Consider the following 144,179-nt stretch of genomic DNA (forward strand, 5'->3'; position numbering starts at 1 on the left):
TTGTATTTTTTATTTTTATTATTTTTTTTTATTTCTAACATTATACAGAAATTTATCATTTTTTGAAATCAAAAGCTTTCTCCTTAAGTAGATCACGAGATTACGTACATAAGAGGTGTCAAACACGCAGCTCACAACACTCCCGAGTACGGCCCGCATCAGATTAACATTTAATTGAGAAATATTCAACAAAATAATAAAATACAATTAAATACGGATAATATTTAATTTTAAAACTAAAACTCATAAAATTCTATACCCGATATTCTTAAAACAGTTTCTTGCAAAAGTATATTTGTATATTTACACATATATTATGTATATGTGTAAACACACATATTATGTATATTTACACATATATTTATGTGTAATATACATAAATATAAATAAATAAATACATATAAATATTGAAAACCAATGAATTTTCAAGTCAAGTCAATATGCGGCCCGCACTGATCCTCTTATAAGGTTTAGTGCCCCCCCCCCACCTTTCTATTTGAGTTTGACACTTATGATGTAAATCACTGCATCTCACTGACGCCGCTACTGTGACGATGCGCAAAGCTGGAAAAAAAAATCTTTTCTTCATTAAGCTTACCTAAAATAGATCTACTGTAAGAAATATAAAGTTAAAAAATTAAAAAGTGCGTACCCTGTACGCACGAAAGCCGTTTTATGTGAAAACATCCTTGGCTTGGAAGAGGTTATTCTACAAATCCATTTGTAGAATAGTATGACTTCGAGACTACATCGGCACAATCATAAGGAAATATGATTGTGAAGTCACAATCATACTCCCGCAGTTACTACTGCGGGAAATATGATTGCAACAATACAAATATTTGACCCCAACATTTGCATTTCCCTTACATTCCATTGTTAGGTGCCGCTATAGATGTTTTCACATCAAAAGTATCCAGAGTACTGTTGGACCCTAACATTTTGGGGACCTGAGCCTATGCCTGTCTCCAGCTATAAGCGTAACTACAAATTATCTCCAACTACATTTGCGAATTCCCCCCATGCTCTTTAAACTACAAGACACCACCTCTGTTCCCCTCTCCAAACTGACAGCAGTAGAAGGCCGCCGTAGCCTAGTGGTCAGGCGCGCGGGTGCATGAGTACACGTGCCTTGAATGACCGGGGTTCAAGCCCGTGACTGCTGAATACGGTGCTGTTTCTTGTATTCTGTGTATCTTGTAAACTCCTCTGACCGTTTGGTCGTCCCGGAGTATAAACAGAAAAAATATTTATTATTATTATTAAAGTAGTTTCGCCAATGCACAACTAAAGTCTACTTGATTTAAAACTGTGACTTGACGCAGCGGATAGACAGCAATAAATCTACCTGATTTTGCACATTACATCACCAATAATGAAAAGAATTACATTACCAAAAGTTTTCGAAACTTTTTCTTCTTGTATTGTATTTCGGGAGAATTCAATGACAAATACAGTATGTGAAATACTAATGTTGTCGAAAATGTGAGTTCGTAAGAATTTGTTACTGTAGCTTCCTTTATACTAAAGTTTTCTCGGGAATTCCCACTGCAAGAATATTTTAACAGAGAGAGAGAGAGAGAGAGAGAATAAAAGAAGTGTTTGCCGTTGTTTGGGGAGTGGGGGTAGCTGAAGTTTAAACATTTGGGTCGCTGGAGAGTCGATGACCGTTATATAGAGGTCGATGTACAATTGCTGACATAGGAAGAGGATAGGTTTAGATTCGAGTTGTCAACAAATATTCTCACCCAACAACATGTTCCGTAAGAGAATAAATAAAAATAGCAATAATAAATAACAAGAAGCACGTAGTACAATCGGCCTAAGGCAAATTGATATTATCACGTGACAAGAGCAGCTTTTCACTCTCTCTGGAAAATCATTAAGGAAGAGGAAACGCATCAGTGATGGCGAAAGTCTACGCAGTGATTCTGCTGGGTATGCTATCCATTGGAGCAACAGCATTTAGCTTGGAAAATGATTTAAAAATACCACAAAATTTTTCTGTAGTTCAAAAAGAAGCAAGCGCTTCACTTAGTGATTACAATGAGGCAGAAGAATCCGTAAAAAAAATTCAATCAGTAATTAATTTTTTTGTGAAACAAATGTCACCGCAGTTAATGAAGATAGTATCAGAAACTAATATTTCACGACCCTGTATATCCGGTTTATTTCATCTCTTGCAAGGGCTATCAGAAATGAAGGACTGGGCAATAAAAAGTAAGTAAGATTTTAAATAAAAAGAATATATTTTTTTAATGATATATGTTAATATCGTAATTTAATGCAAGCATATTATGATAAAACAAAGTCAGATAAATTATAGTATTATGAAACTGTGCAAAAATTTAGCTTTAAATAAGAAAACAGAATATCTACGACTAATAATGACTGTGCATTCTGTGTGTGTGAATTCTGCTATTTGATACAAAGCATTTAAACCTATTCCAGAGGTCTAACAAAAAGTCTTGGATTTCGAAGAAAGGTGGAAATTAGGTGCTTTTGTATCTTTCTTCCCACACAGACTACGCGTAGATTCGGGTAACAATTAACACCATCGAATTTATCCCAATTTGGGAAACGGTAATGAATAAACTAAAGTGTGCGTTCATTCTTAGTTTTCTTTTATTTAAGGTGTTATTCAAATGGTAAAATTATTCCTTATTGCTAGGGGATCTCTGTTGTAACTTTTCCTTGATTGTCCTTCCAGCCTGCTGCTAGTGCGAACTGCATTTTTTTTTTTTTTTTTTTGCTGAAATCAAAAAAGTATTCATTCACATCAGCAACAGGCTGAGAGAGAGAGGAAACGTGTGTACTACTATACCCTCGCGTTTCGCCACTCGTTCGGGCGGTAAAAGGCATAAAGTCCTATTATTTTGCTTTATTTGTTATCCCCCACAAAGCTGCCAATGTTTTGAGAATGAAAGCTATACCAACAACAATTAGTTAATTTTCTGAAATGTTTCCTGTAATACAGTCTGCTTACTAGCCATACACAGTTCACATTTTACCATTATCATGCACAAGCATAGAAGATAGGAAGAAGTTCTATTAAAATTAAATTAATAATGGATACTGTATTCCACGTTTAATGTTAAAAATTAATTTTGTACACCACGAAAACTGAATATCCATCCGATCAAGAACAGCAAAGATGAAATCGGAAGATACAAATTCTTACACCTAATACATTACATTACTAAACAATATCGTCCCCACCATAGCTGAGTGGTCAGCTTGAATCGAGACCACGTTGAATGAATCGAATCAAATCCATGTCGAATCCACGTGATGCTACAAAATGCGGTAATATTCTTGTATTCCGTAAACTACTCTTACAGGTAGTTTAAAGAATACAAGAATACTCTAACTGGAGAATGTAATCTAATCTCCGGATGTGGTGGGACTGTCCATCACAGTTTGTAAACAACTGAAATATCAATAAACACCTTTTATTTACTCGAATGCAAATGGCAACATTTCTGGGTGCTTTAAGGAATCCTATTGTTAGAGCAAATTAAAAGTGTTGACATATTTGGGCTGTTTACAGGAAAAATTAATTAAACACATAAGGCATCAGCATACTCTGTCTGTAAATTGCACATAATACACACTCAGCGATCACTGAATTGTGGCCACCTACCTAATATTCTGGTGGGCCACCGTTCCCACGGATAACAGCCGCTATTTGCTGGGCATTGACTCCACTAGATGTCTGAAGATGTTGTAAGGATCTGAAACCATGCTGCCTACAAGGCTTTCCAAAGTGTCGAACAGATGACGACTGCGCGTCCATATGCGTCTCTTTACGTTCCAAAAGAACTCACAGGTATTCATCTGGATTGAGGTGGGGCGGATTTGAAGATCCCGTTTCTGGTCGGATAAAAAAAAAAAAAAAGGCAATATGGGGTACACAGTCTCCTAAGAGCTGCCGGTATGTAAGTATGTATTGTTGTTTTTGGATGGCCCCCTATACATTCGTCCAACTCCACTTTGTATCAATGTGCTGGATACAGAAACTCTATCCAGCTCTACATATTAGGTCTGAATGTGTTGTCAAAGAACCAGGCCACATAGCTGTCAGGAGCAGGCAACACCTGGGAGACTTCTGCCTAATATCCGTCCCTTGCCAATGAGGAGGAGGTGGGGATGGTTCAACCTTTTGCGTGATTTATGTCCAAAAATCCTGCATTCACTGGAAGTAGGGCAATACCAGTTGATGCTAGCAAAAAATCCCGTACCAACACACTGCCCTTTTTTTTTTTTTTTTTTTTGTTTTTTATATATATATATATATATACACACTGAGTGATCACTGAATTATGACCACCAATATGAAAACTGAATGCGACCCGTTGACCACGTGAGGTACGACAATGCGGAGTTAGTCGACCTACGTAACATAGATAAGGTATAAGTTGTTCAGTAGGTAGTAAAATTCCGAGCGTGATGGGTAAAAGGAAGGACTTTCAAAAAAAGGACAGATTGTGGATGCTCGACGAGCTGGTGCCTCGATTTCCCAAACGGCTGAACTGGTGGGTGTTCGAGAGCCGCCGTAGTTAAAGTGTACCAGGACTGGTGTCAAAATGGTCAAACAACGACCAGACAGCAAAACTGCAAAGATCAGCGAAAGGTTGATGTTAGAGATGAGCGCCGGGTCCGACGACTCGTAGAGGCGAACAGGCGCAGCACTGTTGAAGAGTTGACTACCCAATACAACATGGGCCAACCCGGAACAATATCTGGCATGACCATGCGTCGTACGCATGAGCTATACCAGCAGACGACCCCTACAGCATCCTCTCCTAACCAAGGTTCATCGGCGTAAAAGACTCGCCTTATGCAAAGAGCATGCAAGTTGGACGTTAGAAGACTGGGAGAAGGTGTGCTGGTCGTGTACGGATCTGGCGTCAACAACGAGGCTCTTCATCCATCGTGCATGGTATCAAAAGTGCAGGCCGGTGGAGGCGGTTGTATGGTGCGGGGCATGTTTCACTGGCGGGAACTTGGACCTCTGGTGCACGTGGAACAACGTATCAGTGGTCTCCGCTATCGCCAACTGCTTGCTGACTGTGTACACCCCGCTATGTTACACTTTTTCCAGAATGGTGATGGTGTCTTCCAAGATAACAATGCGCCGAGCCATCGGACACTTGTGCAGGAATGGTTTGAAGAACACAGTTCTGACTTCCATACCAATCCCATAGAGCACTTGTTGGACACTATGGAAAGGCATATCAGGCGTCTGGATACACCAATCACCTCCATACCTGCATTACAGACAGCTTGGTTGGCCATACCTCCCGAACGCTTCCGACATCTTGTTGAATCAATGCCACCTCGGATAGCTGCTGTACTGAGGGCAAAAGGAGGACCTACGTAGTATTAGGTCATAATTCAGTGATCACTCAGTGTATATAGGTCTTGCCACTGAAATCCTCAAATCGGTAGCAGGTCCTGCCAGAGTACTTAAAAAATCTACTGGGTGCCTGACCTGCCACCTCGTGGCAAAGTGTGGGCAACGGTGAGGCCCAATAGGGGCCCAAAGGCTAAATAGTCAGAGAAACAACAGAACATAACACTACACAACAAACCACTCCTCACACACTTTTTAAATCTCTGGCCTCCACAGAGTTCTGTGTCACTTACAAAGACTACAACGCGGAGACGGGGGAACCCCCCGGTGCCGTCGGACAACTAACACACTCTACACTTTACCCACACTGCCCAGACCTGGATACCAGCAAAAAAACAGAGAGAAAGAATGATCCTAAAGTCCAAAAATTATGAACATACTAGAATTTACATATGCACAATTCTGTTACTTTCTAGGAGTTATTCTTTTTATAGAAATTTACAAGTCTTATAAGGGTCATCTCATGGATCTTCTAAACATTTCTAAATAGTTTTTGGTAACAGCTGTTTTCTTCTGATACAGAAAACTTCTGAAAAGAAGATTGTACCAAGACAACAACTACCGAAAAACACTTAGAAGTGTTCAAAAGACCCATGATGTACCGATAGACATCGCCATTGAAACGTTAGTCCATAATTCTTACCAGCAAAACTGCCCCATATTAAGCAACCACCGCCAGCAGCCTGCACAGTGGGCACCATGCACGATGGGTCCATGGACTATGTTGCTTGCACCACAGACACGAAGGTGTCCGTCGGCGTGTTGCACCAGGCATTTCGACTCATCCCACCAGCCCACTCGTTTCCAGTGCGGAACCAGTGTGTTGTTGACACCACAACATTTGCCGTCGACGAAGATCAGAGATAAGGAGAGGGTATCTCTTGGGTCGTCCTCCGTGGAACCCCATACGTCTGAGCGTGCGGCGCATCGTCATTTCAGTCATTGTTTTTTTCATTCCCCATACTGTATTGCGATGTCAACTGTCGCACAGTGACCTATGGTTGAGTCCGTACAACGCACTGCACCCTTCTCTCACCGTGAACATCCACCTTGCGTAATCCTTTACAGTTCTTTCGGCGGGAGGTGGTTTGACTCGTTCGACACAATTCTTTGTGCATCTTAATCACAATAGGCGGCGAGAAACAGACAAGATGTGCAGTTTCTGATATGGAAGCACCCGATGCACGATCTCCCACAATCATCCCTTTTGAAACTCCGTGATATCTTTACTGGGTTCCATAACTGCTACTTTATCAATTTGACTTGCACGACCAGATGAAAATTATACCTGTTCTAGGATACGAAGCTGTTCGGCTTTTTATACTGAGAGCTATGCGGCATAGTCTATTATGCCTCGGGTGGTCATAATTCAGTGATCACTGAGAGCAAATTCCTGCATCTTTAGACGTTAGCCTTTCCACTTTGCATTACATGAAAAGTGGCGATACTCCCTCTGCAGAGATCTAGTAAATTTATCTTTTAATATATTCTGAAGATAGGAGAATCGCGTAACACAGAGGAACTCACCACCCTGGTATTCCCCAGGCCTACAAGTAACATACCTTCTGACAGGACAAGGAGCTTTGAATGCAAATCAATCCCACCTGCACCTGCGGGGGGGCTGGAGAGCTGGTAGCATGATTGCCAGCTCTATGACGACCTCCGCAGTGCATTCACCACCAAAATACGGTATCTACCATACGGCCAGGAGCACCACATATTGGACACCAGGGAGGAATATCAGACTTTCTTCAACTATGCACTGGTCCTGTTCACAAGACGAAGAGCTCTTATCGCAGCGAACCACAACCAACCACTGACACGATAAGGAAATGAACACACCTCCAAGGCAATCGTCCCACAGAAGATGCCTGGAACCCAATGGACTCCGATGATCAAGGCATTAAACCCTGAAGTGGATCTAAAGTCGAATCAATGAGAAATGACTATAAACAACAGTGACGCAAATACCACATGGATGGGAAATGGCACAAGAATGACCCCACAAATTCCGACGAGCAAACCCGGACCTTTTGACTGTAAAGAATGCAGAATGGACGGGAACCATCCCATGAACGATCACGCTTCGGTCCGATGGCTGCTGGGAACGGACTAGGACTACCAGCAGCTCCGCTGCCAAATGCTATATGGCGATCTGAATGAGGTGCCATAACCCTATTCCTCTTTAATTCCCTATCCCCGGCAGGAGGGAGAGGAGACATGCTGTTTCCTCCCTCCCTTGCCAACCCATCTCTTCGCCTGGTGAGGCATGGACCTGCCTCACTGACCGCCCAGGGTCGCCTTCTCTATCGGGTCATATACTTCTGGCTTTCACCCCCAGTATTCGGCCTCCCCCCACTCTACCTGTATACCCTATCCATGGCAGGGGAAGATAACTTTTCTTCATCTCCCCCACCTGCTATCCAAACTTCCCTCTGGTGTGGCATGGGCGTGCCACACCGCCTAGCAGGGGTCATTTCCTCTATCTACTTCTACTCCCCAGTCTTCAACCTCCCCTCCCTCCCACTATTATCTTTCATCTAGCCCACACGTCTAAATTTAATGACAACAAAATTTTGCTCGATCTATTAGGCCTTTTAACACATCTCTCTAGGGTTCAACCCCAACCAGCGATTTCCTAACAGCAATCTCATTAAGAATTAACGTCAAACGCGTGGATTTTTTTTTTTTTAGGTCCTAGCCACTGAAATCCCAGGAAAGTAGGTGGCAGGACCTGCCAGAGCAACTTGTCATGATTCTGGACACACCCGGCTAGCCTCCACGTGGCGAGGTATGAGCAATCGGGCCCCACTAGAGGCCTGGCGGCCAATAAGCCGGACAAACAATGGGCACAACACATCACACTGCACAAACATGGCCTACACACTTTCAAGTCTCTGGCTTGACAGTGTACTATCCTCGATACAGCGAACACACGCGGAGATGGGAGAATCCCAGGTGTTGTCTGACACGAGCATGCCTTATAACCATAGTTTGGGGCCTGAAGAATAAAGCTCTATCATTAATATATAAGGTAGTATATGTCCCAATTGGGTGCTACAGAGCTTCCATCTGGTGTGAAAAGGCAATCCTGGAAAGGAACAAGCGCAAGCTTGAATCCATTCAAAGATTTATGTTACTATCGGTTACCAGGGAGTGCTGTACTGTCAGCACCCCTGCATTACAAGTCATTTCAGGATACCTACCTCTCTATCTGGAAGTTGTCAAGAGGGGTCTCTTCCAGCGCCTGAAGAAGGGAATCCCAACGCAATTGTTGAATCTGCAGTTGGACCATGCAAATGACCCTAAAAAGGAAAGAAAAAAAATTGCAGACCACCTACAACACCTCTGGAAAGAAACATGGGATACGACTCCGACCTGTATTTCAAGTCACCTTCCTGCTTACAGGCCATTGACCGTTCCAACCAAAATTGACAGCCATGGGAATAGAAAATAACCCATATTGCCACTGTGGGGAAGAGGACTCCTGGGAACACCTTATGTACGAGTGTCTCACTTACGAGAATGCCAGACTTCAATTCCTCACAGAGATTCAAGGAAACCCCCACAATCAGGAGTCAACTTTACTTCAAGCCTTAACACGCTACGCCCAGCTGTATTCAATTCTAGAAGAGCAAGACTTGCGGAACTCAGGGCAGAACAGAATAACGTGCCACCCCTGCGAACCCCGACTGGAGAAGGATAATGCAAACGCCCTGGGTGCATGATTTCAAAGGCAAGTTGCCCTGCTAACCTGATAAGGGTAGGATTCATTCTAGCAGTCCTCAGAGTGCAGGATTTTCAGAGAGAACAAAGCGCTCACACAGGAGCAGGTGCTCCTGCGACTTTCAACTCTCTTCTCCATCCCCTACCTTTGCCTAACTTAGAGTGGACTGCCTTCCTATTGGTCCACTCCAACTACTATTCCCCACATTCTGACCTCTTCTTCTTCTTACTCCCCCACATGCTCTCTTTTAAAAAAAAAAAAAAAAAAAATTATTTTTTTTATTTTTTGGCCTCTGTCAGGAAGCTCAGGCAACCCTGGCAGAGATCAACCAGAGTATAATGGGCAGCCTGGCTCACCTCCCAGTGGTTGTGGCGGGCAACGTAGGGTCCCACTAGGGGCCAAGCAGCCAGAGACATAACAACAGAACAAAGCACAATACTACATAATCCAGACATTACGTTACTTATGTTACTTACAATGGAAATTGAATTAGTCCATAAATGGACTAATTCAATGGAAAGGTTCGGTGAAACACAAGTAGTTGCTCTTGACATCTCAAAGGCTTTTGATCGTGTTTGGCATAAAGGTCTTCTAAACAAGCTTCCATCTTATGGTTTGCCAACTGTTTTTAGTAATTGGTTATCCAGTTTTCTCACTGATCGCTCACTGAGGGTGATGGTAGATGGCTCTCTGTCTTCTAACTTCTCCACTAATGCCGGTGTCCCCCAAGGTTCAGTTCTTTCCCCCACTCTTTTCCTCTTGTATATCAATGACCTTCTTCCATTGACTGGAAATCCTATCCATAGTTTTGCCGATGATAGCACATTGCATTCAACTTTCCATTTTGAGAAACCTTGTCCTGCTCAATCAGCTTTAACTTCTCGAAAATCTGCTACCAATTCCTTAAATGCCGATCTTCAGGTAATTCTCCAGTGGGGCAAAGACAACTTAGTTGAGTTCAACCCTTCTAAAACTCAGTCTTGTCTTATATCTCCGCAAAAAGGATTCTTCTGCTCCTATGCTTATGTTTAGTGACACTCCGATTTCTAGGCAAAATGATATATCTCTTTTGGGGATTACCCTGACTTCTAATCTCTCTTGGCACAAGCACATTACAAATATTGCTTCCTCTGCATCTAAAAAACTTGGTTTTCTCTTTCGCTCTCGGCGTTATTTTTCTTCCAAACAGCTGCTCACTCTGTATAAATCGCAAATCCGCCCTGCCATGGAATATTGTTCCCACATCTGGGGTGGTGCCCCCAAAACCTCTCTCAGGCTTCTTGACTCCATTCAGAAGAGGGCAGTTAGGTTAATTAATGATTCATCTCTAACAGAGTTTCTCCACTCGCTTTCGCATAGACGCACTGTTTCTGCTGCATGCCTCTTCTACAGATACTTCCATGGGCACTGTTCTTCTGAATTGGCTTCTATAATTCCCGCTCTCTCTTTCAAAACAGTCCGAACACGTGCCGCCACCAGCCAACATCCATTTACTGTCCAACTTCAAACCCACAGAACCAACTTTTCATCTTCCTCATTTATTCATTCAACTGCCATTTTCTGGAACAACCTTCCTTCATATGTATTTCCTAAAAATTACAATCTACAGAAGTTCAAGTCCAATGTCAACAAATATCTTCTTTCGTCTTCTCAACCTCCAGCCTAAGCACGGTACTAAGTTTGTTTGTTTGTTATTTGGATTTTAGGAGCATTAGCAACTAAGGCCATATTGCTCCGGGATATGTGGTGATCATTCTCTGACCTTTCCACATCCTCCGTATTTGGTGGTGACGGGCTCGAACCCCGGTCTAATCAAGAAGCGTGTGCTACGCACTGCTGCTCCTTCCCACCTGGCTACGGAGGCGCCCACGGTACTAAGTACTATAGGTTCTAATACCTCTCGTGTTTGGGGTTCACATAAAAAAAAAAAAAAAAAATTACACTTTTTCTGGCTGTGCAGTAGTTCTACATTCCATCACAGAGTACATACGGCGCAGATGTGGGAAACCACCGGTGGCGCCTGAACCTAAATACTATACTGTATTACAATAGTTTCTTTCCGACGCTGTGTTGCGTTCTTTGGGTTAACTTATTCACAGTACATCCAAAAAAGTCGAATTTCCACAAATTGGTAACCTATGGATCTGATCCTTGCCGGATCTTGAAATTTTCCGGATTTCGCGTGATCACTGAGGAACTGGATTGTTACTTTTCGGAAAGAGAAAGATATGAATAAATAATTTTTTTTGTCCATTTTAGGCGCGCTGACATATTGCATAAGCACCTATTGTCTTCGCCATGTCCGTCGATCCGGCTTTTCATGAAATATTATATTTGGTTCATATAAAAAGATTTGTCAGCCCATCCCAAATTTCATTAAAATCGGACAAATAGAAATCAGGCAATTATTATTTCAATACTGATTTCATAGCATTCTCTCTCTCCCCAGTCACGCCTAAAGAAATATTACTATTAATTTGGAACTTGAGTTTTAGTCTATTCAAAATAAATTAGGAATCTGTAAAAAGATTTCATGTCGATGACTTCTTTTATTTTAAACCATGAATAATTACTATTTGCTAAAAAAAAAAGTTAATGTACGCAGTGCATTACATTTCAGTGCCTGAAATGTAATGTGCACTGCGTAGATTAACTTTGTTTATAAGCATATTATAGAAAACATCCGCTTCCTTGCATAATTTAGCTATTATGATACTAATAAAAAAAAACAATCAACGAAAAATACTGAATTTTTGTATCAAAACTTGTATAATCCTAAAAGTGTACTACTTTTTCGAGATAAAGGCCACTTATAGTGCATAGAAAAGTACAGTAAATTTATACAGAGTTAACTTTGTATTAACAACACCTACCTAATAAACTCCTGGAGCCACCCTCTGATTGTAATACACCCCCTAACAAGTCTTGGCATGGAGTCCATAAGATGCTGTAGGGTGACCTGTGGTGGTGCTGTCCACGTGTTGTACAAGGCGTCCAGTAATGCTCGCACAATGTCAGGTGAATGGTCGTAGCATCGAATGTCCTTTGCCAGTAGGTCCCAAATATGCTCAATTGGGTTGAGACTGGACATTCTGGTTGCCAAGGAAGGAGGAAGAATTCACTGCAATGTACCTGAAACCATTTGGCAACCTTCCCGGGCCTTGTGGCATGGTGCGTTGTCTTGTTGATAAACGCCGGATTATCTGGATACACCGTCATCGTGAAGGGGTGTACTTGGTCGGCGACGATAGAAAGGTAAGCGTTCCCATCAAGCCGTTGATTAATGGTGATTAGAGGACCCAGGACATGTCACGGTCTCAGGCGAGGGTGACATGGTTTTTCCCTGGAAACTGGGGTTTTTCGTCCAGAAAACAGCAAATCGACCACGAAAACTGTGCAAAACGCCACAGCCTCCCGAACACCAACCAGTGTGTCCAGGTGCGATGGCCTTATGTTGTTCTCTCCAAATGCGAATTTTCCCATTAACATAAGAGTTGGAAATAGGAGTCATCAGACCAGGCGACAGATTTCCATGTTGTTGCTCCAGCGTTGCTGCTGATATGCCCATTCAAGGTGCAGTTTCTTTGCGTCTCACAGTAAGCATGGGTACTAGTAACTGCCGTCAACTGCAATAGCCTATAGGAGCTAATATCCGGCGCATAATCCATGTAGATATTGGTCTTGCTATTCCTACGGAGTACTGGGTGGTTGGCTGCTACATTGCTGCTGTGTTACGAGAGAAAACACACGACGCTCACCATCGCTGTCGAACACACGCGGCTGTTTTACCTGTGACCTTTGGCTGGTTCCATTTGGCTGTTGAGACAATCACAGTAGACTTGCTACGCCACAGACAGGAAACACTTAATCAGGTTAGCTGTTGTCAAGATAATGGCATATGTACGTCTTGCTCCCTCAATTCCACGTTCTAAGTCAGAAAGATCTCGACGCCCACATATTCTTCCTCGGGGACACTCAAAAACTAATCGCCAAGTGTGCGAACTACACTGCTTGACAAAATTAACAGAACAAAAGTTTTTTCATGAATATTTTATTGTGAACACTGTCACTCATGGCAAATATTTGATATAATAGGCATCCTGGCATGCAAGAGAAATAAATCTACCACCTTACAGAGCCGCACATTATGCAAATTTTTCATGCTTATAAAAACATAGGTTGCGACCATATCACTTCATTCCCGTTTTTTTTGGCTTTCTCTTTGGGACAATCACATCTCAGGATGGCAAGTCATCGTCATTTAGATGATTCTATGAGATAGGGCCGTTGGATAACTTGGAGCAGAACAGTCACAGGCGGAGGTGGCACGTTGGCTTAATGTGTCACGCAGTGTCGTTTCGGAACTATGGAAGTACAGGGTTGTTAAAATTAAAGTATCCCTATATAGAGAGCTCTGGAGCGAGTTTAAACACTCGTACTAAAGAGAAATTTGGACAACAGGTACAATAAAGAATGTGCACGCCATTTATTGGAAAAAAAAATTAGTTACAAAATTTGTCACTGCGTGACGTTGTGTCACTATATGGTGCGTAAATATCTTAGTTACGATTATGCAAATAACTTACGTGATTTGCATAATCGTAAGTTAGTGCCTCAGCGCCACTACTCAGCTCTACCGTACTGTATAAAAGCAAAACAGCCTCTTCAAAATCATACAGTAGATGTTTGCCTGCACTACAGCAGCAATGCCAAAAACGTTGCAGGAAAAGGCGCTATTAGTGAAGCTGTACTATCAGAACAGCAACAATGCAGGTGCGGCTATCAGAGAATTCTGCGTCAGAAGCATATAAGGCGTGGACCTACGATTGTATGTGCTGTCTGCAAAATTATTGCGAACCTTGAAGCCACAGGACATCTTGGTGTTCAACCAGGTAGTCTGCGCGACTAGCACAGTGGCATCGTCACCGTCCTCCCCACACCAAGTGGAAAAGGCCCGGGTTCGAATCCCGTCAATGACGCGAGAAACTTTGATGGGCCTTTTTCACTCCGTGGCTGAGTTAGTCGGTCTCAGCTTATTGGTTTTTCAAGGTTTTTCGCCCCAGCAAAACAGGCAAATCGACCATAGAACACACGAAATTTACAGCCAAAAATACGGATTAATGTATTCAATTACGGGCAACCCTAAAATAATAATTTGATTTTTTTTTTTTTTTTATTTTTTTTTTGTTCAACCGGGTAGAGGTCAAAAACGAGTGGACTCCTCTTGCGTTAAAGATTTAGCTAAGGTTGTCGTGGATTTATCAAGTCAATCTCCATATGGTAACGCAAGTGTGCCAGCTGTTTCTCGTGAAGCGGACATGCCGTATTCCACTGTAAGGCTAGTAATGCATCAGGTGTTGCGGTACTATCCTTACAGGATGAACATGCTACAGCAGCTAAAGCATGGTGATGCAGATATTCGTTTCACATACGCACTTCAGTTTCTGGCGCGAATGACAGTGGATATCACTTGACCATGGTACATCCTTTGGAGTGATGAAGCCCACTTCTGCTTAAATGGACAAGTTAATACAAATAACTGTCGCATTTGGGCAACAGAAAACCCTCGAGTTATCCAAGAGGTCCCGTTGCATTCTCCAAAAGTGACAGAGTGATGTGGATTTACGACCACATTCATGATTGGGCCATATTTTTTTGAACAGGTAACACCGACTGTCCCCCGCACCTGTTCCGTCACTGGACAACGATATTATGAAATGTTGGCAAATTTCGCAACCACAAGAGCTGAAACAACGTGGGTGCCTTCAGGATATCATATTCATGCAAGATGGTGCGCCACCCTACATCCGCTGTTGTGTCCAAAGATTGCTAAGGCAACACTTTACAGACGAACGGGTCATCAGCCATTGTTTCCAGACATCTTGGCCACACCGATCACCGGACCTCACTGCATGCGACTTCTGGTTGTGTGGGTTTTTGAAGAACCAGATGTATCGGGAAGGATGCCAAACTCTGGAAGATCTGAAGGACAGCATTAGACGTCATGTGCTGGCTATTCCAGTTGACATGTTACGTTCTGCTGTAGAAAATGCTATTCTTCGAATAGAAACTGTTGTTGACCAAAATGGAGGGCACATTGAACAATTGTAGCGCTGTTCAAGTGATTTCTATTGCCACAGCACCATACAGTGACAAATTTTGTAACTATATATATATATATATTTTTTTGTTTTTAATAAATGGCGAGCGCATTCTTTATTGTACCTGTTTTCCAAATTTCTCTTCAGTACGAGCCTTAGAACTCGCTCCAGAGCACTCTACATATGGATACTTTAATTTTAACAACCCTGTAGTTTCAGGAGACAGGAACCATTTCAAGAAGAGCTGGTCAAGATCGCGCGAGGGCTATGTCAATCAAAACAGACCGCTATCTGGCTCTAACAGCAAGACAGAACCCTACAATGTCCTGTCACCAACAGTCTCTTGAGGTTGCTGCGGCCGCAGGTGAAACATTTCCAAACGGAATGTGTTATGGCTCAATTAAATAGGACTCTAAGCAAGAAAGCCAGTGGTTTGTATCCTATTAAACTGAAATCACTGCAGAACTCGTCGAAACCGATGCCATGAACATAACTTGGAGCCCTGACAGAAAACGCTACAGTTTTGTTCTCTGATGATTGCTGTTTGAGCATACAAACAGATTCTAGAGGTTATTTCATCTGAGGCCGACCGGGCTAGCCGAGTGGGTAAAGTACCTGCCCAGCAACCCAAAGGTCGCGGGTTCGATTCCCGCCTCGGGCTTGGATCAAAGTACTGCAAAAACCTTGGGAGGTGCAATATGGCCACAGAAGCCGATGCGCCAACAACTACCAAATCAATCAATTTCATCTGAAGACAAACGAGGAGCACAGTACCATCCCTCCAACAGCAGAGAAAAGGACACTTACTGTGGAGGCGGTGTTCTCGTGTGAGACGAAATAATGATCAATGGGCCCACCCCTCTTCATGTTTTTGAGAGGGGTCCCGTAACTGGGCAGAGGTATCGAGAACATGTCCTCGAGCCCTATGTGCGACTTTTTAAGGGTGCGGTTTGCCCAGATTTTCATTCCCGGCATGAAAACGCTACTGCACTCAGATTTCAAGCAGTGAAGGAATATCTTGAAACTGAAGATATCCAATGACTGCTGCGGCCAGCACGATCACCAAACTTAAATCCGATCGAACATTAGTGGGACGCACTTGGGTGTCGCACTGCACGCCGACAGTCAACTCTTCGGTCACCTGGCGAGCTAAAGTCTGTGCTGGTGGAAGAATGGGATTTGTTGCCACAGAACCTTATAGGCACCCTTATATCGAGCATGATTCAACGCTGTCAGGCCCCTGTTTAGCCGTTGATGCGATCATACGCCGTCCTGATATCACGTGACCATATTTTCGAGCATCCTGTATCGACTACTGTAATGTGAATTTTTTTAGTAATTGTTATACAACCCCTATAAATGTCCCTTATACCTGTCCGAAGTTCCTTGCTGTCTCATTTCATCTTTATTCTATGGTACACCACCATACCAAATTTTGTCCCGCTTCATTGCAAGCTACACGAGTTACACCACGTTTTCTATGTGTTCTGTTAATTTTGTCGAGCACTGTGTAATCTTATATCAACCGTTCCCGACTTTGAAATTCTACCAACTGTTAGCACAGCTGGTAGAATTGCCGTCCTCTCCACGTAGACTGAAAAAGAACCGAGTTGGTAAGACTTTTTATGGGCCTTTTTCACAACTTGGCTGAGTTAGTCGGTCTCAGGCGAGGGTGGCATGTTTATTTTAGTTTTTTTTTTGGGAACTCTTTGTGACATCAGTTGGCAGTCAACCCCATCACCTGCCAACTGGCAAAAAGGAGTCGCCATGCATAATGGACATTACGTCCATCCCTTGACCGCTGACCATTGTCGTCTGAAATAGTGCCAGCACAGGCCACCTAGGATACAGAATGACGTCAAATAGTCATCAGCGATGAATCCCTCTTCTTCTTGGGGCCTGATGATCATTGCATATACGTGTGGTGACGACGTGGAGAACACAATGATCCTAGTCCCTTGTTGAACCCGATACTGCACGCCTTGCTGATCTTATGGAATGGAAGCGATCAGTTTTGATAGTCGGTCGGCGTTGGAGTTCGTCAATGACAATTTGACTTCTCTCGCCATTGTGTCACCGAAATTCTGGAACTCGTTGCTCTCCTCTTTCTTACTGGGGTGCCTGACGTCATTTTTCAGGAAAACGACAAACAAATACCACAGGGGTTTCCTCTGAGTATCTGTGCTGTGTGGAAGTATTATCTTGGGCAGCCAGGTCTCCGAATTTCTCTGGACCGAGCACGTGTGACCCTGGATTGGATGCTATCTACAGAGCCACTCACAGCCAGCACAGACCACGGATGTTCTGTGGTACTGGTTCAAGTGGGAAATACTGCAGAGGACTATTCGACACCTGCAATGTCCAGATGTTTTGCACAATGTATTCGCAAATGTAGTGGATTTACATTATAATGATCTGTCCATTGTAAGCATAATTTTATGTCATTAAATGTGGTCACACACATTAGCGTCTGCAACTTCTATCATGTGTTCCTTAGCTCCATGGTTATCATTACTCTGAGTACCTTCTCTGTATTCCTGCTCTTTCAGGTCTGCTCCTAAAGCATGAGCCTTCCCGCAGCCTCAGTGCTTTTTAACACAGGTCGCAAGAAGGCTCAGGCCTGCCTTACCCCATCAATGGTTTTGAAATAACTTAATCTACTACAGCCTCTCTAATGAAACTGAAGCCCTCAACATTTTCCTTTCACTACAGAAACCTCTTTAGACACCCGTTTTCCGACACTGTGGCAACATTCACTACTGAATCCTTAGTTTACTTCCTTTGGTAAGAACCAGGTGGAAGGCATTAGCCCCCCCCCTTGTACTTCCTCTGACACGTTAGAATAAATACCGATAAATCAAGAAACTGTTTCCACGTGGTATACGAGTCCACTATTTCCAATCTATAAGATATAGGTTTTTGTCACCCATAGTGAGACAATCACACTTGCCTGCCCTTTTAATCTATATAAAATACTGCCATACTCCCTGTAATCGTTTGACTTGTAACATGTCCTCGTGATCATTTTCCCTTTAATGCAAGTCACACAGACTCAGATTCAATATCCATCTGAACTTGATCTGACTCTGGATAGAGTCAGGGCCAAATCGGCAGGTTTTGTCCACTCTCCAACAATTTCGGACCCATCTGAATCGCTTATCTTATTATTATTATTATTGATCTATAAGCCAAATTTGCTATCAGCCCAGCAGCGACTACCGAATGGCTGACTGGGCCCGTCCGCCCCTGGTCTGATCGCTTTTGGAGAGCTTTTAATAATAGGCATGAATTCTTGTCTCCCTCGAGTTCCCATGACTCCTGACACGCTATATCCACTAGAGTGAAATTCTTCATCCCCTATTTCTAGATAGCACGATGTCTCCATTTATCCTAAAATGTCAACACTGGTTGACCTACAAAAGTTCATATTTGTTTAATTTACTTACAATACTCCTGGCCACTAGCAAAACCAGAAAAAAAAATAAAATAAAATAACAGGAGGGGCACTATCTGTGATGAGGGGGGGCAACATTTTGTGCACAAACATCAGTGTTGCCGACTGTAGTCAGTTTTAAATAGCTGAGCCACAATGCAAAAATAGATAAAATCCGATGATGACAATGTAAAAAAAAAAAATAATAATAAAACAAAATTGTTGTCAAAGCGAATTTAAACGATTGGTATATATTCTCCGAAAAAACTACAGGCAGAGAGGGGAGCACATTCCCCGGTTCCCCGAAACTGAATCCGGCGGTGCTCCTCGAATTAGCATTAGCATATGAGATGATGCGAGAAAGAAAACTTATACAGCATCAGCCAAAAAAAACCTTCCATTTCACTGATCCATTCTTTGCAAATGTTTGTCTAGTTCTGGCTTGAATTTATTTAAGCTATCAACTTCCACAACAACAGTTGGAAGTTTGTTCCAGCAATCAACTACCCGCAGGCTAAAGGCAACCTTCGGCACATCTATTCTACAACTGTCTTTCCTCAGTCTGAATCTATGCCCCTTAGGTTTGTAATCTGAGCAAGAGGAAGAATCCCACTCGCATTGAACCTGCTCAATCCATTCAAGGCCTTACACCTCAATCAGATTGTCTCGCAGGTGCCTAGTCTCCAGAAGCTGTAATTTGCAGAATTAAGCCTTTCTTCATAAGAGCACCCCTTTGTTCCCTTCACCAGTCTTGTGGCCATTCTCTGTACTCGTTCTAGCAACTATACGTCCTTCCAGACCTGTAAAAAATACTCAAGGTGTGGCTTGACCATTTCCCTATACAACGGGATAATCACCTCCTTATCCCTGCTCGCAAGATTCCTGTATATCATTGACAACATCCCATGACTTACTCTGGCAGCCTGTCTGCACTACTCAGAAAACTTCATATTTGACGGCACAGTTATCCCGAGGTCTCTTTCATTCTCCACTACCCTGAGTGTAACACCACATCTTTGGTACATTTCTCTAGGGTTACTGCTACCCATATGCAGTACTTTGCATTTGTCAACGCTAAACTTCAGTTGCCACTTCTCAGCCCATCTACCCAACTTTTCCGGATCCTGTTGCAGTAGCATACTGTCATTACTGTTATTAACCCTGCCAACTGATTCATCTACAAACTTTGACATTAAGCCTGATATACCTTCATCAATACCATTGATAAATATACAAAACAACAATAGGCCCAACACCGAACCCTGGGGGACACCACTAATAACATTAGTCCACGTAGAGCAGTATCCATTGATTACCACTCTCTGTCTTCTCCCACTCAACCATCCTTTTATCCATTGTAGCAACTTCCCCTTAATGCCATACTGCTCCAATTTGTACAATAATCTTCCAGGTGTAACAGTATCAAAAGCTTTCCTGAAATCCAAGTACAGTATATGATGTCAAAATTATTTTTTGCATCCAGTTCCATTGTGACCACATCATTGTATCCAATCAAATTGGTCGGACAAGACTTCCCCTTCACAAAACCATACTTTATCTGAATTACTGCTGTTGTCTTGTCTAGATGCTCCTGCAATGCTTCTTTAACCAGTGGCTCCATTATTTTCCATTATGGAACAGAAGTCAAAATTTAACAGGGCTTAATTTAAGATCGGTGCACTCCTTACATTGATCACAAAGAAAATAATCCCCAGGCGAGCTATGATTAGTCACCAGGTCGACGTTGGAAAATATTCCACAGGTTCCGCAACGGATTAAATCATGACTCACACGTAAATCGCCATCGGCTATTTCCGTGTGAGTCACGATACCCTGTGACGTGTTTAAGGCAGATCTCGTAATTACCATTATAAAATTAGCTAAATATCAATGAAAAATTTATATATTTATTTCATTATAAAAAGGTGTACAGTATCTTTTTAATTTTGTGGTTATCTATAATTGATATTTACTTAGTACTCCTATATAAAGAATAAAATTATATATATTTGTATTATGAAATGTACTTTTTATAATTATATTATTATAATAAATATCATATAACATATATATATATACACCGTATTTCCCCATGTATAAGACGCACCTTAATTTTTGGGCCCGAAATTTAAAAAATCTGAGAGCTCGTCAGGGACTTAAAACTCCAGCAATCTACCAAGTGATGCACACCCGATTCGGGCCTCAAAACAGAAAAACCAAGTGCAAACTACTCTGGTTAAAAAAGATATTGTTTTATTAGGAGACACCATTGTCAGGGAAACGGGGAATATTTTTTGTAATAAAGATAGGTGGAGCAGAACCAGGGTATGTCTGCCGGGAGCAACTATTGATGATGTCACCAAGAGATTGTCAGATTTTAAAGGGGGTAAAGAAAATACAAATTTGTATTATTATTCATGTGGGGACAAATGATATTAAACGTACACGATCTGACGATTTGTTGGAAAAATACAGGACCATGCTGAGGAAATGTCGCGAGCTAGACCATAATGTCTATGTGTCTGCAATTCTGGCCAGACACGATAGGAGGAATTATATGTTAAGAGCCTTGTGGATTAACTCAAGACTTGAAGGAATCTGCAAGGCTTTGGGGGGTAAATTTCTATCAGCATGGCCCACACTTGTAGGTAGCAGGAATTTGTTTTGTAGAGACGGGATACACTTAAACAAAGGTGGTGCAAACGTTTTTGCCAGTATTATTGAGGATACCTTCAAGGTTCAGAGAAACTGCTAGTTAGGGGGGATGTGGGTAATACTGACACGCGTTTATCTGATAATATTGGTCAATGTAACTCTTGCACATACCTTAAGAGTTCTTATCTGTTATCCCAACTGGACGTATTATCTAGATGTTCTGGGGGCAAAGACGTTTCACGTGAGCGGGTAGCTAATATCAGGGAAGAGAGCCTAAAAAACTTCAAGGGTTGTGTTAGGGTTGTTAAATATACAAGAACAGTAAATCTTAATTGTTTATACAGTAACGTTAGAAGTGTCGTCAATAAAATGAGCGAATTCGAACTGCTGGTTAAAACAAGTAACGCGGACATAATAGGGCTTACAGAGACGTGGTGCCACCCGGAAATTGGGGATGATGAGTTTCAGTACGGCTTGTATAATGTATTTAGGAAGGATAGGTTAGATAGACGGGGTGTTGGGGTAATGCTTCTTATCAGAAGCAGCCTGAGTGCGACGATAGCTTTCCCGGATTCAGACATTTCACATGCTAGTATAGAGTCTGTATGGTGTGAGATAGTTGGAAACAAAGGTATAATGCGAGTAGGAGTAATCTACAGACCAGGTGATTGTGAAGATTATGACAAAAGCCTCTACATGCAAATGGAATGGGCAAGTAAGCGTCCATGCCTTATTATGGGTGATTTCAATTTGCCTCTAATTGATTAGAGTAAATGGGAAGGAAACTCGACATGGGGAACAAAATTTTTAAATCAACTAGATGACTGTTATTTGTATCAACATGTCAGGGAAAGTACTAGAGAAAAGAATATCCTAGACCTCATCATCACACATGAATCAGATGACATAACAGGGTTGACAGCAGAGGAACCAGTAGCAGGAAGTGATCACGGAGTTCTACGGTGGATGATGATGAGAGAGGTAGCCGAAGTAAAAGGCAAAGGAATGGGTTTTAATTTCAGAAAAGGAAATTACGATGCCTTAAGGTACTACATGGCCTCTATTAACTGGGTAGATATCGCGCAGAGAATGAATACAATTGAACTGTGGTACGCTTTTAAAACATTAATCACAGATGCCTTGAATGCGTATATACCATTAAAAAAAAATACTCCACGAGAAGGGTTCCAAGTTGGATGAATAGTGAAGTTGCCGCATTACTTGAGTAGAAAAAGGTGGCATGGAAAGGTTACAGAGCAATAAAAAGTACTGAAGCCTATAACAGCTGCATGGTGATGTGTAATAGAGCCACAGAAAAGGTTCGACAGGCAAAGGCAGTTTATGAGAAATCACTAGCAAACAGGGCAAAGAGGGGGGGGATAAAGAATTCTTCACATATATAAATGCCAAGAAGAGCAGGACAAACCAGATCGGACCTTTACGTAAGGGAAAGGGGATAGTAATAAATACAACAGCTGCCGTTGCAGATGAACTCAACAGTTATTTTGCATCGATATTTACAAATGAAAAGCCTTTTGTGGCAATGGGAAATTGTGGGAGCGAAGTTAAAAAATATGTAATTAATGATATTGAAATTTCGCAAGATTATTTAATGAAAAAACTTTCGAGCCTACAGACCAGTAAGGCTCCTGGAGTTGATGGAATATACCCTATAATCTTAAGAGAGGCGGCAAGCGAGTGCATTGAACCATTGAGGCTAATTATGCGAGCATCACTAGACTCTGGGGAGATTCCCTTGGATTGGAAAAGTGCAAATGTATCTCCCATACATAAGGGTGGCTCTAAAAGTGAAGTTGGAAATTATCGACCTGTCAGTCTGACTTCAGTAGTAGGGAAAATCATGGAGGCAATGATCAAGGGTGGAATTCAGGATCATTTGGATCGAATTGAAATTCTCAAGGATACTCAGCATGGTTTTGTAAAGGGAAAATCATGTTTAACAAATCTGGTTCGCTATTTCGAAAGGGTCACTCACGAGCTGGATTTAGGGAATAATTTCGACATTGTTTATTTAGATTTCAGCAAAGCTTTTGACTCAGTCCCACATGAGCGGTTGCTTTATAATCTGGAACAGGTTGGAATCACTGGGAAAATCCTTAGATGGATAGAAGGGTGGCTTCGGGGTAGGAGGCAGAGGGTTGTGATAAATGGCTATTCCTCAGATTGGGTTGATGTAAGAAGCGGGATTCCCCAAGGATCAGTGTTAGGACCACTGTTGTTTTTAATTTTCATAAACGACATTGATGAAGGGACAGAGGGCGTGATGTCTAAATTTGCAGATGATGTTAAAATTGGTAGAGTAGTTAATGATCACTGTCAAGCTGAGCTTCTTCAGAGAGACCTAGATAGACTTCAGGAATGGTCAGAAAAATGACAACTGTGCTTTAATCCAACAAAGTGTAAGGTATTACACCTGGGAAACAGTAATCCCAAAATAACTTATTCACTTGGTGGAGTTCAACTAAACCCAGTACTGGAGGAAAGGGACTTGGGTGTTACGATACGGTCAGACATGAAATTCTCTGAGCATTGTAAACAGGTTGCAAGGAAGGCCCATGGTGTCCTATCGATGATCTATCGAACTTTTGCAAGTAGAGATAGGGAAGTGATAATCCCATTATATAAGGCTTATGTTAGACCACACTTGGAATACTGTGTTCAAGTATGGAGACCGCACCTAAAGAAAGACATCGAGCCTCTTGAAAGGGTGCAAAGATGGGTAACTCGCCTGTGAGATTGGCAAAAGGGCGTCCTTATGAAGAAAGACTTCAAATATGTGGGTTGCAGAGTTTGGAAACTAGACACCTTAAAGGAGATTTGATTGAGGCGTTTAAGGCTCTGAGAGGCATCAGTAAAATGAATGAGTTCAAAATTTTCAAGATTATAAATGATGCTAGAACTAGGGGACATAAATTCAAGTTACGGGGGAAATGTTTAGATTGGACTGCAGGAAGTTTTATTTTAGCCAGCGAGTTATAAATTACTGGAATAAGTTGCCTTCATGGGTGGTAGAGGCCGACAGTTTGGGGAAATTCAAAGGTCATCTGGATAGTACTTTCGGGTAAGGGAAGCGCATAGGATGATAGGTTTAATTTCCTTTTTATTTATTTTTTATTTTATTTTTTTATTTATTAATTATTATTATTTAGTTATTTATTTTATTTATTTATTTATTTATTTTATTTTATTTTTTTTTGTTTTTATCATTGTTTTGTTCGGATTATTATTTTATTTTATTTTTTTTTGGCTGGTGCAGCATAAGCCATAGGCTTTCTTGCACCATGCGGCCGTTACTAATACTAATAAAGAATAAAATTATATATATTTGTATTATGAAATGTACTTTTTATAATTATATTATTATAATAAATATCACATAACATATATATATACAGGATGTTTCAGTTAAACGTTTCAGAACTTCTAAGAGGGGTAGGGTACATCCTGACAACTCGAAATCATATAGCAATGTGGGGTCGGAAATGCTTTCCTGAAGCGGTGTTGTACACAGAAGCACCATAAAGAAAAGAGACCGTAAGTGAGAAATCGTTTTAATAATACATGAAAAGAAGCAAAAGGTACATGGATTAAAGTAAGTGTTCGAAGTTTCTTCCACGGGCTACAATGCACGCCTCACATCTCCGACGCATGGACATCCGAACATTCTGGAATACTCCAGGCGAATTTCGAATTTCTTCGGCAGCTACTGCGATTCTTGCAACCAGCTCCTCAGCATTGTCAACAGGGGTGTCATAAACTAGCGATTTCGTATGACCCCAGAAATAAAAATCAAGACATGATAGGGCGGGTGACCGAGCAGGCCAACGCACGGGACCACCACGTCCGATCCACTGTTGACCAAATGTGACATCCAGGTAGTTACGAACATCTCCGCTATAATGGGCAGGGGCTCCATCGTGTTGGAACCACATTGTCTGTTGCGCCGATGCAGAAATCTGTTCATCTCTCAAAAGTTGTGGCAATACTTGCTGCAGAAAGATCAAGTAGATAGGTCCGGTTAGACGACACGGTAACAGGTAAGGTCCGATGAGGTAATCTCCCATAATACCGGCCCATACATTGACCGAAAATCGAATCTGTGCTGCACGACGTCGTATTGCATGCGGGTTCTCGACCGCCCAGATATGGTCGTTATGCGTGTTGAAAATTCCTTCCCTTGTGAAGGATGCCTCATCGGAAAACAACACTTTAGCAGGAAAAAAGGGGATTTGTAGCACATTTTCCAAGGTACCACTGTGCGAAAGCAATACGAGGTTGAAGAAACTTCGAACACTTACTTTAATCCATGTACCTTTTGCTTCTTTTCATGTATTATTAAAAAGATTTCTCACTTACGGTCTCTTTTCTTTTTATGGTGCTTCTGTGTACAACACCGCTTCAGGAAAGCATTTCCGACCCCACATTGCTACATGATTTCGAGTTGTCAGGATGTACCCTACCCCTCTTAGAAGTTCTCAAACGTTTAACTGAAACACCCTGTGTATATATATATATATATATATATATATATATATATATATATATATATATATATATATATATATATATATATATACACACACCGTATTTCCCCGTGTATAAGACGCACCTTAATTTTTGGGCCCGAAATTTAAAAAAAAAAATGTATTACATAAAGTTATAGAACTCAAGTTTTATTCATCATAAAATTCATACAACTCCTCATCACTGTCAAAACTCCCATCCATTAGCTTGTCCTCATCTGTGTCTGATGACGAATCACTGTCTTCATATATTGCCTCGTCCTCAGTTCCATCTATGGCATTTGAAATGCCACACTTCTTAAATGACTTTGCAACGATCTTAATCTTGATATTATCCCAGGATCTTTTCACCCAAGTACAAACTTCTCCTATAGTTGGTTTCTTCACTCTTCCTGCTGGTGTCAAATTGTCCCCAGAAGACTTCATCCATTGGTTCCATTCGTCTCTCATGGCAGCTTTGAAGGGTTTGTTAATGCTGGTATCAAGTGGTTGGAGCTGGGATGTCAAGCCTCCAGGTATGACGACAAGTTTTGTTTATTGCTCTTCAGCAATCTTCTTTGTGTTTTTTGTTATGTGTGCCCTGAATTGATCAAGCACCAATAGGGCAGGTTTGCGTAAGAGCCCACCTGGTCTCCTGCTCCAAACTTTCTCAAACCAGATCTTCATCCCACCCTGATCCATCCAACCCTTGCCATGAACGTGGACAATCACTCCTCGAGGAATGTCTTCTTTTGGCATTGTTTTGCGTTTGAAAATCAGCATAGGAGGCAGCTTGGTTCCGTCGGCGCAACAAGCTAGAACAACTGTATAATGACTCTTTTCATGTCCACTTGTCTTCACAGTTAGTTTTCACTCCCTTCTTATCAACAGTTCTATTACTTGGGACATCAAATTGAAGGGGGGCTTCGTCCATATTTGCAATCTGTCCCAACTCACACTGATGTATCTTCCAACATTGCATGACAAAACGATGACATTCAAGGACCTTCTGCTCATAGCTTTCACGCATCTTTTGGGCAAATCTGGTGCGTGTACGCATGCTTAGTCCATTCCGTTTCATGAACCTGAAGCACCAATTGTGTCCTCCTTTGAAATCAGTAACTTCTGTTTCATCAGCAATTCTTCTTGCCTCATGCTGAACCATCTTTGTGGACACAGGAATTCCAATTGCCCTTTGCTCTTCAATTCCCTCTCTAAATCAGGCCATTTTGCTGACTTGCCTCTCATGACCGCCTTCTTCTGCCGTGACGTTTTCAGTAGGGTTTCTCCTTCCCGTAGCCAGTCTCGGATTGTTTTTTCAGTTGGAGGAGGACCAAACTTACGTTCAGCAGCACGATTTCCATTCACTTTTGCAAACTGGATCACTTTTAACTTGAATTCAACACTGTATGAAAATCTTTTCTTAGCCATTTCTGGGCAGAACGTGGCAAAACTTAACCTAATATACCGGTAACAAGTGCGAAACAACGAGTGCAAAGACAACAAGCGCGAAAAAACTGGAAATGCAAGTAAAAAAAATCTACAACCACTGTATAAGACGCACCCAGTTTTTATACTCCAAATTTTTCGAAAAAGGGTGCGTCTTATACATGGGGAAATACAGTATATACAGAGGGAGAATCGGATCTAACAGGCAGAAAATTAAGTAGGGGTGCTGCAAAATAAAATAAATTACTTAGGGGTGCCGTTATTAAAAAAGGTTGAAAACCACTGCACTATACTAACATAATTGACCTAATTTTGGTTGTTTGTTGTTGTTATTTGGAGCATTAGCAACTAAGGCCATATTGCTCCGGGGATATGCGGTGGTTATTTCCTGACCTTTCCGCATCCTCCGTATTTGGTGGTCACGGGCTCGAATCCCGGTCTGATCAAGAAGCGTGTGCTACGCACTGCTGCTCCTGCCCGCCTGGCTACGGAGGCGCCCCTAATTTTGGAATCAAAACTAAAACCTATCCTCTAAGGCAGCGGTTCCCAAAATGTGCGCCGCGGATATTTTAAATTTTCCGAGGGAAACACAGCAATACTCGACAACTGCCGGACAACCCACGAACAGTTTCAGCATTACTTATTAAATTGTTTGGACCTAACTACTAAATAAACGGAACTGTTAGGTACAGTATTTCTTTTGGCCTAGAAGTGCTGTGAAAAAATTAGAGACACTAAAGGCGCCGTAAACCGAGAAAGTTTTGGAACCCCTGGTCTAGGGCAGTGGTTTTCGACCTTTTTTTAATAACGGCACCCCTAAGTAATTAATTTTATTTTGTGGCACCCCTACTCAATTTTCTGCCTGTTAGATCCGATTCTCTGTGTGTATATATATATATATTTATATATAATATTTAAAAAAAATATGTTATATGATAGTTATTATTATATTAAATAATATAACTATAAACAAAATTACAATTCATAATACAAATTATATATACTCATATAATAATTTTATTCTTTATATAGAGGTACTAAATAAACATCAATTATAGATCACCACAAAATTAAAAAGATACCGCACACCTTTTTATAATGAAATAAATATATAGAAATTTAAAAAAAAATTAAATTTAAGTAACTTAAACCCAAATTCCATCCTTGGAATGTTGTTGCAACACCCTAAGGTGCCGTGGCAATCTCGTTGAAAACCACTGCTTTAGGGACTAATGTCCTTATGCTATTCTGATACTAATTGTAAGAAAGCAAAAAATTATAAAAAAAATTAACACTAAGCAATAGTAATTATAATACAATGATATAGTTTTTAAAAAATCCTGCACTAGAACTTATGCTGCCTTAACATTAATATACAGACACCCAGCTGCTGATAGTTGCGCAAGTCTAATCTAAGCATCACGTGTCAGACAACTATAAATATGCTCTTAAGCCTCCTTCGAAGATACAGAAGGTTTGTTTGTTTGTTGTTTGGTTTTTAGGAGCATTAGCAACTAAGGCCATATTGCTCCGGGAATATGCGGTGGTCATTCCCTGACCTTTCCACATCCTCCGTATTTGGTGGTGACGGGCTCGAACGCCGGTCTAATCAAGAAGCGTGTGCTACGCACTGCTACTCCTTCCCACGGAGGCGCCATACAGAAGGTGAATCCATAGTCAAGTGCATTCAGCATTCCTATAATAGTCAGCGGAATAACTCCCAGTGAAAGATTTCAGACTGTCGCAATTGTTGCAGCTTGTATATAATAAGTATAAAACATATAGACTGTAATGCAATATAAGCTCTGTATAATCAATCTATTATAATAACTATAAAATCTATTTATTGCAATATTAGTTGTGTATATTGCACTGACTATGTACTGTATTTGCTGTGTACCCACGTAGTTTTTTATGTACTGAATGTGTCCAGTTAATTGTTAAGATTCCTCTGGTTGCCTGTAGCAGGAATCGTGTCCTACATTTCTATGAATAAAGAAGAAGAACGCAAGTACGATTTGAATACAAGATACCGCGATCGACGGAGTTAACAGACTTCCAGCGTGGAATGATAATAGGTGCCGTAGAATGATAATAGAATCGTCCGGTGCATAGTGAGGAAAGACAGTCCAAAAACAAAACTGAAGTAGTTGCAGCTTTGAAGGCCGAATCGCGAAATATATTGTAGCACATTTACAAACAAATATCGGTGGATGGTGTTCCGCGGAGACTAGAAGCTCAGACTAAAAATTTAGCATACATTATTAGTTTTTCTTAAATAAAGATCATCTGTAGATATGCAGGTGTTTGGGTAATTATGGTAGAGCAGTGTATTTTTATATATATAAATTTCACAATAATTAAAATTTGCAAGAAATATATAATAATAAAATTAAAAAAAAAAAAAAAAAAGCTCAGTTAAGTACATGTGAACTGCAAGAAAGGTTTTGGAAGAGCCCCGTTTGGAAATGATATGAATAGAATCTTACCGTTCACAAACGCATTTAAGATTCTAAATGCTTTATTAGTTAGTTATTTAAGTTTGGTTTTTTTTTCATATATATATAGAATTTAAGTTTTTATGTGTTATAAACAACAATTAGTTTATTGGTCGTGTAACGCTGAGATTCCCACCATCCAGAAAACACATTTGTGGACGCCACTTGTTTGGATCACTTTGGCACACAGCTTAATTGATAACAATAACTGATGAAACATGTGCATAAAAAAAAAAAAAAAAAGCCCGTGTGTACCCTGCACGCATGAAAAATATTTTATGTGAAAACATATTTGACGAAAATGGCCATTATTTCCATGGACAGATAAAGTGCCACTCCTCCCCGAAGTTCACCCGATACCATCATAAAGTTATACCAACTTTTAAATTATCTGTAAACTCTCGATACTGAACGAGGTAAATTCTAGGAAAGAACTATTCTTCGACATGCTCGTCAAAAAGTAAACTTTGTGGAACGTTTTCTTCACTAGGGAAAACAGTCATGCTCCTACACGTGGTGAAACCTATTGAAGAAAGTTTAGTCTCTCAACAACAAACTCTTTTGTGGAGCGATGACAAATATTTACAAGTAGCTCCTGGTAGTAGTAGTAGTGGTGGCATGAGATGCAAGAAAGCAAGTGTGTGATCTTATGCAGCATCAGCCAACCAAAAAAAAAATTACAAAACAATTCCCTCTAAATATTTATCCAGTTCCTCCTTAAATTTATTTAACCTATCAACTGCCACAACGACTGATGGAAGTTTGTTCCAGCAATTAACCACCCGCTGGATAAAGGCATATTTCCGCATATCTATTCTACATCTGTCTTTTCTTAATTGTAATTTATGCTCCCTTAGGTTCGTAATCTGAACAAGTGGAAGGATCCCATCAGAATTCAGCGTGCTCAACCCATCAAAGGCCTTATACACCTCAATCAGATCACCGCACAGGTACCTAGTCTCCAGCCACTGTAAATTGCAGCACTTAAGCCTCTCTTGGTAAGAGGATCCCTTCATTCCTCTCAACAATCTTGTTGACCTTCTCTGTACACGCTCAAGCAAATCTACATCCTTCCTAAAATGAAGCCTCCAGACCTGTACGCAGTAATCAAGGCATGGCCTGACCATTGCCTTATACAGAGGGACAATCACCTCCTTTTCCCTGCTAGCAAAATTCCTATATATCATTGACAAAACCCCATGACCTGCCCTGGGCCTGACTGCATTACTCAGAGAACTTCATATCTGACTGCACAATTACTCCCAGGTCTTTTTCATTTTCTACCACCTTAAGTGTAGTACCACAGAGTTGGTACGTTTCTCTGGGATTACTTCTACCCATATGCAGTACTTTGCATTTGTCAAGATTAAACTTCAGTTGCCACTTCTTAGACCATCTGTCCAAATTTTCTAGATCCTGTTGCAGTAGCACACTGCCATTACTGTCATTAACAACAATGCCAACCTTTGTATCATCTGCAAACTTCGACACTAAGCCTGATATACGTTCATCAATATCATCGATAAATATACAAAACAACAGTGGACCCAACACCGAACCCTGCGGGACTCCACTAATAACATTAGTCCACGAAGAGCAGCACCCACTGATTACCACCAACTCAACTTCTCCCACTCAACCATCCTTTTATCCATTGTAGCACCTTAATACCATTCTGCTCCAATTTTTACAATAGTCTTCCAGGCGCAACAGTGTCAAAAGCTTTCCTGAAATCCAAACATATGATATCAAAATTATTTTTTGCATCCAGTTCCTTTGTAACCACATCATAATATCCTATCAAATTTGTGAGACAAGACTTTCCCTTAACAAACCCATGCTGTGTCTGAATTATTGCTGCAGTCTTGCCTAGATGATCATGCAATACATCTTTAACCAGTGACTCCATTATTTTACCTGGAACAGAAGTTAAACTAACTGGCCTGTAATTACTCGTGTCACCCTTCGATCCCCCTTTGTGAATTGGGGATACATTTGCATATCTCCAGTCCGTGGGGACCTCCCCTGAGTCCAAGGATGCTCTCATAATTATGGCTAAGGGTTTGCTTAGTTGTTTTAGCCTCCTTTAATATAACTGGATAGATCCCATCCACCCCAGGTGCCTTTCTTATGTTTAACTTCAACAATTTCTCCTCCACTTTGCTCTCAGTTATTACCAAATCATTAAGCATCCTGCTACAATTTGATAACCTTCTGCCATTTTCAAACCTTAACAACTCCTCATGTGTGAATGTAGATGCAAAATACTCATTCAGTTTGTTTGCTATCTGAGCAGGATCATCAACAGTAGAACCATCGATATCAAGTGGACCAATCAGATTCATCCCCTTCCTTTTAGAGTTTATATAAGTAAAGAAATCCTTGCTGTTCTTCTTAGCATCCTTTGCCAAAGATTTCTCATAATCTGCCTTCGCCTGCCTAACCTCCTTTGTGACCTGATTACAGACTAGCTTATATCTGCCATAGGCTTCTGGGTCGTTTGATAATTTATATGCATCCCATGCATTTTCCTTCTCTGTCACGAGTCTTATTAGTTCATTTTTATAACCATTTCGGCCTAAACCTTGAAAAATATTTCTTAATAGGTATGAAACTTTTAGTAGCATCCACGATTAATTCCTTGAATGCTTCCCACTGATAATTTACTGTTGGTAACATCGTCAGTTGATTTCACTGTACAGAATTTAAAAACTGTCTGAAACCACTGTACTCACCTTTACGGAAGCAAAAACCCTTTTCTTTACCCCTGATGGTAATTATATCTTTAAGTAAATCCCACATCAGTACACTGTGATCACTGCCACCTAGTGGTTCCGTTATCTGCAAATTCTTAATACACAAATGATCACTGCTGATAACCAGATCAAGAGTATTACCCTCTCTGGTTGCCTCTCGAACATGCTACTGCAGAAAACAATCATCCAATAAATCCACAAAAGTCTTACTAGTGTGTGAGTGTCCAACCCACAAGTTCCAGTCAATATCTGGGAATTTAAAATCCCACATTATAAGACATTCTGATTTACTAGCCCACTCTATTTCTCTGTACAATTGTTCATTGTACTCATTCAAGTCATTAGGCCTATAATACACTCCTACTCTTATTTTTGCTTTCGCAGTGTTTATGTCACACCAAACTGACCCAACAGTGCACTGTTCATCTATATCAACTGGATGCACTTCTTTTGATTTTATGTTTTTCTTAATTAACAGCATGACACCTCCTCCCTTCCTATACACATTGTACTCCCAAATTCCAATTCTGCATTCCCAATATCAGTGTGACACCACGTCTCTGATATCCCAACAATACCCGCCTTTGATATCTTGACCAACACTTCAAATTCATCAAATTTATTTACTATACTTCTAGCATTGGTATACATCAAGCATACATGCACCTATTCCTATTCCTAGTTACCCTGACACATCCCATATACCCATCTGTTTCACGATGACTGCCATCAGTCCCTGAAACCCCCCAGCACTCCTCGCTCCAGGTCCCTACTTATTCTAATAAAAGTTATGCAAGAATCACCTTCACCTCTGCCTGTGGCTACTTTTAACGTTTAGTCTGTGGATCCCCCCAAGCTAGTAGTTTTCCGACCCACCTAACACTGCCTCGATAGTATCAGCAAATATTCTTGCACCCTTTCTATTTAAGTGTATCCCATCCCTGTAGAAACAGTCTCTCCTGTTAACAAGCACAGACCACGGATAAAAAAATTCTACCCCTTGAGCCTTGCACATTCCCTCCAGGGCCGAATTGATTGACAAGGCTCTTATCATGTACTCCCTCTTATCGTGTCTGGGCAGAATTGCAGACACTTTCAAATTTAACCCTGACTCACGACTTTTTTGCAACATTGACCTGTACTTGTTAAGTAAATCTGCAGATCTCCTATTCTTAATGTCATTGGTGCCAACGTGTACAACAATATCACCTTTTGTGCCCATAAAAGATGATATATGCTTTCCAACGTCATCAACTTTTTCCCCTGGCAGACATACCCTGGTCCTGTTCCATCTATCCTTTTTACACAATATATTCCCCGTCTCCCTGATAATAGTCACCAACAATAACTAGTTCCTTTGGGAACAGCGCATTCTGCCTTGGAGATTGGCGCTGAGAGCCTGACGGGCCCCTCATATTAATTTCTTCGAAGGCATCAACCCTACACCTCAAGCTCTCATAGACGCCCACTAGAACGCTGAGTTGATGCCTAATTTCTAGACACTCTCTGCACTTGGCATACACAAAGACATCCTCCTTGGCTAGATCATGTTCTGTTCCAGAGAGTTCGGCAAATATTTCACAAGTTGCACATTTTTTTAGGCTGTGATGCGTTGGAGAATCGTCCCCCCCCCCCTTACTTCTCCCTCGAGTCACAGCACTCCTGCCACTTTGTGCCCATTGCTTTGCTGCTCTAGTCTGGAACATATTTTAAATTAATAAGATCAATAAATTTAATTAATTAATTTTCAATACTACGCTATCTAATAGAATCCTAAATGCAGTGATGCGTATTACGCTATATAATTATAACTAGGTAGCTGTACCTAGTTACCACAATTAAAAATTTGAATTCCGTACTACTCTATACAAAAACAATGGCTGCAAGACTGGAATGAAATAACGGTTTTACGTATATTAAGTAGTAATCTACAAAAACTCTTTATCTAAATTAAAAATAAAAATAACTAACGCAACTATAAGACTACGTATAAAGTACAATATAAAATTACAATTAGGTAAATAAAAAGGCAAACATTTATCGCTTTTTCGGAGCCTGTAATTCACAGCTGTAATTTTTAAAGAGAATCAGCGCCCTCTTTTAAGTAGTAGTAGTGGCATGTGATGCAAGAAAGCAAATGTATGAGCTTATGCAGCATCAGCCAAAAAAAAAACCTGTCCAGTTCCTCTTTAAATTTATTCAACCTATCAACTTCCACAACGACTGATGGAAGTTTGTTCCAGCAATTAACCACCCGCTGGCTAAAGGCAAATTTCCGCACATCTATTCTACATCTGTCTTTTCTTAATTTGAATTTATGCCCCCTTAGGTTCGTAATCTGAACAAGTGGAAGGATCCCATCAGAATTCAGCGTGCTCAACCCATTCAAGGCCGTATATACCTCAATCAGATCACCGCGCAGATGCCTAGTCTCCAGCCACTGCAATTTGCAGCACTTAAGCCTCTCTTGGTAAGAGGATCCCTTCATTCCCCTCACCAATCTTGTTGCAATTCTCTGTACACGTTCAAGTAAATCTACATCCTTCCTAAAATGAGGCCTCCAGACCTGTACGCAGTACTCAAGGCGTGGCCTGACCATTGCCTTATATAGAGGGATAATCACCTCCTTTTCCCTGCTAGCAAAATTCCTATATATCATTGACAAAACCCCATGACCTGCCCTGGCAGCCTGTCTGCATTACTCAGAGAACTTCATATCTGACTGCACAATTACTCCCAGATCTTTTTCATTTTCTACCACCTTAAGTGTAGTACCACACAGTTGGTACGTTTCTCTGGGGTTACTTCTACCCATATGCAGTACTTTGCATTTGTCAAGGTTGAACTTCAGTTGCCACTTCTTAGCCCATCTGCCCAAATTATCTAGATCCTGTTGCAGTAGCACACTGCCATTACTGTCATTAACAACCCTGCCAACCTTTGTGTCATCTGCAAACTTCGACATTAAGCCTGATATACCTTCATCAATATCATTGATAAATACACAAAACAACAGTGGACCTAACACCGAACCCTGTGGGACTCCACTAATAACATTAGTCCAAGAAGAGCAGCACCCATTGATTACCACCCTCTGTCTTCTCGCACTTAACCATCCTTTTATCCATTGTAGCAACTTACCCTTAATACCATTCTGCACCAATTTTTACAATAGTTTTCCATGCGCAACAGTGTCAAAAGCTTTACTGAAATCCAAATATATGATATCAAAATTATTTTTTGCATCCAGTTCCTTTGTAACCACATCATAATATCCTATCAAATTTGTCAGACAAGACTTTCCCTTAACAAACCCATGCTGTGTCTGAATTATTGCTGCAGTCTTGTCTAGATGATCCTGCAATGCATCTTTAACCAGCGACTCCATTATTTTACCCGGAACAGAAGTTAAACTAACTGGTCTGTAATTACTCGTGTCACCCTTCGATCCCCCTTTGTGAATTGGGGATACATTTGCACATCTCCAGTCCGTGGGAATCTCCCCTGAGTCCAAGGATGCTCTCATAATTATGGCTAAGGGTTTGCTTAGTTGCTTTGCCGCCTCCTTTAATATAACTGGATAGATCCCATCCACACCAGGTGTTTTTCTTACGTTTAACTTCAACACTTTCTCTTCCACTTTGCTCTCAGTTATTACAAGATCATTAAGCACCCTGTTACAATTTGATAACCTTCTGCCATCAGTATTACAAGTCTTCATAGTTGTTACGTCTTCGGTTGAAAATTCTAGAAGTAACGGGCTCCATATGTATTTTTCAGAGTTTAATAAAATCTGCTTCTCAAAATCTTGAAAAGCAGATTTTATTAAATTCTGCATTTTTTTTTTTTTTTTTTTTTGTTCTCTGTTTTTGAACTCGTTCTTTTGTCGACATGGGAGACTTGTTCGGTGGCTTTGAAGTTTTTATTCTTGCATACTTCCCTCGATTTCGCTCAGCTGGAGATTAGCATTAGCATTAGTAGAGGCATATGATGCAAGAAAGCAAGCTTATTCAGCATCAGCCAAAAAAAAAAAAAAAAACACACCACTCCCATTTCACCCCTCCGTTCGTTCGAAATACCTGTCCAGTTGAGCTTTAAATTTGTTTAGGCTATCAACTTCAACAACAAGTGATGGAAGTCGGTTCCACCAACCAACCACCCGCTGGCCAAAGGCAAATTTCCGCACATCTATCCGACATCCGTCCTTCCTCAATTTGAATTTATGCCCTCTGAGGTGATTATTCTGACCAAGATGAAGAATCCCATTGGCATTGAGCATGCTCAAACCATTCAAAGCCTTATACACCTCTATCAGATCACCTCGCCGGTGCCTAGTCTCCAGACTCTGTAATTTGCAAAACTTAAGCCTTTCTTCGTAAGAGCAACCCTTTGTTCCATTCACTAATCTTGTTGCCCTTCTCTGTACCCGTTCCAGCAGCTCTACATCCTTCTTGAAATGAGGCCTCCAGACCTGTATACAGTACTCAAGATGTGGCCTAACCATTGCCTTATACAAGGGAATAATCACCTCCTTATCCCTGCTAGAAAAATTCCTGTATATCATTGACAAAACACCATGAGCTACTCTTGCAGCTCGTCTGCACTGCTCAGAGAACTTCATATCTGCCTGCACAATTACCCCCAGGTCCTTTTCATTCTCCACCACTGTCAGTGTAGTACCGCAGAGTTGATACGTTGCTCTGGGGTTACTGTTTCCCATATGTAGTACTTTACAGTTGTCAATGTTAAACTTCATTTGCCACCTCTCAGCCCATCTGTTCAACCTTTCCAGATCCTGTTGCAGCAGCATAGCGTCAGTAGTGTCCTTAACAACCCTGCCAACCTTTGTATCATCTGAAAACTTGGACATTAAACTTGATATCCCATCATCAATATCATTCATAAACACCGAAAACAACAACGGACCCAACACTGAACCCTGAGGAACTCCACTAATAACATTAGTCCACGTTGAGCAGTGTCCATTGATTACCACTCTCTGTCTTCTGCCACTCAACCATCCCCTTATCCTAGCAGCAATTTGCCTCCAATGCCACACTGCTCCAATTTGTGCAGCAGTCTTCCATGTGCAACAGTATCAAAAGCCTTTCTAAGATCCAAATATATAATATCAAAGTTATTCCCTGCATCCAGTTCTTTTGTGACTACATCATAGTATCCAATCAAATTGGTCAGGCAAGACCTGCCCTTAACAAAACCATGCTGCGTCTGAGCTATAACTGAATTCTTGTCTAGATGATCCTGCAGTGCTTCTTTAACCAGTGCCTCCATTAATTTACCTGGAACAGAAGTTAAACTAACAGGTCTATAATTACTTGTGTCAGCCTTTGATCCTCCTTTGTGAGGACCTCCTTTGAGATTTGGCCATCTTCGAAATACTCTTATATGTTGTTAACTGGAATTAGATTTGGTATTTCACAATTCAATAGTTAGCGAAATCCATTTATAGACTGGTATGATGTCATATCCAAAACTATTTCAAGAAGATTGTTTTTTAGCATTAGCATTAGTAGAGGCATATGATGCAAGAAAGCGAGCTTACACAGCAGGGGCTCTTAACCTTTTGCTTTAGGCAAGCAAGATTTTGCAGCTTAAAATACGTGCACAATATATTAAAATATAAATTTTCTTGCTTAAAAATTAAAAATGAATTTTTTATTTTATTCATTTTTTCTTTTTTTGCCGTATTACGCATAGACGAATTATGCGTAATAAAGTAAAATAATTTGGTGGGGGGGTAATATTTATTACCTTATCAATGTGAACCTTGACTTTGAAGAGATAATGCCAAACCTTCATAATGGAGAAATTAATTTCCCATTATGACGCGATAATCGCAAATTTTCTTTCAAATGTCAACAACCTTGTCCTTTTTTTGTTTTTGATATTGTTCATTAATGAAAAAACACTTTCACACATGCACGTTGATCCAAACATAAAAAAGTACTTTGAACGCTTCTCTTTGTAATAAAGGAAATTTTTTGCAGTTGGAAGAACCCCAGAATTTTAAAATAAAATGTTGGAAAAGACATTTCAGTTAGACATATCAAGTTCTAACTCGGCAGCTTATTTATATAATTATCATTATCTTTAACTTGTTGTGTCACAGACTCACATGCTGCAGCTGAGTGTTGCCAAAGAATTTAGATTTTATGATAAAGGAAACATACATTAATTCTCCCATTCATCGGTTCGTCAGACTAAACACAGTGAACTTTTTGTTGCAAAAAATGAAGGAAAGACTTTTAAGCTTGTACACTTGAACACAACAAGATGGATGTCAATTGAATCTGCGGTAAAAAGAATTTTACAGCAGTAGATTGAGTTAAAAAACCAATTTTGACACAGCAAGAAATTCTTTATTTAATGCTTTCTGATCGAAGAAAAAAAAAATTATATATATTTTTTAAAGCACATTCTTGGTGAACTTCAAAGAGTAAACAATAAAATTGAGGCAGAAATGCAAGACTACTAAGTTAGTGAATCATCACTGCATCTTGTTGATTCACTCAGTTTAATTATTCTTATACTAAGAAAAAGGAGCTTAATGAAAGTGATTTCGTTCGAGATTACATAAATCCTAAGCCATATCTTGGTTATGAATTTGAAAAAGATGTATCATAAAGCAATTTTTTTGCACTTGAAGGGCCTCCGTAGCCGAATGGTCAGAAGCGGGAGTGCAGTAGCACACGCTCTTTGAGTAGACCGGAGTTCAAGTCCCTAACTGCTGAATACGGGCGATCTGCCAACTCGCACTGGACCAGCGTGGCAGATTATGGTCCATTTCCCTCAGCATGAATTGTTGAGGAGGCTTCCATCCTGCAGTGGGTTGATAATGGCTGCACTTTACCTTTTTTTTTTTTTCTATCCCAGTATACATTTTGCTGTCGGGCTTATAAAGCAAATAAGGCGGCGTCTTCCAGATAATTTCTGTGTGCTGCAATCAATAAATATTTTGGAGAAGAATGCCTAAAGCCATTAAAACCAGACATTTTAGAACTTGCAAAATGTTTATAAAGATACTGAAAGCCTGACCCGCCACTGACGCCCAACGGAGTAATCTTCATAATATACAGTGAACTTCGTTTCAGACACAATTTCCCTTTGGACTGAAATTGCATCTTATTGGGGCGTTACCGGAGAAAATCCTTTCCAAGATGTATCATAATTAGCAATAATAGTTTTACCTCATTGAAATGCTGACGTAGAAAGTTTTTAGCCTTATAAAGTCTAAACTACGTAACGGCTTAAGAATCAAGAAATTAAAAACAGTTCTAACAATTAAATACAGCTAGGCCTCGCATAGCGCGAGTTCGATTAACACGATATTCAGTTAACGCTATTTGAAAAATGATACCACTTTTCACTTTACACGGTGCAAATTTCCAGTTAACGCGATCTTTTTTTTATGTGATAGTTGAAAAAGATTTGAATCGCGCGTTAAGCTTATTGCGAATCGTACGGTCAATAAACAAATGTTTGCCTGCTGCCCGTCTCGGTGTTCCATCAACCATCGGAAGAAAACGTGTTTGTCTCCTGCTAATAAAGTCAATGCAGACTTGCATTTAAAAATTCAAATTTTTAAATGAGCCAGAGGAAAATGTTATCGCGAAGGAGATAACGGTAAAAGAATTAGATGAAATCTTTCATATCGCATAGAACCTCAAACAAAAGGTTTGATGTTCTCTGCGATATTTATTTCGCCAGGGCCCAGAGAAGATTGTTGTCGGCTATCGGAAATTGATTGATGAAAAGAGAAAGTCAACACTGTTCAAGTATTTCCGCAACAGTAATTTCTTCATTGTGTATTTTATGTCAGAGGTTCCCAAAGTTTCTCGGTTCACGGCGCCTTTAATGTCTCAGTAATTTTTTCAAGGCGCACCCAGACCAAAAGAAATACCTAACAGTTTCGTTTAGTAGTTAGGTCCAAACAACTTAATAAGAAATGCTGAAACTGTGAACTACCTCGAGCTAGTAGTTCGCGCAGTGTCCGACAGATGTCGAGTATCGCTATGTTTCCCTCGAAAATTTAAAATATTCCGCGGCGCAGTTTAAGAACCGCTGTTTTATGCAATAAACATTTAATTCCATAATTATTTTCATTATCTTTTACATTATACAGCTAAAGAGTTACTTAAAAGGTATTTTTAAAATTCTTTATGGACATTCCAGAAGGTTAAGGACCAATTATAATTTTTCCTATTGGTTATGATATTCGATTAACGCGTTTCCGTTTTGCGCCATGAGCAAGCACGCGGGACGAATTAATCGCGTTAATCGAGGCCCGCCTGTATCAGCTAAAACTAAAACAGTCAATGCTGTCACAATTATAAATTATCAAATGATGTTTTAAGGAAAATTTGTTCACTGGGCACCTATAGAGAATCTTCAGATGGAACCAAATAAATGATAGATTGGGAACTTTTTGACTTGGAATAATGCTCAAAGAAAAGGCTTTTTTTTTTATAAAATGATTTTATAATGAGATAAACTTTATTATATTATAATAAAATTATAATATTATAATAAAATTATTATATTATAATAAAATTTATGTAATAAATGTCTTAGAGGTAGTTATTTTACTTTTTAATTATTCTAGGACTATTTCATTGGGCTTTCTGCAGACATCTAAATAGTTTTGGTGATTTTTAGTTCTGTTTTGCTGTGAATCCAGTGCCACTAAAGTTTTTGTTGCCAACTCTGCCGTATATAATATGTCTGTAAACTGCGTGTGTTCTGTGGTTGGTGTGCAGTTTGCTGGACAAAAAACCCAAGTTTCCTTTTCGAAAGAAAAAAATCATGCTTCCTTAGCCCGGAGACCGATTAACTCGGCCATATTGTATAAAAGACCCTAAAAAACTCCTCGCGTTATTGACGGGATTCGAACTCAGGTCTTTTCCAACAGGTGTGGGGAGAGCGGTGATTATACTAACTGTGCTACCCACGAAGGCCGAATGACCATTTCACATCTTATACAATATTTCCAGTCTATACTGCATACATTCAACTCCATACACCCAGCATCAGATTAGCAATGAATCCTTCTCGTAAGGGGAATGTGGACGTTGTAATCTAGAAACCCCATTTTTTTTTTTTTTTTTTGATTTGGTAGTTGTTGGCGCATCGGCTTCTGTGGCCATATTGCACCTCCCAAGGTTTTGCTGTACTTTGATCCAAGCCCGAGGCGGGAATCGAACCCGCGACCTTTGGGTTGCCGGGCAGGTACTTTACCCACTCGGCTAGCCCGGTCGGCAGAAACCTCATTTAAAACTCTGCTCATTTATAGATCATCTCAAGTAATACCTCCATTCAAAATGTTAGCTACCAGTATACCACCTGTATCCAAAAAAAAAAAAAAAAAAGCCAAAATTTTAAATTCTACAAGTGGAATTGAAATTCTACAATGTAAAGTTTCAATCGTTACAGCTATCGAGGAAAGAAACTTCTCCAACAGTGGAGAAGAGGGGTGGGGAAGTACTTATGTGCATATCATCTTTTCAGTCGTCCTAACGCAACGATTTTAGAAATAAAAAAATCTATTTTATGTATGTGAATGGACACTCAGGAGATTTGTGAAAAATTAATCATATCCGAAACACCTGCATCGAGAATAGGACGCTACACTTAATGATAAAAACTGCCTTCACTCCAGATGTAAGCAGATCAAGGAAATAGAGTAGCTAGGTAGTGGCGCTAAACTTAGCGGCTTACAGTGAGGTATCATTACGGGATGACATATTAAAAATCAATCTGTTCGGACTGCAGCAAACCTCCAACATCCTGGTTCATGATCCGGCAAATGGTCGATAGTATCGATCTCGGTTAAGACAAATTAATATATAATCTAATTTTCTGGAGAACATGAATGCTAGAAATTTCATTAATTTAGTTTTTAAGTTTACTTCAAAATTATGTACAGTACCTACCTAAAGTGCTTTTAAGTGTACTGCAAATAATACTACAGTTCTAAAACCAGATTATTTTATTTAATGTAGAAGGGGGGGGAAATTAAGACAGGTACATTTGCAGACATTTTTAAATTAGCTCATGTGATAGAAGGGATTGTTGGTCCCCGCCCTTGATCAACATGATGACGTTATTACCAAATGGAAACATGGTCCTGTTACTACAGCTAGGAAATATTCAGGTAGAGTACGAAAACTAAAAGAGGGCGGAGGTGTTCAGAAGAGTGGTATGTAGATCATATCAATCCTCATCTAATAACTGGTAACCCTCCCATTCTCTATATCGTGTAATGGAGCCCCGGAAAGTTGGAAAAATTGTTACCGAGTTACGAAACATGGACACTGTTTTCCAAATTTATGGCCGTGTTTGGATCTGTCGGATGTGCAGAGAATGTTTATTTACCAGTGTCTTCATTATTGTGAAGACACTTTAGTAAGGAAAACACCAGGTCCAACGCCATTAAAACTAAATTTAAAATTAAAATTGATATAAAAAAGCTTAACTGCATATAGAGCAATATTCTGTTCATTCCTTAAGTTTGACTAAGGCTTTTTGAAACTACAAGTTCACAGGAATAATAACAACCCAAAATAAAAATTTTGAAAAATTTTAAAAGTTAAAAATTTCGGTTGCTCTTATTCCTGTGAACATGTTGTTTCAAAAAGCCTTAGTCCAACTTAAGTAATGAAGAGAATATTGCTCTATATGCAGTTAAGCTTTTTTATATCAATTTTTGGGTAATATATACCGTACGTGATACAGACTTTTTTAATTAAATTAAAAAAGATCGTATGTATAGCTTAGCTTAATTTTCAGCACTCACCTCATAGTAAATTAAGCTAAGCTATACATACGATCTAGTTATTACATTACAGCACATAAGGACTCTTTAAAAAAATCAAGAGTCAATTTAAATCAAAAAACTAAAATAAAAATATTTCGATACTATAAGGCACCATAACAATTTGAAAAAAAGAAAAAAAACATGGCATTTTTATACATATGCCAATGCTTATAAATAAAAAAGAATATTAAATTACTTATATATTAATAGGCCAATCTCCACTTGGCGGAACACCATTCAAAATGGCAACGAGAAGCGGGCAAAGCAATGATTGATAGGTTGTGACTCCGCCCACTAACCTTCGTCCCCCCTCTTCGTTTCAGGCGGTCGTCACGTAACAGACGTCATTGCAGCGGTAAATGCAAATTCGTATCGTTTCGTAGTCGCATTTTATTTCTGGGTTTGCTGTTTATGTTCGCTTGCTAAGTGGTACCTCGTGTCGTCCTTGAGTTAAAGAAAAATGAAACTTGGAAATATTCATAAATTGTTCATATTTTGCCTTTAACATCTTTTTTATTACCGTAAGTGTCCAAAAATTAATATTGGGTTAGCTTAGCTTGCCACGTGGTTCCTCGTGTCGTCCTGATTTTGTCGTGGATCTGTTCCACCTGCAGGATGGAACAGGATACAAAAAACAACGAAACTGTTTTCGTTGTTTTTTGCTGCCGCACGCCAGGACTGATGAGGTGAGTTTTCTTTTCCCATCTCATTAACCTAGTATTGTGTCAGTTATGTTATTTAAAAAAAATTCTATTACTGTATTGTGCATATACGCTAATAGAATAAGGAACATAGAATTAATTGCACGTGTTAGTCGACTTTCATTTGTGTTTCGTGAAACAAGTTTTTATGCGACTTCCGTAGGGTTTCAAGCAAAAATCGGTCGTTGAAAAAAAAAAAAAATTAAAAAATTAAGAGGGGTCATGTGTTTAATGAAAAAAGGTTATGTTTTACGTGGCCGAACGCAGTATTACTTTTTGTTTCTTGTTTTGAAAATAAATTGCTGTTTTCGTGTTAATTTTTCTTCATTTTAACTCTGAGATGTTGTTATGTTACGTGACGTTTTGTCATCCCCGTATAAATTGCATTTCTGTTACTTCCTTCTCCCAAAAAATTGCCGTTTTGCCGTTAATTTTATTTTTCTGCTCCGACATACTGTTATGTCACATGACATCCGCCACGTGCAGTCGTCAAGAAGAGGGGGAAAGCACTCAGTGGGCGGAGTTACGAACCGTACGTCACTTCTCCCCCCTCCCCCCTTCTTCTCGCGCCATTTTGTAAGGAGTACCGTTCTCTAGAGTATTACCTATTAATAAATTTTCAGGAAATTAATTTCAAAGTTTTTTTTTTTTTTTTTTTGTTTAAAATGTGCAAGTTTTCCAACGATCGCGGCATCTTACATTCGGCGAATAAAACTAATCTATAACACGCAGCTGCGTATAATACTATTTTCTGTAATACAATTACTGAAATTATAGACCAATGGATGACAGTTACTGTGTCTTACTAATCTAATATTAAAAATAGCAATTAGCTTATTTTTAAGTTCAGTCACCCTCAGTGCGTTATTAGAACACATGTACACAACACAATGAGATATTGTACATCAAAAGGTAATTAGAATGCCAACTATAATACGCATTCCACGATCTCTTATTCTCCCACTGACACTTCCCTGATAAACAAGTTTATAAACACTGTTAAAAATCAGGTTTTAATATACATAAAGAAGAAAATCCACTACAGCATTACAACAAAACAACAGATAAAATTAATTTTGTTTTTAATTTTCGAAAAAATCAGTAAAATATAAACAAGTATCTGGGTTGCCATGTGACCTCCTGAAATCAGAATCAGATATAAAGGGCAGCTATCGCTTTATTATATCTGCAGCTTCCGGCCCAATAAGTATATTGGTAGCTTATTGGATGATTTTAGTAAAAATTTTAATAAGTTCTCACTGGAAGGAAAAAGACTCATTGAAAGTGAGACTATAATTAAAAAAAATATATATATACTGGAATTAACCTGGAAATTTATTGAAAACAACAATATACAACGTATATATATATTTATTTATTTATTTATTATTTTTTTTTTTTTTAGATAAAACGTCTTTCAAGTCCAAACAATTGAGAGGCAGGGGCGGACTTGTGGCCAGTCGAATAGGCAAAAGAAAAAAAAAAAATTGATTGGATAAATGGGCCAACTGCAGCCAGTCCGCCCCTGTTGAGAAATAACAAAACAAGCTCAAAAATCTGGCATTCCCGGGACTCAAGTCAAGTACCGGAATGTTGAAATTTCTGTTTGTTTGTTTATTTATTTTTATTTTAACGCTATGCCACATGATATAAATATTAAGGAATAATTCTGTTTTATTGCCATTCTTTTTATTATTAGATAATGCAGTAGCTCTGACCCATACACAGTAGCGGATTAAGGTCGGTTGAGGCCCCGGGCGCAGAAGAAAATATTGGGCCCTTAAAAAGAGAGAGAGAGAGAGAGAGAGAGAAAATAAAAATACATGTTAACCATTTTTTAAAATAAGTAAAAAATATTATGTACTATTAATGATTTATTTCCAATAAAATTTGAATATAATATATGTATAATATAATTAATAACAGCATAATAATAATCACAAAGTTTTGAACTAATAGTTGAACGTATTAGTTCAACTAATTTGTTGGGGTTTTGCGTGGGCCCTCAGAAGTCGGGGCCCAGGGCGCGCCCGCCGTTAAATCCGCCTCCGCCCATACAATCTCCACAGAACAATAATCGTTCTGTGGAGATTGTTCCTTTATCTGCAGATAAAGGAATCACTAGATGGCAGTGATCACAGTGTGCTAAAGTGGGATTTACTCAAACAGGTAACTACCATCAGGTGTAAAATGAAGGGTTTTTGCTTTCGTAAAGGTGACTACGATGGTCTGAGATTGTATTTAAATTCTATACAGTGGGACCAACTGATGATGTTACCAACAGCAAATTCAAAATGGGAAGCATTCAAAGAACTTATCTTGGAAGCTACTAGGCTTTACATACCAACTAAGAAACATTGTTCAAGGTTTAGGCCTAAATGGATTTCATAGGAACTAATGAGACATATGGCAGAGAAGAAAAATGCATGGAATACATATAAATTAATGGGTGGGTGACATGGAAGCCTATAATACGTATAAGATGGTCTGTAACCAAGTCACAAAGGAGATTAGGCAGGCAAAGGCAGATTATGAGAAATCCTTGGCAAAGGATGCAAAGAAAAACAGAAAAGAGTTCTTTACCTATGTAAACTCTAGGAGGAAAGGGATGAATCAGATTGGTCCACTGGATATTGATGGTTCAACTGTTGATGATCCTGCTCAGGTGGCTAACAAACTAAATGAGTATTTTGCATCTACATTCACACATGAGGAGTTATTCAGGAAGAGGAATGCCAGAGGAGAAGTAAACTCTGGCAGTGACCTAGATGATTTTGTAATAACTGAGAGGAAAGTGGGGGAGAAATTGTTGAGGATAAACATAAAAAAGGCACCCGGAGTGGATGGGATCTATCCAGTTATATTGAAGGAGGCAGCAAAGGAAGTAAGCAAACCCTTAGCCATAATTATGACAGCTTCTTTGGACTTGGGGGAGGTACCCATAGACTGGAGATGTGCAAATGTGACCCCAATTCACAAAGGAGGATCAAAGGCTGACACAAGTAATTATAGACCTGTGAATTTAACTTCTGTTCCAGGAAAATTAATGGAGGCACTGGTTAAAGAAGCACTGCAGGATCATCTAGACTTCAGTTATAGCTCGGACACAGCATGGTTTTGTTAAGGGGAAGTCTTGCCTGAACAATTTGATTGGATACTATGATGCAGTCACAAAAGAACTGGATGCAGGGAATAACTTTCATATTATATATTTGGATCTTAGCAAGGCTTTTGATACTGTTGCACATGGAAGACTGTGCACAAATTGGAGCAGTGTGGCATTGGAGACAAATTGCTGCTATGGATAGGGATGGTTGAGGGGGAGAAGACAGAGTGGTAATCAATGGACACTGCTCGTCGTGGACTAGTTATTAGTGGAGTCCCTCAGGGTTCAGTGTTGGGTCCATTGTGTTTTGTATTTATAAATTATATTGATGATGGTATATCAAGCTTAATGTCCACGTTTGCAGATGATACAAAGGTTGGCAGGGTTGTTAAGGACACTACTGACAGTATGCTGCTGCAACACGATATGGAAAGGTTGAGCAGATGGGCTGAGAGGTGGCAAATGAAGTTTAACATTGACAAATGTAAAGTACTACATATGGAAAACAGAACCCCCAGAGCAACGTATCAACTCTGTGGTACTATACTGACAGTGGTAGAGAATGAAAAGGACCTAGGAGTAATTGTGCAGGCAGATATAAAGTTTTCTGAGCAGTGCAGACGGGCTGCAAGAGTAGCTCATGGTGTCTTGTCATTGATATACGGGAATTTTTCTAGCAGGGATAAGGTGGTGATTATTCCCTTGTATAAGGCAATGGTCAGGCCACACCTAGAGTACTGTATACAGGTCTGGAGGCCTCATTTCAAGAAGGATGTAGAACTGCTGGAAAGAGAAGGGCAACATTAGTGAATGGAACAAAGGGTTGCTCTTATGAAGAAAGGCTTAAGTTTTGCAAATTACAGTGTCTGGAGACTAGGCACCTGCGAGGTGATCTGATAGAGGTCTATAAAGCCTTGAATGGTTTGAGCATGCTCAATGCTGATGGGATTCTTCCTCTTGCTCAGAATAATCACCTGAGAGGGCATAAATTCAAATTGAGGAAAGCCAGATATAGGATAGATGTGCGGTAATTTGCCTTTAGCCAGCGGGTAGTTGGTTGGTGGAACAGGCTCCCATCCCTTGTTGTGGAAGTTGATAGCCTAAATAAATTTAAGGCTCAGCTGGACAGGTATTTTGAACGAACGGAGGGGTGAAATGGGAGTGGGTTTTTCTTTTTTGGCTGATGCTGCATAAGCTTGCTTTCTTGCATCATATGCCTCTACTAATGCTGTTATTTACGCTGTTATTTTGGTTTTTAGGAGCATTAGCAACTAAGGCCATATTGCTCTGGGATATGCGGTGGTCATTCCCTGACCTTTCCGCATCCTCCGTATTTGGTGGTGACGGGCTCGAACCCCGGTCTAATCAAGAAGCGTGTGCTACGCACTACTGCTCCTTCCCACCTGGCTACGGAGGCGCCTCTCTACTAATGCTAAATTATTAACGGAACATAACGCATAAATCTCGCACCTTTTTAAAGCTCAGCCGGCTTATTACCTGTGCCCTTGTATGGTCATACACATTCAAAGCAAAACCTGTTATGTTAATTTAGCCACTGAAACTGAACAATTGAAATTTTATTATTCTGGTTATTATTTTATTATTATTATTATTATCATAATTAGCCATATGGTGCAAGGAAGCCCGAGGCTTTTGCTGCACCAGCCAAAAAAAAAAATTCTAAGTTATCCTGAGAGAGAGGGTGGGGGAGTAGAAGGAACTCATCAAGGAAGAGAAGAATGATGATATCCAGATCAGGACCCTGGGTGTGCCAAGCCCATACTCACCAGATGTGAGCCCCTGGGGTTTTATTTGTGAAAATAATAAAAATTAAAGAATATAGTTCTACCTAAACAGAATAGTTGCAAAATTTATTAAAACCGAGAAAACAGACAATACGAAAAGTGAACATACGTAACTAAAATTAAAGTAACAATCGTATGAAATGATAGCACTTACCTAATTATAAAATACCGTATATTTAATTTTTGTTTATCAGACTAAGCAAGTCAAATCTGGACAGCCGGCAACACGAATGCATTTATGGAACTTAACGTCTTCTGCTCCGACAGTTCTGCCACCTTTTCACTGTTTGCCGATCTTCGCAGAATAACATACTCTATTATGATAATAATTATTTCATTTAATTTTTAAAAACTTTTATGGGGAGAACAATGCTAAATATGGGGTCGAAATGAAAAATTTTACGAAACGGAATGCTTGTTAATAAAATGTCTTATTTTTAACAAGTATGTAAATCATAACCCCAGGGCCTCACATCTGGTGAATATGGGTTTGGCACACTCAGGGACCTGAGCTGGATATCATCATTCTTCTCTTTCTTGTCGACACCTTTCTACTTTTCTCTCCCTCTCCCAGGGTATCTCGGAAATTTTTTTTTTGGCTTGTGCAGCATAAGCTTCAGGCTTCCTTGCCCCATATGGCTGATACTAATCATATGTATCGGTAATATTACCGATACATATGATAGTCGGGAAGGGCGTTCCGATCCAAATTTCACATTTGCTAAATGTGAAAGGCTAACTGATATTTTAAAGCCTTAACCGTATTGCAGTAGTTATAAAACAAAAACCGAAAAGCAAGTTTATATCCAGAAATAACTTTAATTACTCGGTGAAGAATATTTTAATATCTGATTATTTTCAAAGATAATGCGTTGAAAACATGGTAAAAAAAAAAAAACAGGCAATGGTAACCTTTTTTTTCAGATAAGGTTGTGTAATTACAGAAGTGGTGAACTTCTGTAATTTCTCTCCCTCCTTGATTTAAAACAACCATATCTCATCAACCGCTGGATACTTCTCTACTTGGTGTTTACGATAGTTTCACAACTGTTGCCGGCGCTCTTCTGAGAAAAACCAGAAAGCAATAAATTTTCACATATCCACAACTTCCGGTTTCTCTTATTTGCGTCAATTATTCCAAAGTAGATGGACTTTGTGGATAGTTTCCATAAATATTCCGCGAACATGAGAAAAGTTTGGTGCAAAAAAAAAAAAAAAAAAACTTCTCCCAAGATGGAAACAGATTATAGTAAAAAAAAAATCTATGATATAATGGAACTAAATTGAAGTTTATTTGAAATAATAATCAACAACTTATAATTTAAATTTGATTGCATAGCATTTGTTATTTTTTCTTTTACAGACATCTTTCACATCCAAAAAATTGAGAGATATATTTAGAAAAATGCGCTGGTCCCACAGGAACTAGTAGTTGTTAGTGACTCTATTGTCAGGGAAATGGGGATCTTGCTATGTAAAAAGGATAGCTGGAACACGACCAGGATATGTCTGCCAGGGGCAAAGGTTGATGACACTGTAGAGCAGATATCACCTTTTAAGGGCACAAAGGGTGATAGTGTTGTACACGTTGGCACTAATGATATTAAGAGTAGGAGACCGGCAGAATTACTAAACAAGTACAGGTCACTGTTGAAAAACAGCCGTAAATTAGGGTTGAATCTGAAAGTGTCTGCAATTCTGCCCAGACACGATAGGAGGGAGTATATGATGAGAGCCTTGATCAATTCGGCCCTGGAAAGATTGTGCAAGGCTCAAGGGGTAGAATTTTTTTCAGCCTGATCTGTACTTGTTAACAGGAGAGACTGCTTCTACAGGGATGGGATACACTTAAATAGAAAGGGTGCAAGAATATTTGCTGATGCTATCGAGGCAGTGTTAGGTGGGTCGGAAAACTGCTAGCTTGGGTGGATACAAGGACTAATAGATTAACATTAGCTGCAGGCAGAGGTGGAAATGATTCTTGCATTGCTTCTATTGGAATGAGCAGCAGCCTGAAAAATCAGTTTCTCGGGATTTCAGGAACTGCTGGGGCTTATGAAACAAGTAAATACATGGGCTGTGTTAGGGTAACTAAGTGTAAGAACAAGTGCATGTATACTTGCATATACGCCAATGCTAGGAATGTAGTAAATAAATTTGATGAATTTGAAGTGGATATTGTTGGATTATCAGAGAGATGGTGCCACACAGATATAAAGGATGCAAAATTCGAATTTGGGGAGTACAGTGTGTACAGAAAGGATAGACAGGATAGGAAGGAAGGAGGGGTTATGCTGTTAGTTAAGAAATACATAAAATCTAAGGAAGTGCATCCGTTTGACATGGGTGGACAGTGCAGTGTTGAGTCTGTTTAGTGTGACATAAGCACTGTGAAAGCAAAGTTAAGAGTAGGAGTGTGTTATATGCCTAATGAGTTCGATGAGTACAAGAACAGCTGTACAGAAAAATAGTGGGCCAGTAAATCAGATTGTCTTGTAACGGTGGATTTTAAATTCCCAGATATAGACTGGAACTTGTGGATTAGTCACTCACACACTAGCAAGGCTTTTGTGGATTTACTGGATGACTGTTTTCTACAGCAGCATGTTAGAGAGGCAACAAGAGGGAGTAACACTCTTGATCTGATTATCAGCAGTGATTATTCATGCATTAAGAATCTGCAGATAAAGGAACCACTACTAGTTGGCAGTGATCACAGTGTGCTGAAGTGGGACTTACTCAAAGAGGTAACTACTATCGGGTGTAAAGGGAAGGGTTTTTGCTTTCGTAAAGGTGACTACGGTGGTCTGAGACAGTATTTAAATTCTATATGGTGGGACCAACTGATGATGTTACCAACAGCAAATTCAAAATGGGAAGCATTCAAAGAATTTATCTTGGAAGCTACTAGGCTTTACATACCAACTAAGAAATATTGTTCAAGGTTTAGCATTAGCATTACTAGAGGCATATGATGCAAGAAAGCAAGCTTATGCAGCATCAGCCAAAAAAAAAAAAAAAAACAACAACTTCCACTTCACCCCTCCGTTCATTCGAAATACCTGTCCAGCTGAGCCTTAAATTTATTTAGGCTATCAACTTCCACAACAAGGGATGGAAGTCTCTTCCACCAACCAACCACCCGCTGGCTAAAGGCAAATTTCCGCATGTCTATCCTACATCATCTTTCCTCAATTTGAATTTATGCCCTCTCAGGTGATTATTCTGAGCAAGAGGAAGAATCCCATCAGCATTGAGCATGCTCAAACCATTCAAGGCTTTATACACCTCTATCAGATCACCTCGCTGGTGCCTAGTCTCCAGACACTGTAATTTGCAAAACTTAAGCCTTTCTTCGTAAGAGTATCCCTTTGTTCCATTCACTAATCTTGTTGTCCTTCTCTGTACTTTTTCCAGCAGCTCTACATCCTTCTTGAAATGAGGCCACCAGTATACAGTACTCCAGGTGTGGCCTGACCATTGCCTTATACAAGGGAATAATCACCTCCTTATCCCTGCTAGAAAAATTCCTGTATATCATTGACATGACACCATGAGCTATTCTTGCAGCCCGTCTGCACTGCTCAGAAAACTTCATATCTGCCTGCACAACCATCCCCAGGTCCCTTTGATTCTCTACCACTGTCAGTGTAGTACCACAGAGTTGACACGTTGCTCTGGGGTTGCTGTTTCCCATATGTAGTACTTTACATTTGTCAATGTTAAACTTCGTTTGCCACCTCTCAGCCCATCTGCTCAACCTTTCCAGATCCTGTTGCAGTAGCATAGTGTCAGTAGTGTCCTTGACAACCCTGCCAACCTTCATATCGTCTGCAAACTTGGACATTAAGCTTGATATACCATCATCAATATCATTTATAAATACAGAAAACAATAATGGACCCAATACTGAACCCTGAGGGACTGCACTAATAACATTAGTCCACGATGAGCAGTGTCCATTGATTACCACTCTCTGTCTTCTTCCACTCAACCACCCCTTTATCGATAGCAGCAATTTGCCTCCAATGCCACACTGCTCCAATTTGTGCAGCAGTCTTCCATGTGACTTATATTATATTATATCCTTATATCATAAATTATAGCATAGAATATATTTAAAAGTATATCATTACATTAAAATTAGTACTGTATTAAGCCTTTATAATTTTATAACTTTAAGTGTTTTAGCATTGTTATTGAGGCTACATACACTTAAGTCACTTGAAAAGCAGGCGACTCATTGGTTAACTGCTGGGCAGTTTTAAAGCATGGGCGCAACCGGCGGATGCCAGAGGCCGTGGCGTACCGGGGGCCTCATTAGGATTAAGAATACGACAAAGAGACAGAGAAAAAAATTAAAACAAAATTTAAACTGAATAGGGGCCACATTTTGAAATTCACTGGGAAGCCCAAGAGTTCTTAAAACGGCCCTGGTTAACTGTGGTTACCTTCATATAACTACAGTAGTTTAACAAAACCAAATTCTAACTTTATTTGGCATACTGAAATTAAAGTAATTCAATTTTCATTTTTAAGTAAGACATTTCTTAAATGTAACTCATCTGTGCTCTATTTTGATATTTTTCGTTTCAACTAGAAAAGTATGCATAACATGTCTCAGGATGTCATGATTTATGGGGGATGTCACTGATAATTTACATTCTTTTTTTCTTATGCTCCTTTTTTGCATGTATGCAGACCTTTCTCTAGCTGTTCGAAATTCATTTCTCTAGCACCATATGTGGGAAGTGCAACAACCTGGAATTAAAACTATGTGTACTGTTAGACATGACTGAGTTTTTGAGGGAAACTTGATTCCCAAGGGCAAAAATTGGTAACTACACCAAGGATTAAAATGGAAATTTTTAGGAATGTGGAATGCTAGTTAATAAAATGCCTTATTTTTAATAATCAAGTACATACATACATAATTACTGGTGCGTGTGTGTATGTGTGCGTGTGAGTTGCACTGAAATGGTGTTCCAGTGTATTCCCATCTATTTCAAGCCCTGACAGAAATTGACTGAAAAGAGCCTAACAGAAACTTAAGTGCTGGATGAAATTTTCTTAGTCCAGCCACAGGACTGGAACATCATTAGCATTAGCATTAGTAGAGGCATTTGATGCAAGAAAGCAAGCTTATGCAGCATCAGCCAAAAAAAAAAAAAAAAAAAACCCACTTCCACTTCACCCCTCTGTTCGTTCAAAATACCTGTCCAGCTGAGCCTTAAACTTATTTAGGCTATCAACCTCCACCACAAGGGATGGAAGTCTGTTCCACCAACCAACCACCCGCTGGCTAAAGGCAAATTTCCGCACGTCTATCCTACATCTGTCTTTCCTCAATTTGAATTTATGCCCTCTCAGGTGATTTTTCTGAGCTAGAGGAAGAATCCCATCAGCATTGAGCATGCTTAAACCATTCAAGGCTTTATACACCTCTATCAGATCACCTCGCTGGTGCCTAGTTTCCAGACACTGTAATTTGCAAAACTTAAGCCTTTCTTCGTAAGAGCACCCCTTTGTTCCATTCACTAATCTTGTTGCCCTTCTCTGTACTCGTTCCAGCAGCTCTACATCCTTCTTGAAATGAGGTTTCCAGACCTGTATACAGTACTCTATGTGTGGCCTGACCATCGCCTTATACAATGGAATAATCACCTCCTTATCCCTGCTGGAAAAATTCCTGTATATCATTGACAATACTCCATGAGCTACTCTTGCAGCCCGTCTGCACTGCTCAGAGAACTTCATATCTGCCTGCACAACCACCCCCAAGTCCCTTTTATTCTCTACCACTGTCAGTGTAGTACCACAGAGTTGATACGTTGCTCTGGGGTTGCTGTTTCCCATGTGTAGTACTTTACATTTATCAATGTTAAACTTCATTTGCCACCTCTCAGCCCATCTGCTCAACCTTTCCAGATCCTGTTGCAGCAGCATAGTGTCAGTAGTGTCCTTGACAACCCTGCCAACCTTTGTATCGTCTGCAAACTTGGGTATTAAGCCCGATATACCATCATCAATATCATTTATAAATACAGAAAACAATAATGGACCCAACACTGAGCCCTGAGGGACTCCACTAATAACATCAGTCCACGATGAGCAGTGTCCATTGATTACCACTCTCTGTCTTCTCCCCCTCAACCACCCCTTTATCCATAGCAGCAATTTGCCTCCAATGTCACACTGCTCCAATTTGTGTAGCAGTCTTCCATGTGCAACAGTATCAAAAGCCTTTCTAAGATCCAAGTATATAATATCAAAGTTATTCCCTGCATCCAGTTCTTTTGTGACTGCATCATAGTATCCAATCAAGTTGGTCAGGCAAGACTTCCCCTTAACAAAACCATGCTGTGTCTGAGCTATAACTGAAGTCTTGTCTAAATGATCCTGCAGTGCTTCTTTAACCAGTGCCTCCATTAATTTTCCTGGAACAGAAGTTAAGCTCACAGGTCTATAATTACTTGTGTCAGCCTTTGATCCTCCTTTGTGAATTGGGGTCACATTTGCACATTTCCAGTCTATGGGTACCTCCCCTGAGTCCAAGGAAGCTCTCATAATTATGGCTAAGGGTTTGCTTACTTCCTTTGCTGCCTCCTTTAATATAACTGGATAGATCCCATCCACCCCGGGTGCCTTTCTTGTGTTTATCTTCAACAGTTTCTCCTGCAGCTGCTGAATGCTCTTGTTCTGCAAGAGATTGTCTTATTGGAGTATTCAGTTATAATGAAATATATTCTGTAATAAAGGCAGATGGAATGGAACTAGAGTTGTCTACTTGGAGCAAAAACTGATGATGCAACAAGCTGGCCATCAGTTCTTAAAGTTAATAAAGTGTGTATGGTAATTCGTGTGGAAATAATATTAGACTTATACGATAAATGAAGTGATGATCTCAGGGGCATAGCTACTGTATAGCAAAAGTAGGCAAAGCCTAGGGGCCGTAGTGAATTAGGGCTTTACTTCACCAGGGCCCATAAACAGATGTAAGTAGGTGCCACCCCTACTATGCTAGGGCCTATAGACAGATTCAACATATAATGAAAATATTTTTCTCACTGAGCTCCTCAACAATGTTATACACCTAGAATAAGGAAGGAATTCTTCTTATATCTTATTGCCAAAACTTAACAAAGCCAGGTGGCAGCAGTCTTTATTTTGCTTTAACAAATGTAACTTTGTATAGTGATCAGACAACCATTCGGTTACTGTATATGTATGCGTCATATCGTATGGTGTTTGGGATTCTCCAACTTGACAGGAGGATGGGGGGTAGGCCCCACCGTATATGAACATTTAGCCATATACAGTGGTCAAAAGTTGTTATTTGACTAATTTCAATTCAAGTTTGTTCAAGTACAAGTGATTATCAAAACAGCAATTGACATACAAAAATGTTCGTTTATTATTGCTATTTGTATTTAAAATATAAAGTTTAAAATTAAATTAATAAAATTTTTAGTTAAAAATGGATGAAAAGAAAAAGGGAAAGAGTGGAGCCCAAAAAAGAACAATGAAGAAAGCAAAAGAACAAGCAGTCAATAAATTACCTAAATTAGATCATTTCTTTACAAAACACAGTAATGAATTATGTCCAGAAGAAGGTAAAGAAAAGACCAGTATTGAAGCGGAAAAGAATGCTGCTGGTGTAAATATATATGCAGATCATTTAAATTAAGCAGGGTCATCAAACGAAAACAATAGATATGCCTTCGTCGGAAATTAGTGTTGAACGCACTGCACCGTTTATTCCCTCAAGCGATCTTGGAGAATATGTGGACATCAATAGTTCTGATGAAACAAAAAGAAACATTATGATTTTTCACCTCAGAGACCTAAAGGACCATTTCCAAGGGATCCTGAACAACGAAATAGAGGTTTTTGTGATATGTACTACTATTCTACTTCAAAGTATGGTCCAGTTCCTTGTTTGCGGCTGTGTTACTCCAGACTACGAGGTTGAAAAAATCTATCTTTTTGGATAAAAACTCACAGTGTTTCTCAGCATCATATCGAGGCATGTGCTATACATGAAACATGGCAAAGAATGCAACGATTGATAAAGATCTTGAGGAAAAAGTAAGACACAGATCCTCATTTTGGAAAATGGTACTAGAACGGTTATTTCGGATAACGCTTATGTTAGCTAAAAATTCTTTAGCATTTCACGGTCATCGCGAAGGATTTTCGGAAGATTACAGCGGCAATTTTTTATTGCAAGTCAGTTTACTTTCCTACTATGATGATGTAATGAAACAAATTATTAATAAGCCATCTGGTTCAGTAACTTATTTAAGCCCCACTATCCAAAATAAATTAATAGAATGTTTAGGTACCAAATTAACAAAAGAAAAGTGTTACACTCAAAATTAATTCAGCACCATTCTATTCACTAATTTTGGATACTACTGAAATCTCACGTGAAAAAAAAAAAAATCAATTAAGTGTTATCATACGACATGTTCACATAATTCACGACGAAAATGAAAAATCCAAAGATTTTGAAGTTTGTGAAACGTTTTTAAGATTCTATGACGTGAATGATCATTTGACAGAAATGATGATGAATAATATAATTAAAATATTACACAAACTAAATATTCCTATTGAAAAATGTTATGGTCAGGGATATGATGGGGCTAATGCCACAAGTGGAGTTATAATCTTGTGCAGTCACGCATTAAAAGGATCCAATCATATCCAAAAATTTCATTACTTCATACAGCATTAATTTTTCTGACTACGGAATACACCATGAATTGTCAAACTAACAGAGTAAGCTTATCTGCAAAAAGATCTAAACCTCCCAAACACTTCCTAGTTCATTTCACAAATAAACATGGTCTCTTAGTTCTAATCTCAACGTTGTCCATTTCCAATTGCAGTCTGCCAAACCCCATGTACTTTTTCTGACAGAATCTCAGTTATCGGTTGCTTCAACTACTGCTCATCTCAGTTGCCCAAATTATTTGCTGTATGATTCCTTTCACCTCAAAGGTGGTACTTGTGCATATATCCATTCTGATATTCCCTGTCAGAGACTGGTAATTTGGAATCTCCTCTTTTCGATCTTCTCTGGTTTAAAATCTGTCTACCTCATTTTGTCAAATTCATCTGTTGTCTCTACTGTTCTCCAAACTCCACTAATCACTTGGAGCTCTTTGACTTTCTCTCTTTGCAACTTGACTTTCTCCAGTCCAATTTTCCTAACGGTGAGGTAATTTTCCTTGGTGATTTTAATGTTCACAACTTCAGCTGGCTTACGTTTTCTAGTCACACCGACCCAGCTGGCTCTTGCACTTGCTAATGACCTTGCACAGATCGTTCAGTTACCTACAAGAATACCGGACAATCCTAACCATAGAGCCAACACGCTTGATCTTTTTCTCACAAACAACCCTTCTAAGTACACGGTCGAAGTGAGTGGTTCTTTAGGCACCTCAGATCACAACTTGTTGATTGTCTCTTCTCCAATGGAGCCTTTATTTCATGGCTATTCCCAACCTCGTATTGTTTGGCATTACAAGAATACAAAATGGGATGACCTGCGAGATTTCTTTTCTTCTTTTTCTTGGTCGGATTACTGTTTCCAAACTTCTGACGTCAATGTTTGCTCAGATCGTGTCAGTGAAATTATTCTTGTAGGAATGGAATCCTTTATTCTTGTCCATTATCTAAACCTTGGTTTTCCAATTAATGTGCTGAGGCTGTTCAAGAGAAGAATGTTGCATATCGTAATTGGCTTGTTTCCAATTCTTCAGTTTCATTTTCTGCCTACACCAAAGCTCGCAACAATTGTAAAGCAGTTATTAATCAGTCCAAACTAGATTTTGAACAAACTAAGAGTAGAAAACTTGCTTCTTGCCCTAATGGTATCTGAGCATTCTGGTTTCTTGCCAAAACTATTGGCTGCAACTTTTGCTCATCTCTGCTCCCACCTCTGTAAAACCAGACGGTTCTGTTGTCACTTCAGCCAAGGATAAAGCTGACTGCTAGCATCCCATTTTTCTTCAAACTCGTGTATTAATGATCTTGGCAAAACACTTCCCACCATACTCAACACACTCCATTCAATGCTCCTGTGGTCTTCTGTCAAAAGGAAGTCAGAAGGATTTTGACGAATCTTGATGCTAAGAAAGCTACAGGCCCTGATGGTATTTCTACACTTGCTCTCAAAACCTGTGCTTCTGAACTTACTCCTGTTCTTTGCTGCCTTTTTTCACTTTCTTATTCCAAAGGTGTTTTTCCTTCTGCTTGGAAATTTGCTCATATCCGGCCAGTTCCTAAAAAGGGTAACGAATCCCTCCCATCAAATTATCGATATCGATCCATTGCAATTACTTCTACTCTTTCTAAAGTAATGCAGAAATCAATTAGCCACCAACTCTTAAACTACCTAGAAACCTTCTGTCTGATCAACGATCACCAATATGGATTCCCTCAGTGTTGATCCACAGTTGATATTCTGTGGACCCATTTATGGACAAATTCAATGGAAGAGTTCAGTGAAACACAAGCAGTTGCTCTTAACATCTCAAAGGCTTTCAATTGTGTTTGGCATAAAGGTCTTCTAAACAAGCTTCCATTTTATGGTTTGCCAACTGTTTTTAGTAATTGGTTATCCAGTTTTCTCTCTGGTCGCTCACTGAGGGTGATGGTAGATGGCTCTCTGTCTTCTAACTTCTCCACTAATGCCGGTGCCCCCCAAGGTTCAGTTCTCCCCCACTCTTTTCCTCTTGTATATTAATGACCTTCTTCCATTGATTGGAAATCCTATCCATAGTTTTGCCGATGATAGCACATTGCATTCCACTTTCCATTTTGAGAAACCTTGTCCTGCTCAATCAGCTTCAACTACTCGAAAATCTGCTACCAATTCCTTAAATGCTGATCTTCATGTAATTCTCCAGTGGGGCAAAGACAACTTAGTTGATTTCAACCCTTCTAAAACTTAGTCTTGTCTTATATCTCGCAAAAAGGATTCTTCTGCTCCTATGCTTATCTTTAGTGACACTCCGATTTCTAGGCAAAATGATATATCTCTTTTGGGGATTACCCTGACTTCTAATCTCTCTTGGTACAAGCACATTACAAATGTTGCTTCCTCTGCATCTAAAAAACTTGGTTTTCTCTTTCGCTCTCGCCGTTACTGTTCTTCCAAACAGCTGTTCACTGTACAAATCGCAAATCCGCCCTACCATGGAATATTGTTCCGTCTGAGGTGTTGCCTCCAAAACCTCTCTCGGACTTCTAGATTCCATTCATAAGAGGGGAGTTTGGTTAATTAATGACTCATCTCTAACAGAATCTCTACACTGGTTGTCTCATAGGTGTACTGTTTCTGCTGCATGCCTTTTGATATTTCCATTGGCACTGTTCTTCTGAATTGGCTTGTATAATTCCTGCACTCTTTTTCAAAACAGTCCAAACCCTTACCGCCACCAGCCAACATCCATTTACCGTCCAACTTCAAACTCACAGAACCAACTTTTCATCTTCCTCATTTATTCATTCAACATTCAACTGCCGTTTTCTGGAACAACCTTCCTTGATACGTATTTCCTGAAAATTACAGTCTCCAGAAGTTCAAGTCTAATGTCAACAAATATCTTCTTTCATCTTCTCAACCTCTAACCCAAGCATGGTACTAAGTACTATAGGTGCTAATACCTTTCGTGTTTAGGGTTTTCATAAAAAAAAAAAATCAAATGCTGAGTACATTCATTGTGCAAGTCGCAATTTAAATTCATCTATTAATGATAGCGCAAATTGTTTTAATAAAGTTTCATCATTTTTCAACATTCTTTTTAAATTTTGTATAATTTTTTTTGAAAATAGTAGAACAAGTTGGGATCTTCTTTCTAAATTTACTGGGGAACCTGAAGTTACATTTAAAAAAACTCAACCCTACTCACTGGTCTGGTAGATTACAGTCTATAACAGCTGTGAAAGTTCATTTTGTAGATATTATAAAAGCTTTGACAGAAATTAATCTTCAATTAACTAAAAAAGCAGTCCGAGATGAATCGCACAGAATAATGAAGCAAATGATGACATTTGATTTTATTTTCATTTGTATATTTTTGAATAACGTGATGTGAGAAATTAATTATGCTTCAAAAACTCTACAGAAGCATGATTTAGAACTTGATGAATGTACTTCTGTATTGGATCGAGTCAATAAAAATTTACAAAACATTCGAAATTCATACAAACAAATTAAATATGAATCTGAGAAAATTGCCAAGGAGTTCAGGGCAGATCCCAAATTTGAAGACAAATGACAATGTAGCACTAAAAGACAGTACAATGAATCAGCTTCAGATTTTTTTTTTTGATAATAGAGATCAGTTTTTTAAAATCAGTGTTTTTTACTATGTTTTAGGCAAAATTATAATACAAATTAAAATTCGTTTTAAAAGTATGAAGTTAGTAAAAAATTATTTTGCAATACTAGAACCGAAAAAAAAAAAAATCTCATAAAAAAGTATTCATCTGTACACTCTCTCCCCACAACTGCCGATTCAATATTGTAATTTCATCACACTTATTAAACAAGATTCATCAGTAGACACATCTATCAGACAATTTTTTAATTAGATTTTTTACTTTATGTTATTTTGTACCCTGCTAGCTGCCTCTGCCGAAAGATCATTTAATAAATCACAAATAATAGAAGATTATAAAAGAAATGCTATTGGTCAAAGTAAACTGTGCAATCTTGCAATGTTGGCTATTGAGCATAAATATGCCAGTAAAATGTATTTTATTAATGATTTCGCAAATGTAAAAGCACTAAAAGTAACATTTTAACTTTTTTCATAAATTTATTAGCTATAGTATAATTTTTTATGTTTGTCAAATTGTATTTAATAAGTAGTATCATATTGTAATATTAATTTTCATGTTTTTGATGTTTGTAAAATTATAAAGAAATCGTAAATAAAATACATATTTATGTTATTAAAATGATTCAACATTTTTTTATATTATACCTAATTAAAATTTATTTTAATAACAATAAGGAGCCTAAAATGATTTCTTGCCGAAGGGCCCAAAAAATTTAGTTATGCCATTGGATGATCTGGTTATGAAAATATAAGATCACACTAGAAAAATGTCATGAATAGTGTAAAATGTTCACTATGCCTGAAATTCTGCCCAGATATGATAACAGAATTCTGCTCAATTCTGTCGTCATATAGTATTAGTATTAGTAATGGCCATATGGTGCAAGGAAATCTAAAGCTTATGCTGCACCAGCCAAAAAAAAAAAAGAGTAAAATAATAATAAAATTAAACTGAAAAAAAATTAATAAATAATAAAAGAAAAGGAAATAGACAACCTATGCATTTCCCTCCTCCCATAGGCAACTATCCAGCTCACCTTTGAATTTCCCCAAACTGCCAGCCTCACCCATTCATGTAGGTAACTAATTCCAGTAATTTATAACTCTCTGGCTAAAATAAAACTTCCTGCAATCCAGTCTAAACATCTTCCCCCCGCAACTTGAATTTATGGCCTCTTGTTCTAGAATCATTTATAACCATGAAAATTTTGCCCTCATTCATTTTACTTTTGCCTCTCAGAACCTTAAATACCTCAATCAAGTCTCCTCTAAGGTGCCTAGTTTCCAAGCTGTCCAACCCACATATTTGAAGTCTTTCCTCATATGGATGCCCTTTTGCCGATCTCACTAGGCGAGTGACCCGTCTTTGGACCCTTTCAAGAAGCACGATGTCTATTTTTAGGTGTGGGTTCCATACTTGAACACAGAATTCCAAGCGTGGTCTAACAATAGCCTTATATAATGGGATTATGACATCCTTATCTCTACTAGAAATGTTCAACAAATCATCGATAGGACACCATGGGCCTTCCTTGCAACCTGTCTACGATGCCCGGAGAACTTCATGTCTGACCATAGCATAACTCCCAAGTCCCTTTCTTCCACTACTGACTTTAGTTCAACTCCACCAAGTATATAAGTTATTTTGGGGTTGCTGTTACCCAGATGTAACACCTTGCATTTTGCTGAATTAAAGCACAGCTGCCACTTTTCTGACCATCCCTCAAGTCTATCTGTGTCACTCTGAAGAAGCTCTGCTTAGCGATGATCATTAACTACTCTAACTATTTTTACATCATCTGCAAATTTAGACATCACGCACTCTATCTCTTCATCAACGTAATTTAAGAAAATCAAAAGCAACAGTGGTCCTAATACTGATACTTGGGGAATCCCACTTCTTAGGGCTATACTAGATGGGCACTTAAAGCACAGCATTGGAAATGCCTTCGAATGACTGGGTTTTACAGGAAGCAGATGCATGCAAACTAGACGGATGATTCTAATGCCGCGTTGGACGATGGCCGCTGGCATTCAACATCTGCTGATGCTGTCGGAGGTATTGAAAGCACCAGCGACTTGGCATTTATACTGCCCGAGGAGAAATTCTCCCTGTGCATTAAGTAGAGTAAGAGAAATAGATTGGAATTGCCTTTCTTCCAATGATTATGTTGAACAACTTACGTTAATATTAAATGAAGCTTGTATTAAAAGTATGAAAAATAGGCAAGGTGTTATAAGACCTGTATTTTGGTGGACTCCAGAATTAACTGATAAAAGGAAACAGACATTTGTTAGCAGAAGAAAATTTCAGCAGGTGAGAAGGAATGGGAATAATGAGCTGTGTGAAATTTATAAAGAAATATATAAAAACAATAGAAGGGATTATGTGAGGTCTGTCAGCAGAACCAAACAGCAGATGTGGCAGAAGTATGTGAGTGAACAGGGTTCCAGAGATCCCTGGAAATCAATTTTTAGGCTTATTAACAACAAAAAGAATTTATCAAATATAACGTGCACGATAGGAAGTGGTTATGAACAGACCCTGACGTGGGAAGATTCTGTAAATAAGATCTTAGAGGAGCTCTTTCCAGAAGATAGTGAGCATGGAAATTTATGGCAAAAGCAGGATCCGAGTAAATTAGTTTTGGAAGACAAATTGCAAATCCAAGACATAGATCAAGCAATGGACCAGGCAGGGGATGGCCGGTCACCGGGCCTTGACAAACTAGAAGTGTCAGTTATGAAAAGGACATATGGTATGCTGCCAGAATTGTATCTAAATATGTATAATAAATGTCTGGAAGAGGGTGTATTTCCGGCTGGGTGGAAAAAGGCACGGATATCTCTTTTAATTAAAGATACAGATCGTATGTTAAATGAAGCAAGCTCATATCGACCTATTGCTTTACTTTCTGTGTTAGGAAAAACTTTTGAAAGAATATGTATTAATCGGCTTATAATGAAACCTAAATTTAATGAAATGTCTTCTAGTTGTCAATATGGTTATAAAAAAGAGTTATCAACTGAAGATGCAATCTGCAAATTAATGCAGATGGTAGAAAGAAGTGATGAAAGATATGTGCTTGCTATCTTTGTGGATTTTAAAGGTGCCTTTGACCATCTTTGCTGGAGTAGTGTCCTCTCCAGAATTAGAGATATTAATAATACGAGTTTAAATATAGTCTTTGAAGATTATTTTTGTAATAGGAATGTGGTTGTTAAAACTGGATACAATCAGGTTGTTAAAGAAATAACAAGAGGATGTCCGCAAGGTTCGGTTATCGGTCCCTATGCCTGGAATATTGTGTTTGATGAGTATTTAAACATGGATTCTGATGCTGTAAAAATAGCGTATGCCGATGACTTGGTTATTTTAGTGAAGGGAAATGCAAGATCAGTAATTGAGAGTAGGGCTAATGAAGCTCTTGCGATCTTGCAAGAATGGACATTGAAGCATAGACTGCTGATATCAAAAGAGAAGACTGTTCAGATGTTGCTAAAGGGGAAACTAAGTATGAATAGAGTCCCATCTGTGAGGTTGATGGAGAGGCCTGTTCGGTATGCCCGAGTAGTAAAATATTTAGGTCTAAAATTAGAAGAAAGGCTCTTTTTTACCGAGCATGTCAAGTATTTAAAAGAGAAGATTTGTACATTATATGCCAAGCTTCGAAGAGTTATACGGAAAGATTGGGGTATTAAGGGAAGGGCATTAAACTTATTGTACGAATGTTTGTTTGTTCCTATAATATCTTATGGTGCTGGAGCTTGGGTTAATAAATTAAATAATGTTGTTATTCAAATACTTGATTCAAGCACAAAGATTTGCTTTGCTTGGCATTACAAGGGCATGCCGGACGGTGTCTTCAGACGCCTTGCAGGTATTAGCTGGAAAGATGCCAGCCTATTATGTAGTACTTGTTGCAGGACTCTCATATTTGACAAAAAGAAATATCAAGAAAACTGTACTTGGTGTGAGCACATGTCCAGATGCTAATAAAGAATATACAAAAGCAGATGTAAAATTAGAGAAGAAAAGATTTGTGAATGAAATCAAGATAAAATGGCAGGAATATTGGGATACATCAGAAAAAGGTCGGCAAACATATATATTTCTGCCAAGAGTTGATATAGTTGATTTTAGAAATAAGAGCTGGTTACAATTTGGATTACAATCAACATTTTTGGTAACCGGACATGGATTGGCTCATAAACTATACCAACTGAGTCTGCATGATACTGGATTGTGCTCTTGCGGTGAAGAAGAGACATCTGAACATGTCATGATGTATTGCAGTCAATATGCAGATTTAAGGCATACTCTAGAACTATCTTTGGGCATTCTGGAGAAGGAGCTCCTCTATGTTATGTTTAATGACAGGCGTCTCTTTACTTATTTTAATAATTATGTAAATAGCGTATTTAAAAAAGAGTAAGATTGCTGGATAGTAGAGGCACGCCTCCACGTGGCAGGGATGTCAACTCGGGCTATCAAGATCAATAAAGATGAAACTTGAGATTGATTTTCCTAGCACGAGGCTAAGTTGCCGAGCGTTATTGTTTTGTTAACTTCTTTCTTTTATGGTTTATTGCGTTGCAAAATTTAACAATATAATAAAAAGGATTTCAGTATAGACTTTATTTCCCATTTTAGAACTAGCCACGGATGAGCCTCGGCTCAGGTAGTGGATTCTATAATGGAGGTCAGAATGGAATGTGCATCAGGTGGTTGGCCTTCAATTCATTTGTTTGTTATTATTTGGAGAAGACTATGTTTGGCACCGAGAAATTTATTTGAGAGGTGGAAAAGAGGCCTGCCTTGTACAACATGGAATTAAAGGATTACCTCAGAGGACTAACAGAGGGTTTTAATGAACTTTGAGGGAAAGTATTAAATAATTTAAAAAAATCTTTTGATTGCCACAAACATTAATTCAAATTCATTGTGCATAGTGTCTTATTTTTCAGAATTTTCATTTTCTACTAAATACTAATATTTATTTTAAAAAATAGAATAAATTTTATTGTACAACAGAGCGTCGAAAATCCAAACGTCAATAATCCGAACGAGCCAGCATTTATTATTATTTTTTTTATGCTGGTGCCATAAAATAATTGCAGTAAGCGCTGGTTATTGTGATCACGTTTGCAATTTGAATTTTGATTCTATTAAATGGCAATTGTAATAAGTTAAAATTAGGGGTATATTATTATATTATCCACAAACTATAAAAATGAAGATATAAGGCACAAATTTATACTTTTATTTTACCTTACCAATTAACAAAATTAAATGTGAAAATTGGAAGAATATTATCCACAAGTTAGCAAAATAAAAATAAATTTATGCTTGCATACATAGCTTAATTAAAATACATACAGTGCTAGTAATTAAAATACATACAGCATTTTCATTAAAGGCTTATACATATGTGTTATTGTGGCTGAAAGTTCCATTTGTTTTGTTACCTATGAATAAAAATATGTGAGTACAACTTAGTGTTTTTATTTCTAAACTTACTAAACCTATTTTTTTAGTCTCCAGAACTGTATTTTTGATAAGTTCGAAAATCTGAACAAATCGGAAGACCGAACTCCCCCCATCCTGTCCCAATTAGTTCAGCTTATCGATGCTCTGCTGTAATTATATTCTAGTATTTTGCCATGGGCCTCCGTAGCCGAGTGGGCAGGAGCGGGAGTGCAGTAGCACACGCTCTTTGAGTAGACCGGGGTTCAAGCCCCTGACTGCTGAATACGGTCGATCTGCCAACCCGCACTGGACCAGCGTGGCAGATTATGGTCCATTTCCCTCAGCATGAATTGTTGAGGAGGCTTCCATCCTGCAGTGGGTTGATAATGGCTGCACTTTACTTTTACTTTTTATTTTGCCATGAAAGGGTGCCGACACTGTTGAAATATGTAAAAAAAGAATTCCTTATTGACATCCCTGAAGACTGCCCTCCAACTGCTTTCTTTTCCATTCCCTCTTCCATCTCACAAGTTAATGGCTTCAAAAACATATCCATCCCTTCTTCTCATAAAATTATGCAATATGCAACAATTTTTTATTACGTCGATAGCAGAGTGGGGATTCAGTAATATGCTAGAGTGAAAATTGCTCAATTTATTGCTCAGTATTCCAAATGTGCATTTACAAGTCGCCTTGCTCGAGTTAATCTATAATTGAAAATTCTTTGCTCGCTGCTCAATTTTTTTGATGGGTATGGTCATATTAAATTTTCATTCAGTCCAAATGCTTCATCCCTTACAAAAACAAATGGCATTGCCAGCTCATTTGTACCAGGAAGAGCTCTATTTAACGGTAAATTAAGTTGGGGAAAGAGGGTTCTGCTTCTTATCAAAAGCTTCCCAAAACCTACCAGATTATTCTCATGGTTAGATTAGGTTCAAATTAGCATTGAAACTGTGGTGTGAGGTGACTTGCAGTAAATGAAAGGGTGTATGTTACAGGACAAACAGTTCTGAGGAATATGATAAATATCTTTTCAGACAAGTTGAATGGGCAAGCAAATGTGATTGTCTCATCATGAGTATTTTAACCTAGCCCTTCTACAGGGTGTCTCAGAAATATTGGTACAAACGTTTAGGGGAGGTAGGTAACATCTAAAGGAATGTGAATCGCATAGGAACCCATAACCAGAAACGTTATCATTAAGTATCCTGCTACAATATGATAACCTTCTGCCATTTTCAAACCTTAATAATTCCTCATGTGTGAATGTAGATGCAAAATACTCATTCAGTTTGTTTGCTATCTGAGCAGGATCACCAACAGTCGAACCATCGATGTCAAGTGGACCAATCAGATTCATCCTCCTCCTTTTAGAGTTTATATAAGTAAAGAGTTTTGAGGTGCATAAGGCCTTGAATGGGTTGAGCATGCTGAATTCTGATGGGATCCTTCCACTTGTTCAGATTATGAACCTAAGGGGGCATAAATTCAAATTAAGAAAGGACAGATGTAGAATAGATGTGCGGAAATTTGCCTTTAGCCAGCGGGTGGTTAATTGCTGGAACAAACTTCCATCTGTCGTTGTGGAAGTTGATAGGTTGAATAAATTTAAGGAGGAACTGGACAGGCATTTGGAGGGAATGGTGTGATTTTTTTTTTTTTTTTTTTTGGCTGATGCTGCATAAGCTCATACACTTGCTTTCTTGCATCACATGCCACTACTACTACTACTACTACGTCATCGTAAGTCGGTAGACAGCGCTGTTCATCAGTTTGCGAGAGGAAAAATTTCTGGTTTACTCATTCAAGCAGTAGTCGCCGCACGAAGAGCATGCATCGATATACGAACTGTGAGCTGGTAGACATGCACCTAGTGTATGGATTAGCAGAAGGCCCACACAGTGTGCACCTCCATGCAGCACAACATCGCTTTGCAATAAATGTGTGGGCAGGTATGGTCGGTGACTGCTTAGTCGGCCCATACCTGTTACCATCCTGCGTGAACTCCGCTAAATATCGAATCTTTCTTGAACAAGTTCTACTAGGGTTACTTGACGATGTTCCAGCAAATGTGAGATGCAGCATTTGGTTTCAACATGATGGGGCGCCTGCCCATTATGGAAGGTGTGTTCGTGACCATTTGAACAGGCATTTTGGGCGTCGATGGACTGACCGTGGTGGACCCGTTGCCTGGCCGCCACGCTCACCTGATTTATTGAGCCTTGATTTCTTTCTGTGGGGGGCCCTCAAATCTATCATGTATGAATTGCCTGTGGAGATGGAAATGGATCTCGTGGAGAGACTCGTCTGCGCTGCTGCTACTGTCAAAGAAACTCCAGGTGTGTTCGACCGTGTCTGCCAATCCATGATGTGTCAGTGTCACACATGCATCGTGTCTCATGTCTCATGGTGGAACCTTTGAGCATCTGTTGTAACATCATGAAATGTATCCATCTTGTACTCCATGGTTAATATTATGTCAAATAAACGTTTGCCACTAATTACTGTCTTGTGTCATTTCTGCTTCTTGTGCCTCTGCTACTACTTTCCCGTGACGTTTCTGGTTATGGGTTCCTATGCGATTCACATTCCTTTAGTTGTTACCTACCTCCCCTAAACGTTTGTACCAATATTTTTGAGACACTCTGTAGAATGGAAATCATGGACTGGCAAGGGACCATGCAGTTTTTTGAATCATCTGGATTTTTATTCTAACCCCCAGTGTTTCAGAGAAAGTATAAGCTCTGATATCCTCAACAAGCTCCTTACCAAAGATCCAATCTGCATGAAAATCTTCAGGTCGTATGTGACTAGTGTTAAGCCCAAGATTTTGTTTTAGCAGAGTCTTTTCTTCTTTTCTTCAAAAATGTACCACATCCATTATTCCAGTGAAGTCTTACCATGAAATTGCATATTTACAGTTTTGCAAAAGTGTATGCTATTTTATTAACAATTCTCAATGACTATTTTTTTTTCCAAGTGAACTTGAACAAAGATATCAAAACCATCACCGATTAACATTTCATTAGATTGTTTGGTATTTAGTATACATACAGCTCAACCAAAAAGATTTGTTGTGCTGCACAGTAGCAAAACTAAGCAGTGGGGAAAATGAAATTCTGTACATTGTATGCTCAGTTCCATATGCTTTCTCACCTGATCATTTGTGCATCTTCACTCATTAGGAATATTTAGTTGTGCTATACTGTAGCTCAATAACTGCCAAGTGCAAAGCAACATTACACCCTGAAAAAAGGGTGTAAAACCACCTGATTTTGATCTCCCTATATCTGCAAACATGTGTTCAGTATCATTTATAGGATGCCACATGTTTTCCTTGCCATCTGATTACACTGCATGGAGAATTTCATGTCTACCTGTACCATAATCCTCAAATCCCTTTCTTCCTCTACCATTTTTAATTAAACTCCTCGAAGTGTATGAGTTTTTAGGATTGCTATTTCTGTGTAAGAACTTGCATTTTGCTTCATTAAAACCTAGTTTCCACTTTTTTGCCCATCCATTTAGAGCAGTTAACAGAACTGACTGCACCATTTCTGACTGCTCAACTTCTAGCTCATGTTGCACCTGCTGGATGTGGCACAAGCATCTGGGTTTCATTCTGAGAATCAGTGACCTTGAAAATTCTAAAAAAATATGATAAAAAATTTCTTTATTATTTTATTATTATTAGTTTCTCTTGTTTATTATTTTTTAATTGAGTGTAGCAAATCACAATAAATAGACCACCATTGTTCAAGCCAAAAATAATTTTTTTTATAATTAAAACAAAAAGGGATCATACAGATGCCATGTGAGTGTCCTTGCTAAAATCAAGACTGTGAATGATGGAGGATTAAAATTAGGACTACTGACTGTTAAAATTTATATTTTATACAAAAAATATACAAAAATATAATAATAAATTTGTGCCACCACAACAAACTTGCCTGACATTGAATAACTGGTGACTGTTAAAGTCACCAGTTATTCACCGTCGGAAAATCATTCTTAATTTTAACAAAAAAAAAAAAAAAAAAAAAAAAAAAAAGTTGTGCTGAAAACTTCTGGCTGGGCAGAGAGAGAGAGAGAGCTCCACCTGGTCACGTCACCTCTACTTAGAAAGTTGTTTTGGCATCCTGAGAGAGAGCTGTTTTGTTTTACTATTTTCTATTAACTGCAGTCTGCTAAATTAAAATTTATTTAATGCCTTTTTTAAATATTAGCATTATTTAATTATTTACATTTTCTCCCCCCCCCCCACTTACACAAAGTGATAGATGCCACTGGAAAGCCGCCCCAAGGAGTGCTAACAGGAACATTTTTCTCTCTTGGATCTTATGAAGAATGCATTGACATGGTAATTTCATCTTCTAGATACACCACTGAGCATTTCAGAGGAGAGTACTGCCTTATACAAACAGACTTTTTCCCTAGTTTGTTAAGACCTATGGAAGAACTGCAAAATATCACAAGAATTCGAGACCACAAGAACACAGTAAGTTGATTATATATGATTCTAGTGTTTTTCAGATTAGAAAACATGAATATGTTTGACATTGCTTTGTACGCATGGAATTAAACTAAAGTTTAGCATTTGCATTCTGTATCTTTTGGAAAACTCCTACTAAGTTAAATATTTTAGCATGGTAAATTAACATGGTAAACCAAACAACATGTGAACTTTGTTAGATCTAATTTTATGGGGAACTGTAATTTTGCATAAGTGATGGTGCACAAATCAAATTTAAAAGTTATTTATAACTCTAACATCAGCACACCCAGAAATTTGTCTGGAGGGAAACCAGTCAGTAGCAAACTATTACTCTAAGCACTGCAGTAAACAGAAAAGAACGCTTTAAAAAGTGCCTTTTTTATGTTCAATTTCAACAATTTATCCTCCACTTTGCTCTCAATTATTACAAAATCATTTAGATCCCTGCTAGAGTTTGATAAGCTTCTGCCCTCCACTACCTTACAGACTTCTTCATGTGTGTGAATGTAGATGCAAAATACTCATTCAGTCACAATTGACACTAAAAGAACAACACTTCTAAAATTGATTAAAATGTTGATAATTTCTTTAATCAATTTGTAGGAAAACAAAATTTTCTAGTACTGATTCTTCAGGTATTAAAAACATAAACATTTGTCCTACAACTGTTTCATCCATAGTCTGTTCCACTACATACGTTACTTCTAAAAAAAAGTTCAAAGATTCTCTGAAGGGGGAGAGGAAGGAGCTAGATTTTCCCCTGCCACCACAGGGGTTTGTACGTGGTGCTAAAGCCAATATCACCTTTATAGTATGGAGAGCCCAGAGTCCATTATTATTTGAGATGCATATTATTATATCTTCCGAAATAATAATAACACTTAAAAGATCCAAAAAAATGTTTTCATGCTATGTAAGCAAGTTAATAGATAAAATAATCCATATGAAAATGAACATCAGATCCTGAATTTTGAACAGATTCCAAAGTTGCAAACAACACAAAAACATTATTATTAAGATAATACTTCATAAAACATAATCACATCTTAAAACATTATTGAAGGTGAGGAGGCCTCTTGTTCCGGGTTCCATATTGATAGAGAAATATATATTGTTCGTCCGGAGAACAGTAACTAAAAGTTTAATGAGGATTAAATAAGATAAGACAGGTACAAAAACAATAAAACAGAATGAGCACAGAAGCTTTTGAGACCATGGTTCTCTTCCTCAGCTATAAAATACATAAATATGTTACATAAGGAATCACGAATGTGCCGGGTGTGGTCATGCCAGACAAACAAAGAGCATGCATGAGGCAGATGCATGCTCTCTATAAAACATTATTATTGAGATCACGCTTTCATTTAATAATTACTTAAAATGAAGTATTTTATTTCTAAATAAAGTTCTTTCTTTTTTATTTCAGTACAATAAAATTTTCTGTTAATGTATTGAAATTAACTTCACTATAGCTTGCGAAACATTGGTGAATGTGACCTAATTACACATGACATGTAATATCCAATAGCAGATAAAGATAAAGCATGTTATGCCAACTTAATTATGCCAGAATCTGATATCCTTGTCTGCTTTCCAATCAGTAAAGTAGCAATACTAATAGTGATAGACATCATGTAATTCAATTATCTAAAATTATAAAATAGTTTTATCTGTTAACACTTGCAGATTGTCCTTTTTTATGTATAATTAAAACTGCCTAGTAGGTGCAATGGGCTAAATACTCACAGCAAAACAAACTTCCGCTTTGTGTTGCCTTGGTATTCATGCTCTTTTTGGAAAATAAATGGAAAATTAACAAAGGTTAATTTTCCATTTATTTAAAAGAAGAGCCAATGCTATGACAGCCTGTCTTGAGAAATACTAGTCCCTTATCAGAAAGCAAGTAGATACCATCAAATAAAGCAAACTGCATCATATAGCCGGAGATCTGCTATCTGAGGAGGGACTAGTAGATAGTATGTAGTTCATAGCAGTATCTTATCTTTTAAATAAGTGGCAGATTAAATTTTTGGAAATATCAATTGTATAAAAGTCGGGCAGTGTCACGGATACCAAAGGTAAAGGCAAAGTTTGTTCTACTATGTTTATTATGCCAATTGCACTTACCAGGCAGTTTATATCTTTCCAGCTGAAATATCACAAGAGAAAGCAAAAAAGACCTACTTTTCACGATAATTTTTTTTATTATTATTGTTTTATTTTTTGTTTATTTTATTCTTAACTTTATTGTTATTTTTTATTATATTATTTATTGAAAGTATGTTTATCTAACAAGGGACAGGTTTTGCCTCTGCTCATACAAATAATTCTACCAAATCAGAACAATGACAACAACAAAAAAAAAAAAAAAAAAAGAAAAGAAAAAAATCTGAAATGAATGGCTCTGATATAGTAACAAAAAAAGCAGAGTACTAAATGCTAAATGTTTGATGTTACCTAAAATAAAAAAGTCCTTTCATAAATCAATGTTTATTATGCCAGAAATAAATTATGATTTCATTCTTGCATAATGAACACTGATTTTCCATATACTTGCTTTGCTATGTTGGGTTTGTATTGAATTGTTAATATAGAAGTATTATCAGTTCAACAAAAGCAAACTAACATAAAAGTATTAACTTTTGTTTTCACTATGATATTCAATTTATATTCCATAGTAATTTTGAATATTTTGTTTCAACATAACAAAAGATGTTTCAAACAAGTTCTTGCTTGGAATATATATATAATTTTCTTTTGAAAAGTTGAAGATCAGATAATTGTAAGCAGGAGAAAAACAGATTTTTCACAAAAAGAAGGTAGCAAAGATTTACCCAGTATGAATAAACATTTTACTAGGTATGCATTTGCCTATTCTTATTTATTATTTTAATTATTTCTCACCATTAAAAACTCCACAGCCATTGAACAGCCAGAGCTCTGTAACCATTCAGAATTAGGCACATGTTTATATGAACTTTTTCCATTATCTTCAGGTTCTGGTTTGATCCTGAAAAGTGGAAAGAGTATCCTATGGATCAAAACAATTAAAACCCATTATATAAATATGGATCTGGAAAGCTTCATTAAAATACTAGAACAATTTGAAAATTTTCTCTGTACCAGTTGGATAGTAAACTTCATTTCAGAAGTAGCTTAATCTAGGCACATGTTTGAAGAACTTGAAGTTTACAGTAAAGATATGAATGACAAATTGCTTCTTATCTCTACCACCTTCCATTCAACAACAAAACACTGACACATATTTACAATGATAGTCAACTGATCATGTGTAGTAGAATGGGATGCCAGTCATTACAAAAAAAGATTCATTTCCAGTGCACTGTGTATACACTCAAGTATTGTTCTTTCTGTGTCATTAACAGAGGCATATGATGCAAAAAAGCAAGCCTATATAGCAACAGCCAAAAAAAAAAAAAAAAAAAAAAACCCACCTTCCAATGTCACCCATCAATTCACTCCAAATACTTGTCTAGTTCTGCCTTGAACTTATTTAAATTTTCGACCTTCATTACAACAGATGGAAGTCTGTTCCATCTATCAACCACCCGCTGGCTAAAGCGGGTAGTTGATAGTAGGAACAGACATCTATTCTACAATTACCTTTTCTCAATTTGAATTTATGTCACCTGAGGTGAGTAGTAGTAGTAGTAGTAGTAGTAGTGGCACATGATGCAAGAAAGCAAGTGTAGGAGCTTATGCAGCATCAGCCAAAAAAAAAAAAAAAAAAAATCACACCATTCCCTCCAAATGCCTGTCCAGTTCCTCCTTAAATTTATTTAACCTATCAACTTCCACAACGACAGATGGAAGTTTGTTCCAGCAATTAACCACCCGCTGGCTAAAGGCAAATTTCCGCACATCTATTCTACATCTGTCCTTTCTTAATTTGAACTTATGTCCCCGTAGGTTGGTAATCTGAACAAGTGGAAGGATCCCATCAGAATTCAGCGTGCTCAACCCATTCAAGGCCTTATAGACCTCAATCAGATCACCGCGCAGGTGCCTAGTCTCCAGCCACTGCAATTTGCAGAACTTAAGCCTCTCTTGGTAAGAGGATCCCTTCATTCCCCTCACCAATCGTGTTGCTCTTCTCTGTACACGCTCAAGCAAATCTACATCCTTCCTAAAATGAGGCCTCCAGACCTGTACGCAGTACTCAAGGCATGGCCTGACCATTGCCTTATACAGAGGGACAATCACCTCCTTTTCCCTGCTAGCAAAATTCCTATATATCATTGACAAAACCCCATGACCCGCCCTAGCAGCCTGTCTGCACTGCTCAGAAAACTTCATATCTGACTGCACAATTACTCCCAGGTCTTTTTCATTTTCTACCACCTTAAGTGTAGTACCACACAGTTGGTACGTTTCTCTGGGGTTACTTCTACCCATATGCAGTACTTTGCATTTGTCAAGGTTGAACTTCAGTTGCCACTTCTTAGCCCATCTGCCCAAATTATCTAGATCCTGTTGCAGTAGCACACTGCCATTACTGTCATTAACAACCCTGCCAACCTTTGTGTCATCTGCAAACTTCGACATTAAGCCTGATATACCTTCATCAATATCATTGATAAATACACAAAACAACAGTGGACCCAACACCGAACCCTGTGGGACTCCACTAATAACATTAGTCCACGAAGAGCAGCACCCATTGATTACCACCCTCTGTCTTCTCCCACTTAACCATCCTTTTATCCATTGTAGCAACTTACCCTTAATACCATTCTGCTCCAATTTGTACAGTAGTCTTCCATGCGCAACAGTGTCAAAAGCTTTCCTGAAATCCAAGTATATGATATCAAAATTATTTTTTGCATCCAGTTCCTTTGTGACCACATCATAATAACCAATCAAATTTGTCAGACAAGACTTTCCCTTAACAAACCCATGCTGTGTTTGAATTATTGCTGCAGTCTTGTCTAGATGATCCTGCAATGCATCTTTAACCAGCGACTCCATTATTTTACCCGGAACAGAAGTTAAACTAACTGGTCTGTAATTACTCGTGTCACCCTTCGATCCACCTTTGTGAATTGGGGACACATTTGCACATCTCCAGTCCGTGGGAACCTCCCCTGAGTCCAAGGATGCTCTCATAATTATGGCTAAGGGTTTGCTTAGTTGCTTTGCCGCCTCCTTTAAAATAACTGGATAGATCCCATCCACCCCAGGTGCCTTTCTTATGTTTAACTTCAACAATTTCTCCTCCACTTTGCTCTCAGTTATTACAAAATCATTAAGCACACTGCTACAATTTGATAACCTTCTTCCATTTTCAAATTGTAATAATTCCTCACGTGTGAATGTAGATGCAAAATACTCATTCAGTTTGTTTGCTATCTGAGCAGGATCACCAACAGTCGAACCATCGATGTCAAGTGGACCAATCATATTCATCCCCTTCCTTTTAGAGTTTATATAAGTAAAGAAATCCTTGCTGTTTTTCTTAGCATCTTTTGCCAAAGATTTCTCGTAATCCGCCTTCGCCTGCCGAACCTCCTTTGTGACCTGATTACAGACTAGCTTATATCTGCCACAGGCTTCTGCGTCACCTGATAATTTATATGCATCCCATGCATTTTTCTTCTCTGTCACGAGTCTCATTAGTTCATTTGATAACCATTTAGGCCTAAACCTTGAACGATATTTCTTAATCGGTATATAAAGTCTATAGCTTCCACGATTAATTCTTTCAATGCTTCCCACTTAGAATTTACTGTTTGTAACATCGTCAGTTGATCCCACTGTACAGAATTTAAAAACTGTCTGAGACCACTGTACTCACCTTTACGGAAGCAAAAACCCTTTCCTTTACCCCTGACGGTAGTTACCTCTTTGAGTAAATCCCACTTCAGCACACTGTGATCACTGCCACCTAGTGGTTCCTTTATCTGCAAATTCTTAATACACGAATGATCACTGCTGATAACCAGATCAAGAGTGTTACTTTCTCTGGTTGCCTCTCGAACATGCTGCTGCAGAAAACAATCATCCAATAAATCCACAAAAGTCTGACTAGTGTGTGAGTGACCAACCCACAAGTTCCAGTCAATATCTGGGAAGTTAAAATCCCCCATTATAAGACATTCTGATTTACTGGCCCACTCTATTTCTCTGTACAATTGTTCATTATACTCATTCAAGTCATTAGGCCTATAACACACTCCTACTCTTATTTTTCCTTTCGCAGTGCTTATCTCACACCAAACTGACTCAACAGAGCACTGTTCATCTATATTAACTGGGTGCACTTCCTTTGATTTTATGTTTTTCTTAATTAACAGCATAACACCCCCTCCCTTTCTGTCCTGTCTATCCTTTCTGTACACATTGTACTCCCCAAATTCCAGTTCTGCATTCCTTATATCTTTGTGACACCACGTCTCTGCTATCCCAACAATATCTGCCTTTGATGTCTTGACCAACACTTCAAATTCATCAAATTTATTTACTATACTTCTAGCATTGGTATACATGCAAGCATACATGCTCCTATGCCTATTCCTTGTTACCCTAACACATCCCATATACCCAACTATTCCATGATGACTGCCATCCGTCCCTGAAACCCCCAACACCCCTCGCTCCAGGTCGCTTCTTATTCTAATAGAAGTTGTGCAAAAATCACCTTCACCTCTGCCTGCGGTTACTGTTAAACTATTAGTCTTTGTATCCCCCCAAACTAGCAGTTTTCCGACCCACCTAACACTGTCTCGATAGCATCAGCAAATATTCTTGCACCCTTTCTATTTAAGTGTATCCCATCCCTGTAGAAGCAATCTCTCCTGTTAACAAGTACAGTTAACATTTTGTATTTTGAGCAAGAGGAAAAATCTCATCAGCATTGAGCTTTCTCATACCATTCAAGGCCTTATACACCTCAATTAGATCACCACACAGGTGCCTAGTCTCCAGATGCTGCAATTTGCAGAACTTAAGTCTTTCTTGGTACCAATCTCGTTGCCCTTCTCTGTATTCATTCCAGCAGCTCTACATACTTCCTAAAATGAGGCCTCCAGACCTTTATTTATGCAGTACTCAAGGTGTGGCCTGACCATTGCCTTATACAAGGGGACAATCACTTCCTTATCCCTGCTAGTAAAATTTCTGTATATCACTGATAAGACACCATTAACTACTCTTGCAGCCTGTGTGCACTGCTAAAAAAACATAATATCTGACTGCACAATTACCCCCAGGTCCTTTTCATTCTGTACTACCCTAAGTGTAGTACCACAAAATTGTTACGTTACTCTGGGGTTACTGCTACCCATTTGCAGTACTTTACTTTTGTCAATGTTAAATTTCAGTTGCCACCACTCAGTCCAACTGCTCAACTTTACTAGATTCTACTGCAGTAGTATACTATCATTACTGTTATTAACAACTCTGCCAACCTTCGTATTGTCTGCAAATTTAAACATTAACCCTGATATACCTTCATCAATATCATTGATAAATACAGAAGACAACATTGGGCCCAACATCGAACCCTGGGGGACTCCACTAATAACATTAGTCCACAAAGAGCAGTGTCCATAGATTACCACTCTCTGTCTTCTTCCACTCAACCATCCTTTTATCCATTATAGCAACTTGCCCTTAAAGCCATACTGCTCCAATTTGTACTGTAGTCTTCCATGTGCAACACTAGTATCATATACTAGTGTTGATGTCAAAATTACTTTTTGCATCCAATTCCTTTGTGACCACATCATAGTATCCAATCAAATTTGTCAGACAAGACTTCCCCTTAACAAAATCCATGCTGTGTCTGAACTATAACTGCAGTCTTGTCTAGATGATCCTGCAGTGCTTCTTTAACCAGTGACTCCATTATTTCCCCTGGAATAGAAGTTAAACTAACAGGTCTGTAATTACTCCTGTCACCCTTTGATCCCCCTTTGTGAATTGGGGACACATTTGCATATCTCCAGTCCATGGGGACCTCCTCTGTGTCCAAGAAATCTTTCATAATTATGGTTAAGGGTTTGCTTACTTCCTTTGCTGCCTCCTTTAATATAACTAGATAGATCCCATCCACCCCAAATGCCTTTTTTATGTTCAATTTCAACAATTTCTCCTCCACTTTGCTGTCAATTAATACAAAATCATTTAGATCCCTGCTAGAGTTTGTTAAGCTTCTGCCCTCCACTTCCTTACAGACTTCTTCATGTGTGAATGTAGATGCAAAATACTCATTCAGTCATAATTGACACTAAAAGAACAACACTTCTAAAATTGATTAAAATGTTGATAATTTCTTTAATCAATTTATAGGGAAATAAAATTTTCTTGTACAGACTCTTCTGGTATTAAAAACATGAACATTTGTCTTACAACTGTTTCGTCCATGGTCTGTTCCACTACATACATTACTTCTGAAACTAAGCTCTACTATCCTATCATTGTAGGGAAAATTTTTGAATGACTCTGATATATTAACAAAGTATTTTCGGACCAGTGTTTGTGTAATTTTTTTTATTTTTTTTGGTCAATAAAACACTCTAACCAATTTATTGCACTAATTTCAGGGATACCCTGTATATACATAAACATATATAAACAAGTGTAAAAAGCATGATTTTCAGTGTTGGTTTATAGTTTTGTGTGTTTTGGGGTGTGTTCTTGTGATATTTTTTGATTTCTTTTGCTTAGCTAATGCTGTAATTTGTAGTAAAGGAATAATTTTAAGTACCTTATTTCTTATAAATAAGATGCGTAAAATTGTTATGCATGGGATTCTTATCATTTCTTATAACGATCCCATACTTCCAAATGAAAGATGTTTACAGGGTATGCAATTTACAGTATAATGCATAAATAAGGAATAATCAATAATTCGGCCACAAAATAATAAGCCACATAATCTAATGGGCAATGGCTGAGTGGTCTTATGCGAGGATACAAAAAATATATATTGTTTGAGTTATTCAATGAAATTATCCTGGGAAATCATCATGTAAATGAAAAACCAACATCCTGGAAATCGTTTCCTGTATAAACGAGTGTAATATGGTATGGTTGAGTCATATTCTGAATTGCTCTATGTGTCCCCCCCGAAATGTACTAATTTGGGCTATAAACAATACAAAGGAATTTTACATAACTGCAACATAATTACAGAGAACACTAACTGTAGTCAGTAGCAGCAGCTTATAAAAATATACAGACTGTTTATCAGTTAATGCACAGTTTGTATTATGCCTTTAGCAGATTTGCAATTCTAAATGTGGTTCCATCCTTGAAAAGAATGTTACATGCTGCTGTTTACAAAAATGTATAACCAAATATATCGCAACTGACAAATATGGTAACTGGAATGTATAATTTCAATATGCTGAGATGGGGCAGTCTCAAGATTTCCTAAAGGGGAGGGCAAAAGCAGTATTTAAAACTGGGAACCATTAAGCTTCCCTCATCATCATATAGCAGTTAAAAAAATACAATTTTTTGATCATAAGGAGGCTATAGCCCCTTTAGCCCATACCACTCCTCATGCTAAGTAAAATGTATACAGAAGGACAAGCATTAGCATTAGTTGAGGCATATGATGCAAGAAAGGAAGCTTATATAGTATCAGCCAAAAAAACAACGTTCCCATTTCACCCATCTGGCCACTCCAAATGTTTGTCTAGTTCAGCCTTAAATTTATTTAAGCTATCAACTATCATGACAGAAAGATGGAAGTTTGTTCTAGCAATCAACTAGCCACTGGCTAAAGGCAAATGTCCACACATCTGTTCTACAACTGTCGTTCCTCAATTTGAATCTATGCCCCCTCAGGTTCTTAATCTGAGCAAGAGGAAGTATCCCATCAGCGTTGAGCCTGCTCAAACCATTCAAGGCCTTATACACCTCAATTAAATCACCACACAGGTGCCTAGTCTCCAGATGCTGCAATTTGCAGAACTTAAGTCTTTCTTGGTAACAGAAACCCTTTGTTCCCCTCACCAATCTCATTGCCCTTCTCTGTATTCATTCCAGCAGCTCTACATACTTCCTAAAATGAGGCCTCTAGACCTTTATTTATGCAGTACTCAAGGTGTGGTCTGACCATTGCCTTATACAAGGGGCCAATTACTTCCTTATCCCTGCCAGCAAAATTTCTGTATATCACTGACAAGACACCATTAACTACTCTTGCCGCCTGTGTGCACTGCTCAGAGAACTTCATATCTGACTGCACAATTACCACCACGTCTTTTTCATTCTCCACTTCCCCGAGTGTAGTACCACACAGTTGGTACATTTCTCTTGGGTTACTGCTACCCATATGGAGTATTATGCATTTGTCAATGTTAAACATTAGTTGCCACTTCTCAGTCCATCTGCCTAACTTTTCTAGATTCCATTGCAGTAGCATACTATCTTTACTACCATTAACAACCCTGCCAACCTTTGTATCATCTGCAAACTTGGACATTAAGCCTGATATACCTTCATTGATAAATGCACAAAACAACAATGGGGGACTCCACTAATAACATTAGTCCACGTAGAGCAGTGTCCATTTCTTACCACTCTGCTGTCTCCCACTCAACCATCCCTTTATCCATTTCAGCAACTTGCCTTTAATGCCATACTGCTCCAATTTGTACAGCAGTCTTCCATGTGCAATAGTATCAAAAGCTTTCTTGAAATAAGAACAGGCAGTTCCCGCTTTACAAGTTTTTTGTTTTTAACAAGTATCAACAAAATCAAATATATGAACATTAATTGCAAAAAATGAATGTTAAACATTCATAAATACTGCATTTCAAACCACACACGTAGCTATACAATACAGAGCACCTCTCTTTATGATATTAATCCGTTCCAGAGACACTATTATATTGTGAAAATATCGTAATATGAACCCAATAACATTGTGTTTTAATTATTCATGCCAAGACCTTGGAAGTTGAAATTGTCGTTATATGACTAAGCTGTTTATCTCTCTATAATGAAAATTGCATTAGTCACCAATTCAAATCATTAAAACGCACTACACTTTCATCGTTATCGTGAGTTCCGCTATAACAATCAATTTTGAACGGCTTGGTGATATTTTTCTAAAGCACATTTCTGGAGATCACAATCATAAAACAATAAAAACAATTCGCAATTTCTGGTTTATTGGCCTTTTCTGTTAGTGCAATCAGTTACAAATGGATAGTAAACTTGATGTTATTGCATTTACATAAATACCGATATCATTAGTAGAGGCATATGATTCAAGAAAGCAATCTTATGAAGCATCAGCCAACCCCCCCCCATTTCACCCCTCCATTCGTTCCAAATGCCTGTCCAGCTCAGCCTTAAATTTATTTAGGCTATCAACTTCCACAACAAAAGATGGAACTCTGTTCCACCAATCAACTACCCGCTGGCTAAAGACAAATTTCCGCACATCTATTCTACAATTGTCTTTCCTCAATTTCAAACTGTGCCCCCTCAGGTTCTTAATCTGAGCAAGAGGAAGAGTCCCATCAGCATTCAGTTTGCTCAACCTATTCAAGGCCTTACACACTTCAATTAGATCACCTCGCAGGTGCCTACTCTCCAGGCACCGCAATTTGCAGAAATACAATTAAGCCTTTCTTGGTAAGAGCACCCCTTTGTTCCCCTTACCAATCTTGTTGCCCTTCTTTACATCCTTCCTAAAATGAGCCCTCCAGACCTGTACACAGTACTCTAGGTGTGGCCTGACCATTGTCTTGTACAACTGGATAATCACCTCCTTGTCCTTGCTAGCAAAATTCCTATATATCATTGACAAGACTCCGCGACCTGCCCTGGCAGCCTGTTGAACTACTCAGAAAACTTCATATTTGACTGCACAATTACCCCCAGGGCTTTTTCACTTTCCACTTCTCTGAGTGTAGTACCACACAGTTGGTACAATTCTCTTTGGTTATTGCTACCCATATGCAGTACTTTGCATTTGTCAATGTTAAACTTCAGTTGCTACGTCTCAGCCCATTTGCTCAACTTATCTAGATCCAGTTCGAATAGCGTACTGTCATTAACAACCCTGCCAACCTTTGTATCATCTGAAAACTTGGACATTAAACCTGATATACCTTCATCAATATCATTGATAAATATACAAAACAAAAATGGGCCCAACACTGAACCCTGGAGAACTCCACTAATAAAATTTGTCCACGAAGAGCAGTGTCCATTGATTACCACTCTCTGTCATCTCCCACTCAACCATCTCTTTATCCATTGTAGCAACTTACTCCTAATGCCATTCCTCTCCAATTTCTACAGCAGTCTTCCATGTGCAACAGTATCAAAAGCTTTCCTGAAATCCAAGTACTGTATATGATATCAAAATTATTTTTGGCATTTAGTTCCTTTGTGACCACATCATAGTATCCAATCAAATTGGTCAGTCAAGACCTCCCTTTATCAAACCCATGCTGTGTTTTAACTATTACTGCAGTCTTGTCTAGATGATCCTGCATGCTTCTTTAACCTGCGCATTACAGCCTTAGTAGCTAATGCGCCAATAAAATCAAAACAAACAAACAAACAAAGCTTCTTTAACCAGTGATTCCATTATTTTCCCCAGAACACAAGTTAAACTAACAGGTCTATATTTACTTGTGTCACCTTTTGAACCCCCTTTGTGAATTGGTGATACATTTGCACGCTTCCAGTCCATGGGGATTTTTCCTGAGTCCAAGGAAGCTCTCATAATTATGGCTAAGGGTTTGCTTACTTCCTTTGCTGCCTCCTTTAATATAACTGGATAGATCCCGTCCACCCCAGATGCCTTTTTTATGTTTAACTTCAACAATTTCTCCTCCACTTTGCTCTCAGTTATTACAAAATCAATTAGCTCCCTGTTAGAGTTTGATAAACTTCTGGTGTTCCACTCATTGAATAACTCCTCATCTACATCTACTGATCATCTACATTCATGTGTGAATGTAGATGCAAAATACTCATTCAGTTTATCAGCTACCTGAGCATGATCATCAATAGTCAACCCATCTATGTTAAGTGGTCTAATCTGATTCATCCCTTTTCTTCTAGAGCAGGGATGGCCAACAAGTCGATCACGGATTTAATTTCAGTCGATCACGAAGAATTTTAAATATACAGTCATCACTCGATTTGTGCACCTTGTGCAATGAAATTTTTGAGATGGTAGATTGCGGCACATTTTGAAGGAAAAAAGTAGATCGCATCACAAATTAAGTTAGCCACTTAATTCACTTGTTGTTATTGTTATTTTTTGGTTTTTAGGAGCATTAGCAACTAAGGCCATATTGCTCCGGGATATGCGGTGGTCATTCCCTGACCTTTCCGCATCCTCCGTATTTTGTGGTGACGGGCTCGAACCCCGGTCTAATCAAGAAGCGTGTGCTACGCACTGCTGCTCCTTCCCACCTGGCTACGGAAACGCCTACTTAATTCACTTAATTCAACCTGTTCTAGAGTTTACTTTGAACTCTTTGCTGTTTTTCTTTGCATCCTTCACCAAAGATTTCTCGTAATCTGCCTTAGCCTCTCTAACTTCCTTTGTGACTTGATTACAGACTAGTTTATATCTGCCATAGGCTTCTGTGTCACCTGATACTTTATATGCATCCCATACATTTTTCTTCGCTGCCACGAGCTTCATTAATTCATCTGACCTCCATTTCGGCCTAAACCTTGAACAATATTTCTTAGTTGAAATGGAAAACATAGTAGCCTTCAAAATTAAGTCCCTGAAGGCTTCCCATTTAAAATTCAACATTGGTAACATCATCAGTTGATCCTACTGTACAGAATTTAAAAACTGTCTGAGACCCCTGTAGTCACCTTTACGAAAGCAAAATCCCTTCCCTTTAGCCTTAATGGTAGTTACATCTTTAAGTAATTCCCACATCAGTACATTGTGATCACTGTCACCCAGTGGTTCCTTTATCTGCAAATTCTTAATGCGTGAATAATCACTGCTGATAATCAGATCAAGAGTATTACTCCCTCTGGTTGCCTCTCAAACATGTTGCTGTAGAAAACAGCCATCCAATAAAACCACAAAATTCTTGCTAGTGGGCAAGTAACCAATCCACAAGTTCCAGTCAATATCCGGAAAGTTAAAATCCCCCATTACAAGACACTCTGATTTACTGGCCCACTCTGTTTCTCTGCACAACTGCTCATTATACTCATCAGATTCATTAGGCCTTTGACACACACCTACTCTCATTTTTTTCTTTCCCAGTGCTTATGTCACACCAAACAGACTCAACATTGCATTGTCCACCAACATCAATTGGATGCACTTCCTTAGATTTTATGTGTTTCTTAACTAACAACATAACCCCTCCTCCCTTCCTGTCTATCCTTTACACTTTTTGTTACCACATTCATCACAATCTCAAAACAAATCATTTTGCACAGAGTAGTAATTACGTATCATTATATCATCCTGGTGGATAATATAATGGTACGTAATTAGTGCCGGAAATGAAGTATCTTTCTTACATTGACTAATGAAACTGTTTCTGATACCTACCATCACAGGTGCATCATCAGTGATCATTGACACTAGTTTCTGAAGAGGAATTTTGCTTTCAGACGTATAGTCTTTAAATGCTTGATAAATATCTTCTCCTCTAGCTTTGCCTTTCAACAAAAGAATGGTTAGAAGTTCCTCATTCACTGAATTTTCGTTGTTGTTGTTGTTATTTAGTTTTTAGGAGCATTGGCAACTAAGGCCATATTTCTCCGGGAATATGCGGCGGTCATTTCCTGACCTTTCCGCATCCTCCGTATTTGGTGGTCACTGGGTCGAACCCCAGTCTGATCAAGAAGCATGTGCTACGCACTGCTTCTCCTGCCCACCTGGCTACGGAGGCGCCCTGAATTTTCGTAAAAAAAACATTCGAACTAAGACTTCTATTTGTGCTGTATTTGTTATGTGTGTTCACTCATCACATTGTAATAAATAATAGGCACAGGTGTGAAAGGTCACCCAACAAGTGACTTTGAATTTTTTTAAATTCCCTTTATCCTCCTTTTTATAGTGTTAGCAAATAGTTGTAAATTTTTAATTGATGAAATAATGGTTGATTTATTGATGAAATCTTCAAAAAGGGAATCTGAGGCAGACAACATTGCTTCCTTAACTAATTCTCCATTCTCAAATGTGTTTTTTCTTTCGCAAATTTGAAGGATATTATTGTTGCATTTGAAGACTTATCAATATACTTAGTGAAAAGCGACTGTTGAATTGAAATTTCAGATGTTAATGTACGAACTTTGTTTTTCCTTATAGCAGAGTATGTGGATAGTCTGTGTCAAAGTTCTATGATTCATTTTAAAATGCCTCTCAATGTCATGCTTCTTGGATACCGCCACAGAATTATGACACAATAAACAAACACATTTTCCATTACACATGATAAAGCAGAATTGTTCTTCCCATTCACTGTTGAAATTATATGATTTCCCATTTGTCTTTTTCCACTCATTAAGTTACTCTTTGGGGGGTCCACCTAAAAATAAACATATAATATAAAATTATACTGAGGAATTATATACTTTTGATTTTATTATAACATATAAATTGTTAAATTTTCACAAAAGTGCCCAATTAAAAACACAAAATAAATCTCTTCCACTACATACATATATACAGGGTTGTTAAAATTAAAGTATCCCTATGTAGAGGGCTCTGGAGTGAGTTCTAAAGCACGTACTTAAGATAAATTTGGACAACAGGTACAATAAAGAATGTGCTAGCCATTTATTGAAAAAAAAATTGGTTACAAAATTTGTCACTGTATGGCGCATAACTATCTTAGTTACGATTATACAAATAACATAAGTTATTTGCATAATCGTAAGTTATTGCCACAGCGCCACTACTCAGCTCTACTGTACTGCATAAAAGCAAAGCAGTCTCTTCAAAAATCATACAGTAGATGTTTACCTGTACTATAGCAGCAAAGCCAACAACGTTGCAGGAAAAGGTGCTATTAATGAAGCTGTACTATCAGAACAGCAACAATGCAGCTGCAGCTATCAGAGAATTCCAGCGTCAGAAGTGCATAACGCGTGGACCTATGACTGTTTGTGCTGTCTGCAAAATGATTGCGAAATCTGAAGCAACAGGACATCTTGGTGTTCAACCAGGTAGAGATCGAAAATGAGTGGACTCCTCTTGTGTTGAAGATGTGGCTATGGCTGTCGTGGATTTATCAAATCAATCTCCACATGGTAGCGCAAGTGTGACAGTTGTTTCTCGTGAAGTGAAGATGCCGTATTCCACTATAAGGCTAGTAATGCGCCAGGTGTTGTGGTACTATCCTTACAAGATGCACATGCTACAGCAGCTAAAGCATGGTGATGCAGATATTCATTTCACATACGCACTTCAGTTTCTGGCACAAATGACAGTGGATATCACTTGGCCATGGAACATCCTTGGGAGTGATGAAGCCCACTTCTGCTTAAATGGACAAGTGAATAGGCACAATTGTCACATTTGGGCAACAGAAAACCCTTGAGTTATCCAAGAGGTCCCATTGCATTCTCCAAAAGTGAGTGTGGTGTGGATTTACAGCCACATTCATGATTGGGCCATATTTTTTTAAACAGGTAATACCAACTGGACCCCGCACCTGTTCCATCACTGGACAGCGATATTATGAAATGTTGGCAAATTTCGCAATACCAGAGCTGCAACAACATGGGTGTCTTCAGGATGCCATATCCATGCAAGATGGTGCACCACCCCACATCCACTGTTGTGTCCAAAGATCGCTAAGGCAACACTTTACAGATGAATGGGTTATCAGTCATTGTTTCCAGACATCTTGGCCACCCCAATCATTGGACCTCACCCCATGCAACTTCTGGTTGTGGAGTTTTTTGAAGAACCAAGTGTATCGGGAAGGGTATCAAACTCTGGTAGATCTGAAGGACAGCATTAGATGTCATGTGCTGGCTATTCCATTTGACATGTTACGTTCTGCTGTAGAAAATGCTGTTCTTCGAATGGAAACTGTTGTTGACCAAAATGGAGGACACATTGAACAATTGTAGCACTGTTCAAGTGATTTGTATTGCCATAGTGCCATATAGTGACAAATTTTGTAACTAATTTTTTTTTTCCAATAAATGGCGAGCGCATTCTTTATTGTACTTGTTGTCCAAATTTCTCTTCAGTACGAGTCTTAGAACTCACTCCAGAGCCCTCTACATAGGGATACTTTAATTTTAACAACCCTGTACTTGTATCCAAACAGGGTGACTAAGAAACTATAAGCACTCTCACCAATGGTCTTGTTTCAACAAAAATCTTAGTGGAACTGCCCAAAAAGGATACTTTCCTTTTCAGGCTGTTTTGAAAATTCTTAGAAAAATGCGCCTTGAAACGCTGTCGTTATTCTGTAAAACATCTACATCTGGAGACTAAAGGTCATCTTGCTTCACCCTTTTCATGAAGACAAAGCAAAGACTCACCTGTAATCTTTTCTCATTAATGGCAGATTTCTTCCAGTCCATATACTATTAAGTTTGGGTCACTTTCCTGTGACCATACCATACTAATGGTAACTCTTAAATTCGATACCCTACACTACTTTCTCCAATGATGCATATGAAGATATAAACTGCCAAACCTAGATATTTATGTCATGAAATCACTGGATTTACAGGGTTATCTTCGAACTTCCTAACTTTGGGACCGGGAAGGTTAGGTTAGAAAACCCAAGGAAATCAGAATAAAGAAAACCAAAAAAGACTAAAACAATTGGAAAAGCCCCAACGAAAACATTTTACAACCTCTTTGCCTATTACACTTGGAAGGCTGTTGCTGAAACACATAAATATAATGTTCCATCCTAGTGTATCCCAGGTTAGCAGTGACCCGACAATCCAACAGAGTCCAGAGATCTACAGGGCAATCAGTCTAATTTTTCCCGCAGGCACATGAAAACCCTTCTGCGGGCATACAGTTTGTGATCCCTGATACAGACTAAGTGAAATTTTATTAAAATCATAGTACTAATTATGGTTTAGCAAAAACCTGTGCTAAGAGAAAACAAAATTTGCTACAAAATACATTAATTTCAAATTGCAGAGCAAATCACCACAAGATGCTCAGCATTGTCCCACCAAAGCTGTCTCAGAACCCTCATGTTAAATAAAAAGCATTGTTTTCTGAGGAGAAGTATACTGCTTCTGTATTTTAAATGCATGCCAATTCAAACATCTAAAGTGTTGGTGTAATACCAAGATAACTGATGGAGAAAAGAACTGTTTCACAATACAAGACTGAGGAAATTTGTAACAAACTTAGTTTGCTTTTTTGGCTTTGTGTGCAGCCAAGGCTTTTGCCAACTGATATACAGTAATGTTCCTTAGCTCATTTATTTTCTGTCAAACATCACTGATTGTCAAAATATTCCACTTAGCAATTAGCTTTTATGTCAGCTTCTTCAAGTGCCAGTACTGAAGAGATGAGTTAATACTGACAAAAATCATATAGTTATCACAGAAATTTTGGCCATATTTCAAAATTGAATAGGTTAGTCAACTTTGAAATAAGGATGAAAATTTCTGTTAAACTTATGTTAAGTAATCCAAACATATTTTATGCAAAGTTATATTTAAACTTGAGAAATAAGTTATGTGAACTTTTTTTGTAATTTTAATCAGTGTATTACATCCCAAAGTTACATTTAAAAAAAAAAAAAAACAGAACAGTAGAAAATAGAGAAAAAAAAATACTACATCTGTGTTGATCCTTGAACAAGTTCTATTAGAAACTATCATTTGATATTTTCCAAACTATATACAGTATCTTTAATGGGTATAATTTAGAAGTGACAGTTTTTTTTTTTTTTTGTTTTGCTTTGTTTTTTATTCATTACTTAGTTTTCATTCAGTATAGCCCATCTTTCCATAACTGAAGTCATCAAATTTTTGAAAAAAAGAGTTGGTCATATTCTTATCATATTATTTTATTTTCAGTTTTTAAGAATTTTGTCCAAATACAGAGCATTTCAAAATTCTGCTGGAATACTTCTTGGGCTTTGTGTACCTTCCCTGTGCCAGGAACAAGATGTCAGCAATATTGTGAAAAAAGGTAATCTTTAAAAGCAGCTACACAAGCTCTAGTTGTCCTTTTCTCTTAAAAAAAATAAAACCAAAAAGCAAACAAATCATAACTAATTAAACCTAAATATCAGGAGGATGAGGGGAAACATTCTGCACTGAACTACTCCACGTGTGATATGCAGAAATTTGGTTGTGATATCAGTATCTTCTTTGCATATTATGTACTTATCAGAGTATAAATAAACAAACTACATTGTCACATACAATTATTATATTAAAATAGGAAAACCAGGAAAATAAAAAGCTGAGTTGAGGTCAGTAAAACCCAGGGAAACAACAACATGACAGCCCTTAGAGATTATCAACACCTGCACGAGATGCATACTGGGCTGCATTCTTGCCATGCAGAAAAACTGAAAACTATTGTTGTTACTGTTAGTTTTTAGGTGCATCAGCAGCTTAGGCCATATGGACAAACTGGAAGTACCAGTAACCACAGTTATATAAGTGTGATTAAAAAAAAAAGTTGAATGATCATAAAAAATGCATAGCAGTAGCTAAAAGATTCTGAGTGGGACTTACAATAACATATTTTGAGCATACTTGCACACCATAATTTAAATAGTTATGTGCCAGTATAGCAGAAATCTGCTTTTAAGTGAACACTTGTTTATCTGTTGTGTGTACTAAAAATTATTAAATTTGAACAATCTGTGAACATTAAATTTTGTTGAAAAACTTGAAAATTCAGGCCTGAAACACATGAAATGTTCATTCAGTTAATGCAGATGTTACTGTAATGAAAGAAAACAAATTTTTAAGTGATTTCAAAGTGATTCTACATGCAAATTTCTCCCTTGAAAATGAAGAAATTGGTCAACTGTCAATAATCTGAAATGATCAAAATATCAATGAAATCTGCACCATCAATTAACTGTATTGACAACTGGCCATGTGAGAAAATGCCAAGAGGTGATGTTTCTTAAATTTGTTTCAATTCAGACCATTTTGACTGCAGATTTGGGCACAAGGTGAGTGAGGCCCAAATCAGTTCCGCAAATCTTTTGCCACTACTAATACTAACATTAGTAGTGGCAAATGATGCAAATAATATTAACGATGGTACAAAAACATCTTTTCAGTTTTAAAGTGCATTTCAAAAATGTATTAAAAAAATTTGGCTACCATTGCTCTGAATAGACAAGACTTACTTCACTAACACACACATTATTTGGGTATTTCTCATGCATGCACGTGCGCGTGCATGTGTAAAACAAGAAACTACTGTATAAATCTAAAAGTGCACAAATATAGAAAATGGTACACTTGGTGAATGCTGGCAGTGTGATTTTTTCCTCCTATCATATGAATAATATAATAAAACTTATAATTAAACTATCTTTGAAGTAGGTTAATTTTTGAAAAAAGAGTGGAAATAAGGGTAGAAATCAATCCCAAATTTTAATGGCTCACAACGTGGCTATTTTTGAATATTTTTTGTTTTTGTTTTTTTATTTATTCTGATCATCAACTATACAGTTAGCATCTTATAGTAAAATTTCATGTGTGTAATATAAGTAGTTTTTTACAAAATAATTTTCATTAGCTAAGTAGTTGCACTGGCTGTTCTTTCACAACTTAATGTTTAGAAACTTATAGCAGTTTGATATATTTCTTTTAATTTTCTTTCTTGGTTTCTTTCCTTATTTATATTGCCATCAAAAAATTAATAATGTTCCTGCAGTTAAAACAACTATTGTAAAGCTATATCAACAAAAATTGGTAGAGTACAACTAAGAATAAAAATCTACTTTCAGAACTTGTGGGGGGAGAGAGCGAAGCTTATTCCCACTGCCTGAAATTAACTAATTATAGCTCTGGTTGAGGAAGCCTTTAAGAACTCCTCCAGTACCAATATGGTTCTGAACCCAGGCCACTGCAAATGAATGAAAAGTTGTTTAGTTTGGATGGTTGGTTAATAGGTTGGCTATTTAGTGTTTAATAGCACATTATTATTATATTATTATTGCTCTTTATATTATTTCTCCCTAAAGTGGTCTTGGCGCATTATAGCCTTAGATGCTAATGTGCCAATAAAATTCAAACCAAACAAACAAATCTCCCTAATTGGGGGTTCCACCTTGTGACGGGTATTGCTACCAAGCACACAGGGTGGTTGTTATGTCTGGTGTTACTGTTGGTCAAGGAACTCTCTGACTATCCTACAGGTGTTCAGGATTTTGGCTTTCTAGAGTTCCTTGTAGGTGTTCACTGGGAGACCTATTGCTGCTGGGCTGTTATGTAGGGCCTATGGCACCATACCTGTGGTTGACATGACAATTGAGATGGTCGTTACTTGTTGCATATGCCACATCTCTTCGATCTCCTATCTTAGGTTCGTGTATTTCCTGATTTTTTCCCCATGGGTTTTCTGCAGGCCGGTGTTGGGTACCACTGTCAATCAGATAGGTAGCTTTTCCTTCTTGTCCATAAGGGTTATATCCGGTCTGTTGTGCAGAATTGTCCTATCCGTTATTATGGCGTGGGCCCAGTACAGCTTGTGGGTTGGGGTCTCTAGTACTGCCTGGGGTTCGTACTTGTAGTGTGGTACACTTTCTTCGACCAACTGGTATTTCCTTGCTAGCTTCTGATGTATTACCCTGGCTACTTGGTCGTGTCTATGAGTGTACTCAGTCAGGGTGATCACCTTGCATCCCGCAGTGATGTGTTGAATCATTTCTGAGGCAAGGTGGCATCGTCGACATGTGTCATCGGACACTCCGGGCTCCTTGGTGATGTATTTTCTATAGTTCCTAGTGTTGATTACCTGGTCTTGGATAGCGAGCATGAATCCTTCAGTCATGGGGAAAGAGCATCCCGCTCGTGACCCATGCAGTGGAAGCAATTTTATCTATGTGATCTTGATGGAGATCATTGCAGTGTCTGCCATGGAGTGTCTTCTCTGTCCATCTTTCTAGCTTCGTTTGTACCTTCTGTTTGGTGGGGGGGGAATCCTCGCTTAGGTTGAGTGGGGTATACCACTTGTCTATCTTCCTTATGGCCTGGTGGAGTGCTGCTGCGTGTTTCTGGAAGTAATCCTTCAGGTTAACTATCGCTGTCTTCTGTTGCTCAATGAGGTCTATCAGGCCCCTTCCTCCTTCTTCCCGGATAGACAGTCTCTCCACGGAAGATTTTAGGTGGTGTTGGCGGCTCTTGGTCATCGTTGTCCTTGTCCTTGTCTTTCTCATGATATCCTCCAGCTTGGTGTTAGTCCAATCTATGACCCCGAAGGAGTATGTTAGCACTGGGACTGCATAGGTGTTTATGGCTTTAACTGTATTCCCTCCATTCAGCTTTGCTTTCAGTAGGCTTCTGAGTCCCTGATGGTATTTTTCAGTCAGGCAGGCATTAATTTCCTTCTGCTGTAACTGCTGAGCCTGCATCATCCCCAAGTATTTGTAGGCCTCTCCTTCTTCCATGGCTTTAATCTCTTTACCACTCTGCAGCTGGTAGTTTCGGTTGACTAATTTTCCCTGGTGCAATCCGTGGGTCTTGCATTTGTTTAGACAAAATTCCATTCTAATATCACTGCTGAATTCTTCAGTGATCTGGAGTAGTTGCTGAAGGTGCTTCTCGGTTCCCGTGTAGAGCTTGATGTCATCCATGTACATCGGGTGGGTGAGGGTGCACAGGTTCTTCCTTCCTTCTTTGAGGTTATATTCGTACTTGCTACTGTTGATCATAGATAGCGGGTTAAGTGCTAGACAGAACCACAATGGGCTCAGGGAATCTCCCTGAAAGATTCCTCTCCTGAGGGATTGGCCTGGTTGTGATATTGTCGACCTTAATGGTGGTACTCCATTTTGCCATCGTTTCTCCTAGGAAATTTGTCACTATCGGATTGACTTTGTAGATGTTCGGTGCCTCTATTAGCCGGCTATGAGGCACAGAGTCGAAGGCCTTGCAGTAATCGATGTAGGCTGTGTACATGTTGTGATGCTTCTTGTAGATTTGCTCCATAACCGCGGCATCTATAGTTAATTACTCCTTGAATCCTTTCTGCTGTTCGGCCATTATGTTCTGGCTCTCCAAGTGGTCTGATATCTTCCTGGTTATGCAGCTGGTCAGGATCTTGTACATTGTTGGGAGGCAGGTGATTGGTGTATATTTTACCGGGTTTCTTGTATCTTCGTGTTTGTGATTCCTTGAGTGAGAAACTTCAGGATTGTCTCTGGATGCCTTATCATTTGGGTGAACTGTTCTGCCAGGTGCTTGTGTGTGCAAGAGAGGTTCTTGTACCAGTAGTTGTGGACGTTATCTATTCCTGGAGTTCACCAGTTGTGAGAGTTCTTGATCATCTGTTTTACTTCTTCTTCCCAAATCTCCCACCCTCTCATTTTTTGTACGTCCTCGGTTGTCTTGCGTTCTAGTTCTATCCAGGTGGCTCAGCTGTTATGTCTTACTTCCCTGCTGTATATGTTTCCCCAGAACTCCTCAATCGTCTTCTTCTTAGGTGGTCCGTTCCCTTCATTCCCATCTTCTCCGAGATTCCTGTAGAAGCCTCTCTGGTCCTGGTCCTCATCAAAGATTCAGTTGTTTATTTTCCTCTGGGAGCTCTCTTTGTATTGACGTAGTCTCTTGCTGAGTGCAAGGAGGTTTTGCTTCAATGTGTCCAAGTACTCTCCTATTCTCTGATTTTTTGTCTCATGTTTGCTGTGGACGCTGTCTCTCTCTTGAGGATGCTCTTCACTTTTCCAATTACTTTCTTACTCCTATTGCCCCGTTGGTACTGGGTCAATTGGCCTATCTTGACTCTTAATTCTTCTATCTTCTGCTGAAGTCTTCTTTCCCAAGCTGGTGGTTCTTTCTGTTTTCAGTTCTTCTGCTGCTGGTCTCTTGCTTCTCTTCCATTATCCTCGCGGCTGCTACCGCAGCACAATACACAGCTGTGTGGATGGCCACCAGTGTTGCACCATTGCAGTCAAGGTAATGCAGTATTATGTGCCAATTCAGGTGGTTTGTGACTCTCCACAAGGTTCTATTCGGCCTCTGCTTCGGTATCATATATCTTTGTGGGATCCATTCCTTCAAATTCTTCTTCTTATTAATATTATTATTATTAGCCGTAAGGTGCAAGGAAGCCTGAGGCTTATGTTGCACTAGCCAAAAAAAAAAAAATTCTGAATTACTCTGAGAGAGAGAGAGTCAGAAGTAGAAGGGAATCACCAAGAAAGAGAAGAATGATGATATCCAGCTCAGGACCCTGGGTGTGCCAAGCCCATACTCACCAGATGTGAGCCCTTGGGATTGCATTGACAGCTTAGGCCATAATTCTCCAAGTAAAGTTGGTCATATGGTCTGCTAGACTCAGTGTGGCCTATTTAGTGAAAGCGTATAGTGTTTCTGCCACTTTTCACTGTACTGCTACAGAAGATCTAATAGAAGAGTTCATATGAGGGCTGCTTAGTGAAGAATGATCAAAATTTTTTTTTCACAAATACCTTTATTAATAATCCATATTTTGATGGTCCTTTTCAAAGTAGTCCCCCATTTGATGAAATGCACTTACTCCAACATTTCTGCTATTCTTCAAAAACATGCTGGAAGCCATTTTCGGACATGCATTTGAGAATTGCCTCTGATGTCTTTACAACTTCTTCTGATGACTGGAAATATTTTTCTCACAGCTCCTTCTTTAACTTTGGAAATAAAAAATTCACAAGGTAAAAGGTATAGAGTGGATGAGAAACACATTTGACATTAATGCTGGCTAAGTATTGTCATGATGCAGCATCCACCTGCCTATATGCAGTTGTGGTCATTTAGGAAGAATATGATCTCACAAAGTGTGCAGTACAGTTCTGTAGTAAGCTCTTCTAACAGTCACATAACGTGGCACAACATGCTGGTAAACCATTCCTTGAATGTCGAAAAAAAAGAGATGACCATAACCTTTCCTGCAGCGGCTACAACTTTTGCTTTTTTCAGTGTTAGTGATGATGTAGACTTCCAGAGCGTGGTTGCTTACTCTCTGGATCAAAACGGTGAAGCCATGTCTGATCCACCGTTATCACCTTGTGCAGAACCTCACCATCTTCAGTAACCATCCATCACAGCTCCTGACAAACTTCCATATGAACTTGCTGTTCCTTAGATGTGAGTAGTCTTGGACCTCAGTGTGCACAAACACGTCATAAGCAAATGGTCATGGAGAATATGGTGCATGCTTTCTACTGATATTCTCAACATCTCTACCAGTTGCCTTACTGTTATATGGCAATTTTCTCTCACGATTACAGAAGCAGTGCTTATGGTTTCTGTGGTGACAGCAGTGGTTGGAGCTCCAGGACTCCAGATTTTTGTTACTGAATTGTGTCCGTCTTTAAACATTCTAAACCACCTGCGAGCTGTGCTATATGGAACAATAGATTCGCCATAAGCCTCTTTTAACATTTCATATGCTTCAGCTGATGTTTTCTGGAGATGGAAGCAAAATCTGAGAGCAGCATAGTGTTCTTTGCATGTCATGTCCATTGTTACATAGGCAAAACTAAACAGGTATAAATTTGACCAACCACCAAGGTCACAGTGTGCACAAATCAAATATGCAGTTGCTGTGTGATGCAGCTTGGTTTGGTCTTAAATTCTGAAGCTCAGTGCTAGAAATAGCAAGTAGTACAGTTCATGAAAAATTATGATCACCCTTCTCATATATTCAGGTACTAAGATTAATTTTAAAGCTAACAGAGGAACAGTATAGAATTAAGGACCTTCAATAATTGAAGCTTATTTGTTAATTTAGCTTTTAATATTCTTGTTTTGTTTTGTGTATTTATTTAATAGGAGGTGAGCTGATTGGTCTCTCTGCAAAGTTGGATCACTGTGAAATAAAGGGAAGTGTTGCTGTTACAAAGGAACAGTTTGCTGTAATGTAAGCAGAAACACAGAAACATAAAATTCTCTAATAAGCAAACAAGAAATTTATTAAGTGTTTTATGTTTGTAAAATTGAATAAATTAGTGATAATACAGAGCACTTGATATACACAAGACAGATAAACATTTATTTTATAAGCAATGGAAGAAACTTAAATATGAGACGCATGCTTGGCAGGTGTTAATATTTCAACCATTATAATTAGATAGAGAGAAGAACAGAAACATGTTATAATATAACAATGTTTTTGAACACATGAGCACTGCTGCACTACAGCAGTGCTTATTCACATATTCATGAATATTTTTATTGCAAGTGCCTTATTTATTTATTTTTTTGATCAAATGTTCTAGCTCTCACTAGGTGTGATTTCTTATGTTTAGTGAAAATATATATGCATTCCATATAACTTTTTTTTTTTCCACACAAATCTCAATGCTGAAAAATACTTCCATTTATTCTAACTTTGTATTTTATCAATATGAAAAATTAAAATCATTTGGAAGTAAAGCATCTTTATGCAGAGATATCACAAACTATTTCCAAATCAGTAGATTCCCCTATCTTAGTGGTTCTGAAACTGGAGAAAACTGAGACTGTATGATAATACACATTTCTGTTTTAAAGAAAACATGAATTACAGTTATCTCTTTGTGGCTTATGTGAAAGCAAATCTTGGCTTATAAAATATATGATACCATTTACAAAAATCACAAATCTTGCTCTCAAAACTTCAAGTATATTTCACTTAATGAGTTTATTTAGTTTGAGAAATCTCTTACACCTTATAATTTTTTATGTATGAATGAGAATTACCATAAGTAAAAATCTGTGAGTGAGTACGAATGAGAATTACCATAAGTAAAAATCTGTGAGTGAAGCATAGCAATTAATGGCAACAGCTGACTGGGGTGTTATTTAAGAACATTTGAGAAACACTGCCCTACCATAGTGACTAATGCACAGTAAAATATTTAAGAATCACTATTTATAAGCTTCTGCAATGCTTTTCTTTTCTAATTTTTTTCATCTTATCATAGTTAATGTTTGATAAAATAAAATAAGTATTGTTAATCAGTGAGTAGTATGTATTGGATGTAAAGATAAACTAAGCATAGAGACAACTTTTTATTCTTTGATTTTATTTGATCTTCGACATTCAAGTTCATCTATACATGATAAATTAAAAATAATTATATGCATTTATTTATCCCAGTAAGAACAGAAGAGCACTTATTTTCTACTACAGCACAGCTACAGAGGAAGTACAGTTCAGTGGTAATTGGGAACTTGATATAATAGTGACACAAAAGAATTATGATAGATTATTTATGTAAGATAATTGATGAATAATTCTTTTATGATGGCTTTATGGATTGAGTTTCTTTATGGAATTTTGAAGTTTTGTAAAAATGAACACTTTGTACATAAGTGCTTTTAAATATTAATTTGAACTTATTTTGACTCAAATGTCTAACACTTGGGTGAAATTATGAAAAATCAAAAATCAGAATTTAAAAAAAAAATGACAAAAATAGAGGGAAAAAATTCGAAAGAAGCTTATTTGATGCAGAAACATCCTCTGTATCTATTTATGAATCACCTGATTCAGTTTCATCAACTTCTAGATCAGAGATCCAGAGATTTTATTCAAATTTGAATTTTGAAAGCCCATAGTGGACAGCTGAAGCTAACAGGTGTGAGCTTCTTTTCTAATTTTCAAAACTATTTGGTGACTATCATTTACTATAAACTCTGGCTACAATTACTTGGAAACTCAGATAAGATATGGTAGCAACTAACTTGAATATTTCTAGATAAGTCATATATAAATGGACTCACTACTTGAAATGGCCTTCAGAATCTCTCTCCCCTCCACACACACACACATGTGCACATGCATACTCTTTAGAGCCCAATCACAGTAAAGGATTGATTGATCATTAATGATTAAGGAAGACATTAGTGCAATGCATCATTACTACATAGTTGAATTTTAAGATAAGCTAAAGTCTGTACATTAGGCATCATCATTTTATATTGTGAAATCCTTCACAATGAGTTGCCTTCCTCTTATACTTTGAATAGTAATTGGATTCTGTCAGAAAAAGCAAGGCTTGGCAGATTGTAAAGGGACATCACTGTAGTACTAGTGATCACACATTAGTACTAGTAATAATATTGGCAAATTATGCAAGAAAGCAAGTTTATACAGCATCAGCCAAAAAAAAAAAAAAAAAAGTAAATAAAAAAAAAAAAAAACTAAACTATAATTTTAAAAAAAATTCCCATTTCATATTTTTATTGAAATAGGAATTTTCAATAAAATTTCCTCCATTTCAATAAAAATTCCATTCCCTCCACTAGTTTTGTCTAGTTTTTCCTTGAATTGATTCGAACTATCCACTTCCACAACAATGGATTAAAGCTTGTTCCAGCAATCAACTACCCGTTGGCTGAAGGCAAATTTCTGCACATCTATTCTGCAGCCATCCTTCCTCAATTTGAATTTATGCCCCTTCATGTACATAGCATGAACAAGAGGAAAAATACCATCAGCAGAGGGTTTGCCCATGCCATTCAAAGGCTTACACACCTCAATCAGATCACCTCACAGGTGCCTAATCTCCAGACACTACAATTTGCAGAACTGAAGCCTTTCTTGGTAAGAGCACCCCCTTTGTTCCCCTCGCCTCTGTACTCATTCCAGCAGCTCCACATCCTTCCTAAAATGAGGCCTCCAGACTTATTATTATTAGCCATATGGTGCAAGGAAGCCTGAAGCTTATGCTGCACCAGCCAAAAAAAATTCCCAAGTTATCCTGAGAGAGAGACAGTCAGAAGTAGAAAGGAATCGGCAAGAAAGAGAAGAATGATGATATCCAGCTCAGGACTCTGAGTGTTCCAAGCCCATACTCACCAGATGGTAGCCTGTGGACTTGAATGCAGTATTCAAGGTGTGGCCTGACCATTGCCTTATAACACGATATAATCACTTTCTTATTCCTGCTAACAATTTTCCTGTATATCATTGACAAAACTACATGAGCTATCCTGGCAGCCTGTCTGCACTACTCAGAGAACTTCATATCTGACTACACAATTACTCTGGGATTACTGCTACTCATATGCAGTACTTTGCATTTGTCAATGTTAAACTTCAACTGCCATTTCTCAGCCCATCTGCCTAATTTTCTATATATCTTGTTGCAGCAGTAGCATACCGTCATTACTATCATTAACCACCCTGCCAACTTTTGTATCATCTGCTAACTTAGATATTAATGGGTTTGGCACCAAACGCTGTAGGAGTCCACTAATAAAATTAGTCCATGAAGAGCAATGCCCATTAATAACAACTCTCTGTTGTCTCCCATTCAATCCTCCCTTTATCCATAGCAGTAACTTTCCCTTAATGTCACACTGTTCCAATTTGTACAGCAGTCTTTTGTGTGCAACAGTATGAAAAGGTTTCTTGAAATCCAAGTATATGATATCAAAATTATTTTTTGCATCCATTTTCTTTGTCACTGCATCATAGTATCCAATCATATTGGTTAGACAAGATCTCCCCTAAAAACCCATGCTATGACTGAAGTATAACTGCATACCTTTCTAGATGGTCCTGCATTATTTATTTAACTACCAATTCTCTTGTTTTCCCTGGAACAGGAGTTAAGCTAACAAGTCTGTAATTACACTTATCACCCTTTGATCCCCCCCTTTGTGAATTGGGGATACATTTGCACTTCTCTGGTCCACAGGGACCTCACCTGAATCCAAAGACCCTGAACCTGTAATCATGGTTAAGGGTTTACTTACCTCCTTTGCTGCCTCCCTTAATATAATTGGATAAATGCCTCAGGTGCCTTTTTTATGTTTAACTTCAACAATTTCTCTTACACTGGTGTGCAAAATTTAAGGACCAGTCAGGTTTTCACCTGTAGCTTCTCATAGGAGTGGCCTGGATATGGGAAAAGCATACTAAAGGAACCTCGTGAGGTACAGAAATTATGAAGGAAACAACACTGACACAACAATGGAAACAAAACGGTACAGAGGGACTTTATTCAAAAATGGCAACGTAGCACTGGCTGCCATGATACAGATGTATCACTGCCAAAGATGGAACAAAGGGAAAAGGTGGCCTTCAGTAGGAGATATGGCCAACCCATAATGTTGATGCAGGCTTTGCACCGCCTGTGCATACTTAGAACAATGATGTTGATAAGTTCTTATGGTAACATCGTCCATTCCTCTGTCAGTGCCATCTTCAGCTGGTGAACATTTTCTGGTAGGTGTGGATGTGCCGCTAGGCGTCTCCCCAGACTGTCCCATATGTGTTCGATGGGACTTAGATTGGTAGAATGGGCAGGCCAATTCATACGAACAATGTCCTGACTTTCCAAAGGCATACTAATAGCTGCAGTGCGATGGGGTGTAGCGTTATCATCCATGAACACATGAATTTGGGGCCAATGGCACCTCGGAACAGACGTACATGGGGAAGTATTACCTCAGTACAGTAGCGTGCACTGGTTACAGTACCACCTTTCAGTATCTGGAGTTGTGTACGTCCATCCAAGATAACGCTTCCCCAAACGAGAACACCTCAACCGCCATATCGATCCCTTTCAGTGATGTTTGCGAGGTGATATCGTGTACCAACCTCTCGCCAGATTAGCTGACATCCAGAATTGCTCCTGAGATTGAATCTACTCTCATCAGTAAAGAGTATCTTAAGTAAAGATTTTGTGGTTGTAACCTTTAGAAATAGTGTTGGTCCTTACATTTTGCACACCAGTGTAGTTATTACAAAATCATTTAGCTCCCTGTTAGAGTTTGATCAATTTTTGGGATCCCCCTCCCTGAAGAGTTCCTTATGGGTGAATGTAGATGCAAAATACCTATTCAGCCTGTCAGCAACCTGAGCAGGATAGGATTGATGTAACGTGGACCGATCGATGTAAAGTGGACCGATGTGATTCAACCCCTTCTTTCTACTGCTAATATAAGTAAAGAAGTCTTTGCTGCTTTTCTTGGCATTCTTTTCCAGAGACTTTTTGCAATCTGTCTTGACTTGCCTGACCTCCTTTGTGACTTGACTGCAGATTGGTTTATACCTACTATAGGCTTCTGTGTCACCTGATAATTTATATGCATCCAATGCATTTTTCTTTTCTGCAGTGTGTCTCAATAGTTTTGTCTCAATATATTTTTGAAGTAATGAAAAAGTTTTTGGAAGTTTTAGATCTTTTTGCAGGTTAGTTTGTTCTTTTAGTTTTACTCTGTATGATTTAAGAAAACATGGGATATGTTGTATGAATTAATTACATTTTTGGATATGACACACAAACAATAAGAATATATCTGGCTTCTTGACATAAATGGCTTCCATAATACCTTCTGCATACATACTGCTCGGACTAATTCCAATCACTAACTGGAAGAGTATAGACAGAAAGATTATACACTAGCCTATCCAGGTGCCTCCTAGAGAGTTATCAGAAGGTTCAGTCTATAACTGTGTTACATCTATAGCCTCAAAATATAAGAAAAACTACATCTTGCCATGAAGCCTACCATGACCTCTTGAGGTTGTGATGGATGTTGTCAGAGTTTTTCTGCCAAGACTAAACATGGGTTCCAGAACTTCATGTTTCCGATAAGCAAAGTGATAGTATTTCACCAGATGACAAGTCATCTATCACCTAGTATTGCCTGGTGATACAGAAGGGTGATATTTTTCTGTGTTTCTGAGAGCAGATCAGACTATAAAACATCCTCTGGATACAATATACTGGTTATAAAAAGCACATAAACGACAGTGGACACTGTTTCAGAAAACTCACCTGATGCATTTATTTCTTACTGCCATTCAATGCTCCCAGTTAGATGCATTCTAATATTTCTAGCATTTCTAGCTTGAGAGGTCTTCAACCCTAAAATCTCATGGGGTTACAGCTAAGGTTACTAACAGTTCCACTGAAGATGGAGCCTCATGGATTGAACCTTTGTGAACGTGAGGGACATTTGTACCTCTCAAACCTATAGAGACCTCCCCTGAATCCAAGGACACTCCCATAATTATGGGTATGAATTTGCTCACCTCTTTTACTGTTTCTTTTACTATAATGAATTGAATGAATCAGTCCCAGGTGCCTTATTTTCTTTTAGCTTCAACAATTTATTTTCCACTTTGTTTTCAGTTATCACAAAATCATTTAGCTCCCAGTTAGAATTAGTTATACCTCTGGTATAACCATACCTAAAAAGCTCTTTGTGTGTGAATGTAAATGCAAAATATTTATTGTTTGTTAGTGACCTGCATAGACTCATCAACGGCTATGCCATTCACATCCAGTGGACCAATAGTTCATTCTCTTTCCTTCTAGTATTAACAAAAGCAAAGAAATCTTTCCTTTGCATTCGCAGCCAAAGCTTTTTTAATCTCTTTCATGATTTGATTGTAGATTAGTTTGTACTTACTGTAGGTTTCTATATCCTATGATGATTATATATATATATACCCCATGTATTTTCTTCTTTACCATTAGCCTCACAGTTCATCTGACATCCCCTCAGGTCTAAGCCTTGAACACTATCCCTTAGTAGTATACAAAACCTAGCAGCTTTTACAATCACTTCTCTGAACATTTCCCATTAAGAATTATTTAACAACATCGGTTGGCACTATTGAAAAGAATTTAAACACTGTCTAAGACCATGGTTATCAACTTCCGAAGGTTCTTAATACATGAAGAGTGTCACTACTATAATCAGATCAAGGGTATTGCTTTCTCTTGTTGCATCTCTATGACACTGGTATAGAAATCATTCATCAAATAAATCCAGTAATGTTGTGCTAGTGTTTTAGTTACCAGCCCATACGTTCTGGTCAATATATGGAAAGTTAAAATCCCCCCACAAGCAAGATTTCCTCTAAGCTGTGCACTTGTGTGGTCACACACTCATTTTGGAAGTGCTGTGCACTAAATTTTTTGTGCATGCATTACATTATGGAATATAGCCAAGCATACTACACCCGGGTACAGGCATATTTATATTCTATTACTGGAATATAAATAATGCGATATATCTGTTATGAACCATATGTGCAAGGAAAACTTGGAAGAAATGTAGCACGAACAATTCAAAGAAATTTTTTTTCAAGGAAAATGGTACTTCCCAATCACAACATATCACACTGTCTTATCTTTTATATACATAATTTTGTGTATGGTTTTTAATTATTACTTGTAATTTTTTTACTTATTTTTTATTTTCAAATAAAATAAATAATCTTTGTAAATTTTGTGAATAAGATACTGCAGGTGGAAATGTTCTTTTATATATAGTGACTTTCTGTATATAATTTTGTTTCCTAATGCACACATATAAACATCTAAAAAATGTCAATAAAACTGGGCTGGGCTTTTATTGATAAAATAAAATAAAACCTATGAAAATATTTATCAAATAGAAGGAAAGGTTCGTATATATATTCTCTTAGTTTTTATTAAAAATTTCAGTAATTTTTTACTTAATAGGTGAATAGTTTTCAATAATTTTATTTTAAAACCCAAAAAGCTTGCCTGCCAAAGTCTAATTTAAACTTTTTATGTTATTGAAAATAAGTAGCACTAATCTTTGAATCTCTGTGGGATAGTCTCAATTTGAGACTCTTGAGTGTTTTTATATAATTGCTAAATGTTATTATGCAATTCAAAATTATTTTCCAAATCTCCACTCTATAAAATTTGTTAAGCTATCAAGAATGGTTTTTAAAGTGTTAATTTTACATTTGTAAAATCTGTTTAATCTAATAGTTATAAGGCGCTTCCGTAGTCAGGTGGGTAGGAGCTGCAGTGCGTATCACACGCTTCTTGATTAGACCGGGGTTCAAGCCCGTAACTACCAAAAACGGAGGATACGGAAAAGCCAGGGAATGACCACCGCATATCCTCGGAGCAATATAGCCTTAGTTGCTAATGCTCCTAAAAAAATCAAATAACAACAACAACAATAGTTATAGGATCTGTGCTTAAATCATTTATTTTCAATTCACATGTAAAAATCATAATCACACAATAATGATCATTAGTTATTTTTATATGGAGACCAGCTGTGCAATAGCATGAGGTAAGCATGCAAAATGATACTCATTCCATGCACAAAGGAAAAAAATTAGAGAACTATAACCAGAAGGATTTTAACTTTCCAGTTAGACAAATAGTAAACCAGTGTGCCCACTCTATTTATCGCAGCATGGCTGTTCATTATACTCATCACAGTCATTTCACCTATAACATAGTGTTGCTATCATTTTTGTTTTCCAAGTGCTTGTGTGCACACCAGAAAGAATAATCAACATTACACATCTATGTCAACTGGAGGAACTGCCTTAGATTCTATGCTTCTTAACCAAGAGCATAACCCTCTCACCCCATTCTGTCCTGTGTATTCTCTTTGTATACTTGTACTCACTGTATTCAAATTCTGTGTTACTTATATCTGAGTGGCACTACATTTCTGATATCCCTATAAAATCTACATTTAATGACTTAAGCAATAGTTCAAATTCATAATTTATTTACTGTGCTTTTAGCATTAGTGTATAAGCAAGTATACAGAGTCCAGTCACAATATTATGACCAGCCCCCCAATGCAGACATCACACACACCTAGCGAATCATACAGCGCATGTGTCAAGTTCACACACTGCAAGCATATAAGGCTTGATGTTCGGCATTCATGAACACGATAACAGCCTCAGTCGTGGGCAAAGCACACAACCTATCAGACCTGGAAAAAGGCATGATCATTGGCTATCGGGCCAGGGGTGCCAGCATTTCCGAAACAGCAGACTTTGTGAAATGCTCACATGCTGCAGTGGTGAACATGTATCAAGACTGGACGAACGGGATGCCTTTGATGACCCAATGTGCCAATTGTAGAGCCCCATGCACCATTGATCCCAGAAGTGAATGTCGGCTGAAATGGTTGGTCACGACCGATCGGCACACTACTGTTGCTCAACTGGCCATCCAAATGAATTGTGGGGCCACCAGAAAGGTCTCCAGCATGACAGTGAAGCAAACCCTGTTGCGCATTGGGCTCTGGAGCAGATGCTTGGTGACAGAACCCATGCTGATCGGCCGTTTATCACAAACAATGCCATCAGTTTGCACAGCAATACCAACACTGAACCCCAGCCAAGTGGTAATGGGTGGCCTTCTCTGATGAGTCAAGGTTTCTGCTCCAACGAGTGGATAGATGGTGGCATATTAGGCTTGAAACTTCCGAGAACAGACACCCGGACATGATTGTTGACAGAAGGCAGGCTAGTGAGGGCGGTGTTATGTCTGGGGAATGTTTTCATGGCATGGCTTGGGTCCGCTGATACCTATGGAGGGCATCCTGAATGCAAATGGATACCTATCGATTGTCGCCGATCAGATATACCTGTACATGTTGACCATGTTCCCTGGGGGCAATGGTATCTATCAGCAAGACAATGCGCCATGCCATGTTGCCAGAATTATCCGTGAGTGGTTTGAGGAGCACGACAAAGACTTCAAGTTACTCCCTTGGCCACCGAATTTCTCAGATCTTAACCCAATTGAAAATCTATGGGACCACCTTGATTGACACATCAGACAGATGGATCCTCCACCAAGGAACCTACAGAAACTCTGGGGTGCACTGCAGTTTGCATGGTCACAGATACCCGTAGCAACCTTCTGTGGACTTACTGAGTCCCTCCCATGGCAGCTGGCTGCAGTGCATGCTGCAAAAGGTGCATATTCTGGATACTAGGTAGGTAGTCATAATAATGTGACTGGACCCTGTATGTGTGCCTGTTTTTTCTCTTAGTAATCCGAGCACAGCCCATATATTTGTTTGCCCCACAAGGATCCTTAGCAGGCCTTGTAATCTCCTACACCTTGTTTTCCAAGCTCATCTCTCCTTGCAGCTACTGTTAAAACTATTAATCAGTGCACATGTAAGATAACTGCTAATTCCCCAAATAAGGTGGTAGAAAATGAAAAAGACCTGGGAGTAATTGTGCAGTCAGATATGAAGTTTTCTGAGCAATGCAGACAGGCTGCCGGGGAAGGTCATGAGGTTTTGTCAATGATATATAGGAATTTTGCTAGCAGGGAAAAGAAGGTGATTGTCCCTCTGTATAAGGCAATGGTCAGGCCATGCCTTGAATACTGCGTACAGGTCTGGAAGCCTCATTTTAGGAAGGATGTAGATTTACTTGAGCGTGTACAGAGAAGGGCAACAAGATTGGTGAGGGGAATGAAGGGATCCTCTTACCAAGAGAGGCTTAAGTTCTGCAAATTGCAGTGGCTGGAGACTAGGTACCTGTGCGGTGATCTGATTGAGGTGTATAAGGCCTTGAATGGGTTGAGCACGCTGAATTCTGATGGGATCCTTCCACTTGTTCAGATTATGAACCTAAGGGGGCATAAATTCAAATTAAGAAAGGACAGATGTAGAATAGATGTGCAGAAATTTGCTTTTGGCCAGCAGGTGGTTAATTCCTGGAACAAACTTCCATCTGTCGTTGTGGAAGTTGATAGGTTGAATAAATTTAAGGAGGAACTGGACAGGCATTTGGAGGGAATGGTGTGATTTTTTTTTTTTTTTTTTTTTTTGGCTGATGCTGCATAAGCTCATACACTTGCTTTCTTGCATCACATGCCACTACTATAGCAAAGAGTGGTAATAAATAGACATTGCTCTACGTGAACTAATGTTATTAGTGGAGTCCCCCAGGGTTCGGTGTTGGGCCCCTTTTTTTGTCTTGTGTATTTATCAATGATATCGATGAAGGTATATCAAACTTAATGTCCAAGTTTGCAGATGATACAAAGGTTGCCAGGGTTGTTAATGACAGTAAAGACAGTATGCTACTGCAACAGGACCTAGAACAGTTAGGCAGATAGGCTAAGTGGCAACTGAAGTTTTAACATTGACAAATGCACAGTACTCCATATGGGTAGCAGAAACCCAAGAGAAACGTACCAATTGTGTGGTACTACAGTCAGGGAGGTGGAGAATGAAAAAGACCTGGAGGTAACTGTGCAGTCAGAGATGAAGTTTTCTGAGCAATGCAGATGGGCTGCCAGAGCAGGTCATGGAGTTTTGTCAATGATATATAGGAATTTTGCTAGCAGAGACAAGGAGGTGAATATCCCCTTGTATAAGGCAATGGTCAGGCCACACCTTGAATACTGTATACAGGTCTGGAGTCCTCATATTAGGAAGGATGTAGTTTCTAGAATGAGTACACAGAAGGGCAACAAGATTGGTGAGAGGGACAAAGCAGTGCGCTTACAAAGAAAGGTTTAAGTTCTGGAAGTTGAGCATCTGGAGACTAGGCATCTGTGAGGTGATCTGATCGAGGTGTATAAGGCCTTGAATGGTTTTAGCAGGTTCAATGCTGACGGCCAGCGGGTGGTTGATTGCTGGAACAGACTTCCATCTGTTGTTGTGGAAGTTGATAGCTTAAATAAATTTAAGGCTGAACTAGACAAACATTTGGAGTGACTAGATGGGAAGGGTGTTTTTTTTTTGGCTGATGCTGTATAAGCTTGCCTTCTTGCATCATACACCTCAACTAATGCTAATACTAACACAGTATCAGAGATCTTACCCAGTATCACAGATTTTTTAAATTGTGTAGCCTTTGTCACTACCTCAAATCACAAAGTCCTGTGCTACGAGAACAATTAATATATACTGATTCCGACCTGAAGCACAATCATTTTTCTCAGAATTTACTTTTATCATTAAACTGTCCCCCCCTCCCTACTACAATTGTGCTTCACACTTTCCTTTCAGGATTTCCAACTCCTTATGTGCAGTCTCATTTACTAAAATGCTTACTTTGTTCCAATTTAATTGCAGTTCAGTATAAGAGAAAGAGTCATCATTTCTTTGACACTGCTATATCCTACTGATCACAGGTGAATCCACATTTCACAGATACTAAAACGGTAAACTGCAGCCATTATCAACCCACTGCAGGATGGAATCCTCCTCATGATTCATGTTGAGGGAAATGTACCATAATCTGCCACACTGGTCCAATGCAGGTTGGCAGATCGATTGTATTTAGCAGTCAGGGGCTTGAACCCCAGTCTACTCAGAGTGTGCTATTGCACTCCCACTCCCTGACTGCTCAGCTACAGAGGCCTTCACAGATACTACATGCTACCAACTTATTGCTTTGTGGTCCTTAATTCCTATTCCCTGTTATTTTGACTTATTTAAAATGACAAAAAGTAATAAAATTATTGTAATATGTTTACAGCATGCATGAATTACATCATAAAAGTATTTATAAGATATACTTAATTTAGACTGTACTGCATTCAGATCAGTGTATTGCTTTTAAAAATATTCATTTTTAATTCCTCTATATTGTACAGTGTGCATGCATATTTTATATACTATTTATAGTAACTTGTCAATAATAATACTGCAGTAAAAAAAAAAAAAAAGGTAAAGTGCAGCCATTATCGACCCACTGCAGGATGGAAGCTTCCTCAGCAATTCATCTTGAGGGAAATGGACCATAATCTGCCACGCTGGTCCATTGCGGGTTGGCAGATCGACTGTATTCAGCAGTCAGGGGCTTGAACCCCGGTCTACTCAAAGAGCGTGTGCTACTGCACTCCCGCTCCTGACCACTCGGCTACGAAGTGCCCTTATAAATCTGACAAACTGGAAAGTTAACACTTACCAGATTTATGAAACTTGATAATGTACTGTACCGCTCTGCTATACAGTCATCAACCTACTGCAGAAAAATTAAGTAATGTTCATGGAGAGTTTATAGCAGTTATAGTGTGTTACTTAAAAAACTCTACTGAACTCTACTGTACTAAGCCTTGAGTTTAAAAAAAAAAAAAGAAAAAAGATTAATCATATTAATATATATTATAATTAATTGTATTATTAGTAATTAATGCAATTGTATAAATACGACCAGAAAAATTTGCTTTACATGATTAGACAGCTCACTGATCTTGGAAAGCAGGCCTTGACCTTCAGGTTGCATATCACAAAACTTTCTAGCAATGACTGACAAACTGACTTAGAATAAATTTATTAAAATAAATAATATCTATATAAAATACTAAAAAAGAAATAAAATATAAAATAAAATAAAAGCATTAAATATAATAAGATAAAAGTGTTAAATACAATAAGATAAAAGCGTTAAAATACAATAAAATATGGATAAAACTAATAAAATATACAGTAGCTTTCAAGACGAAGTGCCTCTTCATCAGCTTGGTGAATGGTGTAGTATATATGGTATATATATGTTGTAACCAATATATATATATACTGCAATACACCATTCACCGACTAAGGTGATCAAGAGGCACTTTGTCTCAAAAGCTACTCTATATTTTATTGTATTTTAATATTTTTATCTTATTGTATTTTAATTCTTTTATTTTATCTCTGTTTGTATTTTATCTCTGTTTTAGTATTTTATGTAGATATTTATTTATCTTAAGTCAGTTTGTCAGTCATCACTAGAAAGTTTTGTGAGCTTACTGATCATCAAATCCCTTTATGGTGTGTCTCTAATTTTTTTGCTCCTAATCGTAAATGACAGCTGTTGCTCATCATATTACCATTGCCATTGCAAAATTTTAAATATTTGTAGAGTTGCTATGAAAAATCTCTTGAAATTTATAAAAGATTATAAACAATTTCTAAAATCTACAGCAATATACGCTTTCCAAAAATCAGTTCACAATATAAGCTTTGTTATCCAGCATTTCACCATCTGAAATACCCAAGTTGCCAGATTCTGTCCAAGTATACACATACATATATACAGCCAACCCCCAACTTTCAGACATAATGCACTCCTGAAAATGTGTTTAAAAGTCAAGAATGCTGTAATGGGAGGTTCCATTCCCAGGGAGCTGAAAAATATAAATTCCCTAATTATGGTATAAATTTTTAATGTTTTTACCTTCCGCATTATTTTTGATGCATATAGAGTATTTCTGAACATTTAAAAGTTTAGAAAAGCACTTTCATTTGACAGATCTCACACAGCAGCCAAAAAAAAAAAAACAAAAAAAAAACATATATATGACATGGCTGACTCTCTACAAATTAATAATGACCAAATAATAATAACATATGACAGTAACACAATTCCAGCTCATAAGTTAATCAAAAATTAAAACTTAACATCTGAAATTGGTTTGCTAAGTCCATTTAATTTTCTTTTGTGACAGGCGTTAATATAAAACTAAGTAAAGTATTCAGTAAACATATTCTGCTTCTTAAAGAAAATTTCTTAGTTACTTATATTTTTATTAAAAAAAAATAAAAAATCTAGCACCTATACTACTTTTTGTTATGCTTGTATCTCAAAAAAAATATATTTTTTCAAATACAGTGCTATTTTAATGCTTTGGCAGATTATAAGTCATATTTTGCATGCTGTTTCTAATTTGGCCAGTAAAGACAAATTAAATTCTCATTGACATGAATTTCACACTGAAATTTGAAAAATTATATATGGTTAAATTAACTATAATTTAACTATGTTACGTGCCATTAACCGTGTTGGAGTTTACTACAGCAACTGATAGCATTTAGCAGTTTTAAAAGTTTAGAAAGGCACATTCATACATAAAAATGCTCATAGCAGCACTTTACTAGATATTTTAGAATATTACACAATGTTTTTTGAAAAATCTTCAACAGTATAATTATACTCTCCCATCAGTGTAAGTTACAAGTAAGTCTAACATAACCTAACCTAACCAGTGCATATTTCCAAATATTAATTTATATTTATTTATAAATCTAAATATAACTTACACTGGCAGGAGGATAATAGACAGGTACCACTTCTTGTGTGTGGGTGTGTGTTATAATAGAAGGTATTTTTTTTTCTTCTCTCTTTTCCAGATTTTAACAGTTTTTTTTATATATTTCAGATGCATCCTTGGGCCTTTAGTTTTACTTGTTGTTTTAGGAACAATTACTGAAGGTATTTTGAAATACCAGATGGGAAAAAATAAATGTACAAGTGATACAAGTCAAGACAATGGTAATGCACTCCCTATTTTGGCTATTATATAGAATAAAGTAATCAATTACCAAATATAATCTAATTATTAAATACACCGATTGTAGTTGTATCATTCAGAGAACTGATTACAGTCGGACCTCCCAAATCTGGCAACCATAGACCCCTACTGGACCTTGAAATTCAGGATTTTGGGTGGTAAATTTTTATAAAAAGTCATTAAAAATATTGCAATTCTATATTGCAACTTCCTGTACATAGTACATATATGAGTGTCGCTTTTTTTCCAAGAGAATGAAAAAAAAAAAATTTTCCCTTTCGAAATATACTGTATACATTGTGGTATAATTTGGAAATGTAAAATAATAAAAAAAAAAAAAAAAACTGCACAAAATTACTTCACCAAAGTCCAAGTGTCACACATCTTTGGTAATATGACCTTTTGCACAACAGACAGTGGTCTGTGTATATACTTTGAAGGATACAATCTTCTGGACCACATAATTTCCTTTTAGGTAGCATACAGATAAAGGTTACTGTGTCGATATTGTTTACAAATGACAAATCTAAAAGTAAACAGAAAATATGTTTAGTGAATTGTTACCTCAGTCTAACCTAATCGTTATGTGCAAACTGTGAAACTCAGAAACCAAGTTTGGTCCTTGAGGTTGTCACAGACATTCTCTCAGATATGCCAGACAAGCTGTACTTGCTACCTGGGAGTCTAAAATGCTGATGGAACTGATATTTGGGTGACATTAAAGTCAAGTGGACCCAATTTCGGCGAAGTCCGGATGGTCTGTGACAGCTAAATTCTCTGCTTGCACCTTCACAATGGTGGGACTGTTAGTAATCCTGGGTATAACCTCCATGCAATAAGTACACTGTAGGTGACCACCCAGGTATGAACCAACATAAGCAGGGGTCGAGGTGTGGCGTTGACACCAGATGGAGGAATGTCACCCCTCTGTGTTACCAGGCAATAATAGGTGGTAGATGATTCTCATTAACAGGTGCAATACCACCACTTTGCTTATTTAGAAGCTTGAAGTGGCGGAACCCATGTTTAGTCTCCAGAGCTAAGTTCTGGTCAACCCTTCCACATCTCTTCCATCATGCAGTATGACTGATGACATTTGAGGTTATGATGAACATCAATGGTGAGATCCAATCTTCCTTACATTTCGAGGGTACAGCTCTAAAATAGTGTTCACAGGCTGGCTGCTAGTTAGTACACCGAACCGAACCTATTGGTAACTCTTTACAAGACTTCTGGATCAGCTAGTGTATAATCTTGCTACCTCTACTCTGCCAGATAGTGACTGGAGGGAGTCCGAGTAGTGTGTAGCAGGGAGCATTGTAAGGCCATGTTATGTCAAGGATCTGGGTATATTCTTACCATGTGTACACCATATCCAAAAATTTCATTACTTCATACAGCATGTCCCACCCACTTTTTTTTTACTATTGAATACACTATGAATTGTCAAACTAATAGAGCAAGCTTATCTGCGAAAAGATCTAAACCTCCCAAACACTTCCTGGTTCCTTTCACAAATATACATGGTCTCAATTCTAATATCAACGATGTCCATTTCCACTTGCAGTCTGCCAAACCCCGTGTACTTTTTCTGACAGAATCTCAGATATTGGTTGATTCAACTATTGCTCATCTCTGTTACCCAAATTATTTACTGTATGATTCCTTTCGCCTCAAAGGTGGTACTTGTGCATATGTCCATTCCAAAATTAAATGTCAGAGACTTGGTAATTTGGAATCTCCTCTTTTTGATCTTCTCTGGCTTAAAATCTCTCTACCTCATTTTGTCAAATTCATCTGTTGTCTCTACCGTTCTCCCAACTCCACTAACCATTTGGAGCTCTTTGACTTCCTCTCTTTGCAACTTGATCTTCTCCAGTCAAACTTCCTAACAGTGAGGTAATTTTCCTTGGTGATTTTAATGTTCACAACTCCAGCTGGCTTCCGTTTTCTAGTCACACCGACCCAGCTGGTCGAGATGCTGAGGCTTTTGCAATTACTAATGACCTTGCACAGATTGTTCATTTACCTACAAGAATATTGGACAATCCTAACCATACAGCCAATATGCTTGATCTTTTTCTCACAAACAACCCTTCTAAGTACACAGTTGAAGTAAGTGATCCTTTAGGCACCTCAGATCACAACATGTTGATTGTCTCTTCTCCAATGGAGCCTTCTCCACTGTCCAACTTCAAAGTCACAGAACCAACTTTTCATCTTCCTCTTTTATTCATTCAACTGCCATTTTCTGGAACAACCTTCCTTCATACGTATTTCCTGAAAATTATAGTCTACAGAAGTTCAAGTCTAATGCCAACAAATATCTTCTTTCGTCTTCTCAACCTCCAACCCAAGCACGATACTAAGTACTATAGATTCTAATACCTCTTGTGTTTGGAGTTTTTATATAATAATAATAAAAAAAAAAGTAATCCATTTCTTATTATACTGAGTCACTAATGTTGTTCACAAATAGCAAGTAGACAATTCAACAATCCAAGACATTTCTTGATGTTAATGAATTGTGGTTAAAACTTATTTCACTAAAGTGGAATCTCCACCCTGCACAATCAGCTATAATTCTGTTATGGTGAATAGCCAATCCAAGAAACAAAATTTTGTGATTCTCGGGTGGTTTGCCAGGTTCACTTGTTTTCTTAAGCACAGCCAGAAAATAGGAGAACATCAGATAATGGATTGCCAAATTTGGGAGGTTCAAATGTATCTGCCAGAAATGTTTTGCATCATATCTTATCTAACTCAGTCAAGCATCAAGCACCCATTCATTCATTTGAGATTTGAGACTGATAGTAGTACAGTATCAATGTAAATGAACAAAGTGTAATTGCATGGAATTATTATATAAATATTATATATATAATATAACTATATAATAAAAATTATATAATTATTATATAAATAATTATTCTTTTCTACGTACTATAAAGTACACTTATTTTATTTTTTGACAAAATATATGTACAGACACTCCCTGACTTATGTAATTCTTGACTTCAGTAAATTCGACGTTACTTAAGTTTTTGCTAATTCATTCCAAGAATCTGGAAGATGAAATTTTTGCTATATAACTAAGCTGTTTATCACTCTAAAAGGTTATTTTTATAATGGAGAGCTACCCTTTCATTATTATCATTGTTCCGTTATAAGAATCAATTTTGAACGGCTTTGTTGATATTTTTCTAAAGAAAATTTCTGGAGGACACGACCATAAAACAATAAAAAGAATTTGCACTTTCTGGTTTATGGGCTTTTCTGTTAGTGCATCTAATTATAAATGGGTAGTAAAATCGATCTTATTGCACTTGCGATAATCCCGATAAGTTGAGTTGTGTGAGTTTTTACATTATTATGATAAAATGTGTTCCCCTTCACTGAAATCTTCAATCATATAAGAAACATAAATAAATTTTCAGAATCTTCTCTTCCTTCCTATTTACTTATTATACTGATAAAGGTAAAGTGAAAGGAAGAGAAGATAAGTTTTAACCACAATGATAGGAAACGAAACAAAATTGATTTAGAAATGAAGAGGAAAATGATTAAGAAGTAAGAAGCAGGACAAAGTTTGTCATCTATTGCAGAGGAATCAGGTCTCGCTGCTTCAACAGTGAATGCTATTTCAAAGCACAGTGCGCGTATAAAAGAACATGTTAAAGGATCAAGGCATTTAAGATTAACAATGATCACAAAACAGCATTCAGGTGCTATATCAAAGATGGAAAAATTCTGGAAAATCGGATTCAGAATTATTTATGAAGATATTAAGGATAAGTACGGCAAACCCCAAGTCAAGTTCGTGGCAAGCAATGGGTGGTTTAATAGGTTCAAACATCGTGCTGGTTTCCACAATGTAAAGTATGCAGTGAAGTCACCAGTGCTGATTCTGCAGCAGCAGAGAAATTTTGTAATGTGTTCGAAAAAACCCCTTCTAAATTTCCAGAGCCCTCAACCTCTGCAGCAGCGTACTTATCAGCTGGAGACGGTGATTCTGGCACCGATGCTCAAAAGGTAAAACTTGCTGACGTTATACCTATCCCCTCCTTTTTTTTTTTGTAATTTTATAATTTTTGTAATTTTTCCTATGCATGAGATAAAAAAATTGAAAAAATAATTCTATTTACCTATTCGTGAAACATTTATTTTTTGCTTCAATCAAATTCAGCAAGCATAGTTGCAAGTGCTGCATAACAATTTAGAGAAATTCCAACTTATAAAATTCTGCCAGGGGCAAAGGTTGATGACGTTGTAGAGCGGATATCATCTTCTAAGGGCACAAAAGGTGATATAGTTGTACACGTTGGCACTAATGATATTAAGAGCAGGAGACCAGCGAAATTACTTAACGAGTACAGGTTGCTGTTGAAAAAAAGTCGTGAATTAGGGTTGAATTTGAAAGTGTCTGCAATTCTGCCCAGACACGATAGGAGGGAGTATATGATGAGAGCCTTGTCGATCAATTCGGCCCTGGAAAGATTGTGCAAGGCTCAAGGGGTAGAATTTTTTTTCTGCCTAGTCTGTACTTGATAACACAAGAGACTGCTTCTACAGGGATGGGATACACTTAAATAGAAAGGGTGCAAGAATATTTGCTGATGCTATCGAGGCAGTGTTAGGTGGGTCAGAAAACTGCTAGCTTGGGGGGGGGGAGATACAAGGACTAATAGATTAACAGTAGCCACTGGCAGAGGTGAAAGTGACTCTTGCACTGCTTCTATTGGAATGAGCAGCAGCCTGGAAAACAAGATGCAGGATATTTCAGCTGCTGGGAGTCATTGCGGTACAAGGAAACACATGGGTTGTGTTAGGTAGCTAAGCATAGGAACAGGTGCATGTATACTTGTGTGTACACCAATGCTAGGAGTTTGGTAAATAAATTTGATGAATTTGAGGTATTGCTCAAAACATGAAAGGCAGATATTGTTGGGATATAAGAAACGTGGTGTCACACGTCTTGTGACACATTCATACGTCGTGTCACATGTCTTGTCACACATTCATAAGGAATGCAGAACTGTAATTTTGGGTAGTACAATGTGTACAGAAAGGATAGCCAGGATAGGAAGGGAAGAGGGGTTATGCTATTAGTTAAGAAACACATAAAATCCAAGGAACTGAAACCAGTCGACATCGCTGGACAGTGCAGTGTCGAGTCAGTTGGGTGTGACATAAGCATTGGGAGATCAAAATTGAGAGTAGGAGTGTGCTACAGGCCTAATGACTCCGATGAGTATAATAAAAAACTGTACAGGGAAATAGAGTGGGCCAGTAAATCGGAGAGTCTTATAATGGAGGATTTTAATTTTTCCAGATATTGACTGGAATTTGTGGGTTGGTCACTCATACACTAGCAAGGATTTTGTGGATATATTGGATGGTTGTTTTCAACAACAGCATGTTCAGGAGGCAACTAGAGGGAGTAATACTCTTGATCTGATTATCAGTAGTGATTCTTCATGCATTAAGAATCTGCAGATAAAGGAATCACTAGGTGGCAGTGATCACATTGTGCTGAAGTGGGATTTACTCAAACAGGTAACTACCATCAGGGGTAAAATGAAGGGTTTTTGCTTTCGTAAAGGCGACTACGATGGTCTGAGATTGTATTCAAATTCTATACAGTGGGACCAACAGATGATGTTACCAACAGCAAATTCAAAATGGGAAGCATTCAAAGAACTTATCTTGGAAGCTACTAGGTTTTACATACCAACTAAGAAATATTGTTCAAGGTTTAGGCCTAAATGGATGTCAGATGAACTAATAAGACATATGGCAGAGAAGAAAAATGCATGGAATACATATAAATTTTTATTTATTTTATTTTTATTTTATTATTAGCCATATGGTGCAAGGAAGCCTGAGGCTTATGCTGCACCAGCCAAAAAAAAAAAAAAAAAAAATTTCTGAACTACCCCAAGAGAGGAAGAGAAGAATGACGATGTCCAGCTCAGGACCCTGGGTGTGCCAAGCCCATACTCACCAGATGTGAGCTCCCCCGGGGTTAATTTTTCTTAACATTATTACCCTAAGGTAACATAGATACATTTGTAGATGGCAACTGTTAGCTACCACAAAAAAAAAAAAAAAAAAAAAAAAAAAACTTAAATGAAAGTGTATGCTCTCCCACCCACTTTGGGATTTGTATCTGAATATATAAAAAGAATTTATTTATTTTTTTTATCACTATACCCACTTTATAGCCCTAAAAATAATAAGATAAGGTTATATAGGTTTCAAATAATTTAACTGGATTGAACTAATCCAGTTAAATTATTTGAAACCCATATAGCCTTACAGTTGGAATCTTGGTTTCCAGGAATGTATATATGTCTGCACAGGGATGGGGGTGTTGGCGAGACCTGGGCTTATTTTAGCTTTCGATTGCTCTGAAAATAAGAGCTAAAGGAAATAAACGTTTAGGTGGATAGGGTAGAAACCAATCTGTGTATTCTCACAGGTAACTGGACTTCTCAGTTGCAGGGTCAACGTTAAACAGCCACCTGGACTGCAAAAAAAAAACTCCAAAAAAATGGAAGTCAGTGTTCTTCCGTCGCCCTTCCTAAACGTGAAACGGATCGCTCATTTTATCCCTCTATTAAATGGAAGCCGTCCAAGTTTACATTTAAAACTGGTCTGGCTGTTCAATAACAATTCTGGTTTCGGAAAGAAAATAAGACGCCTACACCATGTTATTGCACGACCAGTATAAGAGAAGAAGGGGAAAAAAAATAAACGAGTTATACTCCAAATTATAGGTACACTTCCGGAGGAAGTCGCTTCTTTTGCTTGAATCCGTCCCGAATTACTGGCGTAAACTAACATAACCTTTTTTCACCAGCCAAAAATGAAACGCACACTTCTTTTCCTTGAATCCTTACCGAATTTTGCCATGCCCGCAACGCAGTGACAAGGTGTACCCGTAATCTGGGTTTCAGCCAAAAACGAATAATGTTATTATACAGAAATAACAATGTATTGTCGCGTACCTTGGACAAGTAGAAAGAGACTCCACATTAAATTTGCAATGCATTAAGGACAACCAACTGCTATCTATTTCTGCACACATGACAGAACAGCTGCAATTAGCATTAGCATTAGCATTAGTAGAGGCATTTGATGCAAGAAAGCAAGCTTATGCAGCATCAGCCAAAAAAAAAAAAAAAAAAAAAAAAACCCACTTCCACTTCACCCCTCTGTTCGTTCAAAATACCTGTCCAGCTGAGCCTTAAACTTATTTAGGCTATCAACCTCCACCACAAGGGATGGCAGTCTGTTCCACCAACCAACCACCCGCTGGCTAAAGGCAAATTTCCGCACGTCTATCCTACATCTGTCTTTCCTCAATTTGAATTTATGCCCTCTCAGGTGATTTTTCTGAGCTAGAGGAAGAATCCCATCAGCATTGAGCATGCTTAAACCATTCAAGGCTTTATACACCTCTATCAGATCACCTCGCTGGTGCCTAGTCTCCAGACACTGTAATTTGCAAAACTTAAGCCTTTCCTCGTAAGAGCACCCCTTTGTTCCATTCACTAATCTTGTTGCCCTTCTCTGTACTCGTTCCAGCAGCTCTACATCCTTCTTGAAATGAGGCCTCCAGACCTGTATACAGTACTCTAGGTGTGGCCTGACCATTGCCTTATACAATGGAATAATCACCTCCTTATCCCTGCTGGAAAAATTCCTGTATATCATTGACAATACTCCATGAGCTACTCTTGCAGCCCGTCTGCACTGCTCAGAGAACTTCATATCTGCCTGCACAATCACTCCCAAGTCCCTTTCATTCTCTACCACTGTCAGTGTAGTACCACAGAGTTGATACGTTGCCCTGGGGTTGCTGTTTCCCATGTGTAGTACTTTACATTTGTCAATGTTAAACTTCATTTGCCACCTCTCAGCCCATCTGCTCAACCTTTCCAGATCCTGTTGCAGCAGTGTAGTGTCAGTAGTGTCCTTGACAACCCTGCCAACCTTTGTATCATCTGCAAACTTGGACATTAAGCTTGATATACCATCATCAATATCATTTATAAATACAGAAAACAATAATGGACCCTACACTGAGCCCTGAGGGACTCCACTAATAACGTTAGTCCACGATGAGCAGTGTCCATTGATTACCACTCTCTGTCTTCTCCCACTCAACCACCCCTTTATCCATAGCAGCAATTTGCCTCCAATGTCACACTGCTCCAATTTGTGTAGCAGTCTTCCATGTGCAACAGTATCAAAAGCCTTTCTAAGATCCAAGTATATAATATCAAAGTTATTCCCTGCATCCAGTTCTTTTGTGACTGCATCATAGTATCCAATCAAGTTGGTCAGGCAAGACTTCCCCTTAACAAAACCATGCTGTGTCTGAGCTATAACTGAAGTCTTGTCTAAATGATCCTGCAGTGCTTCTTTAACCAGTGCCTCCATTAATTTTCCTGGAACAGAAGTTAAGCTCACAGGTCTATAGTTACTTGTGTCAGCCTTTGATCCTCCTTTGTGAATTGGGGTCACATTTGCACATTTCCAGTCTATGGGTACCTCCCCTGAGTCCAAGGAAGCTCTCATAATTATGGCTAAGGGTTTGCTTACTTCCTTTGCTGGTTCTTTAATATAACTGGATAGATCCCATCCACCCCGGGTGCCTTTCTTGTGTTTATCTTCAACAGTTTCTCCTCCACTTTACTCCCAGTTATTTCAAGATTCTGTAGCTTACTGCTAGAGCTGAATACACCTCTGGCATTCCCCTTGCTGAATAACTCCTCATGTGTGAATGTCGATGCAAAATATTCATTTAGTTTGTTAGCTACCTGAGCAGGATCATCAACAGTTGACCCATCAATATCAAGTGGACCAATCTGATTCATCCCCTTATATCTATTAGATATCACCCATTAAATTAATGGGTGATATCTAATAGATATAAGATGGTCTGTAACCAAGTCACAAAGGAGATTAGGCAGGCAAAGGCAGATTATGAGAAATCCTTGGCAAAGGATGCAAAGAAAAACAGAAAAGAGTTTTTACCTATGTAAACTCTAGAAGGAAAGGGATGAATCAGATTGGTCCACTTGATATTGATGGGTCAACTGTTGATGACCCTGCTCAGGTAGCTAACAAACTAAATGAATATTTTGCATCTACATTCACACATGAGGAATTATTCAGGAAGGGGAATGCCAGAGGTGAAGTAAACTCTGGCAGTGGGCTAGATGATTTCGTAATAACTGAGAGGAAAGTGGAGGAGAAATTATTGAGGACAAACATACAAAAGGCACCCGGGGTGGATGGGATCTATCCAGTTATATTAAAGGAGGCAGCAAGGAAATAAGCAAACCCTTAGCCAAAATTATGAGAGCTTCTTTGGACTCAGGGGAGGTACCCATAGACTGGAGATGTGCAAATGTGACCCCAATTCACAAAGGAGGATCAAAGGCTGACACAAGTAATTATAGACCTGTGAGTTTAACTTCTGTTCCAGGAAAATTAATGGAGGCACTGGTTAAAGAAGCACTGCAGGATCATCTAGACAAGACTTCAGTTATAGCTCGGACACAGCATGGTTTTGTTAAGGGTAAGTCTTGCCTGATCAATTTGATTGGATACTATAATGTAGTCACAAAAGAACTGGATGCAAGGAATAACTTTGATATTATATATTTGGATCTTAGAAAGGCTTTTGATATTGTTGCACATGGAAGACTGTAGCAAAAATTGGAGCAGTGTGGCATTGGAGGCAAGTTGCTGCTATGGATAAAGGGATGGTTGAGGGGGAGAAGACAGAGAGTGGTAATCAATGGACACTGCTCACCATGGACTAATGTTATTAGTGGAGGCCCACAGAGTTCAGTGTTGGGTCCATTATTGTTTTCTGTATTTATAAATGATATTGATGATGGTATATCAAGCTTAATGTCCAAGTTTGCACACGATACAAAGATTGGCAGGGCTGTTAAGGATACTACTGACGCTATGCTGCTGCAACAGGATCTGGAAAGGTTGAGCAGATAGGCTGAGAGGTGGCAAGCGAAGTTTAACATTGACAAATGTAAAGTACTACGTATGGGAAACAGTAACCCCAGAGAAACGTATCAACTCTGTGGTAGGTGGTAGATAACTTTCATCAACTGGTGAAATACCACCACTTTGCTTATTGGAGGCTTGAAGTGGCGAAACCCATGTTTAGTTTCTAAAGCAAAGTTTCCGGCATCCCCCCTCCTCCCATACTTCTCCTTCAACCCAAGGACGGTACTAAGTGCTATAGGTTTTCATACCTTTCGTGTTTGGGGTTTTCATAAAAAAAAAAAAAAAAAAAAAAAACACTGACAGTGGTAGAGAATGAAAAGGACCTGGGGGTAATTGTGCAGGTAGATATGAAGTTCTCTGAGCAGTGCAGATGGGCTGCAAGAGTAGCTCATGGTGTCTTGTCAATGATATACAGGACTTTTTCTAGCAGGGATAAGAGGGTGATTATTCCCTTATATAAGGCAATGGTCAGGCCACACCGGGAGTACTGTATACAGGTCTGGAGGCCTCATATCATGAAGGATGTAGAGCTGCTGGAAAGAGTACAGAGAAGAACAACAAGATTAGTCAATGAAACAAAGGGTTGCTCTTACGAAGAAAGGCTTAAGTTTTGCAAATTACAGTGTCTGGCGACTAGGCACCGGCGATGTGATCTGATAGAGGTGTATAAAGCCTTGAATAGTTTGAGCATGCTCAATGCCGATGGGATTCTTCCACTTGCTCAGAATAATCACCTGAGAGGGCATAAATTCAAATTGAGGAAAGACAGATGTAGGATAGATGTGCGGAATTTGCCTTTAGCCAGTGGGTAGTTGGTTGGTGGAACAGACTTCCATCCCTTGTTGTGGAAATTGATAGCCTAAATAAATTTAAGGCTCAGCTGGACAGGTATTTCGAATGAACGGAGGGGTTAAATGGGAGTGGTTTTTTTTTTTTTTTTTTGGCTGATGCTGCATAAGCTTGCTTTCTTGCATCTGCCTCTACTAATGCTAATGCTTATGTAAAACTCGACTTACGCAGAGTTCCACGGAACACAACCCTTACGTAAATCAGGAAGTGGCTGTAATTGACATTTCCGATTTCTTTTATTCATTTATTTTTTTATAAATCCTATGTTTTCCCCATAATTCATTAGGATGAAAAAATTATGATTTTTTTCATCCTAATGAAAACTTAAATATGACGGAGATTAATTATTTTATGCCTCTGTTTTATGTTATCAACTTTTTTCTGAAAATTTAAGTATAATTAATAAACTTTTTATTTCATTAATATATTAATTATACATTAATGTACAGACCAGGTGATTCTGAAGATTATGACGAAAGCCTCTACATGCAAATGGTATGAGCAAGTAAGCGTCAATGTCTTATTATGGGTGATTTCAATTTGCCTCTAACTGATTGGAGTAAATGGGAAGGAAACTTAACATGGGGAACAAAATTTTTAAATCAACTAGATGACTGTTATTTGTATCAACATGTCATTGAAAGTACTAGAGAAAAGAATATCCTAGACCTCATCACCACCCATGAATCAGATGACATAACAGGGCTAACAGTAGAGGAACCAGTAGCAGGAAGTGATCACGGAGTTCTACGGAGGATGATGGTGAGAGAGGTAGCAGTAGTAAAAGGCAAAGGAATGAGTTTTAATTTCAGAAAAGGAAATTACGATGCCTTAAGGTACTACATGGCCTCTATTAACTGGGTAGATATCGCACAGAGAACAATGGTGTAATTCAGGATCATTTGGATCGAATTGAAATTCTCAAGGATACTCAGCATGGTTTTGTAAAGGGAAAATCATGTTTAACAAATCTGGGTCGCTATTTTGAAAGGGTCACTCACAAGCTGGATTTAGGGAATAATTTCAACTTTGTTTATTTAGATTTCAGCAAAGATTTTGACTCAGTCCCACATGAGCGATTGCTTTATAAGCTGGAACAGGTTGGAATCACTGGGAAAATCCTTAGATGGATAGCAGGATGGCTTCAGGGCAGGAGGCAGAGGTTTGTGATAAATGGCTATTCCTCAGATTGGGTTGATGTAAGAAGTGGGGTTCCCCAAGGATCAGTATTAGGACCACTGTTGTTTTTAATTTTCATAAACGACATCGATGAAGGGATAGAGGGCGTGATGTCTAAATTTGCAGATGATGTTAAAATTGGTAGAGTAGTTAATGATCACTGTCAAGCTGAGCTTCTTCAGAGAGACCTAGATAGACTTCAAGAATGGTCAGAAAAATGGCAGCTATGCTTTAGCATTAGCATTAGCATTAGTAGAGGCATTTGATGCAAGAAAGCAAGCTTATGCAGCATCAGCCAAAAAAAAAAAAAAAAAAAACCCACTTCCACTTCACCCCTCTGTTCGTTCAAAATACCTGTCCAGCTGAGCCTTAAACTTATTTAGGCTATCAACCTCCACCACAAAGGATGGAAGTCTGTTCCACCAACCAACCACCCGCTGGCTAAAGGCAAATTTCCGCACGTCTATCCTACATCTGTCTTTCCTCAATTTGAATTTATGCTCTCTCAGGTGATTTTTCTGAGCTAGAGGAAGAATCCCATCAGCATTGAGCATGCTTAAACCATTCAAGGCTTTATACACCTCTATCAGATCACCTCGCTGGTGCCTAGTCTCCAGACACTGTAATTTGCAAAACTTAAGCCTTTCTTCGTAAGAGCACCCCTTTGTTCCCTTCACTAATCTTGTTGCCCTTCTCTGTACTCGTTCCAGCAGCTCTACATCCTTCTTGAAATGAGGCCTCCAGACCTGTATACAGTACTCTAGGTGTGGCCTGACCATTGCCTTATACAATGGAATAATCACCTCCTTATCCCTGCTGGAAAAATTCCTGTATATCATTGACAATACTCCATGAGCTACTCTTGCAGCCCGTCTGCACTACTCAGAGAACTTCATATCTGCCTGCACAGCCACCCCCAAGTCCCTTTCATTCTCTACCACTGTCAGTGTAGTACCACAGAGTTGATACGTTGCTCTGGGGTTGCTGTTTCCCATGTGTAGTACTTTACATTTGTCAATGTTAAACTTCATTTGCCACCTCTCAGCCAATCTGCTCAACCTTTCCAGATCCTGTTGCAGCAGCATAGTGTCAGTAGTGTGCTTGACAACCCTGCCAACCTTTGTATCGTCTGCAAACTTGAACATTAAGCTTGATATACCATCATCAATATCATTTATAAATAAAGAAAACAATAATGGACTCAACACTGAGCCCTGAGGGACTCCACTAATAACATTAGTCCAGCAGTGTCCATTGATTACCACTCTCTGTCTTCTCCCCCTCAACCACCCCTTTATCCATAGTAGCAATTTGCCTCCAATGTCACACTGCTCCAATTTGTGTAGCAGTCTTCCATGTGCAACAGTATCAAAAGCCTTTCTAAGATCCAAGTATATAATATCAAAGTTATTCCCTGCATCCAGTTCTTTTGTGACTGCATCATAGTATCCAATCAAGTTGGTCAGGCAAGACTTCCCCTTAACAAAACCATGCTGTGTCTGAGCTATAACTGAAGTCTTGTCCTGCAGTGATCCTGCAGTGCTTCTTTAACCAGTGCCTCCATTAATTTTCCTGGAACAGAAGTTAAGCCCACAGGTCTATAATTACTTGTGTCAGCCTTTGATCCTCCTTTGTGAATTGGGGTCACATTTGCACATTTCCAGTCTATGGGTACCTCCCCTGAGTCCAAGGAAGCTCTCATAATTATGGCTAAGGGTTTGCTTACTTCCTTTGCTGCCTCCTTTAATATAACTGGATAGATCCCATCCACCCCGGGTGCCTTTCTTGTGTTTATCTTCAACAGTTTCTCCTCCACTTTACTCCCAGTTATTTCAAGATTCTGTAGCTTACTGCTAGAGTTGAATACACCTCTGGCATTCCCCTTGCTGAATAACTCCTCATGTGTGAATGTCGATGCAAAATATTCATTTAGTTTGTTAGCTACCTGAGCAGGGTCATCAACAGTTGACCCATCAATATCAAGTGGACCAATCTGATTCATCCCCTTCCTTCTAGAGTTTACATAAGTAAAGAACTCTTTGCTGTTTTTCTTTGCATCCCTTGCCAAGGATTTCTCGTAATCTGCCTTCGCCTGCCTAACCTCCTTTGTAACTTGGTTGCATATCAACTTGTATCTATCATAGGCTTCTGTGTCATGTGTTAATTTGTAAGTATCCCATGCATTTTTCTTCTCTGCCATATGCCTCATTAGTTCATCTGACATCCATTTTGGCCTAAACCTTGAACAATATTTCTTAGTTGGTATGTAAAGCCTAGTAGCTTCCAAGATAAGTTCTTTGAATGCTTCCCATTTTGAATTTGCTGTTGGTAACATCATCAGTTGGTCCCACTGTATAGAATTTAAATACTGTCTCAGTCCATCGTAGTCGCCTTTACGGAAGCAATAACCCTTCCCTTTACCCCTAATGGTAGTTACCTCTTTCAGTAAATCCCACTTCAGCACACTGTGATCACTGCCACCTAGTGGTTCATTTATCTGCAGATTCTTAATGCATGAAGAATCACTGCTGATAATCAAATCAAGAGTATTACTCCCTCTAGTTGCCTCCCGAACATGCTGATGTAGAAAACAATCATCCAATAAATCCACAAAAGCCCTGCTAGTGCGTGAGTAACCAGCCCCCAAATTTCAGTCAATATCTGGGAAATTAAAATCTCCCATTATAAGACTCTCTGATTTACTGGCCCACTCTATTTACCTGTACAGTTCCTTATTATACTCATCAGAGTCATTAGGCCTATAGTACACTCCTACTCTCAATTTTGATCTCCCAATGCTTATGTCACACCAAACTGACTCAACACTGCACTGTCCAGCGATGTCGACTGGCTTCACTTCCTTGGTTTTTATGTGTTTCTTAACTAATAGCATAACCCCTCCTCCCTTCCTATCCTGTCTATCTTTTCTGTAGACGTTGTACTCCCCAAATTGCAATTCTGCATCCCTTATATCTGTGTGACACCACGTCTCTGATATCCCAACAATATCTGCCTTTGATGTTTTGAGCAATACCTCAAATTCATCAAATTTATTTACTAAACTCCTAGCATTGGTGTACACACAAGTATACCGGCACCTGTTTCTATTCTTAGCTACCCTAACACAACCCATGTGTTTACTTGTACCGCAATGGCTCCCAGCAGTCTCTGAAATACCATGCATCTTGTTTTTCAGGCTTCTGCTCATTCTAATAGAAGCAGTGCAAGAATCTCTTTCACCTCTGCCAGTGGCTACTGTCAATCTATTGGACTTTGTCTCCCCCGAAGCTAGCAGTTTTCCGACCCACCTAACACTGCCTCGATAGCATCAGCAAATATTCTTGCACCCTTTCTATTTAAGTGTATCCCATCCCTGTAGAAGCAATCTCTCCTGTTAACAAGTACAGTCCAGGCTGAAAAAAATTCTACCCCTTGAGCCTTGCACAATCTTTCCATGGCCGAATTGATCGACAAGGCTCTCTCATCATATACTCCCTCCTATCGTGTCTGGGCAGAATTGCAGACACTTTCAAATTCAACCCTAATTCTCGGCTTTTGTTCAGCAGTGACCTGTACTTGTTAAGTAATTCTGCCGGTCTCCTACTCTTAATATTATTAGTGCCAACGTGTACAACTATATCACCTTTTGTGCCCTTAAAAGATGATATTCGCTCTACAACGTCATCAACCTTTGCCCCTGGCAGACATACCCTGGTCCTGTTCCACCTATCTTTTTTACAAAGCATGTTCCCTGTTTCCCTGACAATAGAGTCACCAACAACTACTAGTTCCTTCGGGACCAGCGCATTCTGCCTTGGGGGTTGCCTCTGTGTCACGCGATGCCCAAGTGCAAGCTCTGGCGTTGATGTGGGCAGCTGAGAGCTTGATGGGCCCCTCAATTTAGTTTCTTCGAGGGCATCCACCCTGTCCTTCAAGCTCTCATATAGGCCCACAAGAATGCCGAGTTGTTGCCTGATATCGATACACTATTTGCATCACGCACACACAAAGACATCCCCCATGGCAGTATCATGTCCCGTACCCGATTGCTCTGCAAACATCAAGCAAACAGTGCATTTTATAAGGCTATGAGTCAGAGGACAACTGCCCCCCTCAGTTCTGCTCTGAGCCACAGCACTTCCATTAGCTTGAGCCTTTTGCTTTGCTGCTCTGGTCTGAATCATGATTCTATTAATTTATTAATTAATTATAATTAATTATGTTATGTTATTAATTATGTTAAATATAATTAATTATATTACATTTGTAATCTAAGTCGTTATATGTATTTATTTAAACGTACAATTTAACTGCTAACGAAGTTCAACTAACGCTATCGTATCACAATGGCGGGAAATTTACGAACGGTAGCGGAGTTGAAACACGTGGAAACCCTTACCGATACTTTTATGCAATTACAAGGCCGAGTAAAGAATAAATACACCAAATTAATCAGAAAATCACAAAATAATGTTATACTACTAAATTTAAATCAAAAGTTTTAGAGCGCCGACCGGGCTAGCCGAGTGGGTAAAGTACCTGCCCGGCAACCCAAAGGTTGCGGGTTCGATTCCCGCCTCGGGCTTGGATCAAAGTACTGCAAAAAAACCTTGGGAGGTGCAATATGGCCACAGAAGCCGATGCGCCAACAACTACCAAATCAAAAAAAAAAAAAAAAAGTTTTAGAAAAACAATAATTTCAAATCAATAAATAAGAAAAATCCACTTAGCGGCTTTGAACACGACCGTCTCTACATAGAAAGCTATTGATGACCTTTAATCCAACAAAGTATAAGGTATTACACCTGGGAAACAGTTATCCCAAAATAACTTATTCACTTGGTGGAGTTCAACTAAACCCAGTACTGGAGGAAAGGGACTTGGGTGTTACAATACGGTCAGACATGAAATTCTCTGAGCATTGTAAACAGGTTGTAAGGAAGGCCCGTGGTGTCCTATCGATGATCTATCGAACTTTTGCAAGTAGAGATAGGGACGTGATAATCCTATTATATAAGGCTTTTGTTAAACCACACTTGGAATACTGTGTTCAAGTATGGAGACCGCACCTAAAGAAAGACATCGAGCTTCTTGAAAGGGTGCAAAGATGGGTAACTCGCCTGGTGAGATTGGCAAAAGGGTGTCCTTATGAAGAAAAACTTCAAATATGTGGGTTGCAGAGTTTGGAAACTAGACACCTTAAAGGAGATTTGATTGAGGCATTTAAGGCTCTGAGAGGCATCAGTAAAATGAATGAGGATGAAATTTTCAAGATTATAAATGATGCTAGAACTAGGGGACATAGATTCAAGTTCCTTGAGGAAATGTTTAGATTGATCTGCAGGAAGTTTTATTTTAGCCAGCGAGTTATAAATTACTGGAATAAGTTGCCTGCATGGGTTGTAGAGGCTGACAGTTTGGGGAAATTCAAAGGTCATCTGGATAGTACCTTCGGGTGAGGGAAGCACATAGGATGATAGGTTTAATTTCCTTTTCTTTTATTAATTATTATTATTTATTTTATTTATTTATTTTTTTATCATTGTTTTATTCGGTTTTTTTTTTTTTTTTCTTTTTTGGCTGGTGCAGCATAAGCCATAGGCTTTCTTGTACCATGCAGCCATTACTAATACTAATACTAATGAGGATTTTTAGTGGCAAAAAACACATTTGCAAAATTTTCATTTTTTATTATTAAAAAAAAATGTAATGTTGAACTGAAAATGATAAACATTTCAATCTATTGGTAAAAGGAGAAGCATTAGTAAACTAAAAACACAATTTAAGGCACCTCCGTAGCCAGGTGGGGAGGAGCAGCAGTGCATAGCACACGCTTCTTGATTAGACCGGGGTTCGAGCCTGCGACCACCAAATACGGAGGATGCGGAAAGGTCAGGGAATGACCACCACATACCCCCGGAGCAATATGGCCTTAGTTGCTAATGCTCCTAAAAGCCAAATTACAACAACAACACATTTTTTAAAAACAAAAATGTATGTATATAACCACTTCCAGGTTAATATCCTGGCCTGGCAGTGGTAGTGTGATACCTATGGAAGAAGAAAAAAGAAATAATAACTGTGGGATTTCTATTTGTCTGATTTTAATGAAATTGAAGGTGGCTCAACAAATCTTAGAAGAGACAAACATAAAATTTCATGAAAATCCATCACTGAGAGTTCAGGTTCTTCACATTGACTAATGGATGAAAGGATGGGCATAGTGAAGACAAAAGGGACTTTACTCATATGCAAATGCACCTAAAAATGTAATACTCTATAATCCTTAAATTAAAAATTAAATACAAATTACATCAAAAGCATGTAATAATTATGTTATACTCTAGAAATTTTGAAATATGAACACTTGGGACAGTGTATTATAGTATACTGTTTAGGTTTGTTTATTTTATCTTATTTTATGTTTTTGTCCAAGGAGGAAGTCTTCACCTAAAACCAGTGTAATTACGTACCAGTCATTTTACTTATTTTTTATAATTCCTGAGATGTTGTAAAATGGCAGACCTCTACAAAAATACCCAACATGCCAATTAAAGTATACTATAATACACAGATTCATTTCAGGATCAGCCCTGGTGAGTGAAACTGACAAGATGTAGATCTAACAGAACTAACAACATATAAACAGCCTTTTATTCCACAGAATGACATAATGATACAACAAAATATAATTAGACTGTTACTATGTCATTATATCATTATACAAAATACATAACATAATTAAAAACATCAACATAATTAAAAAGAATTCTTATAGGAAAAAGTAAGTTGCAATTAAAATTTAATGATTTGGCTGTTTTCACACAGTCTGAATTTTTTTCTTCTAATTTTAGTAATACTTTATAAGTGCTTCCCATGCTGCATTTATAATCCTTTGCAAATGCTTCCCATGCTGCATTATCTTGTGAATAATAATTGCATTATAACAAAATTCGAGCTTTTTTTCTGACACCTGTACTATTGTCCTACAGACTAAATATGGAAAACAGTGCCCTGTAAATCAACTGGTATTTCATGTCTTTTTAATAAATTTTGTTTGAATTCATATCAGTTGTGTCATGAGTGTTTTTTATGCTATTATTGTATTTAAATGTGAGCATGTCATTTTGCATCCATTTCTCTGATACCTGAAGGGATGCAGCAAAATTTGAACATCATTTTACCAAACTACACAATTTTGTAAAAAACTCCTAAAACATTTTTGATTCCTTTTGTTGTCAGGACCCCACTATAGCTTTTATGACATGCAATTCTGAATCACCCTGTATAATCTAGGCTTGCCTGTATCGTTGTTTAACAGTCTATGCATACGAATAAGGAACTAGCATAGGTAAGGTAACTACAGAATATTATTGTGAGTACTTGCAGTTACTTTATAGATCTCTGAATTATAGTCTACATTTCATTACTGGTCTTTGTAATTATTTTTTTTAATAAATAATTTATTCATTTATAATGCTTTTACTTACACATGATCATTACATTACAAATTTAATTTGAAATATGGTTTCTAATTGGTAAACATTTAATTCCATGTCATGCAAGTGATAAACACCTACTTTGTACATCATTAATATATTCATATTGTTCTTGACTGCTTCACCTTTAATATAAGCCAGCAGTCATGTGGCCAGAAATACAGCTTCATCTCCCCCCCCCCCAGTACTTTCAGACATATTTGTTCTAGTTAGGGTACTTCATTTATCCATATAAATTTATGACATTTTACAACAGCCTGTGGGTATTTAAAGGTGTACTGCAAGGTAAAGTGTTCTGTTGAAAAAGGAGGCGGATGCCTTCAAAAGCTTCGGTTTTAATGCTTTTATCTCTGTATATTTTATTGTATTTTATTGGTTTTAACGCTTTTATTACTGTATAATTTATTGTAAATTGCAAAGTTGTTGCAAATAGTATTTATTGTAATTAGTATATTTTTACATCATTTTATCCGAGTAATATTAAATTATTTAATTGGTTTTTGTGTTTATTTATTTTATTTTAATTCAACGTGCTTTAACACGGTTGGTGTCATTTGCTTAATTCACAATATGGTAAACATTTATTCCTTAGTCAAAAGAATGAAAGCGATTTTGAACACAGATACAAAATGTCACTTACATTACGTAACTGTTTGAAATTTAGTCCACATGAACAAGAAATCGTAAATTTATATGGATAAATGAAGTACCCTAACTAGAACAAATATGTCCGAAAATACTGGGGGGGGGGAGAGATGAAGCTATATTTTTGGCCACATGACTGCTGGCTTATATTAAAGGTGAAGCAGTCAAGAACAATATGAATATATTAATAATGTACAAAGTAGGTGTTTACTAATAATATTAAGAGTAGGAGACCGGCAAAATTACTTAACAAGTACAGGTCACTGTTGAACAAAACCCGATAATTAGGGCTGAATTTGAAAGCGTCTGCAATTCTGCCCAGACGCGATAGGAGAGAGTATATGATGAGAGCCTTGTCGATCAATTCGGCCCTGGAAAGATTGTGCAAGGCTCAAGGGGTAGAATTTTTTTCAGCCTGGACTGTACTTGTTAACAGGAGAGATTGCTTCTACAGGGATGGGATACACTTAAATAGAAAGGGTGCAAGAATATTTGCTGATGCTATCGAGGCAGTGTTAGGTGGGTCGGAAAACTTCTAGCTTGGGGGGAGACAAAGACCAATAGATTGACAGTAGCCACTGGCAGAGGTGAAAGAGATTCTTGCATTGCTTCTATTAGAATGAGCAAAAGCCTGAAAAACAAGATGCATGATATTTCAGAGACTGCTGGGAGCCATTGCGGTACAAGTAAACACATGGGTTGTGTTAGGGTAGCTAAGAATAGAAACAGGTGCAGGTATACTTGCATGTACACCAATGCTAGGAGTTTAGTAAATAAATTTGATGAATTTGAGGTATTGCTCAAAACATCAAAGGCAGATATTGTTGGGATATCAGAGACATGGTGTCACACAGATATAAGGGATGCAGAACTGCAATTTGGGGAGTACAACGTCTACAGAAAGGATAGGAAGGGGGGAGGGGTTATGCTATTAGTTAAGAAACACATAAAAACCAAGGAAGTGAAGCCAGTCGACATCGGTGGACAGTGCAGTGTTGAGTCAGTTTGGTGTGACATAAGCATTGGGAGATCAAAATTGAGAGTAGGAGTGTGCTATAGGCCTAATGACTCTGATGAGTATAATAAGAAACTGTACAGGGAAATAGAGTGGGCCAGTAAATCAGAGAGTCTTATAATGGGAGATTTTAATTTCCCAGATATTGACTGGAATTTGGGGGCTGGTCACTCACACACTAGCAGGGCTTTTGTGGATTTATTGGATGATTGTTTTCTACATCGGCATGTTCGGGAAGCAACTAGAGGGAGTAATACTCTTGATTTGATTATCAGCAGTGATTCTTCATGCATTAAGAATCTGCAGATAAATGAACCACTAGGTGGCAGTGATCACAGTTTGCCGAAGTGGGATTTACTCAAAGAGGTAACTACCATTAGGGGTAAAGGGAAGGGTTATTGCTTCCGTAAAGGCGACAACGATGGACTGAGACAGTATTTAAATTCTATACAGTGGGACCAACTGATGATGTTACCAACAGCAAATTCAAAATGGGAAGCATTCAAAGAACTTATCTTGGAAGCTACTAGGCTTTACATACCAACTAAGAAAAATTGTTCAAGGTTTAGGCCAAAATGGATGTCAGATGAACTAATGAGGCATATGGCAGAGAAGAAAAATGCATGGGACACTTACAAATTAACACATGACACAGAAGCCTATGATGGATACAAGTTGATATGCAACCAAGTTACAAAGGAGGTTAGGCAGGCGAAGGCAGATTACGAGAAATCCTTGGCAAGGGATGCAAAGAAAAACAGCAAAGAGTTCTTTACTTATGTAAACTCTAGAAGGAAGGGGATGAATCAGATTGGTCCACTTGATATTGATGGGTCAACTGTTGATGATCCTGCTCAGGTAGCTAACAAACTAAATGAATATTTTGCATCGACATTCACACATGAGGAGTTATTCAGCGAGGGGAATGCCAGAGGTGTATTCATCTCTAGCAGTAAGCTACAGAATCTTGAAATAACTGGGAGTAAAGTGGAGGAGAAACTGTTGAAGATAAACACAAGAAAGGCACCTGGGGTGGATGGGATCTATCCAGTTATATTAAAGGAAGGAGCAAAGGAAGTAAGCAAACCCTTAGCCATAATTATGAGAGCTTCCTTGGACTCAGAGGAGGTACCCATAGACTGGAAATGTGCAAATGTGACCCCAATTCACAAAGGAGGATCAAAGGCTTACACAAGTAATTATAGACCTGTGAGCTTAACTTCTGTTCCAGGAAAATTAATGGAGGCACTGGTTAAAGAAGCACTGCAGGGTCATTTAGACAAGACTTCAGTTATAGCTCGGACACAGCATGGTTTTGTTAAGGGGAAGTCTTGCCTGACCAATTTGATTGGATACTATGATGCAGTCACAAAAGAACTGGATGCAGGGAATAGCTTTGATATTATATACTTGGATCTTAGAAAGGCTTTTGATACTGTTGCACATGGAAGACTGCTACACAAATTGGAGCAGTGTGACATTGGAGGCAAATTGGCTGCTATGGATAAAGGGGTGGTTGAGTGGGAGAAGACAGAGAGTGGTAATCAATGGACACTGCTCATCGTGGACTAATGTTATTAGTGGAGTCCCTCAGGGTTCAGTGTTGGGTCCATTATTGTTTTCTGTATTTATAAATGATATTGATGATGGTATATCAAGCTTAATGTCCAAGTTTGCAGACGATACAAAGGTTGGCAGGGTTGTCAAGGACACTACTGACACTATGCTACTGCAACAGGATCTGGAAAGGTTGAGCAGATGGGCTGAGAGGTGGCAAATGAAGTTTAACATTGACAAATGTAAAGTACTACACATGGGAAACAGCAACCCCAGAGCAACGTATCAACTCTGTGGTACTACACTGACAGTGGTAGAGAATGAAAGGGACTTGGGGGTGGTTGTTCAGGCAGATATGAAGTTCTCTAAGCAGTTCAGACGGGCTGCAAGAGTAGCTCATGGAGTATTGTCAATGATATACAGGAATTTTTCCAGCAGGGATAAGGAGGTGATTATTCCATTGTATAAGGCAATGGTCAGGCCACACCTAGAGTACTGTATACAGGTCTGGAGGCCTCATTTCAAGAAGGATGTAGAGCTGCTGGCACGAGTACAGAGAAGGGCAACAAGATTAGTGAATGGAACAAAGGGGTGCTCTTACGAAGAAAGGCTTGTTTGTTTGTTTGTTTGTTATTTAGGAGCATTAGCAACTAAGGCCATTTTGCTCCAGGATATGCGGTAGTCATTCCCTGACCTTTCCGCATCCTCCGTATTTGGTGGTGACGGGCTCGAACCCCGGTTTAATCAAGAAGCGTGTGCTATGCACTGCTGCTCCTTCCCACCTGGCTACGGAGGCGCCTACGAAGAAAGGCTTAAGTTTTGCAAATTACAGTGTCTGGAGACTAGTCACCAGCGAGGTGATCTGATAGAGGTGTATAAAGCCTTGAATGGTTTGAGCATGCTCAATGCTGATGGGATTCTTCCTCTAGCTCAGAAAAATCACCTGAGAGGGCATAAATTCAAATTGAGGAAAGACAGATGTAGGATAGACGTGCGGAAATTTGCCTTTAGCCAGCGGGTGGTTGGTTGGTGGAACAGACTTCCATCCCTTGTGGTGGAGGTTGATAGCCTAAGTAAGTTTAAGGCTCAGCTGGACAGGTATTTTGAACGAATAGAGGGGTGAAGTGGAAGTGGGTTTTTTTTTTTTTTTTTTTTTTTTGGCTGATGCTGCATAAGCTTGCTTTCTTGCATCAAATGCCTCTACTAATGCTAATGCTAATCACTTGCATAACATGGAATCAATTTTAAATTTAATTGACAAAGAATACAATATAGTGATAAGTCCAAGTCAAAATTAGTACATACATTCATTTGAGAAACACAAAAAAAAGATAAATCAATTTACAAAAAGCAGACCAGAATGAACAAACAGACATATAAAAGTAATGGTTACTGATATTCTGATTATTCCATTCCTCTTTTTATAGTTGGAATAATGTTTTTAAATCACCTGTTCCTAATTTTTTTGCTCCATTTATTTTATTGAATTTATTCTTATTGGAATGAAATCCATTATTACCCATTTTATTTTAGACTCTTCCCTTTTAACCAGCTTTGTTTTTTAACAATTGAGATAAGAATAAAGCATATTACAACTGGTTTGCCTTGGTTGATAATAACTGCAAAGTTATCAGTAAAACCAATGCTGATGTTAAAAAAATTAGAATTCAAATCAGCTGTTCTTTCTGGTCTCCCTGTTAAACCCATTGGTTATAACTTCTGTTACCACCTTCCCAAGCTTTTTCAACATTATCTAATGACATAGCTGACCTACTGTCTTCCTACTTTTTCTCAAACTCCTGCATTAACGATTTTGGCAAATCTCTTCCAATCATAATCCACCGACCAGATAATGCTTCTGATTTTGCATCAGAATATTAAACTATCTTGATACTAGCAAAATTTTTGGTTCTTATGTGTTTTATGTCCAGTTCTTAAAACTTGTCATCCACAGTAAACTTCATTTCTGTATTGCCGTTTTCAGTCTTTTTCCGCTGGTGTTTTCTCTTCTTCACAGCAGTTTTCTCACACATATATATATATAGTTTTTTCAAAAAATAAAACAATCTTTTTCCATTGCATCAATCTCATGCACATTCTTCGACATTTTCTAAACTTATGGAGAAATCCTTTAACACTGTTAGTCGCATGGGGGCAATTCAACCCCTTAAATTTTCCACAATTAGGAAAATTCATAATTAAGTTAAACCTAATTACATGCACATATTGAATGACATGTCATGATGAGTTATTGATAGGAAGTTCACCTTACTGCCATGCATTTTCCTCCAATCGGTTATACTCTCTGGTGCTTCATGACATTGATGCACCATTTGGAATCAAACAGTTTACTTGCACGCTTCATGTTTCAGGCAGCAAGCGCTCCTGTTATTGACACGCTCCCCTCTAATTAAAGTGTAGGTTGAAGGGTGTGGTTTTTAAATTTGCATTTGCTTGCTGACAGGTGTAAAGGGAATTTTTTAAATTTTCAAAAATTAATTTTAAAAAATGTTTTTAATAGAGAACATGGATATTTCACAGTTGTGTTCAAAAAAGATTGAAAATATAGGTGGCATAAAAAAATGAACAATTTTGAATTATTTTTTCAAACTTTTTCAAATTTGCATGTGTAAGAGGAATTTAAAAAATTTTCATGTCTGCTGATGGGTTAATATTCAACTTTTATACTACCTTTCCATCTGATTAATGATCACATTATGGATTTTATCACTGTTGTCCCACAGAAGGTCCATGGGAGTGTACTCATGGGTAGAATATTTAATATCAGAAATGACATATTTAGTAAAAAAAAAAAGATATAATAAATCGAAATGCAATGAGGCATAATATTATAAGAGCTTAAAATTATCTATTAAATATTGGTGTAGATATACCATAGGTAGCTCTTAAATGAAAGCTACGATAGTAGTGTAAAGGCATCATTTCAACTGTATCTCATGTTGTGATCATCCTTCACAATGAGATACCATGTATTACACTATCTCGAATAAGTTATGCTTCACTAATAGAGAAAACTATTGTTACTTATTCTCGGTGGGCACCACCACCCAGGCAGCACTGTTTCAAGGCTTGTTGGTCTTTCATCAGTGTGGTACTGCAATCATGACAACCCAGTTGTGAAGTTAATCCCACAATATGAGAGATGCCAAAATGTGTACAGAAGGAGATCAAAATATCATGAAAACTACAATTAACATTAGCATTAGTAGAGGCATTTGATGCAAGAAAGCAAGCTTATGCAGCATCAGCCAAAAAAATTAAAGTAAAATAAATAAATAAAAAATAACCACTTCCACTTCACCTCTCTGTTCGTTCGAAATACCTGTATTTCGAACGAACTAAGAAAGCAAGAAAGCAAGCTTATTCAGCATCAGCCAAAAAAAAAAAAAAAAAACTCAAAACCACTACTCCCATTTTACCCCTCCGTTTGTTCGAAATACCTGTCCAGCTGAGCCTTAAATTTGTTTAGGCTATCAACTTCAACAACAAGTGATGGAAGTTGGTTCCACCAACCAACCACCCGCTGGCCAAAGGCAAATTTCCACACATCTATCCAACATCCGTCCTTCCTCAATTTGAATTTATGCCCTCTGAGGTGATTATTCTGAGCAAGATGAAGAATCCCATTGGCATTGAGCATGCTCAAACCATTCAAAGCCTTATACACCTCTATCAGATCACCTTGCCGGTGCCTAGTCTCCAGACTCTGTAATTTGCAAAACTTAAGCCTTTCTTCTTAAGAGCAACCCTTTGTTCCATTCACTAATCTTGTTGCCCTTCTCTGTACCCGTTCCAGCAGCTCTACATCCTTCTTGAAATGAGGCCTCCAGACCTGTATACAGTACTCAAGATGTGGCCTAACCATTGCCTTATACAAGGGAATAATCACCTCCTTATCCCTGCTAGAAAAATTCCTGTATATCATTGACAAGACACCATGAGCTACTCTTGCAGCTCGTCTGCACTGCTCAGAGAACTTCATATATGCCTGCACAACCACCCCCAGGTCCCTTTCATTCTCTACCACTGTCAGTGTAGTACCACAGAGTTGATACGTTGCTCTGGGGTTGCTGTTTCCCATATGTAGTACTTTACATTTGTAAATGTTAAACTTCATTTGCCACCTCTCAGCCCATCTGCTCAACCTTTCCAGATCCTGTTGCAGTAGCATAGTGTCAGTAGTGTCCTTGACAACCCTGCCAACCTTTGTATCGTCTGCAAACTTGGACATTAAGCTTGATATACCATCATCGATATCATTTATAAATACAGAAAACAGTAGTTGTTGGTGACTCTATTGTCAGGGAAACGGGGAACATCCTTTGTAAAAAGGATAGGTGGAACAGGACCAGGGTATGTCTGCCAGGGGCAAAGGTTGATGACGTTGTAGAGCGAATATCATCTTTTAAGGGCACAAAAGGTGATATAGTTGTACACGTTGGCACTAATGATATTAAGAGTAGGAGACCGGCGGAATTACTCAACAAGTACAGGTCACTGTTGAAAAAAAGCCGTGAAATAGGGTTGAAATTGAAAGTGTCTGCAATTCTGCCCAGACACGATAGGAGGGAGTACATGATGAGAGCCTTGTCGATCAATTCGGCCCTGGAAAGATTGTGCAAGGCTCAAGGGGTAGAATTTTTTTCAGCCTGGACTGTACTTGTTAACAGGAGAGATTGCTTCTACAGGAATGGGATACACTTAAATAGAAAGGGTGCAAGAATATTTGCTGATGCTATCGAGGCAGTGTTAGGTGGGTCGGAAAACTGCTAGTTTGGGGGGATACAAAGACTAATAGTTTAACAGTAACCGCAGGCAGAGGTGAAGGTGATTCTTGCACAACTTCTATTAGAATAAGAAGTGACCTGGAGCGAGGGGTGTTGGGGGTTTCAGGGACGGATGGCAGTCATCATGGAATAGTTGGGTATATGGGATGTGTTAGGGTAACAAGGAATAGGCATAGGAGCATGTATGCTTGCATGTATACCAATGCTAGAAGTATAGTAAATAAATTTGATGAATTTGAAGTGTTGGTCAAGACATTAAAGGCGGATATTGTTGGGATAGCAGAGACGTGGTGTCACAAAGATATAAGGAATGCAGAACTGGAATTTGGGGAGTACAATGTGTACAGAAAGGATAGACAGGACAGAAAGGGAGGGGGTGTTATGCTGTTAATTAAGAAAAACATAAAATCAAAGGAAGTGCACCCAGTTAAGATAGATGAACAGTGCTCTGTTGAGTCAGTTTGGTGTGAGATAAGCACTGCGAAAGGAAAAATAAGAGTAGGAGTGTGTTATAGGCCTAATGACTTGAATGAGTACAATGAACAATTGTACAGAGAAATAGAGTGGGCCAGTAAATCAGAATGTCTTATAATGGGGGATTTTAACTTCCCAGATATTGACTGGAACTTGTGGGTTGGTCACTCACACACTAGTCAGACTTTTGTGGATTTATTGGATGATTGTTTTCTGCAGCAGCATGTTCGAGAGGCAACCAGAGAAAGTAACACTCTTGATCTGGTTATCAGCAGTGATCATTCGTGTATTAAGAATTTGCAGATAAAGGAACCACTAGGTGGCAGTGATCACAGTGTGCTGAAGTGGGATTTACTCAAAGAGGTAACTACCGTCAGGGGTAAAGGAAAGGGTTTTTGCTTCCGTAAAGGGGAGTACAGTGGTCTCAGACAGTTTTTAAATTCTGTACAGTGGGATCAACTGACGATGTTACAAACAGTAAATTCTAAGTGGGAAGCATTCAAAGAATTAATCATGGAAGCTACTAAACTTTATATACCGATTAAGAAATATCGTTCAAGGTTTAGGCCTAAATGGTTATCAAATGAACTAATGAGACTCATGACAGAGAAGAAAAATGCATGGGATGCATATAAATTATCAGGTGACGCAGAAGCCTGTGGCAGATATAAGCTAGTCTGTAATCAGGTCACAAAGGAGGTTCAGCAGGCGAAGGCGGATTACGAGAAATCTTTGGCAAAAGATGCTAAGAAAAACAGCAAGGATTTCTTTACTTATATAAACTCTAAAAGGAAGGGGATGAATATGATTGGTCCACTTGACATCGATGGTTCGACTGTTGATGATCCTGCTCAGATAGCAAACAAACTGAATGAGTATTTTGCATCTACATTCACACGTGAGGAATTATTACAATTTGAAAATGGAAGAAGGTTATCAAATTGTAGCAGTGTGCTTAATGATTTTGTAATAACTGAGAGCAAAGTGGAGGAGAAATTGTTGAAGTTAAACATAAGAAAGGCACCTGGGGTGGATGGGATCTATCCAGTTATTTTAAAGGAGGCGGCAAAGCAACTAAGCAAACCCTTAGCCATAATTATGAGAGCATCCTTGGACTCAGGGGAGGTTCCCACGGACTGGAGATGTGCAAATGTGTCCCCAATTCACAAAGGTGGATCGAAGGGTGACACGAGTAATTACAGACCAGTTAGTTTAACTTCTGTTCCGGGTAAAATAATGGAGTCACTGGTTAAAGATGCATTGCAGGATCATCTAGACAAGACTGCAGCAATAATTCAAACACAGCATGGGTTTGTTAAGGGAAAGTCTTGTCTGACAAATTTGATTGGTTATTATGATGTGGTCACAAAGGAACTGGATGCAAAAAATAATTTTGATATCATATACTTGGATTTCAGGAAAGCTTTTGACACTGTTGCGCATGGAAGACTACTGTACAAATTGGAGCAGAATGGTATTAAGGGTAAGTTGCTACAATGGATAAAAGGATGGTTAAGTGGGAGAAGACAGAGGGTGGTAATCAATGGGTGCTGCTCTTCGTGGACTAATGTTATTAGTGGAGTCCCACAGGGTTCGGTGTTGGGTCCACTGTTGTTTTGTGTATTTATCAATGATATTGATGAAGGTATATCAGGCTTAATGTCGAAGTTTGCAGATGACACAAAGGTTGGCGGGGTTGTTAATGACAGTAATGGCAGTGTGCTACTGCAACAGGATCTAGATAATTTGGGCAGATGGGCTAAGAAGTGGCAACTGAAGTTCAACCTTGACAAATGCAAAGTACTGCATATGGGTAGAAGTAACCCCAGAGAAACGTACCAACTGTGTGGTACTACACTTAAGGTGGTAGAAAATGAAAAAGACCTGGGAGTAATTGTGCAGTCAGATATGAAGTTTTCTGAGCAGTGCAGACAGGCTGCTAGGGCGGGTCATGGGGTTTTGTCAATGATATATAGGAATTTTGCCAGCAGGGAAAAGGAGGTGATTGTCCCTCTGTATAAGGCAATGGTCAGGCCACGCCTTGAGTACTGCGTACAGGTCTGGAGGCCTCATTTTAGGAAGGATGTAGATTTGCTTGAGCGTGTACAGAGAAGAGCAACACGATTGGTGAGGGGAATGAAGGGATTCTCTTACCAAGAGAGGCTTAAGTTCTGCAAATTGCAGTGGCTGGAGACTAGGCACCTGCGCGGTGATCTGATTGAGGTCTATAAGGCCTTGAATGGGTTGAGCACGCTGAATTCTGATGGGATCCTTCCACTTGTTCAGATTACCAACCTACAGGGACATAAGTTCAAATTAAGAAAGGACAGATGTAGAATAGATGTGCGGAAATTTGCCTTTAGCCAGCGGGTGGTTAATTGCTGGAACAAACTTCCATCTGTCGTTGTGGAAGTTGATAGGTTAAATAAATTTAAGGAGGAACTGGACAGGCATTTGGAGGGAATGGTGTGATTTTTTTTTTTTGGCTGATGCTGCATAAGCTCCTACACTTGCTTTCTTGCATCATGTGCCACTACTACTACTACTACTACTACTACAATAAAGGACCCAATACTGAACCCTGAGGGACTCCACTAATAACATTAGTCCACGATGAGCAGTGTCCATTGATTACCACTCTCTGTCTTCTCCCCCTCAACCACCCCTTTATCCATAGCAGCAATTTACCTCCAATGCCACACTGCTCCAATTTGTGCAGCAGTATTCCATGTGCAACAGTATTAAAAGCCTTTCTAAGATCCAAGTATATAATATCAAAGTTATTCCCTGCATCCAGTTCTTTTGTGACTGCATCATAGTATCCAATCAAATTGGTCAGGCAATACTTCCCCTTAACAAAACCCTGCTGTGTCTGAGCTATAACTGAAGTCTTGTCTAGATGATCCTGCAGTGCTTCTTTAACCAGTGCCTCCATTAATTTTCCGGGAACAGAAGTTAAACTCACAGGTCTATAATTACTTGTGTCAGCCTTTGATCCTCCTTTGTGAATCGGGGTCACATTTGCACATCTCCAGTCCATGGGTACCTCCCCTGAGTCCAAGGAAGCTCTCATAATTATGGCTAAGGGTTTGCTTACTTCCATTGCTGCCTCCTTTAATATAACTGGATAGATTCCATCCACCCCAGGTGCCTTTCTTGTGTTTATCTTCAACAATTTCTCCTCCACTTTACTCTCAGTTATTACAAGTTGTTGTTGTTTTGGTTTTTAGGAGCATTAGCAACTAAGGCCATATTGCTCCGGGATATGCGGTGGTCATTCCCTGACCTTTCCGCATCCTTCATATTTGGTGGCGACGGGCTCGAACCCCGGTCTAATCAAGAAGCGTGTGCTATGCACTGCTGCTCCTTCCCACCTGGCTACGGAGGCGCCGTTATTACAAGATTCTCTAGCTTACTGCCAGAGTTCAATACACCTCTTGGCATTCCCCTCGCTGAATAACTCCTCATGTGTGAATGTCGATGCAAAATATTCATTTAGTTTGTTAGCTACCTGAGCAGGATCATCAACAGTTGACCCATCGCTATCAAGTGGACCAATCTGATTCATCCCCATCCTTCTAGAGTTTACATAAGTAAAGAACTCTTTGCTGTTTTTATTCGCATCCTT

General features: G+C 38.6%; 1 protein-coding gene across 1 annotated transcript; it reads left to right on the plus strand.

Annotated features, from left to right (window-relative positions):
* Positions 1-2,202: 2,202 nt before the first annotated feature.
* On the plus strand, positions 2,203-112,494 carry LOC150089462 (uncharacterized). Its single transcript, XM_090389990.1, has 5 exons — positions 2,203-2,220; positions 71,111-71,334; positions 90,331-90,445; positions 97,261-97,348; positions 112,350-112,494. Coding segments are annotated over exons 1-5 (573 nt in total). The 5' UTR covers positions 2,203-2,219.
* Positions 112,495-144,179: the final 31,685 nt, after the last annotated feature.

This window comes from Mastigoproctus giganteus, chromosome 2 (genome assembly GCF_048544385.1).
Source record: "Mastigoproctus giganteus isolate SK-2022 chromosome 2, ASM4854438v1, whole genome shotgun sequence".
NCBI classification, from domain to species: domain Eukaryota; kingdom Metazoa; phylum Arthropoda; class Arachnida; order Uropygi; family Thelyphonidae; genus Mastigoproctus; species Mastigoproctus giganteus.

Bases quoted from the DNA above. Each gene is read 5' to 3' on its own strand.
- LOC150089462 (XM_090389990.1), top strand. The intron at 71,335-90,330 runs GTAAGTTGATTA...TTTTATTTTCAG, and splicing joins TTCGAGACCACAAGAACACA to TTTTTAAGAATTTTGTCCAA. The intron at 90,446-97,260 runs GTAATCTTTAAA...TTTATTTAATAG, and splicing joins CAGCAATATTGTGAAAAAAG to GAGGTGAGCTGATTGGTCTC.